This window comes from Prionailurus viverrinus, chromosome B2, assembly GCF_022837055.1.
Source record: "Prionailurus viverrinus isolate Anna chromosome B2, UM_Priviv_1.0, whole genome shotgun sequence".
NCBI lineage: Eukaryota > Metazoa > Chordata > Mammalia > Carnivora > Felidae > Prionailurus > Prionailurus viverrinus.
This window is the reverse complement of record NC_062565.1, coordinates 21,686,184-21,830,362: the sequence shown is the minus strand read 5'-3', so window position 1 is coordinate 21,830,362 and position 144,179 is coordinate 21,686,184. Positions and strand designations below refer to the sequence as shown.

Here is a 144,179-nt window from a genome sequence, read left to right as displayed (position 1 = left end):
CACCTAAGGCTACTCCTTCAAGACTGAGAGAAGTAACTGTTTTTGCCTAATACATACAAACAGAGAGAATCAAGCAAAATGAGAAAATGGAGAAATATGTTCCAGATGAAATAAGACTACAAAACTCAGAAAATGGCCTTAATAATATGAAGATAAGTAATCTACCTGATAAATAACTCTAAGTAACAGTCATAAAGGTGCTCCCCAAACTCAGAGGAAGAATGCATGAACACAGTGTGAACTTCAACAATGAGAGAAATTATAATAAAATACCAACCAGAAGACACAGAGCTAAGGAGTACAATACGTTAACTGAAAAATACACTAGAGGGGTTCAGCAGCAGAGTGGGTGAAGCAGAAGAATGGAGCAGTGAGCTGACAGATAAAGCAATAGAACTCACCCCAAGGCAGAGCAACAAAAAGAAAAAAGAATTTTTAAAAAATGACAATAACTTAAGAGACCTCCAGGATAATATCAAGTGGAATAACATTTGTGTTAAAGGTGTCCCAGAAGAGAGAGAGAAAGGGAAAGAAAACTTATTTGAAAAAAAAGTAATGGCTGAAAACTTCTCTAACCTAGAGAAGGAAACAGACATCTTTGCCAAGAATGAATTCCTAAAAGAAGATGAACCAAAAGAAAGCCACACCAAGACACATTATAATTAAAATGTAAAAAATTAAAGATTAAGAGATAATCCTAAAATCACCCACAGGAAAAAAAAATTGGTTCTATACAAGGGAAATCCTATAGGATATCAGCATATTTCTCAACAGAAATTTTACAGGCCAGAAGGGAGTGCCATGACATATTCAAAGTGCTGCAAGGAAAAAAAATTTCCAACCAAGAATACCCAGAAAGACCATCATTCAGATTTGCAGGAGAGATCAAGAAAATAAGCCAGCCACACAGGAAATATTAAAGGGAATATTAAAGACTTGTTTAAGCTGAAAAGAAATGGCACTAATTAATAACATGAAAACATATGAAGGTAAAAGTCTTACTGGAAAAGGTAAATATATAGTAAAGATAGTGATTAATCACTTATGAGGCTACTAAGAAGGTTAAAATAAAAAAGTACTAAAATTATAACTATAATAATTAGTTAAGGGATACATAAAATAAAATGATATAAAAAGTGGCATAAAAACATAAAATTTGGCAGGGTGTTAAAATGTTAAGTTTTAGAATTCATTCAAATATAAGTTGCTATAAGCTTAAAATAGTCTGTTATAAACATAGGATGATACATGTAAACCTCACAGGAACCACAAAGCAAAGAATTATAGTAAATACACAAAAGAAAATGAGAAAGGAATCAAAACATAAACTAGTGAAAGTCATCAAACCACAGAGAAGAGAGAAAGAGAAGAAAGGAATGGAGAGAAACTACACACACACACACACACACACTCAAAAAAGACAGAAAACAATGAACAAAATGGCAATAAGCAAACACTTACCAATAATTCTTGTATAATCACTTGGAATGTCCTCAAATTATTCTTTTAGCTTCATCCTCAGGTTTTGGTATTTAATATTTTTATTATAAATCTGTTTTATGTCTCTCTTATAGTTCTTCTTTGAAGTTTTTCTAGACTTGCTTTAAGGACTATTAAATGTCAGTTTTTGCAAATGCTACATGTACACTTGAGAAGATGTATTCTCCAGTTATTGGATACAGGACTCAATATGTATTCATTAAATCAAGTTCTTAACTGTGTTTTCTAATCTTCTCTATCCTTTTTCATGTATTCTTAACCAATCAAATACAAGAGAGGTAGTTTGAAATCTCTCACTCTGGCGGAAGATTTTTGTATTTCTTCTTGAACTTGTGTGGATTTTTGCTTTGTGTATTTTATATACACTTTATTAGTCCATATACTTAGAATTGTTATGTATTACTAGCAAATTGACTCTTTTAACATTTCGTAATTAACCTCTATAGCCTTAATAATTTGTCTTTTGTTTGGCATAAACAAAAGGACGCTGAGATGTTTTGTTTTGTTCTTATTAATGAAGTTTTGGACTTCTGTTTGTTTTGTTTTTTGGTCTGCTTTATCCTTTTTTTAACCTTTAAATGTCCTTAATTTGTAGATGTATTATTTCCAAAAGTCATATAAGTGGATTTTGATTCTACCCAATCTGATTAAGCTCTGCCTTTTAATTGATAAGTTTAGTCCTTTATATTCATTGTAATTATGGAAATATTTGGACTTATTCCAACCATTTCAAGCATACTGCCTTGTGCTTTTTGGTTATTCTGAATTCCTCATGCTTTTTTTTCTCTCCTTTTATACATTTAGATTGATTGAGCTTTGTTTTTTTCCTTAGTCAATCTTCTCCCTCTGCTAATTTTAAAATTATAAACTTTATCTTCAATTTTTCAGTGCTCACTCCTTAAACTTTATCATGTAAACTTTACAGTGTCAAAAGTTAATCAAATCTCTACCTCCTACCTGAATGGACAATTTTCCAAAGACATATAAAGGAACAACAGGTACATGGAAAGGCACTCAATATCACTAATCATAGAGGAAATGCACATTAAAAGTACAATGAGATATCACTTCACAACTATTCACATGGCTCCCATCAAAAATGTAAGAGACAAGCATTGGTAAAGATGTGGAAAGAAGGGAACCAATTTTGCACAGTGTTGGTAGGAAGTAAATTGGTACAGCCACTATGGAAAAGAGTATGGAGATTCCTTTAAAAATTAAAAATAGAACTACTATATGATCCAGTAATCCCACTTCTAGGTATATATTCAAAAGAATTGAAATGACTATCAAAAAGAAATACCTGTATACCCATCTTCATTGCAGGATTATCGATAACATCCAATACACAGAAACAACCTAAGTTGTGGATGAGTAAATGATTAAAGAAAATGTGATATTGGTATGTATACATATAAATTCATTGGACTATTTTTATCCACCAAAAAAAAAAAAAAAAAAAAAGAATTCTGCCATTTGAATGGGATGGACCTTAAAAGCATTATGCTAAGTTAAATAAGTCAGAAAAAAGAAATAAACTGTATCATTTCACTTATATTTGGACTCTAAAAGGAGCCAAACTCAGGGTGCCTGGGTGGCTCATTTGGTTAAGCCTCCGACTTCAGCTCAGGTCCTGATCCTTCATGCCCCATGTCAGGCTCTGTGCTGACAGCTCAGAGCCTGGCGCCTGCTTCAGATTCTGGGTGTCCCTCTTTCTCTGCCCTTCTCCTGGTCATGTTCTGTCTCCCTATGTCTCAAAAATAAATAAACATTAAAAATAAATAAATAAATAAATAAATAAATAAATAAAATAAAAAGATCCAAACTCATAAAAACAGAGTAAACAGTAGTCACCTGGAGCTAGCAAAAAAAAAAAAAAAAAAAAAAAAAAAAAAGGAAGTGTTGGTGAAGGGTACAAACTTCCAGTTATATAAGATCCATAAGTTCTGGGGATCTAATACACAGTATGGATTATAGCTAATAATACTGTATTATAAACTTGAAAGTTGCTAAGAGAGTAAATTCTAAATATTCACAACCCACACACAAAAATTATAATTATGTGAGGCAATGGAAGTGTTAACCAACTTCACTGTGATTATCATTTTGAAAAATATATATATATATCAAATAATCACACTTATACTTTAAACTTACACAATGTTGTATGTCTTTATATCTCAGTAAAGTTGGAGGAAAAAAACTTTACCTCCTCCTGAGAAATATAAAAACCTTAACTTCAATCTCCGCCCTCACCAGTTATATGCTATTGTTTTCCATTATTTTAATTTATCCAGTTTTTAAAGCCTCACAAGTAAGACATTACTAACATTATTACTTTAAACAGTTAATTATTGGTATTCTTCTGGTATCATTTTCCTTCTTTCTAAAGCATCCTTCAGACATTCAGTTTGAGTTTCTTAAAGGTAAACTTTCTCTATTCTTGTTTGTATAATAAAATGACATTATTTTGCCCATTTTTAGATGTAGTTTTTTTTTAAGTTTATTTATTTATTTTGAGAGAGAGAGTGCAAGCAGGGGAGGGACAGAGAGAGATGGACAGAGAGAGAATCCCAAGCAGGCTCTGCATTGTCAGTGTGTAACCCAACTCAGGACTCAAACTCACGAACCATGAGATCATGACCTGAGTTGAGACCAAGAGTAGGATGCTTAACTGACTGAGCCACCACCAAACATAGTTTTATTGGGATTAGAATTTTAGGTAGTTATTTATTCCTGTCATTTTGGAGATTTTGATTGTAAGTTTACTGTCCTCTGACTTCCATTGCTGCTGATGAGAATTCTAATGTTAATAATTTTCTGTATTTTGTAGATGACTTATCTTTTCTTTCTGAAATCCTTTATGATCTTCTAAGATCTTCCTTTTGTGTTTTGTATTATAATCTATCAATGAAGTACTATAATAAAACATATTTTATTTACCCTGTTTGTTACTCCTATATTCATGGAAGAATAGCTTTTATCATTCTGGAAAACTTTTAGACACTATATTTTCAAGTATTGCCTCCCATCCTCTCTATTATCATTTGAACTTTGATTAGACATATGTTAGAACTTTTCATTTTATCCTCCATGATTACATACCTCTTTTCTATATTTTTTCCTTTCTTTGCTCTGTGTGGGTAGTATATCAGAAACACTCCTTTGCTCTGTGTGGGTAGTATATCAGAAAATTCCTTTAGTTTGTATATAACATGTTAGAAATACACACTGAGCTCTAATTTCAATTATTCTCTTCTTTATTTCTAGGTTCTCTTTGCTACTTTTCAAATCTTTCTAGTCGTTGTTGATTGCCTTTTTTTTCTTAACTCATTTTTGGGATTCCATTTTTTTTATTTCCTCAAAAATTTCATATTTTATTTTCTGTCTTTGAGCAATCTAATAGCTAAAGTAATTGGGGTCTAAATCTGTTGTTTACTTCCACTAATTCTTATTAGCTATGGCTTGCTGTCTGGAGTGCTTGTAATTTTAATTTTGAGCTTGTATTTACACCATGGGAATTCAGAGGGGCTTGCAGGGGAAAGTTGTTCTCCAGGAATGACTTATGGGTACTTTTCCAAGGTGCTGGGAGGCCCTCAGATGAACACATGCCAGTGTCCATGACATCTCCACTCACTCTTACATCCCACTGTCACTTTAAGTTGAAAACACAGTTGCAATTCAGGAACTAAAATACTCCATCGCTGACAATTATCAAAACCCTTTCATTTAATGTCAGATCTGGTCTCCTCTAGCTACCTGAGAAGGAAAGCTGGATCTGAGTATTGTCCCTCTTCTCCTCCACCCCCACCCAAGGCATCCTCCTCTTGCGCAGTTTGCCAACTTCAGTCTTTGATCTCCCTGGATTAGGACCAAGGGGGAGGGATTAGAGAAAAGGAATCATGCAGCATCAGAGCCATTTTTGTGCTGGATGTGTGGCTGCTGCTTCTTTCTCTGATAGGCACTTTCGTGGGCGCTTGAAAGATTCTCCCATTGGATTTTTCCAATAACAACTCCCAGCACATGGATCTTTCTTCCCAACTCAACTGGCTGCTTCCCCTCAGCCCTGGGTCCTCTGGCAAGTTTGCCTTGCACAGACTCTCACAGTTGGAGTCCTTTATTTCTTCCACCCAGCCCTCTGAAGCAGACCTTACAATGGCTGCCAGCCAGCTCTTCCTCCCACACAGACCGCATCTCAGCCATGAAGGAGCATCTTATGACCCTCCAGGGAATCAGGGTGACTTTCCCCATGCAGCAGCTCCCCTTTGCTCCACCCTTCCAGCCAGTGTCTCTGTGTCTCCCAGTTCTTGCTGTAAATATGGGTTGAACCAAAACACTGTTGCACTGCAATAGGCTATCTTTCTCCAGAAAGGCTTTGCTTGGCGTGTGGCAGAAGATAAAATACATGAAAGCAATCTGCCTGCATCCTGGCAAGAACTGGGCCCTTTTGAACCCATGTTGGATGTTCTGTGAAGGCTGCCCGCTGGCTGTTTGCCCTTACTCCCATGGCTTAATCTTTGGGGTCTCAACTGACAGTCCAAAGTGTTTACAAGACTCCTCCTCTTTGGTGGTCTGAACTGAAAGTTATGTCCACCCAACCCCAGGAGCATACCAGCATCTTTGCTCAGTTTTTAAGCCTCTGAGCAGCTGCTTTTGTTTGGTTTCTTGGCCTTTCATTTTTTCACATGCACAGCTTGGAAATCAGGAAATGCCTTGAAGAGAAATTGCCTGCAGACTCAACTCTCTTTGGTTCCCTTTACTCTGTGTTCATGGCCCATCAAGTCCTGGCAACCTTATACTCTAAACTCCATTTTTTTTTTTTTTTTTTTTTTGTCTGTGGCAAGCTATGAGCTGCCACTTTCTGTCTGGGTTCTGTACCCACGACAGGGCCTGAATCAGCAAATGCTCCAAGGGGACAAAACAACTGTAAAGAAAGGATTCACTCACTTCAATGCATTTGTCTCTTGTCTAGCATCTTGATCCTTTGAATCCTGGCAACCTTGATTGCTCTTCGATGCTTTCAGACTATTTTACATTTATCTTATTCTGCTTTCACAGTCTTCAGCATGAGGGTTATTCTGATACAAACTACTCCTTCATAGATAGAAATGGAAATCCCCTTCAAGATTTTTTCCCCAGGAAATGGACCTGGGGGTGTATTTTCTTATTTAATAAAAATGTCTTTCAGTTGGCTTTAAATGTGGAAGAAATTTGACACAGAGCAAAATTCTTGGTTCACAAACACCTTTTCCTCAAAATTCTGTGGATGCTGGTCCATCCTCCTTTTGCATTTAATGTTTCAGAGGAAAACTCTTATGTGAGATGGATTTTTGTTTCGTTGTAACAGGTGTTAAAATTAATTAAATTAATATTTTGGGCAAGACACCAAAAAGAATGATAGCTACAAAGCAATGTCTACATAGTTTTTCTGAGTAGGTGGTTGAAAAGGGATTTCACAATTTGAACCCTCTCCACAACCAGAGCACAGGGGGATGGGAAGTTGGGATGATTTGTGACGAAGGAAGACCTTCCCTGACACTTTGGAATGTTGTGAGTCTCAAACTCTCACTGGTTGTCTCACCTCAAGTGTTTGCTGGGAGGGGGGGGGGGGGGGGCGGTGCTCAGTGGACCACTCAGAAACCTTGAGATGCTCCTAACCTCAAGGAGACCCTTTTCACAGAGCCTTCTAGTAATGCTCATATATTCACCATGTCTAAAAATTAATAAATATCATATGGTCTCAACCAAACTAAACATGCACAGAAAAAATACTTTAAGGAATCACAACAAAAGAATTATAATGTACTTGGGATCTGGGTGATTTTTAATTTTGTCTTTATATGGTCCCTTATTTTCCAAAAATTTACAAAGATATGTACTACTTTATATAATCAGAAAGTGGTTTATTAGTACTTAAGTGTAAAAATTTTAATATACACTATGTATGTTATATACATATGTATTGTTAAACATACAACTAGGCAAAAAACTTGAATAAACCTCCCCACCACCACCGTCACAAAACAAAACAAAAAGCAGTGCTTTTCTCTGGGTAGTGATTTTCCTCTATCTGTATTTTCAAACTGTTATATAATCAGGGGAGGCGGGGCTTTAAGAAAATACCAGTTTCAGAGGCATGAAAGGCCCATCTGTGCCTCGGGTAGTCTGACTGGTGTTCTCTCCCACCCCACACCCAAAGTTGGACCCAGTCAGTCCTAGTCCTGTCTCTTTACTTGGCCGCGTGCTGGGCTCTTTTCCCTTCCCTTCACAACCTCTCCTACTCCCTCCCCCTCCCTCCTCTGGACCCCGTGCTTAACAGGCCCTTGGTACATATCCCCCAACGTTTCATTCAACGGTTTCACCCTTATTTTGTAAGTCCTATTTCCCCCGTTCGGGAATCTCTCCCCGGAGGGCAGCCACAGGTGCCTTTTCTGGGCCGAGCTCAGGTGGGGCTCACCACTGAAGCGATTAAATTGAACAGGTGCCTCTACTCAGCCTTTTACCGCTTGCACCAAGCCCCATTCCATGGAATCCCCAGCCCCAGCTTTCTTTGGAAAATCAAACAAGGCCAAAAGGGACAGAGAAGCGCACCGGTGTGACCAACACTGGCCCTCCCCCAGGTCAGTAATTAGTGAGGTCGGGGGAGGGGTTGCCCGCGCACAGTCGGTCCTTAATGGCTCCTGCCCCGGAGACTGCCTTCAGATCGACAGCGGAGTGAATCGCCATGAAAAATTCATCAGCCTTTGCAGGTCCGCGGCCCAGATCCGGGCGGAGCACACGATTCCGGCAGGAGCAAGGGCCATTAAAACAGTCGCCGCCGCAGAGGGGAGGCCGGGCACTGCGCTCGCAGGTAGAGAGGGACGCACTCCGGGAGGGAACCCTGAGCCCGCAGATGGACGCTCAAGGGCCGCGGGAGCCGGCTCAGGCCTCCTGAGAGCCGGAGGGCCCAGCTCAGGCCGCAGCCTCCAGGGCCGCCGCGCCCACCTGCCCAGAAGCGCACATGCCTCCTGGGACGAGCAGGCGACTTGGCCCTCGGGGCCAAGAGCCTTGGTAATTCTCCAAAATACCAACGGGAAGCACGCCCTCGGCTCCCCGGACCCCTCGAGTGTATGATTTGGCCCGCCCGGGTGACTGAGCCTCCCAACAGGGACCTCCTCCCTTGCCACAAGCTCCCGAGGTCACCGCGCATTGCCCCTCGGGGTGCAGGGTGGCCGGACCCCAGATGTGCTTCAGACCAGGAGCTGGGGCGGTGACGGAGGGTGGTGGTCCAGAGTTGGAGAAATGCAACAGTGCCGCAGGTTTCCGGAGGCCTCTGCAGCTCCTGCCATCTGGGCACTGCGCAGACAGACGCTGCGTGGGTCCCCGGAGCTCGCCACCTCCGCGTAGCGCTGCCAGCCACGCCGCTGCAGCTTCAGGAAAGCTCCACGTCGGGGACTGCGGGGAGGAACGCCGGCCCAGGCTTGCCTGCTCCCCAAAGTCTTTGCATTTTGAAGTCATTTTCCTAAAATCAAACTTTAAATAACCACGATGACTTGCCTACGGGCCACGGAATACCAAGAGGGGCTATACTCCGACCTCGCTGTGATGCACAGCATTTTTCTGCTGTTTTGCTTTTGAATCAAATGTGGTGATTAGCAAGTTTTAGATTCAGGTCAGGTTTTCCCTGGACCTCCAGGCCCGGGAATGCGCTAGATTTTAGAGCAACAGCGCCATCTGGTGGTTGTGGTCAACAGGTGCGGGCCTTGTGTGGGGAGACGGGGAGAGTGATGTAATGGTCCACATTTGTCCGTTGGAGAGGCCTCTGCAGCAGGCCCTGCGCCGCCAGGCGTTTTATACTTCAGTTTTTCCTGTAAATGAGCCAAGGGGTCTCTCCACAGGGCCAGTGTTATATGTTGTAACTGAAATTTCCCTCCTTGGCTGTAATCTCTTCTAGAACTATAAGATTTGAAACTGATGGGGACATGGAGATTAAAATCCAACTTCCAGGATTCACAGCCATGAAGCGGGGTGCTCGTGACCTCTCCCATGTCCAGCCAAGCCAGGATATGAAGCCATGCCTCCTGATTCCATACCGGGGAAATGTTTCACTTTCCTATGCTCTTGACCACAACCAGCTCATCATCCCTCGGGCTTGAAGAACAGATCCCTCACTCCCTGAAAAAACTGGGGTACACGAGTCCATCTAGGGTCTCCCACAGTGCCTCATCCTCCTCGGCTTCCTTTCTGTCTCACACTCTGATCCCTCCCCCGTTCCTCCCCTCTTAACCCCTCACCCTAATCTTGGCTGACATCCCGAGCTGCGTGTTCTTTTCCAGCACCTCATCGAGCCAAGACTAACGGGAGGTCACCACGCTGGGGACCGGGCCAGCAGCAAATTGCGCCTATTGGACTTTAGAGGAGCCCTCACTACCACTCAGTGCTTTCAACGTTTGTTGACTCCTGCATTGCAGATATTCCAAATGTTTCCTTCCTGTCTTCAGCTCTTGCCCTTACAATACCTCACAGTTTGCAAGACAAATTCTTCTTTCCGGAGATGAAGTTTGCCTCACGTGAGTGTCCCCAATGTTGCCTCTTTCTCACTTAAAATGTTTGCATCATCTCCTACCTTGTCATTCTCACTTACCTCAGGGGATAAAAGTCCTTAGTCTTTTCCAAACCAAATGCATCTACTTTTACTGCTACTATAAAATATTGAGCCCAAACAAAACAGAAGGAAGGAGGAGCTTAGAGAAAATATAATAAACAAAAGGAAACTTCAAGAAAATACCAATAATACTCTCAGGAGAATAAGAAATAAGTGTATACTACATACCTGAAGAGAAGATACCACGAAGAAAGGAATATTCAGAGGTTTGAAAGGACTTCTTGGAGATTAAAAAATATGTATATGATAGCAATGATGAAAGGTTCAAAGGCAGAGTTAGAATAGAAAGTTTAGAATAGGGAAGCCCCCAGAAAGTCAAACACAAAGACCAAAAGATTAAAATTGTTTTAAAATAGAAAGAAAACCGCAAGATCAGTCCAAAAGACAGAGCAGCAATGTAATTTGAGGGGCTTGGTGCTAAAGGATAACATGAGGTCTCTTGTTTACAAATCGTTAAGAATTTCAAGATGGTGATAGTAAAGCGTCAACCCAAGCAAAGGGCTGGGGCACTGGGCACTGCTGTCTGGTCCTTGCTCATTCCTCACAGTTCATGGATCTCAGCAACCCACAGTGTGAGGAATCCTCCTGGTCAGAGTTTTGAGGCACAAGATCACTGCATTTCAGACTGTTTTTGGGTTGATGGGAGGTGAGGGTGCCATATCAGCTCTATAGATGTGAAATTGCACAGTCTAGTACAGGAGCCTTACCCACACGTAGATATTGAGATTCAGGTGTGGCTAGTCTGCTGGAGATGTGCTCTAAGTGCAAAAAAATCCCCACTGGATTTCAAAGATTTATAGGAAAGAAAAAAAGGAATGTCAAATATCTCGTTAATATTACATGTGGAAGTGGTAATGTTTTGGGTATGTTGGGTTAAATAAAATATATCATTAATTTCATTTGATTCTTTTTATTTTTAAAAAATGTGTCTGCTAGAAAAAAATTTTAATATGTCTTATGCTGTATTTCTGTTGGATAGTACTGGTCTAAAGAGGCTTATTACCAAAGCACACTCACAAACCTAGTTACTTGTGTGTTTTATTTCCTGCTCTCTTATGCTCTTACAGTCATGGCTATATCCATCAGCTTCTAAAGAAAACAGAGGGGTACTTGGGTGGCTCAGTTGGTTAAGTGAACGACTTCAGCTCAGATCATGATCTCACAGCTCATGGGTTCAAGCCCCACATCAGGCTCTCTGCTGACAGTTCAGAGCCTGGAGTCTCCTTCAGATTCTGTTTCTCTGGCTCACTGTGCCTCTCCCCCACTTCTGCTCTCTCTCTTGCTCAAAAATAAGTAAATATTAAAAAAAACATTTAGGGGCGCCTGGGTGGCTCAGTCGGTTAAGCGTCCGACTTCGGCTCAGGTCATGATCTCGCAGTCCGTGAGTTCAAGCCCCGCGTTGGGCTTTGTGCTGACGGCTCAGAGCCTGGAGCCTGTTTCCGATTCTGTGTCTCCCTGTCTCTCTGACCCTCCCCCATTCATGCTCTGTCTTTCTCTGTCTCAAAAATAAATAAAACGTTAAAAAAAATTTTTTTTTAAAATTTAAAGAAGAAAACAGAAACAACTGTAGGTATTTCAAAATGAAGGAGATTTAATATGGGGAATTAGGTTACCAAATTATTATAAAGACTGGAAGGGCAAAAGAGGAAAGTGGTTTTTCCAGAAATCCAGGACTGCAGAAGGTTGCTACCACCCTCTGTAGGAGCCAGTGTGCATGTAGCCCACACCCCTCACCCTATGCTGTTGTGGGCAGCTCCACAAGCTGCTGGCTACTCCCAACAGGAACCCACTCATCTATAGCTGCTGGTAGTAGTATTGGAACTGTTGGCAGTATCGGAGGAGCCAACAGTCATCCTCTGCTGTCACTGAGTTGGAATCTCTGACACTGTTGCTTAGAGAGGGCCTGCCACAAACATAATGACTTCTAGCTTTTCACACCTTCTAATTTCTGTGAATGGCTCCAGTTGGCGGACTTCAGTAGAATTCAGCTAGCAAAGGAGTTGGAAAAATGTAGTTTGTAAGCTCCCAGCCCTGGAGGTAAGAAAGAGAGGATAGTAGGATGAGGCACAGAGATCTTCTGTAGGTTCTCTTCTAGAAAATGAATCCGGTAAAGGTTGTTGAAGGGATGAAAGGGAAATCTTTGGTTGAATGGGAATGAATTATTGATAGTGAAACAGAAAACCAGAGGGGCAAAAATAATTAAAAGTAAGTCAATTACAAACTCTGGGAAAAAATAAAGTTGGACATTAAAAGAAATATTAGACCATACTACTTGGTTCAGTTATAAACAGTGTTTCTGTGGTCATAATAATACAAATTCTGATAATTTACTAAGCACTATTTATGATTTTATTGGGATGTAGGGGCAAGCAAGACAGTACATGTGAAAAAAGTAGGTGACTTTGAGCTCCCAGTCTTCATCTCCAATGATAGTAATTTAGTGCATACATTCAAACCTAGAGGAGACAATCAAGAAATAGAAGTATAAGTTGGCTGTTTATATGTTTGAAAATATATCCTCGAAAAAAGCCGCAACTGAACAGTTAAAATAGGGAGTAGGAATCTGAATGGGGGATATGGGGCGATAAACCTTCCAGATATATAGATAGCTAGATAGCTAGATAGATGATAGATAGATAGATAGATAGATAGATATAGATAGATATAGATAGATAGAGATATATATGTATATATATTCCTTTGAAAGAGATAAAATTCAATAAGAAGTTTTTAATTTCATAAATAAGAAAACCCTCTGCACCATAAAAAAAAAAAACACTCCCACTTCTCATAGAGCATTTATTGTGGACACAAAGAATGATGAAAAGAAAATGTCATTACTGTCAGAGTAAGGCCATGCTTGACAGCACTGAGTGTCATGATTTATTTAGGGAACAAAAAGTTGATCAAGCAAGAATTAATTATTATCTTTAGCTGGTATTCTTTACCATAACTCCACATAAGTTTTGTTATTCTTTGGAGGAGCAATTGTGGTTACAAGTACAGTAGATCCTTGAGCAACATGGGTTTGAATTGTGTTGATCCACTTATAAACATGCATATTTTTCAATAAATACAATACTGTACATGTATTTTCTCCTCATGATTTTCTTAATAACAGTTTCTTTAGCTTACTTCATTGAAAGACTACAGTATGGAATACATATTACATACAACATATGTGTTTATTGACTGTTTATGTTATTGGCAAGGCTTCTGGTCAACACCAGTGTATTAGTAGTTAAATTTGGGAAAAGTAAAACGTTATACACAGGTTTTCAACTATGCAAGGGGTCAGCACGCCTTACCCCCACATTGCTCAAGGGCCAGCTGTACTATTTTGGAAGGATATATGGAGCATATTGTTCTAGTCTTCAGCCAAGCCAAGATTATTAGATAACTTTGAAGTCTGTGTCAGTTTTTTGAAGCAAAATTGTATCTGGATAGAGATATTTACTTGCACCAAATATCCACATTCTTATTATTGGGTAGAGCCATGTGACATGTTAGCCAATAAGCCATGAATGGAATTGATTTGTGTCCCTTCTGAGTCAAAGCACTTAGAAGCCAGTGCTTAACATTCTAGCCCTCTCTTCCTTAGCTATGGTGATTGTTGGGAAAAGAATTACAAGATGGTGGCAGCATCTTGAGTTACTGAGTCACGACATAGAGGATGGTTGCTCTAAGAGTCACCCATCATTCAGTGGAAGTTGTGTGGCTGAAAAGAAAACCCTTACTGTTTTAAACCTCTGAGATTTTTGGCATATGTGTTAATGAGGCATAACCCAACCTATCCTGACACGATGTTCTCTTGTATTGTCTTACTATATAATTTTAAAATGTGCTATTTATAGACATCACTTACTAATCCATCATCATAAATCCATCACAAGATGTATTTAAACCATACATCTAATAGGAGCAATGGACTTATGCTGACTCTCATACACTCCCTTACACAAGGTTCCTAAGATGACTTTCTTTATAGCGATTGTTGGAAAAGGGAAGCACACCAGGTGGGCACATAACAGACCTTTTCTCTGTGTGAAGTTAACTCACCTTTGAGGGAACTGAAGTCACAACTGAAGGGCCATCATGTTCTAGCTAACTGAGGACTCACTAAGAAAACAGAACAAAAGGGGTTAGACTGTAGACTGAGTCAAATGTTTCAATCAGTCAATAACATTAATTCAAAGCCTGCTGAGTTAAGTGTGTTGAACCAAGTATAACATGAGACGAAAAATTAATGGGGGACATATTTATTTCCCCAACAAACGAAAGAAAAAACACCATGGGAAAGCAAAGTTAAACATTTATATAAAATTGCATCTCAACAAATGCACAATAATATACTTCAAATTGCATACTCATGCTGTGGCCAAAGAATAAAGGAGATGGGAGAAATCAATCAATGGAGGATGGTGTTTCCAGCTGGGCTTCATAGGAAACAAAGACAAGGATTAGTAGAAAAGTGAAAAGAATATACACTAGATGAAAATATTGGCACATGAGGAAGTGTAAGAAAGAGCAAGGAATATGCAGAAGACAAGAAGATCAGTGTGGACAGAGGGAGCGTTCCCCTAAGGGAATAAGAAAATGATACGGGGTAAGGAGACATTAGTGAGGGACTTTGAAAGCCAGTGGTGTAAAGCATTAAAAAGAATTGTTTGGGGCTTTATATTAAATGATCTGGAAAAGAGAAACACTATAGACTGAGGAGAGAAGACCTGTTAGAATTTAATGCAATGAGTCAACTATGAAATTATGAATTAATGGTTTGGGGTTTGGAAAGAATAGAAAAAAATCCAAAAAAAAAAAAACAGAAGGATTTGAAGATTAGATGTGAAAGTTAGAGAAACAGGGGCAATATGACTAATACAAGGTTTCAGGTTTGGGGAAATGGAAGGGTGTCTGCTTTGGGGCAAATAAGGAGCCTCCAAATTCTACACTAGTATTTTCCTATAATCTCAGGGAGAAAAATTAGACCCAAGGGATAGATGGAGAAGAGCAGGTGGGGAGGAAATGGACCCCAATCTGTTAGCTTTTTGGGGTCAATGATCATGTTTTCTTATCTTAGGATCTTCTTCGTGTATTTATTACAAAGGCCAGCACCTGGAACCAAATAAAGACTAGTTATTGAGTGAAAGAATAGATTGGTTTAAAATGATTTAGCTTATCTGTATACCAGACGTGTCAGCATGATCTCTAACCTTTCACTACACACTGCAGTGTTGAGGTCTCTATTCAGGAGTTACCAAAGGATTTCTTATGAGAAACTAACTCTCAGTGGGAAATAAGCCAGGTTTACCAAGATTGAGCTCATAACAAAACCTGAGTCATTAAAGGGAAGTTATGATTCAGGGTAGATGGTTAAATTGTTTCTGTACAATTAACTGGGCACAACTCTGAATCCTCCTCAACTTTGAGTTGAGTAGTTTGAGTAGTTGATAAATAAACTCTTACTGTTTCAAACCCATGAGATTTTTGGCAAATGTGTTATTGAAACATAACCCAACTCATCCTGACACGATGTTCTCTTGAATTGTTTCACTTACTATATAATTTTTATATGTGCTATTTACAAAAAATCACTTACTAGGGGCCTGGGTGCCTCAGTTGGTTAAGTGTCTGACTCCTGATTTTTGTTCAAGTTATGATCTGATAGTTTGTGAGATCAAGCCCTGCATCAGGCCCTGCAATGACAGTGCAAAGCCTGCTTGAGATTTTCTCTCTCTTTCTCTCTCTGCCCCTCCCCTACTCATGAGGGCATGCACACTCTCTCTCTTCCAATATAAATAAACATTAAAAAAATCACTTAATCTACCATCATAAATCCATCACCAGACATATAGACTGAAAGGGGCTGTAAGAATGAAAGGGCTGCTTCCCCCCCACCACAATGGAGCATAAGTACAGCTGTGAGTCCTGGGTTGGCTATCATGAAAGCATGAGAAACTACAGTACCTAGAAGGGCAGTGATGAGTGAAAACATGCTGGTCACTTGGGAGAGCAACATGGAAACCATGGGAGGATTCATAAGTTCATCTTAAAATTCTCCTGACACCTCCCAGAAGTACTTGAAGAAGTGGGAGATATTGCAGGGAACAGAGGTGCAAGCATCAGTAAACTGAGGCCATATTGACAAAGTCAGGACATAATCAGAGCCTTTGGCCAAAGTTCTTGAGACTGTAAAGGTGTGCACTGGAAACACTTGAAGGTACATTCCAGCCAAGAGGGGCCCCTTCTGACCTGGAAAAGGAGAAGGGACAATCAATAACCACGCAAAGCTTCTGATCGATAAAATGTACCCCGTATGTTACACGCCAATCTCTTGCCATAATGAAAGGAAATGTATGAAGAATTGGAAAACAATGGACTGCACCACACAGAAACCATTGTACAGACTTTTACTCCACTCCAGTGTTAACATCGCAACATGCCTTGCCCTTTTCTACCTGTGTCTGCCCACCATCCAGTCTCTGCATCTTCTTTACCAATAGAGCTTCTGGGTGATAGTGTACACAGCTAGTGCTTCCAGCTTGTGTGGGTGGTTAAGGCCACATTAACACATTTCTGGGAGGATGCAGAGGTCTCTGGGTGATGTTTCCTTAGCAGCTTCATGAAAGGGGGCAGACTCCACTGGGACGCGCCTCTGCACTGCACCCTTTCTTGCACTGAATGTACATACCCAAGCTGAGCTGGAGTTGCCCACCTTGAGACTAATTATATAAGAAAATACTCCAATAAGATTAAGCCACGTGCTGGGTTTCTGCCACACACAGCCAACACCACAGTTCCTAACTGATCACTGCCTTTGCCTCTTTGCTCAAGCGGTTACTCTCTGTACTGCTCTATTTCTTCTTCTTAACTGATGACTCCTTTATATCCCTCCACAAACCCACCTCCCTCCCTGGCCTGCTGTGAAGGAATGATCCCTACCTCATCTCCCTGTGTACCTGTTTGCTGGTTATGGCATATATGGAGCATTTCCACTTTCCTGTATTTCTAGTTAACTTTTCTTGTGTATGTGATGCATCTTTCCACCTACATTATAACATTTTGATGACAGAGATTATGTCTTACCCATCGTTTCTTCGGGATATTTTTGGACTTCCACTTTTTGGATTTTTTTTTAGACTTTTTTTTTGAACTTTGCACTTAGTAGAACTTGGTTCCTACTGAGTGTTTCCCTTTTTATGAAATTCTGGGTTAGAAAGGCAACTTTATCCTTGTTTCAGCAGTGTGGAGGGTGAGGGCAGGAGTGGGAAGCGTGTTTAAAATCTTGTAAAAATGTAATTCCAGAGGACTTTTGCATTATAGTTCATGGGCTATTTGGTCTCAAATTTAAATTTATAGTACACTAATTATGATTCATTCAGCATAATAATGCCAGACACTGGCCCACACACACAGCACTAGACAGCACTACTACCAAAGCTGCTCAAAACACCATCTCGGGGTGGGGGGGTTCCTTTATTTGAGCACTTCTAACTATTTCTGAGGAAGTGTTAAGTGACTCATCCGCTGCCTTCCAACACCTCCACCTCTCCATCCTGTGCCAGATCCATCTGGCTTCCTATGGTCAAAATAGCATCCTGGGATGAATGCACCAAAATGGATGGATAGACAGAATGGTGAAGGCTCTTCAGAGGCACTTGGGTGATTTCCTGGAACAGAATCTTTTGTTTGACACAGTGTCCTAAAGTTTCCCTACTGCCCCCGCCATGTCCTTTCCACTTCATTATTTTCCAGTAACAGTAAACTCTATCCAATGTCCACTAAATGTATTGGTCAAGAACTTCAATTTGTCTCTTCAGATGTTCCTCTCTGAGGTTGAATGGATTGCCACAGTGCAGCTTGGTGAAGGTATTAGATACCTCCGCTTGCCTAGGCTACAACACAATTTCATCAATTCTAATTTCCACACGTTGCCTGATTGGGGAAAATTATACTAGAGCCCAGGGTCTGAAAGTGCCAGCCCTGACATGCCACAGCAGCTCCCACTGACCCAGATGCAGAACAGAGCAAGCTCCTGCCTCACAACATCAGCTAAGCCAAGCCAGCCAAACATTCCTCTTGGTTCACCCTGGTTTCCCCACACTACTACATTAAATTTGGACTCAAGTAGGGCCTGCATTAAAAAAAGTCTCTAAATTATTCATTATGTGGCCCTCCAGATATTGGAGTTGCTGCACTTCCAGGAGCCTTGTGAGAAACTGCAGACTAGCCAGATAGCCACTAGGGGGTTCCCGACTAGCATCTGCCAGAGCCAGAGGGCTTGGTCCCTGGAGTTTTCTGGTATATTAAGGCATGATTTATCAAACTGCTATTCTCTTCTTCCATTAAGATTTAGAAAGCAATAATAATGTGCAGATGCCAAGTGGAGAGGAACTTCAATTGTTTAACTTTCATTTGCTTTTGGGAAAAAAAACCTGAATTTAACGTTGGCCAGCAGTATCAAGCAAGAAAGCCACCAGAATGGCCCTCTAATTGTAGAAGTGTAGGGTACAGGAAATTCTCTGTCTTTGAAGACACAGGGATCTTGTTAGAGCTACCCAAACACAATATTTTAGTAGGGAAGGCTATGTATTCTTTTTTTTTAATTGAAATTTTTATTGAGATGATTGTAGATTCACATGCAGTTGTGACTTCATGTGTGTTAAGAGACTTAATGCATCTTTTACTCAGTTTCCCCCCATGACAACATTTTTCAAAACTGTAGTATAATACAACAACCAGTATAGTGACATTGATAGAACCCGCTGATCTTATTTAGATTTCTCCAATTTTACTTGCACTCCTGTGAGTGTGTGTGAATGTGCATGTCAGTGGGATAGCATGTGTTTAATTCCATGCAATTTATCACCTGTAGGTTCATCCATCCTCCACCCCAGTCAAGACACTGAGCATTTCCAGCACCTCAAGGTTCCCTATTTTTGCCCTTTTATGACCACACCCACATCTCTCCAAGCCCCTGACAACCACTAATCTGCCTCTATTTCTAAAAATTTGTCATTTCAAAAATATTATATGAGTGGAATAATACAGTTTGTGATTTTTCAGGATGGATTTTCTTTTTTACCCAGAATAATTCCCTTGGAGATTCATCCAAGCCAGAGTTTGTAAGTACTCCAGGAAGCTTAACCATTCACCTGTTGAAGTACATCTGGGCTGATCCAAGATTTGGCTGTTAAGTAAAACTGCTATGAACATTAGTGTTTTTAGCAGAGCATGCTAGCTAATGGTGTTGAACATTCTTACTTTTTAACTGCATATCTTCTGCATATCCTTTTCAGTGAAATATCTCTTCATGTCCTAGGACTGTTTTCTAATTGGATTGTTCTTTTTATAACTGTCAGGTTTTGAGAGTTCTTTGTATATTCTAGATACTAATCATTTGTCAGATATGTTGTTTGCAAATATTTTCTCTCCATCTGTAGTTTGTCTTTTCATCCTCTTAATAGAAAATTTTCCATAACAAAAGGCTATTAAGCTCCATAAGGCCCAATATCAATATGTCCATGATTTATCAATATGTTCATGATTTGGGCTTTTGACCTCAAGCCTAAAAATTATTTGCCTAGCCCTAGATCCTGAACATTTTATCCAATTTTCTCTACAGGTTTTATCTTTTTTTACATTTATTTTTTTAATGTTTATTTATTTTTGAGAGAGAGTGAACAAACGCACATGGGAGGGGCAGAGGGAGAGGAAGGCAGAGGACTAGAAGCAGGCTCTGCACTTACAGTGGAGAGCCTGACTCAGGGCTTGAACTTTGGTCTGAGCCAAAGTCTGACACTTAACTAACTGAGCCACCTGGTGCCCCGTGGTTATTTTTACCTTTAAATCCATGATCCATTTTGGTTAGTTTTTATGATACCAGATTTAGGTCAGTCTGTGTGTGTATTCCTGACTATTGATGTCCGTTTGTTCAATACCACTTGTTGGAAAGCTATCCTTCCTCCATCGAATGGCCATTGTACCTTTTCTAAGACCACTTGGGAGTATTTCTGTGGATCTGTTTCCAGGCTCTGTACTCTTTTCCTTTGATCTGTATGTTTAACTCCCACCCATTCCTCACAAGTCTTGATTAGCATAGCTATAGAGTAGAACTTACTATCAGAAAGATTGATTCCCGCCCCCCCCCCCTCTCTATTCTTTGTCAGGATTGTTTTACCTAGTTTTCTAAGGTCTGTGCCTTTCCATATAAATTTTAGAGTAAACTTCTTTATTTCTATAAAAAATTACATTATCAGGACCTCTGGGTGTCTCAGTTGGTTAAGCATCTAACTCGATTTTGGCTGTCGGTGCAGAGCCTGCTTGTGATTCTCCTTTCTCCCTCACTCTCTCTGCCTCTCCCTGTATGCACGTATTCCCTCCACCTCTCTCTCTCTCTCTCTCTCTCTCTCTCTCAAAATAAATAATTTTTTTTAGAGTTGCCTTGCTGATTTTGATAGATATTCTCTTAAAACCATAGGTCAGTTTAGGTAGAATTAACATCTTTGCTATGTTGAGTCTTCCAGTTTATGAACTTCTTCACTTCCTTTTATCAGCATTTAAAAATTTTTCAGTCTACAGGGGCACCTGGGTGGCTCAGCAGTTAAGTGTCAGACTTCAGCTCAGGTCATGATCTCATGGTTTGTGAGTTCAAGCCCCGTGTCAGGCTCTGTGCTGACAGCTCAGAACCTGGAGCCTCTTCGGATTCTGTGTCTCCCTCTCTCTCTACCCCTCCTCCACTTGCAGTCTCTCTCTCTCTCTCTCAAAAATAAATAAAACATTTAAAAATTTTTTTCAGCCTACAGACTGTATATGTAATTTTTACACTAATCGTTAAACATTTCATCTTCTTCCAAACGATTGTAAATGATACTGTGTTTCTAAGTTCAGTTTATACATGACTCTCTGGGATTTCTTACAGAGACAATTAGGTCATCTGCAAATAGCTTCTTTTTTTCAATCTTTACTCCTCTCCCTTTTTTTCTTGCCTAATTCCAGAGGTTAGAACTCCCAGTACTGTGCTGAATAAGCATAGTAAGAGCAGACATCTTTGCCTTATTTCTGATCTTGGAGGGAGAGCATCCAGTGTTTTACCATTAAGTATGTTTCAGGCCATATGTTTTTTGTAGATGCTCTTTATTAAGTTGCTATAATTCACCTTCATTTTTTATCTTGCTAAAAGGTTTTATCATAAAAGGGGGTTATTTTTTTCCTACATCAATTGATATGATCATATGATTTTTGATTATGGTATGATAGACTACTTCATTGATTTTCAAATGTTGAACCAGCCTTTGCATAGCTGTAATAAATCCCACTTGGTCCTGATATACAATTACTTTTATACATTATTGGATTCAGTTTGCTAATATTTTGTTGAGGATTTTGTATCTAAGTTCATGAGAAATACTGTTCTATATAGTTTTCTTTCTTTTGTACTATCTCCCTGGTTTTGGTATCAAGATAATACTGGCCTCAAAAAATGAACCAGGAAGTGTTCCCTTCTATTGTATTTTCTGGAAGAGATGGTGTAAAGTTGGTTTTAATTTTCCTTTAGTTGTTTTTTGGAATTCTTCAGTGTGCAGAAAATAGTTAACATTGCAGACCTAAGGCTGTGATCCTTGTAAGACCTGCTTGTAAGGTTGGCCCTTGGCTGGTGTCTGGAAATCTGGGTGGTAAATAGTTCCCCAAAGTTATGTACCCCTTTCCCTAACTGCTAAGAGCACTCCCTAAACAGTGTGGTGTGGTTTGTGTTAAACTACTACTTTCCTTCCGGGCATCTGGAATTTTAGTGACTATGGTCAGTCACACAGGCACTATGTACCTAGATGAGCAACCCTGATTAAAAAAAATCCTGGCCATCTAGGCTCAGGTGAACTTCACATGTGGTATCATAACTCTTTGCTGGAGGAATTAAGAACTGTTTGACTCCACTGGGAAGTGACTCTTGGAAGCCTATACTTGGTTTCCTTAGAATTCACCCCAAGTACTTGTCCCTTTGTTGATTTTACTCTGTATCCTTTTGCTGTAATAAATCTTAACCATGAGTACAATATGCTGGGTCCCATGAGTCCCACTCGTTATCCTCGGTGTGGTCTTGAGGACCCTAAATACATCTGAGCCTAAGGATTTCTTTTTCAGGATGCTTTTAATAGCAAATTCTATTTCTTTAAAAGTGAAAGGTATATTCAAATTAGCTGTTTTACCTTAGTTGAATTTTGGTAGTTTGTTATTTTCAAGGAAAAGACACTTATGGAAGGTTTTCAATTTATGAGCACAAAGTGTTCATAGCATTCCGTTGTTATCTTTACCATGGCTGCAGGATTTGTAGTGATGTCTCCCATTTCATTCTTGATATTGGTAATTGATATCTTCACACTTTTTATTTTCATCAATCTTGCTAGAGATTTTTTAAATATTATTGATTTTTTCCAAAGAATCAGTTTTTTATTTCATAGATTTTCTCTATTATTTTCCTATTTTTCATTTCATTGATACCTGTTTTTTATTATTTCCTACACTTTGTTTGTTTTGGCTTTATTTTGCTATTCTTCTTCTAGTTTTTTTTTATAGTAGGGATGTAGATTATTGTTTCAAGACCTCTTCTCATTTCATTCTCTTTTTTCTTTGTTTTTAACTTTTTTTAATATTTAGTTATTTTTTGAGAGACAGAGAGAGACAGAGCGTGAGTGGGGAAGGGACAGAGATAGAAGAAGACATAGAATCTGAAGCAGGCTCCAGACTCTGTGTCAGCACAGAGCTGGACATGGAGATCTAACTCACAAACCATGAGATCATGACCTGAGCCAAAGCCAGTCGCTTAACTGACTGAGCCACCCAGGCACCCCCTCCTCATTTCTAATGAAAATATTTAGTGCTGTAATTTCCCTCACAATACTGCTTTAACTGCATTTCACATTTTTTTTTTGTATTTTGTATTTTCATTTCCATTCAGTTCTGTGTTTTTAAATTTTTCCTTTGAGACATCTTCTTTGGTCTATGGATTATTTAAAAGCATTTTGTTTAATTTCCATTTTCCAATTTTAAGGATTTTCCTGCTGTCGTTATGTTATTGATTTCTAGTTTGATTCCATTATGGTCAGAGAACTGTATAGTTTCTTTTAAATTTGCTGAGTTTTATTTCACGGCCCAGTTTTATGATATATCTTGGTAAATATTCTATGAGAGTTAAAAAAATGTGTATTTTCTATTTGTTGGATGGAATGTTCTATATATGGCAACTAGATTCTGTAGATTAGATAGTGTGGTCCAGATATTTTATATCCATACTGATTTTCTGTCCACTAGTTCTGTCAGTTGCTGAGAAGGTGATGTTGAGGTCTGCAACTATGAATTGTCTATGTCTCTTGTCAGCTTTATCAGTTTTGATTCATGTATTTTGAGACTTTGATTTTGGTGCATATATATTTACTATCATTATGTCTTCTTGATAGATTATTTTGTAATGTCTTCTTCTCTGGTAATTTTTTTTCCTCTGAAGTCCACTTTATCAAACAGTAATGTAGCCACTCCTGATTTCTATATTAATGTTTTAATGAAATATATTTTTCCAATCCTTTTATTTTCAACTTATGTCATTGAATTTGAAGTGAGTTTCTTGGAATCAACATATAAATTGGTCATTATTTTTTTTCTTTAATCTACTCTGCCAATCTCTGTCTTTTAACTGATATATTTAGACCGTTTGTACTTAAAGTAAATGCAGGGACACCTGGGTGGCTCAGTCGGTTGGGCGTCTGACTTCAGCTCAGGTCATGATCTTATGGTTTGTGAGTTTGAGCCCTGTGTCGAGCTCTGTGCTGATGGCTCAGAGCCTGGAGCCTGCTTTGGATGCTGTGTCTCCCTCTCTCTCTGCCCCTCCCCTGCTCATGCTCTGTCTCTATCAAAAAAATAGACTTAAAGTAAATGCTTATATGTTAGTGTTTAAGTTTGTCATTTAATTATTTGCTTATTTTCTTTGTTTCTCTTTTTTGTTTTGCTTGTTTTCCTATTTCTCTTTTACCTTCTTCCTGTGGGCTACATGGACACTTGTTAGGGTTACATCTTTATTTCTGATGTCTTTGAGTATATCTCTTTATCTTGTTTTTATAGTGGTTTCTCTGAGTGTCATACATATGTGGCTTATAGCAGTCAATTGCTAGCAGTATAAACACTTTGAGTGAGATGTAGAAACCTGAGCACTATTTATGCCTCTCTGCCTTCCTCATTTTTAAATATTATTATCTTGAGTATAAGATGGTGTTATAATTTTTGTGTCAATCCTCTACTATGATTTGTGCAGCCAGGAGTCCCCAACTTCTGACACTGACTCCAGATTTGCCGGTTCCTGAGACCACATTTCCTTATTACACTAACTGCTAGTTTGGGCACTTCCAAGACTGTGGGAGACCTGATATTTTGCTAGAAATACTCACAGAACATACTAAAGACTATTATACTCACAGTTAGTGTTTATTGAAGTGAAATGATGCAAATTAAATTCAACCAAGAAAAGAGGTACTTGGGGTGGAGTCCAGGTGTGTCCAGGTGAGTGTGGGATCCAGTTGTTATCTCCCAGTGAAGTCATGGAGAACTCTAACTTCTCCTAGTAATGATGTATGTCAATATTCACAGAGTATTGTCAATCAGGAAGGCTCATCTGAGTTTTAGGGCCCAGAGATTTTATTGAGACTTGGTTATGTAAGCTGGATGGCTGACCTTAGTCTCCAGCTCCTGCAGAAGTTGAGCTGATACCAAGTTCCCAAGGCCCCCTGCCATAAATCACCTTTAGCATAGACTGTCTGATGTGACCCAAGGTCCCAGGTAAACAAAAGCACTCTTGTCAGGTAGGACATTCCAAAGACTTAGAGATTACCTCCAGGGGCCAAGTACAAAGGCCAGACTTCTCTTTAGGTAAGGTAAAATCTTTACTACACAATTTGCAAAACTCCTGAAGAAAAGAATAATCTATTTCATGTACCTATATTTCTACTTTTTCCTTTGTTTCCTCTTCCTTCCTGGTGATCCATAATTTTTTTTAAATCATTTCTACATGAAGAATTTCCTTCAACCAGTCTTTAAGGAAACACATTCCTTTAGTCCTCTTTTGTCTCAGAATGTCTTTATTTCTTCTTTATTCCTGAAGGATACTTTTACCAGATAAAGAATTTGTGATTAACATCTTTTCATTTCAGCACTTTAAAAATATTATGCCACTTCCTTCTGGCCTCCAAGGTCTCTGAAGAGAAGTCCACTCTCATTTGAATTGGTGTTCACATACAGATAATGTGTTGCTTGATGTGCTTTCAAGATATTTTCTTTGTCTTTAGTTTTCAAAGGTTTAATTATGGCATGTTGACATGGATTTCTTTTGGCTTATCCTGTTTGGGGTTTTCTCATCTTCATGAATCTGTTCCTTTGTGTCCTTTGCCAAGTTTGGGAAGTTTTCAGCCATTTTTTCTTCAAATCCTCTTCCAGCCCACTGTCTCAGACTTCTCAGATTCTGATGGTACAAGTGTTGAATCTTTTTTAGAGTCTCATACTCCCTGGTGCTCTGTTCATTTATGCCAGGCTATTTTTCTCTCTGTTGTTCATATTGAGTGAATTCTATTGTTCTGTCCTCAAGTTCATAGATTCTATTCTCTGTCAAGGAAGAATATTTTGCCTGTCTGCTTATTGTTTGTGGGATACCCAATGGCTAGTGGTATTGAGCACACTGAATGTAGTCAGAGGGACTCCTCTTTAATGTGGGGGAGGAATCAGCTTCCTGGGGCTTCTTTCCATTGGTAGGGTGGGAGATGGAAAATGCCAAGTCTGGATGGCTTTCTTTTGTTGGCTGGGGAACTTAAGATGCCCTGGCTCTATGTTGTTCCTCCAGTCCTGGGATCCCTAACAAATTCATCTTTTTCCCTCATTCAAAGTTTTTCTTTGGATATCTCTTGCATTATTTCCAGAGCTTGTAATTGTGCTTCAATGAGGAGGAGCAGATAAAAGGGATTCAACCATCTTTGACACCCCCCTTAGAAACCTAAGAAGGGCTGAGCAGGAATGCCCAGAGACCAGATTGAGGGCCTGTTGGTCAGAAGAGTCACTATAATTGTGTTTGTGTACAAAATCATGTCCACACTTGGAAAAAATCTGATTGGGTAGAAAGACAAATTAGATGTGAACCAATAGCCAAATAACATAACACGACCTATGGGTTACTGGGATATATTTGTGCATAAAGAGAACAGTGGGGGAAACTTAGTTTAATGAGATAGTAGGGGCATGATATTTTGAGTTAGAAACTTTAAAAGCTATTATCACACTACTTCAACATTTATAACTAGTGAAACTAAGGCTCAGAGAGGTCAGTTAATACCTTCTAAAGAGGCAGAGCTGAGCTTTGAAGCTAGGTCCACCTGTCCCTAAAATGTGTATTCTTCCAATATACCTTCCCACCTCCTATGAATGGGTCTAGACCTCTGTCTTTGGGGTCAGAATTCACTTCCTAGAAATGGAGCTACATGACACTTGGTTCTTACTTCATTATTCTGTCCCTGTTCACACTTGGCAGCAGTGAAACATCTGAGTGAAAACCAGGGAAGGAGTTGACCAAGGACTCCAAGCACAAGAAAACCAATTCTGAATACCTTAGATATTTTCCAATTTTCTTAATTTTCTTATATGATACTGTAAGTAAAACTGTATTAAAATAAGAAAAATATTCATATAAAAAAAGAAGAAAATCCTAAACTTTCTTTTAAAGGGCAGGGCTGAAGTGACCCACCTGAGCAGTAATGGCCAGGGGTCCCCCCCCCTCAGCCAATGCATCCTCCTCTCTTTAGAGCACATGCTGCGTCCAGTCTGGAATTGCATGGGATTCTCTTCCCTCCCCCACTGCCAATCTTCCTTACCCTTATGAGGATGCCTCACCTTTGGTGCAAGCAAATATAGACAAATAACCACAGCTAGAATTGGAAAAACGCTGGATGGGCTGGGGTTTCCATGAAGAAATGGCTAGATTGGCATGAATACAACCTCATGGGGAGGAAGGAGGTGACTGATTCTATAGGATCATTTGTTTTATTTATTACAGTTAGGATCTGAAAAAGGCTGAGTGCACTGAGACAAATTCTTCTCTGTTCTCATCTCCACTAAGCCCAAATTGAGATGGGTATTAGAACTGAATTTTTAAAAATTTTGCATCTCTTTCATCCTAGATAGAAATAATCATGTGTAGCTGGTGTGCCCTGTAATAATAGTTATAATTAATCTGTTGAAGGTCTGTGCAATTCAAAAAGCAATAGATGGGAGTGATAGCTGCTCCTTGGTTTTGTAGCCTTTGGCTTCAGAACAAAGACTGCAGGTTTGAGAGGAGATGATACAGCATAAAACCCAAGAGCCACCTTCCATCAGCTCCTCTGCTACATCTTCATCTACAATGTCCTGTGGATGTCAATTGTGGGGGGAAATGTTATGTTTTAAAAATCAACTCTCCCGAGTTTGACTATAAATCTCTTATGGAAATTAAAGATGAAAAACACATTTCTTTTTCACTGGTCTCATTTGTCTAATAAATGCCTTAGGGACTCACAGCTCAATCAATGTTTCCAATCTCCTGAAATTAAATTATCTTCCTTTCGTGAGCTAGATAAAAATGATTTAAGTAGGTGGAATAATTTGGCTCTTATCTTAGTGTTATTGACTGAATGGCAGTATTATCAATGTTTTTCCCATCCTGTGTTATTTATTTCAAGAACAGCCTGGGATTTCTGGCGGGAAAAAAAAGAAGATTATTTCACTGAAGAGTGTGTCTCCAAATTAGTCAGACTCAGCAAATAAAGGACATTCCCATTTACCCTTCGACTAAAAGTGTAAACTTAAGGCCAGTGCCCTTTCTCAAATGAAAGTAGATTTAGTCCTCTCCAAGTCAAAGCATTCATAATAAATTTAGAGCTTTCTCATGTAAAATAAGATAGACACACAAATTAGAATTACAGAAGAAACATAGAAAAATGTCTCCATCCTTCGAGAAGAATAGTTTATCTTGGTATATTTCACTTATTTGTTTATTATACAAACATTTGTTTCACAATCATTATGTACTAGACTCCAGGCCAGGCTCTGTGGACATAAAGATGAATAATGCAGAGGCCTGGAACTCACTCACTTTACAGATGGAGAAGTACACACATAAATAAATAATGTTGATACAGTGTGTAAATGCTACAGTTGAGATATACAATTGTGCCCTATGTGGGTGGGAGTCAGGATATGAGCAAACCTACATGACGTAAAATTTAAAGCAGCACTGTTCAATAGAAGCTTCTGTGATGATGGAAATGTTTGATTTCAGCACTGTCCAATAGTGCTATAAATTTTTAGTTCTATTTAATTTTTACCGATTTTAATAGCCACATACCTACCATATTAGATATGGCTACCATATCTACCATGGTAATATGGCTACCATATTAGATAGCATAATTCTAAAGCAATGGTTCTCAAGCTTTTAGCCTGCAGCAGAACCACCCAAAGACGTCAATTCTAATTCAGTAGGCCTAGGGTGCAGTGCAAGAATTTGCATGCCTAGAGGCCCAGGTGACTCTGATATTTCTGGTCCATGGATCTCAATCTGAGAAGCACTGTTGTAAAGGACTCAAGTTCCTGGAAGTCAGCAGAGGGCAACACCTATCCTTTGCCAAATAGACTTATCATGAAGTCAATGAAATGGGCTCTAGGACCCTCACTTTCATGGTCCCTTCCAACACCTAAGAGGGGCTTCCACAGTGTGTGTTGCAGGTAATAATTTGTAAAATTTATCAGCCTGGGATTGGTTAAAACCACTCTGACCAACTCTCCATTACACTTACTTTCCTGATGGGTCATGTGAAGGGGTCAAAGGCATTTGGGGAATGGTGCTACGAGGAGATTAAATTGAGCATCAATTTTTTTTTTTTTTTTTTTTTTTTTGGCCACGAGGAGGATATTTTTGTGGTTTCCAGTCATGTGCATGTATGGAGTTACTATGGATGGCCCTGGAGTAGGAACTGCATCAAGAATGCTCTCACCACCCACTCTATTGACCTGCTGGCACTGACTAGAAGGTTCAGACCTACAGGATGGTGCCTTATGCAGTCTCCCCAGCACCAAATAGAAGTATGTGAGTCATGGGAGAGAAACAAGGTTTGAAATGGAATCTGTGGAAAATGTTTCCAATCATCAGACATTTAAAACTGTGAGTGAAGGGTTCAGTTCTTACAGGAACCTAGTCAAAATGGAAGCTCTCTTGGACAGATATATACTGGAGGATTAGACAAATACAATTATAAACAAATCAGTTTCTTTTGTTTTCTTTTTGAAAAGAAAACAATGTTTTGATAAAGCTTGAAGACACTGTTTTACTTGCAAAGTGGCAAGAGGTTTTAGAATATATCAATGAAACAAGTGAAAAACCAAAGTCCAAATTTGGATATAGAAAAGGGGTATTTATTTTGGTCATTATTAAATTTATATATTAAAATGTTAAGAGAAAAATCCAACCAAAATGAATGAAATATAAAAGTTATAAAAATGAGCAATGTATTTAGTAAGGATTCTTATAATATTGAGAAGCAAGCTGTAGCAAAAAAAAAAAAAATTCATTATATTAAACCCAAAGTAGTAATTCATTAAGAGAAAGAAACACACTGTGAGTGAAAGTAAGGAATGGGCTCTTTGGGTTGTTTGATATTCCAGTTAAGGAAGAGGAATAAGTCCCATAGCAAAATGGAAAAAGAATGAACTCTTACTGATTTGGCACAAATCATGGATATGACCAACTATAACCTAAAACTTATAAGAAGCCACTGAATGAGAACCGTGGTGACAAAATAGTTTATGAGTGTTGCTAAGTCACAGATATTTTTAGAGATTAATCAGTATATTAAAAACATTGAAAAGTCCTTGAATCTTACAGTATTATATGAAAAAACTCAGTGGATGCTTTTCCAAATATGACACTAATTCTAAAAATCAGCCAAAAAACAAACTTGGAAACTAATCTTTTCTTTGGTAAAGTATCAATAATTAAAAAAAAAAAAAAACCAACAACGCTAAAGGAAAGACTGAATCATCCTCCTCATCTCTTTATAGGAAAATATTACAAAAGTGCCATCTGAGGAGACTGAAACCAAAAAACTCTAGGAGAAACAAGTACTTAAAGGAGAGTCAGAGAGCTAATTAATTAAAATGTTATTTTTATTTTTGCCATGTTTGTGATACTTGTCAACATTTTAATTTAATGATTTTAAATTTAATAATATATTATTTCTTTTATCATTTTAAATATTTAATTTAAACATTTGTATTTGCAATTTTTTATTACTTCAAGAGGATCCAAAGATGGTAAAGGCTTTCGGCTCTACAAAACTTGAATTTACCCCTGCCCTTCCCCAAATGCTTAAGAAGTGAGTTGAAATCAAGCTTCTATAAGCAAACGGACTTAGGAAAAGCTTTCTTCACAATTGTACCTCCAGTGCTTACCATGGTGCCTAACACTTAGTAGATGCTTAATAAAATAAAAATTTTAAAGAATAAATGAATATTAAAGCTCATGTTCAAATAATGTGAGCAATTATTCAACACAGAAATACATGAATGGAAAGGGGGCTAAGGGCAGGGGGATCAGGGGAACCTTCTTTCTGTACATCCTATTTTGATGTTCTTCAGAAATTCAGATTTATTGGTCTTGTGAAGAGCACTCTTCTAGATTTCAAAGGTCTAATGTTATATTTGACAGTTCCTCAAGGAGCTCTAAGTCCAGATGAGGAGACAGACACTATGTAAAATAGAGCACACTCTTCAGTAAATGTCATGGGGATGGTGAGATAGTGCAACGGACATCAGAGGAGAGACATCACCCAAAGCCCAGGTAGTTGAGACAAGTTCATGGAGCAGTATCTTTGAAATAGAGAAAAGGAGATGAAGTCAAAGATGGGAAGGACAAGGGGTGGTGGTGGGAACCTACGTGGTCTACATGGAAGGGGACAGAAGACAAATGGTTGGCATGAATGGGGAGGTTAGACAGGAAAGTGGAGAAAGGAAAAGTTGGAGCTACTTTGGGAAAATTAACTATAAGAGCCAATAATATTAGACCAATAAACTTGGTACCATCCTGAGGGTAGAAAGGGACACACAAAAGGTTCTGTGCATAAGAAGATAAATGTCTAGTGGGGTTCAGAACTCCTTGTCTCCATTTCACAGAGGAGGGCTTGGGAAAAGAGACTGTAGGCAGGGACACCAGGTGGGAAGCTATTCCATTATCTCAGGTGGGAGGGGACACAGGCCCCTGGCTAAGGAGTGAGCATAGTAAAGGAGGGATGAGGCTGAGAAATGATGCGAAAAGGGTGAGGGGAGGCTTGGGTTTCTGATTTGGGGTTTTTTTTGTTCACACTTACTCAATGTCCAATTTACAGCAGAAGCTTTTTCATGGACTACTTCATTTAATCACCAACACTACAGGAAATAAAAGCCATCATCCCCATGACACATGTGAGGACACTGAGGCTCAGTGAGGTGAAGATACTCACCACAAGGCAGGCAGATCAGCCTGTGTATGCCGCGACATGTCCTTTCCAAGTTCATGCTCTTTCCCCATACCACACAGCCAAAGGAGGGAAGAAAGAGATAAGAGTCAAGCACAGGTTCTAAGGGTGCAGCATGAAAACTGGGATGGGTTGAAATAAAGAGGCATAAAGAAGCTCTACACTGGAGAGTTGGTAGGGTTGGTGGGGAGGAGAGGAATGGCTGGCTTTAAAGGGAATCTTTTGTAGGCAACAATTTTTATGATTCCTATTTGAACAGCTGGAGGACAGTTTCTTTCTCCTTGTTCTCCAGGCCTGACAAGTATTTTGAGCCCTGGGACTTTGAGAGAATCACTCCACAGCTGTCCCTGACATTTGAAAATCTGTTCCCACTTTGAATTAAATGGAGTCTTTAGTCTCAGATATAAAAACTAGTGCAAAAAAAGGCAGTAGAGAGCAGTTTGTTTAAGCTTCTCTTCCTTGTTCCAACTGACCCTCTAAATAAAAATATACAATACAAACAGGCCTCTCTGTCTCCAGGGAGGAAAAGTCTAGGAGGTAAGATCCAGAGCCAACCAAAGTTCAGTAGTTCCGTATCTAATTGTGTCTTTCTTCCTAAAGGGCCACGCCATGGTCACACTTGAGGTTAAGCTAATGAAGTATGAATGTTGCTTCCATGTATGAGTTCTTCCTTTTCTCTGTCTGAAGCTCTGTCCTTGAGGAAAATTCAAATGCTAAGGTATGCTCATGAGAGTTGTATTTCTTCTCTTCAACAGAGGAGTAGATATTTATGTATTTCCACAATTTACATTTTAACAAAGACATGTTGACTTATTCATTTCCTGACAGGTCGGTTTTAACATCTTATGTTCATCTTCCAAAGACAACTCACTATAGAGGCAAAACATCCCCCTCTTAACAAAAATCAAAAGAGATGATCACTTTAGAAGTTCCTCTCGCTACTGAAAGTGTCAAAATCAGAGAAACCCAAAACTGGCGCTCCTACAACAGGAAGCAGACTTTGAAGCCCCTGTAGATATTCCTACAGGTTGAGGAAATGATATTAAAAGTGAAAGTTAACAATCTCAACTTGCACTGACTAGTTGAACACTGTTTTCAAATGTTCTTTTTAAATTGCACCAGTGCTATGGGGCTCACCGTAAAACACACAAATGGTATAGAAATATAACTCCTGAATATCCTTCCTTCACTGCCTATCACAGCTGATTACAGTATTGTGAAAATCATATATAAACATTTAAGCATAAAATGTGTATAGTACATATTCCAGGAATAATGTAAAGAATTCAGGTGTTGTACAGTATCACTCTGGCTCTATGCCACTATAAAATCACCCTGGTGTTGTCAACTCAGCTCAGAAACCCTTTTGAAGGTGATGAGCAATGATGCTGATATACCTACCCACAGGTATGAGGAGGTACAAGAAACATTTTTTTTCTAGGCCCAAGCAGAATAAGAATAATATCAAGTCAGTGTGAGGTCACCAACTGTCTTGATTGTAAAGAACTCTTGTTTTAATCTGAGAATGTTCTTTCTTTCTTTCTTTCTTTCTTCTTTCTTTTTTGGTATTAAAATGTCCTTTCTGTAAAAATAATTTATAGCAAGAATAGATAATTTGAGGTTTTTTTTCTTTTTAAAAAAATTTTTTAGGGGCGCCTGGGTGGCTCAGTGGGTTAAGCGTCCGACTTCGGCTCAGGTCGTGATCTCACGGTCCGTGAGTTCGAGCCCCGCGTCGGGCTCTGTGCTGACAGCTCACAGCCTGGAGCCTGTTTCAGATTCTGTGTCTCCCTCTCTCTCTGCCCCTCCCCTGTTTTTAATGTTTATTTATTTTTGAGACAGAGAGAGAGCGCAAATGGGGGAGGGGCAGAGAGAGAGGGAGACACAGAATCTGAAGCAGGCTCTAGGCTCTGAGCTATCAGTACAGAGCCCAACACAGGGCTTGAACCCACAAACTGTGAGGTCATGACCTGAGCCAAAGTCGGATGCTTAACAGACTGAGCCACCCAGGTGCCTGGGGTTTTCTTCTAATGTCATTTATCACAAAATAAAAAGCTATCAACACTAGTTTTTTAAAACCATTTACATCTTTAAGTGTACAATTAAGTGGCATCGAGTACATTTACAATGTTATGCAACCATAACCACTATTCCAGATTTTTTCAGCCCTCCAAACAAACATTCTGTACCCATTAAACAGTAGGTTCCGATTTCTCCCTCCCCAGACCACTGGGAACCTCTGTTCTATGTTCAGTCTCTATGAATTTACCTATCCAGGAGATCCATATAAGTTAAATCATATATTTGTCCTTTTGTGTCTGGCTTATTTCACTCAGCATGTTTTCAAGGTTCATCCATGTTGTAGCTTGTGTCAGAATTTCCTTCATTTTTAAGGCTGAATCACATTCTATTCCATGTATATACCTGTTTGTCTAGCTATTCTTTTGTTAATAGACATGTGGGTTGCTTCCACCTTTCCGCTATTGTGAATAATGCTGCTATGAACATTGATGTACAAGTATTTGTTTCAATCCCTGTCTTCAATTCACTTAGCTGTATACCTATGAGTGGCTTCACTAGATCATATGGTAACTCTATGTTTAACTTTTTGAAGAATTACCAAACTGTTTTCCACAGCAGCTGCATTGTGTTACATTCCCACCAGCATGCATAAGGGTCCAAATTTCTGAATATCCTCACCAACACTTGTTATTTTCCATTGTATCACTTTTTTTTTGTATATATAATAGTCATCCTAACATGTGTGAAGTGGTATCTCACTGTAGTTTTGACCTAAATTTTCCTAATGACTAACGATGACGAGCATCTTCTCATGTAGCATAGATCTTCTTCGGAGAAACACCAATTCAAGTCCTTTGTCCTTGTTTAAATTGGTGTGTTTGTTTTGTGTTGAGTTTTAGGAGTTCTTTATATATTTTAGATATTAATCCCTTACCAGATATATGATTTGCAAATATTTTCTCCCATTCTGTGTTGTCTTTTCATTCTATTGTTATTGTACTTTGATACACAATGTTTTTAATTTTGATGAATTCTATTTTTCTAACGTTAATTTTCTTACCCATGTTTTTGGTGGCATATCCAATAAACCATTGCCAAATCCTATGTCATGAAGATTCTCCTCATGTTTTCTTCTAAGAGCTTTATAGTTTCTGTTCTTACATTTAAGTCTTTGATCCACTTTGACTTGATTTTTCTATAGGTTGTAAGGTAAGGGTCTACCTTCATTCTTTTGCATGTAGATATCTGTTTGTTTCCAGCACCACAGGTTGAAAACCCTGCCATTTCCATATGACCAATCTGGGCACTCCTGTCAAAATTCACTATGTATGAGGTGTTATTTCTGTGCTCTCTATCCTATTCCATTGGTCTATATGTCTGTCTTTATGCTAGTATCACATTGTTTTGATTACTGTAGCTTCAAAGTAAATTTTAAAACCAGAAAATATGACTCCTTTAGCTTTGTTCTTCCTTTTCAAGATTGTTTGGGCTATTTAGATCTCTTGAGATTCCATATGAATTTTAGGATGGGCCTTCTATTTCTGCCAAATGTGTCATTGGGATTTTTATAGGGATTGCATGAAATCTGTAACTCCCTTTGGGTTGTATTGGCATTTTAGCAGTATTAAGTCTTTTAATACATGAACATAAGATGTCTTTCCGTTTATTTAATTTCTTTCCATTTTCTTTAATTTCTTTTGAAAATGTTATGAAGTTTTCAGCATACAAGTCTTTCATTTCCTTGGTCAAATTTATTCCTAAGTATTTCATTCTTTTTATACTGCTGTAAATGCAATTAATTTTTAATCTACTTTTCAGATCATTTACTGTTAGTGTCTAGAAATTCAACTGATATTTGTGTGTTGATTTGTATCCTGTAACTTTGCTGAATTCATTTATTAGCTGTATCAATTTGAAGGGGATATTTTTGTATGGAATTTTTAGAGTTTTATAGATATAAGAATATCACCTGGGAACAGAGATAATTTTACTCCAACCTTTTGAATTTAAATGACTTTTATCATTTAGCCTAATTACTATAGCTAGAAGTTCTGGTACTTGGTTGAATAGAAGTGTTTAAAAGTGGGAATCCATGTCTTGTTCCTCATCTTCAGTAAAAAGCTGTCTTCCACCTCTGAGTATGATGTTACCTGTGGAATTTTCAAATATTGGCCCCTGGTTTTTAAAAATTTACTAAGATATGGAACCTACCATCCTGGAACTACTATATAGGGGAAAGTGCAACAGCTTGGATGTCAGGTAGACTCAGATATAAATAAACCAACCTTCCAACGTTTCTAGGGACTTTTTGCATGGAGGGAATAATAAGCATAAAATTTACCCACTTCCCTAAACAACTGTAAAGCTAGATAAAATATATGAAACAATTATCTTCAGGAATAGGACAGTAGGCACCATGAGGCTATGGTATTTGAAACAAGGGAAACACAGATATGATCCCATTGCCTTAGTTTTCTGTTGGGGAGGAAGCGAAGTACTTTCTAAACTGTGGCACAAGACAGCAATACTCAGAACAGCAGAAATCAGGGGATGCTGAGGTAACTAGATTTTCATGGGGTCCTCTTAACTTTTTGCCCAAATGCTATTGTACACATACAGGGCAAAATTTTACAAAGCCTGACAAAGAAAAACTAAGAAGAGTTTGAGAACTGATAGAGATTCTGGAGGTCTCAGTGTGTTGGGAAATAATAGAGTTTCACCTGCCAGCATGGAGATACTATTGGAATCCAACTGAAATCCTAAAAGAAGACACGTACCAGAGATAGAACCTCTCTAGCCACCCAAGCCCACCCTAAAAAAGCCTAAAATCAGATTTTGACATGATCAAGCTGAGCTTCAGTGGGTTACTTGCTCAATAATTTTTTGTTAGCAGCTTCAATATTATTTTAAGGAAGGCAATATAATTCAAACTCTCAACATATAGTATCTACAATGCCCAGCATAGATTGGAAAGTAACTAAACACTGTAAAGGAGCAGGAAAATGTAACTCATTATCTGTTAACAGAAACACTTAGAAATGACTCCTATACTAAAAGTAGCTCAGAAGGACTTAAAAACAGCTATTATAAATATAATTAAGGACTTTAAGGAGAAGATTAACATAATGAGAGTAACAAGGTAGTCTCAGCTGAGAAATGGAACTGAGAAGCCACATGGAAATTTTAGAACTGAAAAATATATTATTGAAAATAAAAAATAGTAGATTTTGAACTTCAAGTAGAAACTTTCTTAACTGAAACAGAGATAAATAAGATGGAAAAAATGAATAGAGCCTCACTGATCTGTGTGATAATACCAAACGGTCTAATATGTAAGTGATCAAAGTCCCAAAAAAACAGGAGAGAAAAAAACAAATTTAAAGAACTAATGCCCTAACTTTTTCCAAATTTTAAGTGATCTAACTTGAAGCTCCAAGAGGCTCAAAGAACTCCAACCAGGATAAACATAGAAAAAACCATAACAAGTCAAATTATTGAGAATCAAAGATAGGAAACCTTAAGTGCATTCAGAGTAAAAGAAACATTACAGGGGCATCTGGATGGCTCAGTTGGTAGAGAATACAACTCTTGGTCTCGGGGTTGTGGGTTTGAGCCCCATGTTGTATGCAGAGATTACTTAAAAATAAAATCTTAAAAGAAAAAGGATGAAATAAAGACATTTACAGATAGATAAAAGCTGAGAGAATTCATTACCAGAAAAGATCTGCATTTCAGGAAATACTAAAAGTTCTTCAGTTTGAAAGGAAATAATAATAGATGGAATGTAGGATTTTCACAAAAGAAAGAACAACTAAAATGTCAAATATGTGGATAAATAGGAAAGATTTTTTTTCTCATTTCTTCATTTCTTTCAAAGACAACTGACTGTTATTGGAAGAGGCAATCTGTGGTAGGCTGTGAGAGTCTGTGAAAGTTCCTGCTGCATATATCAGATTTCAAGGCTTATCTGTCTAATAATATCTAATAATACCTAATATCTAATATCTAATAAGGAATAACTAATGTTGCTAAGCAAAACAGCCAGTAAGTAGGTCATGACTATAGCCATGGATACTGGAGAACTGCTCATTTACCAGCAGTAGGAAGACTGGCCTTTGTTTTCTGTTTTTTACGTTTTTTATAATGTTTACCTCTTGTCCCAAAAGTTCCAGGCCCTTGACCATGGGTTCCCTGGCTGCATCACAAAGCCTTTATATATATTGCATCCAATTCGGCCCACCACACTGCCCATGTGAGACTTGGGAGTGGGAGGAATCAATGTAAATATGCTGATTTTCATACTGCTCATTATACTGTGAGTAATAAAGCCCTGTATCTCTGACCCAGAAGTTTCATGTCTTCTGCCAGCTTTCATGAAATAATAACAGGTTAATTTATTAGCTTGCAAGGAGGGTGATATCTCTGAAACTTCACAGGTCTTAATATATGTTTAAGCAAAAAATTATGACAATGTATTATGAGGTTTATAACATATGTAGATTTTAAATGTGTATTGTAGAATAAAGAATGGAAGGGATTAAATGGACATGTACTAGTGCAAGCTTCTTACAGATGCATGCTATAATCCCTAGAGCAGCATACTGTCTAATAGAAACAGAATACAAACAAGCACAAGACACCTATGTCATTTTAAATTTTCAAGAAGCTACATTAAAACCATATGGTAAATAGAATGTTTATTTTGATATTTTATTTAAGTCAATATCTTCAAAATACTATCATTTCAACATGTAGTCACATAAAAATTATTAGTGAGATATTTTACATCCTTTGCTTATACTAATTTTTGAGAAGTTAGTGTGTATTTTATTTTTTAATATTTATTTATTTTTGAGAGAGACAGAGAGACAGAGAGGAAGGGGCAGAGAGAAAAGGAAAGAGAATCACAAGCAGGCTCCATGGCTGTCAGCTCAGAGCCTTATGTGGAACTCGAGCCCACATACCACAAGATCATGACCTGAGCCAAAATCAAGAATTGGACACTCAACTGACTGAACCATGCAGGCACCCCATAGTGTATATTTTAAACAATGAGCACATCTCAGTTATTGTAGCCACATTTCAGGTGCTAATGGAGCTAATGGCTAGCCTGTTGGATGACACACCTCTAGAGCAACCACTAACAGCATAAAAAAGAAGGGATAGCTGAAAAGCCAACAGAGGAGATAAAATGGAATACCAAAGAAATACTGTTTTAAGCCAGAAAAAGGCATAAAATAAAAAAAAGTCAAAGAATAGGTAGAACAAAAATGATTTCTAGGTATGGCAGTTCAGTCTGTCATCAGCACCAGACAGAATAGAGCACAGGAAAGGTAGGCAAGAAAACTCAAGTAGTCCAAACATATTTAGTCCCAAACCCACCCATAAAAAGCTTTGTGAATTTATTCCTTTATTATAGAGCTTGTTTATCTGTTTGCTGAAGCAGTAGAGTGCTGTAGTTAAGAAGATGGATTTGGATATTAGCCCTAGATTTGAGTTTTGGCTCTGCCATTACGTGAACTTTGGACAAATTCCCTCATTGCTCCAAGCTTCAGTTTCTTTATCTGCATAATTGATATTATAACTACCTTAAATCCGTGTCAAAAGTGCCTGCCATCTTGGAAACCCTCAAAAATATTACTTGTTTATTATTATCATTATCCAGCCATCTAACTCTAAGGACCATGAACGATGGGCTAGACACCATTCAAGGCAGCAAAGACTCAAGGTGAATGGCAAAATTCTTTTATTCGACACAGAAGTGTGACACATAATATCTGACTGTCTACTTACATGGCCACCATGAGGTGGAAGTAAGAGGTAGAGAGAATCAGTAGAGTAAATATATAAACGTTGCTATGTCAGTGTTCACAGGAGGATGTGTAATCTGTTTTCCTTGACAAAACTCAGTAACCAAGGAGCCTGGAAAAACCATGAGTATCATGAGTATAGCTCTGTTCCAATCATTCTTTCCAAAAATTAGCAAGATTTATTCTACTAGTGAATGGAAAATAAATTATTCACGTTTAAGTTAAAAGAAGAGTTTCTATTTGTTCACCAAAAAGTTTGAATCTTTTTAATCTTAGTACTGTTAGGAACCAATTAGTATTTTATTGATAGTCTTCTCCATTAGCTTCTTTTTGCAAAAGTATTGTGTTTGTTGGCATATATAACCCAACCCAACCCCTAATTCACAGAGAGTTATTCTCTAATGAGGACTACCAGGTTTTTTAATGTCAAATGTATAACAAACACTTTCCATACATATTTAATTTAGTTTTGTGTCCAAGCCTGAAACATGGCATCAGAAAGCTTCTTTTGACAGATGAGAGTCTGTGATCTGACAGGGTCTATAGTGGTCAATGCTGGGGCCAGAATGCAGAAGGTCAATCTGACTCCACCCACATCATGCAAACCCTCCCTTATATAGTTTCCTCTTCCGGTGGGTACTTAGGAGAGAGCAATTGCTAAGCAACGGTATTTCCAATCTGTTCAAAGTGTAAGGAATTGGTCACACCTCTTCCATTTTTACACAACATTCAGAGGCTCTCCAGAGAGACCATATACTTCAAGCAGGAGTGCCGACCTGGAGTCACATGTTCACTGTCAAGAGTGGCAGCCAAGCAAGGTAGCTGAGAATTCCCCTTTTCCCACACGACTTCTAAGTTAATCATGTACAAATATAAAGAAATTATCTGAGTTAATATAATGTCTTATATCAAAACTCCTTTTTATTTGTATTTCTGTATTATAAGCACTGTATATTTTATTAATAATCTCCCTCATCCTCTGAGTAAATTTAAGTCTCAAACAAATCTCATGGCAGGATCTTCTTTACTGGTACCATCTCCTGACACAGTTTATCCAAGAATAAAGAGCACCATGCAAAAAGGTGAAGATAAATGTTTGTTGATTGGATTTTCATGAAGGTCTAAATTTGGCCATCTCTCACTTTCAATTTCTTCTATTTAAATTTGAAATCATGATAGAAAAATAGGCAATAGTCATTTTCAGGCATTCACAGAAGAAGAAATACAAATTACCAATAATAATAAAATACATAATAAGTGAAATACATAATAAAATAATACATAATGAAATACAAATACATGAAAAAATAAAATAAATAATAAAATACAAATGACCAATAATAATAATGTGAAATATAAATGACCAAAAAAATAGCTCAACTGTATGAACTATAAGAAAGAAATATAAATAAAGACAAGGAGAAACCAATATTTATCTACTCAGTTGATGGAAACAATTTTGAAATAATAATGCCTAGCTGCTGTTATATTGTTCAAAGTACCTGGAAAACAATATGGTAGCATGTACCAAAAGCCTTAAAAATTTGGTAATTCTTTTCACCAAGCATTTCACTTTTAGGAATTTATGTTAGGGAAATAATTATGGATGCACAAAAATATAACAATAAGGAAATTCACTATAGCATTATCTCCTATTATTTAGTGATTAATAGTCTAAATGTCTAAAGCTTAAATTGATTAAATAAATCATGGTCAATCCATATGACCATGGATTAGAATATGATACAGTTATTAAGGATTATGTCTTAGAAGAATTCTAAATGACCAGTGTAAATACTGTAGTATGTTACAGTATGTATGGTTTATACAATATGACCGTGTGTGTGTGCGTGTGTGTGTGTGTGTGCATGTGGACTCAAAGAAGATTTCACAAAATTTCAGTAGGGGTTATTGAGTATGGGTATTGAAATTATGGACAATTATTTTTCCTTTCTCCCTAGCTTCCCTGCCCTACCTCCCTACAACAGAGGGTTATTCTAAATATCTCCAAATCCTTCAATTAGAATATATTCCTTTAAGAATGAGAAGCAAAAAGAGAGAAAAGGAAATTGTGATATACTTTTGGAAAAAGATGACATCACGCTTTGCTAACTTCTTTGAGCATCATAGACTCTCAGAGGAGGGACAAAGCTCCTTTGCTTTACTTGTAAGGGCCCATGAAATACAGAAGCCCAGTCACCAAGGCCAAAAAGACAAGCTTTCTGGGTCATCTTCATTCTCTGTGTCATCCATTAAGTCTAAAATATTTTACTGAGTACCAATTATGTGCTAGGCACTGGGCATATTAGAGTCAGGGGGAAACAGAGAAAAAAAAATAGAAGGAAGGATGGGAAGGAGAGAGGAAGGAAGAAAGCTTTCCTGACACATTATGAGGGAATCTGACCTCAATCGAATGATGGCTTATGAGCAGTGCTGTGAAGAAGTGAGGTCCACCGGCTGCATAAGCCTACTTAGGGGACTTGCCAGGGTCAGAGCAGCTTTCTCCAGGAAGCCAGCATTAAGCTAAGCTCTGAAGGAAACATAAGCATCAAGACGAGGAAGGGGATAACAGAATTCCAGGGCAAAGTAATAGCGTGTGCTGGAGATGCTGGGCAGGAAAGAGCCGGGTTGCTATAGGAACTGAGGGCTGGCAGAGATTGGAGTAAGGAAAACCAAATCAGACAAGGTCTTGTGGACACACGCAAGGGGCACCACTGAAAGGCCTTGGTCAGGGTGGGGAGGGGTCCTTCACACATTTGCATCTCAGCAGGAAGACTGGGTGCCAATTGGAGCGTGGATTTCAGAGAGGCCTGGGGTGGATCCTGGGAGACCATGAGGAACCTGTCTAGGGTGGCAGCAGTAGGGACAGACAGACACAGATGGGATGAAAGACTCTCATGCAATCAAATGGAAAGCCCTTGGTGACGGACAGACTATTTTTAAGTGACTTCATCTTTGACTCCCTGATGGGGAGTCTCCAATCTTATAGTTCAAAAGCTTGAGCAAAGGAAAGACCAGCTTTTTGAACAAAAAGTGACAACTCAGGGCCATGACTTCTTAACACAATTAAATTCCAGGTGAGCAGAGGCCACAGCCATGGAAAGCACTGTTTTGCCTGAAAAGTACAAAGTGCCTTTTCCCTTGCTTTATTCATCAATAACCTTACAATTGGAGCTGACATATCCAGGCTTCAAAGAAATAGAAAAGACCTCAATTTCTGAATATTAAGCAGCTTGCCATGAAATCGTCTGACCCTTTGTTTCAACAGTGTCCAGTGGAGATAGGAGACGTGCCATTCATTAGACTCCTTTAGGGGCTCGCCATTTTACTGGCTGCCTTCCATGGCCTCTCTCTTCTGGACTTTGAAGGTCCTGTTCTTCTATTGTCACTTCACATTTCTAATGGGAAGATATTCTTCTAATAAGATATTTATGTCCCACATAGGTCCGTCCATTTTGTCACTGGCCATGTGGTATAGGCCTGGCTTTGGCTGAAGAGCAAAGTCTACAAGCAATTTCCAAGTAGTGGGGTCATTTGCTTTGACATCACTGGAGGGGAAGATAAGGAAGCATAAAGGCACCGTAATAAAGACACCTTTTTCTCAGGAGTCAAGAACTTGGATCTGAAGCCTAACTGTCTGCTTTTCAACTTGGCCCTACCACCTGTGATTTTGAACTTGTTACTAACTATGCCTCAGTTTCTTCTTTAGAGAACGAGGACCATGATAGAACAAGCCCAGAATCTCTAAACTAAAATCTTTGAGTACAGATGTATTTAAAATTTTTTAAGTTTATTTATTTTGAGAGAGAGACAGAGACAGAGTGAGCAGGGGAAGGGCAGAAAGAGAGGGAGAGAGAGAATCCCAAGCAGTCTCCATACTGTCACCGCAGAGCCTGATGTAGGGCTTGAACTCATGAATCATGAGATCATGATCTGAGCCAAAACCAAGAGTTAGATGCTCAAACAACTGAGCCACCCAGGCGCCCCAGTACAGATGTATTTTAAAATTCAGAATTTCTTGGGGTGCCTGGATGGCTCAGTTGGTTGAGTGTCCAACTCTTGATTTCAGGGCAGGTCATGATCCCAGGGTCATGGGATCAAGCCCTGTGTCAGGCTCTGCACTGAGCATGGAACCTGTTGAAGATTCTCCCTCTCTCTCCCTCTGCCCCTCTCCCCCACTGGTTCTCTCTCTGTCTCTCAAACAACAACAACAAAAATTAATAATAAAATAAATAAATTGTTCAAATTTCTTGACTTTAGAAAAATAATAAGTTTTATATTTTATAACCACTTTCAGTGGGGTCTGGTGCAAGACCCATTACCCACTAATCACTCGCATTAATATTTCTGCAATGAAACCTAGGTGGGTTAAATTAAGACTATATAATAGACTAAACAGGCTATTAAACTGAGTAGACTATGAACTCTCAGTTTAGATCAGACTTTTTTTTTACTAAAAGAGTTTCAAAAAAAAATCTTCCTTTTTCAAGACTTTGGGATTTCCACATTGTAGATGGGGGATCATGGAGATACAGCTGCCCCATAAAGCTGTTATAAGGATGAAATAAGTGACGGAATATATATCAAGGTGCTTAGAAGAGTATCTGGCACATAGTAGGTGTCCACTTGGCTATTTTTTTTATTGCAGAGGAGAAAAAAGATCTCAAAGATCATTATTTGTGATTATTTATTTATATGTTGAGGTTACTGCTGAGGAAGCTTACTACATCAGGGACTAGAAAGCTCTCCATGACAACCTCTCCAGAAGAATTCTAGGTGTATTCAGCAACCACTTCCAGGAGAAAGAAGTCAAGAAAATCTCCAGGGATCTGATGCAAAGACAGACACATTATTTTATTCCAGCTGCCATCTGCCAGTCCATCAAAATGGGCTCTCAAAGAATTTGGCTTGAATGTGATGAGTGCAAATCCCATGATGGCCAGCAGAAAGTTCAGGAAGCAACCACAGTTGGATGTACCTATTGAAGCCTGAGCCTAGGGCTCTGCTCATGATAGGAGCAAATCAGGTAAAAGAACTCTCTTCATTCTTCACCCCACTTCTGGTTTCCTCTCTAATGCTTTTCCTTCAGTCTATTAAAATCACTTCAATCTTAGGGGAGCCTGAGTGGCTCAGTTGGTTAAGCGTCTGACTTTGGCTCAGGTCATGATGTCATGGTTTGTGAGCTCGAGCCCCGCATTGGGCTCTGGGCTGACAGCTCAGAGCCTGGAGCCTGCTTCAGATTCTTTGTCTCCCTCTGTCTGCCCCTCCACTGCCTGCACTCTGTCTCTCGCATTGTCTCAAAAATAAATAAACATTTAAAAAATTCTTAAAATCACTTCAATCTTAGTCAAATGAAGTCTTGAGAGCATTCTCAATTTGAGGAGAGTTATAGCTACAAGTTGGTCATTGATACCATGCTATAGAGAATTTTGGGGCGATGTGCATCAGTGATTTCAGACTAGACCTGCATCTTGGACCATGATATTCTGCCTTAATCAAAAAATGCCATTTGTTGCCCTTTCGTTATTGTAAATTGATCAGATTGACCTGGAGAACCCACCTCTTCCCAGGCCAAGGTACAGATTCCTCAGACAAATAAAATTCATTTCTGTTTGTACTTTGTCATAGAACTTACAGACCCATTTAGAAACCAAGTACTTTGCATATTAAGCCCCACAGAATAATGATAATGAATATAAATATGATACTACATGAGGCAATAATAAGGAAATGGGGGGTAAGAGTGTTAGGGTTTTTTTCAGATAGTCCTGCTACAGTTTATCTGTTGAAACAAACAGTTATTGGAAAGACCTGATGAGCTGCCTCATTTGTCTGGGGCAAGTAAAACAAAGTTTAGTATACATATGTAATAGTCAGTTGAAAATATTTCAGAAAACTCAATCCCATTTTCTACGTGAAACCCAAGCAATTTTTCAAGAAGCAAAATCTCTTTTATTAAACGACAGTACTAAACAAATTTGTTGATCGTCATCTCCTTCCACTAGAAAGCAAGCTCACTGATAATAGGGACTTTGCTGCATTCCCAGTGCTTGAGACCATATCTGGTGTGCTAGAGTGCTTAATAAATACTTGCTGAATAAATAAGTGAATGAATCTGAAGCAAGTAGACAAATAGTTGGATTTTTCCTTGTTTTCTGAAGAAAGCAGGCTGTTTCTATACTTTTCTATCAGGTATATACACATAATGTAATGGTAATAAAAATCCAAGGGGTTTCTTGGATCTCACATTTTCCCTGGGATGAGTCTTCCAAAAGTCTGGGAGATACTACGGAAAAACTCAGTAGTTGGCACATGTAGCCCACATAACAGTGGCATGAAAATAGTTAGTGAAACCTCAGCAGGCAGCTCAGGGGGCTGCTAAATGATGTAACACAGGAAGTGGCATGGCTTCCTGACTTCTACACACTGGGGAGTCATTTTTAGTTTGCACTCAATCTGGAAGCCAAAAGCATGAAGAGATCAAACCTCACTCATCCAGCTATAGTGTGGCAGAAACACAGACACAGACCAAAGTGGCAGTGCAATACAACAGGAAATTTTTGCTAATAGAATAAATATCTGAGGGTCATTGAAGGAAGAGTGGCCATAGTTGAAGACAAGGGTTGATGAAGACACATTTGCCATTGGAGACAGTGCCACATCATCAGCCCTCAGTGATAAAGGAGAGTTAGGGCTATCTGCCACCTGCTGGCACATGAGATGTAGATAAAATTGGCCTGAAGCCCCTTCCATGTACACAGAAGTGCAGTGCCCACACCAAGATTGAATCACTTTCCCAAGGGAATTGTATTCCCATGTCCTCAGAGTCTCAGCTTTTATTCTGAAAATCTCTGCTTAAACATCAAGAGTTTTCTTCTTAAGAACACTTCCAGGGCAACCTGGGTGGTTCAGTCAGGAAAGCATCCATCTGTTGATTTTGGCTCAGGTCATGGTCTCATGGTTTGCATCAGGTTCTGCGCTGACAGCGTGGAGCCTGCTTGGGACTCTCTCTCTTCCTCTCTCTCTATTTCAAAAGTAAATAAATAAACATTAAAAAAAGAACACTTTCAGTGATGGCCATCCTGATAATAACATCTTACCCTGCAAGAAAATAAAGGCACCATCCATAAGCAAACCCCTATGAAAAGAAAGCAGCTTGAAACGCAGAGGAAGGGGATTACAAAAAAAAAAAAAAGCAAAATAAAAAGTACAGCTTCTTTGGTTAAGATTGGTAAGGTGTTGGAAGTCAATATGAGAGCCTGACGGTATATTTAGTTACCATTTACATCTATAAAAGCGTATTTTACATAACTATCATAAATGGATTCTAATTCTATTTTATAGTTCAGAAATAGGACATTGTTAATGAATTCTTTTGTTGTCTTTATAAAGCTTCTAGTTAAAGAACTCCTCAAGACATTTCGGATTGCTTGAACTTGATGAGCCATAGCTGATGATTTCAAACAAATCCTCATTCTCAGTAAGCAGAACTCTGTAGAACAAGTGGCTCACTCTGTATTCCTATGTGGGTCTACTATGTGTTATACAAAATGTCTATCATTTAGCACAAGAATGTTTGGGAAAAACTAAGATGATTTAAAAACAAAACAAAACTGAATGCCACAGACCAAATCTTATAGAGTAGCAGAGGTTCTCGGACTGTGGCCCCAGACCAGCAGCAATGGAATCACCTGGGAACTTGTTAGAAATGCAGGCTCTCAGGGCCCACCCCAGGTTTCCTGAATCTACAACCTAGAAACTCTGGGTTTAGGGCCTGGCAATCTATGTATTAACAAACCCTACACCTGAAGCTGATGCCCACTCAAGTCCAACCCCCACTGCCATTTCCAAACGTCAGAACAATTCCTGATTTATGCTTCTTTTCATCACTAGGTCCTTTGCTTCACAATCTATAGCTGGATCCTCAGATGGCATGTTGGCAGCCACTTACAGCTCTCTGTCGGGATACCTGCTCCCTGCTCTGCCATCCCGGAACCTTCCACTGGTGTGTTGGCTATGCAGTGCTATGCATGAGTGGAAGGGCTTAGCCTCAATTGTTCTCCTCATTCACTGGTCAGAGTTCTCTCAACACCTTCTAGAGCACTCAAAGGTCCCTAGGGACAGCCTCCATGTTCCCATCCTAGAACTACCAGCGGGCTTATTAAAACACAGTGCCCACCCCCATCGCAGAGTTTCTGATTCACCTGGTCTTGCATATAGCCCAAAGAATTTTCATTTCTAACAAGTTCCCAGTTGAAGTAGATGCTGTTGTCTGGGGACCACATTTTGGTAATCACTGTTGAAAGCCAACATCTCTAAACTTATTTACAGATGAGTACCTAACAAAACAAAACAAAACAAAAAAATCAACCCAGACCTCCCCCTTCCCCAAATGGCTGCTTTGTGATGTCTCCCATGAAATCCTAAATACCCATCAATTAAGTCAATGTATTTTTTTTCACTGGTAATTAAGTTCCACTTACTTCAAAAGAAGTTTTGAGGTAACTAAAGTTACCTATCAGCAGAAACAGTCAATTTGTCTAGTGAGCTCAGAGAAATGCTTTTCCTCCCAGGGGAAATAGTGTACTCTGTTTACTTCTCCAATCTGCTTGCCTTGGCCCTGACTCTGGTTCTCTTAAACTAAGTTGAGGTGGGAGGCAGGGAACCAGGGTTGATAAATTTTGCCGTTGTGATGCAGAACAACAGAGGTAGTGGAAGAGGGGGACAGACTCTTGGCTTTGAAGAGAAAGTGGGATGTGACATTAATCATCCCTCCAATGACCAAAGAAATTAACCTTCCTCCACACCATCTTAAAAAGGAGGCCCTCGGGGGACCTGGGTGGCGCAGTCGGTTAAGCGTCCGACTTCAGCCAGGTCACGATCTCGCGGCCCGGGAGTTCGAGCCCCGCGTCAGGCTCTGGGCTGATGGCTCAGAGCCTGGAGCTTGTTTCCGATTCTGTGTCTCCCTCTCTCTCTGCCCCTCTCCCGTTCATGCTCTGTCTCTCTCTGTCCCAAAAATAAATAAACGTTGAAAAAAAAATTAAAAAAAAAAAGGAGGCCCTCACTTCCCCCTCCTTCGCCACCCCTTTCACGAAGCCAAACCTAGAAATAGAACACAGCTCAGCTCTCAGGGCCATTCCCTCCACCACACCTCCAGAGGCCACATCTGCTCCCGGAACAAACTCTGTTCTCACAGCTGCACAATTCACTGCTGAAACCTTAACCCTGAGAGTGGGCTGGAGCCAAACGGGAGAAAATGCCAACAGGGCAAAAAACCTCATTCCAGATTCCAAATGTTATTCTGTAGCCCTCCAAATGCCAAATGCTGCCTGCTGGCACTCCGCCAGGTCCCTGGTCCACAGCCCACATAGGAGCCTATGGAGACATGGGGGTACTGTGGTGTTGCTTTCCTGAGTTCACCACTCCACCTGGGGGTGCAGGACTCTAAGGGGGCTGTTTGGAGGGGGACCATGGCATAAGGTCATGCATCACTTGCTGGTTCCTCCCCATGAAAGTGGAACATCAACATCCAGCCTACCTTAGACACAAGCTATCCTCACCGTGCTCATTCAAGTGTCAAAGGTCCTGGGGGAACAGTATTCAAATGCAACTCACAGCGGTTCCTTGGGAGAATAAAATATGAGAAGTGAAACTGAACATTCACCCCTATAGTGAGAGGACAGAGAGGACCCGGAAGGCCCTTTGCATTGGGACTGCTAGTTTTCTGTGGGTCACACGCAAGGTCTCTCATGGAGGGTGTCACGGTGGTCCTCCTCCTTATCTGGACTCTGATATCTCCCAGCAGCAACAGCAAAGCCTGGCCCCCACACACGGTCTGCCGGGATGGAAACTTGGAAGTGTTCTACCAGAGTTGTGGTAAGGTCTTTCAAAACATCATTGTTTGTGTTTATGGGAAAATGAAGGCCCATGGAAGGGGCCACTGAAGTGCTTAGTTGGGGTGGGGAAAGGATGAGGGGCCCAGGGGCTAAACACTTTCTCCACTTGTAGTGGGTCTGCAAGGTGATTCGAGAGCCCTTGGGGGAAGGAGGGGTGGGAGGTGTGAGTAGGAAACAGCCCAAAGAGAGCCACGAAAAGGACATGAAAAAGGCCTTGAGTCTAAATGGAGCAGTTCATTAATACTGCAGAGCCAGAAAACAAAGAAAATGACTAAGGAGTCTACCAAATCCTGACACCCCCATCAGCTCAAAATTAAGAAAAGATGTTTTCAGGGCACCTGGGTGGCTCAGTTGGTTAAGTGTGCCATTTGGTTCAGGTCATAATCTCACAGTTGGTGGGTTCAAGACCTACATTGGGCTTTGTGCTGTTAGCTCAGAGCCTGGAGCCTGCTTTGGATTCTGTGTGTGTGTCTCTCTCTCTGCCCCTCCCCAACTTGTGCTCCCTTTCTCTCTCTCTCTCTCTCTCTCTCTCTCTCTCTCTCCCTCCCTCCCTCTCTCAAAAATAAATACACATTAAAGATTTTTTTAATATAAAAAAAATAAAAAATGCTTCCAATAGTCACCACCACCCCAAACTGTATACCTGGGCTATCTTTCCAGTTTATTTAGTTTGCAAATTGAGTGAAAAGATCACATATGCCCAAAGAGTAGATTCCTGCCCTTTGTATGACATTCCAGAGCAGTGTTGCTCATGAATTCAACACTTACCTGATCTCTCAATGCCAGGGTTTTGTCCAGAGCCAGACATAACCAATGAGAATGAGCCATGGTTATTACCCCAATGGGACATATGTCTTTGCTAACAAAAAACACAATCTAATCAATAGAATGCAGGGAGCTGCTGCAGTCAGAGTCAGAACCAACACTTTGGAGCAGAGTACCACAGACTGGGTCTTAAACAACAGATATTTATTTTCTCACAGCTCTTTGGCTGGAAGTCCCAGTTCAAGGTGTCAACATGGTCAGTTTCTCCTGAGGCTTCTCTCCTTGGCTGGCAGATGGTCATCTTCTCCCAATGTCCACACGTGGTCTTTCCTCTGTGCCTTTTTGTCTTATAAAGACACCAACCAATCTTATTGGATTGGGGCCCACCCACAGGACTTCATTTAACCTTAATCACCTCTTTAAAGACCCCATCTTCAAATAAAATCACATTCTAAGGTACCAAGGGTTAGGAGTTCAACATATGAATTGGCAGGTGGGGAGCAGGGAACAATTCAGTCCACAAAGGGGGCCTGAGTGGGAAAAATGAACTCAACCTCAGGATCACACCTTGAATGAACATTAGAGGGATAGGTTCATGAAAAAGTATGCCAGTATGAAATATGACACTTTGGAGGTAGACAGGAAGCAAAAGGCAGTTCTGATTGGAGGAGTTAGAAAAAAAATGCCCTTTAAGTATTTATTCTTTTTTTTTTAATTTTTTTTTCAACGTTTATTTATTTTTGGGACAGAGAGAGACAGAGCATGAACGGGGGAGGGGCAGAGAGAGAGGGAGACACAGAATCGGAAACAGGCTCCAGGCTCTGAGCCATCAGCCCAGAGCCCGACGCGGGGCTCGAACTCCCGGGCCGCGAGATCGTGACCTGGCTGAAGTCGGACGCTTAACCGACTGCGCCACCCAGGCGCCCCCCTTTAAGTATTTAAATTGGCCCCATGATAAGCTGGGGAGTAGTGGAGATGTTGCATTTGAGCAGATAGCTGATCCTACAATTGCCACCTCAGGAGTTTCCTTGGAGAGGCTGGGATGCTCAGGCTGGCCTCCAGAACCATTTGTCCAACTTGACTTCACTCTTTTAAAAAGAAGGAACATTGAACATTGAAACACACAAAAACATTTTTTTTTCTAATGTAAAAGACAATGAATGGCTCAATGCTATAGGACTTGATCTCATTACTCTTGCTCTTCCCATGGGAATGAGATGCTTTCTGCTGGCATGTTGGTGCAGGATAAGAAGAGAGCCTTGAGATGAATGGGCTGCTCGGAATTTGTTTTTCTAATTCATCCTCCCATAAAAGGTTGCCATGGCTGATCCCTCCCCCAGACCAGCCTGCAGCCTGCAGCCAAGCCTGGCACAGCCTTTCAAGTCATTGCCAAGAAAAGCAAGAGAAGTGGATGCACCAGGAAAAGAAAAAAAAGCATATCACCCGCCTCTGGGGATAACTCCTCCCTCTGGGTAGCTACTCAATGGAGTCAACAAATGTCGGCACAAGTCTTGCTCTGGTCACTCAGGGAAAAAGAATGAAAGAGACACAGTTCTCATCAAAGGGTAGTGGGAAGATCAGACAACTAAACAATAGGGGAAATGCTCTATGGGAAGCGCCAGAATAGAGGCATGCGTCATGCACCGGGGGTCATGGTAGTTGGAGAGGGTGAGGTTGGGGATCTTAACCTACCAGGGAAAGGGTCATCAAGCTTGACCTCAGCCTCAAAGAATGATAAAAATGGTAATTATAACACCTTATGTCCTTGGAAGGTTTACATGTGCCAGGCACCATGCTAAGTTCTTCCTAGGCATTAATATTTTACAGATGTGTAAGTGAAAGTTAGAAATGCCAGGTGACACTTCCAAGGACACACAGGTAATAGTGGCAGAATTACATCTTGGGGGCACAGAGAAGGCATGAAGTCAATATCTGTGGAATTAAAATGAGTTGATCCCAGGCCTGGCTGACTCTAGTATGCTTTAATCTCCTGCTATGTGAAGGCAGGTGGGGTAGAGGTAAGGGGTAGGAAGGATAACTCTGGCACGTGTGTGACAGCAGGGAGATGCCAGCAGGCAGAGTTCAGGGCACTGCAGAAGGACTGGAACACAAGAGAGGATGAGAAATGAGGTAGGGAATGTGGGCAGAGCCCAAGAGTGATGGTGAATTTCATGTGTCACCTTGCCTAGGCCATAGGACACCCAGGGAACTGATTAAACACTTTCAGGGTATGACTGTGAGAGTGTGTCCAGGGGAGATTAGCACCAGAATCAGTGGCCTGAGAAAAGCAGATCACCCTCCCCAGCGTGAGTAGGCACTGTCCAGTCTGTTGAAGGCCTGAACAGAAACAAAAGGTGGAGGAAGGAAGGACTCACTCTCTCAGCCTGACTGTAAGCTGGGACTTGGATCTCCTGCATGTAGCTCTTCTGGCTTTCTGCCTCTCTCTCAGGCCTTCAGACACCACCAGCCTTCCTGGGTCTCTTGTTTGCAAATGGCAGATCATGGGGCTTCTCAGCCTCCATAATCATGTGAGTCAACACCTTATGATAATTCTTTTTCTATTTTATAGATATAGATATAGATGATATAGATATAGATATAGATATAGATATAGATGATATAGATGATATAGATAGATATAGATATTTCTCCAGAGAAACAGGAGAACCCTAATACAAGAGACGTGGTGGAGCTGCATCCCTTCGGCAATGAGGAGATTGCATTTTGGAAAGATTTCCTCGGGGAATGGGTTGGAGCATGGATATTAGATTGAAAGCTGTTTGAGGCCACAGCCAGGATGTGTAGGCTATAGAATCAATAACCCAGGAAAGAAATGATAAAAGTCTAAACTAGTATCATATCAACAGCCTCAACTTGGGAAAGATTCTTGGTATACTTTAGGATCAGCAAAAAAGAAAGCAATGCCCTGGGGGCTTCTCCAAAGGTGAGCCCTGCCTCATCTCTTGAGAGCCATTGAGCTATCAGGCACTGAATGGTCACATACCCCTCCCGGATGGAAATATTCCTCCCTTTAGCTGCTGGATTCATAACAGGGCAGCTCCCTCACCCCCAAGACGTTCACATTGTTAACATAGAGCAAAGGCCACGTGTTGTGACCCTGTATCCAACCCTGGTATCCAGACATCCTCAGTGCATATCAGGGCTTCTAGAATCCCTACATTCACACAGATGTGGGGATGTCATCCTACAAAAATAAAGGATCTACTGTTTTCTGAGTTTAGTGCTTCATTATTTTCCTTCTTGTTTTGTTTTATAATTTTAGTGGGAGGGAGAGCTTTTAGGCTGGACACTGTTCTAAAAAGACAAAAATCCTTTGGGAGAAAGAAAGAAGCTCACAAGCAGTTACTGGGCTCTGAATACTGATTAGGAAGTGAGCACGATTTTCTGAAAAAGCAGAAGTCCTGCTCTGTCCAACTGTTCATGCTATAGTAAAGAAAAGAGTGGCAGTCTTTACAAAAGCAGAAGAAGGAAGAGAAACAGCTGGGGACCTTTCTTTTGTTAAATCATAAGACAATCTCCACAGCTAGCAAAAGCCCAGGAACTTCACTCCATTCACATGCCACAAATGTCCACTGATGTATTTATTTATATGCTGCTTCTATCACACTATGGCATCGGGTGGATTACAAAAGTCCACAGGATTGGAGGATGGAGGTAGTGGGAGAATCAGGAGGAGGGCAGGAGGGGAATAATAAATCCAGGAGAGGTCAGGACACATACAACAGATGAGGCAATGTCCAAGATAAAATATGGGGGTCTGGGGTCAGGAAACCTCATTCCACCCCTTGGGCAATACTCTCTGCCTCCTGTCCTTGATTGCAAAGTGGTGTATGAGTTTCCTATGGATGCACTAATGGTTACCACTTTCTGGCCCAAAATGACATACATATATTCTTTTAGTGTTCCAGAGGTTAGAAGTCCAAAGCCAACTTCACTTAGTCAAGGGCCATGCTCCTTTGGAAACTCCAGGGGAGATCTCTTTCTTTGTCTTTTCCAGCTTCTACAGCTGCATTCCTTGGATCACAGCCCCTTCCTCCATCTTCAAAGCCAACAGTGTCACATCTTGCTGCAACATCTTGTTGTTACATTGCTTTCATCTATGCAAGATTTCCCTCTGCCTCCTTTTTAGGACACTGGGATTAGCATTATCTTCCTGTCTCAAGGAGATTTAATCACACCTGTAAATTCCCTTTTGCCACATTAGGCAGCATTTGCATGTTCTGGGGATTAGGACATGGGTATCTTTGGGAGCCATCATTCACCCCTGACAATAGGGATAATAATTTTACCTACCTCTCAAAGGCTATGTGAGGATTAAGTAAAAAGCACCGCATACAAAGTGCTTAGTACATACTATGCGCTTCAATAAATCTTTGCTGCTGATGGCTTGTAAGATATTTTACAGTCAGTAGAGGTATATTTGACTATGAGCTTCCTTGAAACCAAATCAAATGAGGAGATTACATTGTTCGCAAAATAAAACCAGTTTTTAAGGAGCTGTCTACGTTTTCCTGACACTGGGATGAGCTCTGAGAGGAATCTCTCCCTGGACAGATGTGACTCCCATCCGCTGTTTCTCATGGTGCCCCTCAGTGGGAAACAAGGGCTCATCACAAAAATGCAAATCAGGGTTAATTTTGCAAAGGGCTGCAGTAGAAACTTCCATGAATGTAAGCACTTGCAGGTCTGAATTGCTCAAGGGAAAGTTAGACTGCCTAGAGGAATGGATGAGCCACATGTGCTCCAGGGTTGCCACTGTTGTTGCTGCTATTTTGGGTTTTTTGATAAGGGTTGACAAGCAGAGGTCTAGGTTGTATCTTTTGGCAAGGGCCTTGAGTGTGAACCTCGGGGTTGTCCTTTAACAGACTTTAACATGCTGTAAGATGCTTTGACATCAAACAGGCAGAGAAGAGGGTCATAAAAAGTAAGAGACCTATGATACATTGCCTAAATGACTTCATGTCTCCCTTTTAATATGTTTGATACTCACAGTCAACCTGGCCATGCAAGTGGCTCCTGGGATGAGTCTAGGGCAGCAGTTGGCAAGTGAAGTCTACACACTAAATCCTACATGCTGCCTGGTTTTTTGTTTTTGTTTTTTTAATTTTTTTAATCTTTATTTATTTTTGAGAGAGAGAGACAGCATGTGAGCAGGGAAGGAGCAGAGAGAGAGAGACGCACACAGAATGCGAAGCAGGCTCCAGGCTCTGAGCTGTCAGCACAGAGCCTGACGTGGGGCTCACACTCACAAACTGTAAGATCATGACCTGAGCTGAAGCGGGATGCTCAACCCACTGAAGCCACCCAGGCACCCCTACATGCTGCCTGGTTTTATATGGCCTGTGAATGAAGAATTGTTTTTACATTTTCAGATGGCTAGAAGATTCAAAAGAATAATAATATTTGTGACATGTGAAAATTATATGAAATTCAAATTTCTGTCTCCATAAAGTTTTATTAGAACACAGTCACGTTCATGTGTTTACGCCTTGTCTATGGCTTCTCCCATAAGTAGTGTGGTAGTGACTGTATGGGCACAGATCCTGAAATATTAACTGTTTGGCTCTTTATAGAAAAACGTTCCTGTTCCCTGGTCAAGGTTAGGAAAGAATCTTTCAAACTCTTCACCAGTTCAGAGCCTCAAGTTCTGCATCTTCTGGATAATTTTAGCCATAGAGAGGCTATGTGGCCAAGTAATCTTGACACAAAACCATCATGAATGCAGGAAGTCATGATACCTTTGAGAGAATCATCATTTCCATAATAATCTGATTTTCCATAGTGTTTTATAATCTATAAAGTTACTCCATTTATAAGGTCTCATTCAATCCTTATGAAGAGTCCTATGAGGTATATAAGATGTTTGTCTCCATTTTCCAGGTAGAGAAATTGAAGCACCTACATATTAACTATCTTATCTAGTAACATACTGAGTCATGATACAACCCTAAGTGTCTGACTCCATGCCCAGTGATTCAAAGCCTTATCATGGAATTCCAATATGGCACAACCTATGCCATCTGATCCCAAAGATGTAGGATAGGGACAGGGAGAAGAGACAGCTCAAAGACCAAGTCTTTGGGTGAGGAGGTTAAAACCTTACACTAGCAAAAGAAGGAGGAAGAGTATGAGGAGGAAGGAAGGAGGAAGTGAACGAGAAAGGAAGGAGGAAGAGGAAGAGGGGAAAGACTTGTCTTCTGATTCAAGGATTGTTCCATCTCTACTTACACCAGCCTCCCCCTCTCTGCATGCATTCAGAGCTGGACTAGTTTGGCTCTTCCCAAGTATCCATCAGAGACCCGTTAAGAATCGTAGAAGAGAAGGAACACTCACATCTACATTTTTCAGCCACGTGTATCAAGTTCTCTTTTGTTGCAAGGTGTTTGGAAATGACATCTACCAAATTTTTAAGACAAGCAAATGGAAGGCCATTCTCTTGTCAGTAAGAATAGCAAATTTTTAATCATAGCCCTCCTTTGCAGTTGGCTTGCTTATTTTATAGGGAAACCCTATTTCCTCTGCACCTGACAGCCGTTTTCAGTGTGGAGAAGTTGGTGAGTGGGGAGAGCAGGGCAGGGGGAGCCCCATCTCCAGCAGTAAGTTGAGGGTGTGGGTGGCCCCTAGCGGATCTGGGCCAGTCACCTGGGAGGTTCTAGGGTGACTGGTCACCATGCTTCACACTTAATCAACACATACTCTTCTCTCCTTGAAGGCAATCAGCTTTGTCCATTTCTGCCTAAATAGGTTTTGCATGCTGCTGGAGTTTACAGTAGGGCAGGCACTTTATCTGACCGCCAAAAAAATCTTTAATTTCAAAGTCAAAATCAGGTCACGTGCATCTGAATAATCCATCAAGATAGTCAAAGAGGACAATTAATCAGATTTTAAAAATGCGAAGCAATGCTGGCGACATCTTCTCCAAGATAAAGGGTAAATTCCAAATGACCTGGCTGCAGAGGAGGGCATGTTGATAAAGTGTTTGTAGAAAAATTATTTTAAAACTGCCCTGGAAGGAAAGGGAGTGGGGGGAAAAATCTGCTTTCCTCAAAGCCTAATAATTCTGAAATAAATGAAGCATAAAACAACACAAAAGAAGGAACACAATTAAAAGAATAATAATAATGGAAAATATCACAGGCTCATAGTCACTTAACAGTACTTTAAAATATTGCACACAGAAAGCCATTTCTCCCTTAGTTTATGTTCCTAGATTAATAGGGATATAAATATTGTACAATTAGAGAAAAGTAGACAAACAGCCAGGGAGACAATGATGCCATTTTAAAGGGATAAGTGGGCATGCAAGATTAAACAGCTAGCTTCTGGGAGCATAGCGAGGCCTTACTGCTCAAACTTAAAGGCAGAAAGCTGATTTTAAAATATACAATTATTTGGGGTGCCTGGGTGGCTCAGTTGGTTAAGCGTCTGACTTCAACCCAGGTCATGATCTTGCAGTTTGTGAGTTTGAGCCTGCTCTGTGCTGACAGCTTGGAGCCTGGAGCCTGCTTCAAATTCTGTGTCTCCCTCTCTCTCTCTACCCCTCCCTAGCTCATGCTCACACTCTGTCAAAAATAAATAAACTTAAAAAAATTTTTTAAATATGCAATTATTTTTAGAATGTATATATTTGTAATATATTATATGTATTAAAATAATATATATAAATAATATATAATATATCATAAATTAAAATGAATGTATAAATTTATAAATATATATAATATATATTATGTAAATAAATATATGTACTAGAATATGCATATTAAGTTAAAATAAAATATACATGTTATATATTATGTTATATATATTAATATATATTATTAAAAATGGGAACAAGAAAAAGTTGACTGTGAACAGGAGCTGGACCAGAGCAAACTGTGTAGGTGGGTTCCGGCTACCAAGTCACTGAGCTCCTCCCCATTTCTGTGAGGTTGTTAGAGCCAGACTTCCAAGGCAGTGTTAATTCTCCCAAGCACTTTTCAAAAGAGATCCTGAGTCCATTAGTGAATGAGGACTTAAAGAGGGGAAAAAGCCAAGAGCCTGTGAGTCTAAGAGGCTCTTCTGCACAGGCAGGAAATGTCTTCTAGGGTGCTATTCACTGCTCTTCCCATTCTCAAGCAAAATCGTGATAAGCAGACTTGTTTATGTTTTGGAGGAGAATCTTTGAAGGGGCAGAGATGGGGGGAAGGATGTTGTTGAGCTCTGTGGCTATTTTTGTGCAAACAACAACATAAACCATATATTCCCCCAAGCCGCCACCAGTGCGAGGTCCTGGGCAAGGCTTCAAACTCAGCACTACGGGAAGAGGGAGCATAGGGGGCCAAAGCAGCTTGCTTGCTCCAGACCAAAGAAGGTGAAGGTGAAAGAGCCCCTTTCCAGCCCCAAATTATGCAGCTGGAGAACCTGGCAGAGGCTGACAGGCACCAGGCTCCCAATGATGAAGGAGTACCGAGCCCGGCAGAGGCTTCTGCAATGCTGATAAGAACAAGCTGGAAGGCGCAATGCAGGAGCAATGTTGGTCACACGTATGCGGGGGCAGATGCTCCCTTCTAAAACCCAAACAACAGGGCTGGTATTTTAATGGAAAGGGAAAGATGATCCACCCAGGAACTCTGTGTCATGTGAGTTGGTGTTTGGTATCCTTCTGGGATACCTTGTAAAGTGATATACCAGGCCGCTGTACAGTAGCTCTGTTCTGGGACCCTAAAGGAGCCAACCAAGCATTGGAAGGGGTTCTCTGGGGTCCACCAGAAACAATTATTTGACCATCCATCTGGGTGCAGTCAAGGGATGATTCATGCACAGCAGGCAGTGTGCAAGTCACATCTGCCAGCCTCCTTGTGGGATCCAAGAAGGCGTCATTGTGTGTCCCTTCTTGAAATTCTGTACCAGTTCCCTCCATGCCTCTCCGCCTTCAGGACAGAAGTGAGTGGTGACCAACCCAATGGCTAGGAGGAGGAAGAAAATATCCTCAGCCTAGAAAATGCTGCTTCCAAGCACAATTAACAGTCGAAGAAGAGCTGCCAATGGGCACTGCTATTTGAAGCCTGGTGTATCCCCTTATGGCCAGGTGGGAACTGTGCCAGCTCCTGCTCTGGAGAAATCCACAACAGAACGATCAGGGTTCCCTCTGCCTGTTAGCTATTAGAATCTTTTCCCATAGCTGGGATCTTTCCTATTCAAGGGTCCTCCATATGTTTTCATGCTCAATTCAATCTTCCTACACCATATAATAAAATCCCTTAAGGAATTAAATACTACCTGGACAATTAAGTCAGAATTTGTAAGTTAAACACTAATTTTATTGCAGACATACATACATTGGTCACCCATTTATTAATAGAATTATCTTGAACATTTAACCTAATACAACAGATTTCCTTAAATGCTTTAAAATCTTTAAAAACAGGCAAAGCAGATACAAATTATCACAATGATGTTTCCACTTACTACCCTTTTTTCTTAAACTACAGTATTTTTCCAATATTGGTAACATGGGTTTACATTTATGTCTCTAATATGGTTACACTGATATTTATTCGTACCTGTATTCTTACACCTTCCTGGGGTTATAGCCATACTTAGTTCAGTATCTTCCTAGGTGTCTGGGATGTCCCAGACCAAAGATAAAGACTATGACCTCAGACTAGCCAAGGACACAGGTTCTGAGTTACCAGTCAATTGATTCTGGGTTTGATGGCTGGTCAGCAAGCTCTCTTTACTTGAACTTGACCTATTGTGTCCTGAAGACCCTAAGGCCTTTCTTTGCACAAAGTTCCCTGTATCCTAGTGCTTTTTCCTCAAATGGTACGTGTTTCGCAGGGTCATTGTGCTGTTACTGTCCTAGCATTATTATACATTAACCTGGGCTGTCAGCATTGCAGGAAACTTCGTGGTAATGTCAAATGTACAATTAGAAGGGTTGTATAGAAGAAATGATGGATTCTGTCTGTACAGGTGAGACTAATCTGCTAATCTGCACAGCAGTTAGCTGACACATCATCTCAGAAGATACACTGAATTGTCTTTCTACTTCTATCTTCTGTGTGAATGCTGGTGCCAATTTGATTGCTGTTGTTGTCTGGCTCTCTATCCAAATTTTATATGAGACCCCTCAGGTTCATCAATCCTACTGTCCCATTTTTTTTCTGGCTCAGTCGTAACTCTTGGTCCTTACTCTTACCTACTTCCAAAGGGAGAGAAAAGTGTTTTGTTCTCTGTGGTCTGTCCATAGGGGTAGAAACACTCTGAACCTCCAAATAACTAAGAATGAGGCTACGTGTGCATCTAGTGCTTAGGATGTGACCCGACTTCCTTCCTGCTATTGTTAGGGCTGCAGCTCCCAGACACGCTTGTTAAGTCATTCTCAAAGATAGAGTCATGAGAGATGAGGTCTTCAAGAGCTCAAAACGATAGTCACTGTCTTTGCTGCCTCTTTCCAGCTACTGTCTGGAATTGCTGATTGTGGTTCCCCAACCAGCAGGGAGGAAGTTCCCAGTGGTGTCCTCCCACCCTAATGCCTCTCAGTCAGGGATGAGAATGACAGGCCACACTAGCACTTCCTTGCCATCTGTTTATAGTTCTGTGGCCAATGTAGCCATTGTAGTTCACAGTGGTAGGATAGCAACAAATTGAGGAGAAAGATGCATAGGGTAAGGTTCCTGGTGCAGCTCTACTGCTCTGTGGGGCCAAGCATCAGTTTTTGACATATTGCCTCATGGCACCTGTTATGGTCATGGATGTCACATGACCATCTATTTCTCCACAAGAATGGAGAGAATGACACATAGAGAGGAGTCAGAATTCTACCACCCCTTTCCACAGGCTCAGGGTAGACTGGAACCTCACACAGAATTGTAAATATTGTGGCCAGAAAGAACCTCAGGGCTTCAATACCAAGTGCCTCCTTGTTCAGAACAACTTGAGCCAGAAAGGCAATGTGTCCTAACCACAGCCACAAAACTACATGGCAGTTGAACCCAACGGGACCTCCCAGGTCAGCTCTGCTTCCTCTTTCAGCCTAAAAACCATGATGGGTGAGCTCATCCAACTTCAGGTCAAAGATACCACATACAGGGGTGCCTGGGTGGCTCAGTCAGTTAAGCGTCCCACCCTGGATTTCAGCTCAGGTCATGATCTCACAGTTCGTGGGTTTGAGCCCTGCACTGGGCTCTAGGCTGCCAGTGCAGAGACAGCTTGGGATTCTGTCTCTCTCCCTCTGTCTCTGACCCTCCCCTGCTCAAACCCTCTGTCTCTCTCTCTCAAAATAAATAAATAAACTTAAAAAAAAGACACCACACGCAGCAAGATCAGAACCTCTCTTTTATACCAACAACCTCAAAGTGCAAAACATCCTCTTCCTATGCAGCCCTTTTCTTAATGCAATTTGTCCATATCTTTTCTTGTCCAAGCTCCTATAAAAGAAGAGCCTTTGTATGTACAGAAAACCTATGGGGGCTCATTTATAATATCGAGAAGACCAACGTCTCCACAAATGTACTCTGATTGCAGACCTTACCTAGAAATGACATGGTTTCATAAAGCAGTAAAAGCAATAACATGTTTAGAATAGAGATGCCTTGCACTGTAATGTTGAACCTTGTTAAGTAATCTAATCACAGTTAGTAAACAAATAACCAGGACAGGGGACACCTGATGAAAATATGACAGGTCACTTGGGACCCTAAAGCCCTAACGCTTCATACCAAGCTGCCTGCTTCTTCTGTTCTTTTCTCCACATGTAGAAAAGCTTCCTCAGTGCAGCCAACTTCAGCCATTAGGCAAATTCCCAAATGCCTAAATCCTTCTGCCCTCACTCCACTGGGGTTGACTGGCTTGGGTCCAAATCTGAGGTGGAGGTTATTCCAAAAGGGAAGTACGAGGAGCCTCAGTTTCCCCAGACACTCTAATTTCTAGCCTGACCTACACTGAGTTGTTTGGGATACAAGTAGTGTGGAGAGTGGGCAGGAATATAATTTTTCCATGGTGAACAATAGCCTTCTGCCTCATATTTGGCTTTGGTTTTTGCTAAATTGAAGAGCAATTCTCATGTGAATATATTCATTAAAAAACAAACAAACAAAAAAAGACCTGAAGAAAAATCGCCAGTGGCTCTTGGTTTATTTGAGCCAGTGGTTGAACAAAGCACAGGATTATAAGCAAGTATCACGTGTCCTGATTTTTAATGCATAACTGATCTTACAAGAAAATAGAGGAGGTCTTTAGGAACTAAAACAAAGAGAAAGCCTAAAAGCAGAGGAAAGCCAACACTGAAGCCATATCCGCCCTCAGAAAATTTGTCTCCAGGAACTAGAACTCAGGCTTCAGTAGCTGTGTGGGAGTCTGGCAACACAGTCCTATGCTGTACAAGATGGGAAATTGACCCCTACATGAAGCTCAGTCCTTCAAAAAATTACATCCACAATTTTAAAAGTGGATAAGAAAAAAAATGATTTGGCAAATATGGAAGACAAGGAAACTTATCTAACTTACCTGGCCTCTGGAATAAGTGTTCCCTTAGAATTAGTAGCTACAGACCAGAGAGCCTATAGGCCTGGGTCCAAATGTATATTACCTTCATGATCCAGGAAACCCCAAGTCTAGAATTTAAATTACAGATGTTTTTTGAACAAACAAAATCTAGAATTTCCCCCAAAAGACTCAGTAAAGGAACTTTCCAAGGGATACTTCAGAAAGAAACACAATGATCTCTCAGAAGTAAGTTTGGAGGGGCACCTAGGTGGCTCAGTCAGTTAAGTGTCTAACATTTGGTTTCAGCTCAGGTCATCTCAGTTCGTGGGTATGAGCCCCACATTGGGATCTCTGCTGGTGGCACAGAGCCTGCTTGGGATTCTTTCTCTCCCTCTCTCTCTCTGCCCCTCCGCTGCTCACACTGTCTCTGTCTTTCTCAAAATAAATAAATAAACTTTAAAAAAAGAAATACTAAAAATACTTTAAAAAAAAGAAGTAAGTTCAGATATGCAAGATGGACTAGCAAGAAAAGAGTTGGCAAATTCAAATAAATGATGAATATAAGGATGATAATAATGTCTAGTTTGAAAAGGGAATATATTTGTTTTCCATTGTTGCATCACAAATTAGTCTAAAACTTAGCAGCTTTGAACAACAGACATTACTGTCTCAGGTTTTCTCTGCAGGAGTTTAGGCATGGTTTCATTGGGTGTCTCTGACACAGGGTGTCTTAAAAGGCTGATCAAGGGGTGCCTGGGTGGCGCAGTCGGTTAAGCGTCCGACTTCAGCCAGGTCACGATCTCGCGGTCCGTGAGTTTGAGCCCCGCATCGGGCTCTGGGCTGATGGCTCAGAGCCTGGAGCCTGTTTCCGATTCTGTGTCTCCCTCTCTCTCTGCCCCTCCCCCGTTCATGCTCTGTCTCTCTCTGTCCCAAAAATAAACGTTAAAAAAAAAAAAAAAAAAAAAAAGGCTGATCAAGGTGTTGGTCTGGACTGCAGCCGTCTCAAGGCTTGACTGAGAGAAGATCTGTTCCCAAACTCATATGAGTGTGGCTAGAGTCAGGCCCCAGAAGGTCACTCCAAGCTCACTCACGTGGCTGTTAGCTGGATTCAGGTCCTCAGTGGCTGTTGGCCAGAGGCATCAGTTGCTTGCCACGTGGGCACCTCACAAAATGGTGCTGTGCTCCCACGGAGCAAGGGCTCCAAGCAAGAGAGTAAGAGAGGGCAAGAGAGGCAGATTTTTTTGTAGCCTAATTTCAGAAGCAACTTCTCAACACATTTGTGATGCTCTACTGCTTAGAAGCAAGTCACTGAGTCTCTCAGGGGAGAGCTTCACACAAGGGCTTGAATTAGGAGCAGGGTCCACTGGGGGTGGTATTAGAGGCTGCCTACAACAAAGCCATAATTCAGCACAAATAATAGCACATGGAGGAGGGGGCTGGTGATGGCATAAAGCATTCTGATGTCCTTATCCTTGTATTTATCAGGGAGAGAGTAAAGACCACGTTTACTTTTGCAAAATGAAAAAGTTCTGTTGTCCTATGGTAGTACAACAATGTGAATATACTTAACACTACTGAACTGTGTGCTTGAAAATGATTAAATGTAATAAATCTAAATGATAAATGATAAATCTAATATCATGTGGTTCTCACCACAATAAAATAAATAAGTAAATAAATAATGCCAAGAGTAAAAGTAAAAAGGAAAAAAAGCTAATATTTAATTTTAAGCTTTATTAAGTGAAATATTCATGTTAGAAATTCAAGGGCAACTATTTAAAAACTAGGCATATAGTATATTACTTTCAAACTTGTAAAAGAAAAAAAAAACACTCCAATCAATCCAAAAGAATGTCAGAATGAAGGAGACAAAGAAGCATGGAAGGATCAGGGCATTAAGAAAATCCACATGTAAATGAGAAATAATTACAAATATATCAGAGGTCCTAATATATATAAATTGACTAAGGTAAGCGGATTTGTTTTACAAAAAAGAACACTAGCTTGAACTTAAGAATCAGCTCTCTGAATTTTACACCTACACTACAATCCTAAAGCACACCTAAAACACAGACCTACAGTGAACATCACATTTAATGGTGAAACATTGGAAGAATTTCTTTTAAATCTAAAAATGAGGCAAGCATGCCTACCATCATTATTTCTATTCCACATTGCACTGAAGGCAGTGAGACAAGAAAAATAAAACATTTAAGGATTTGAAAAGAAGAAACAAAGATGTTATTATATGCATACAATAGGACTGCCCAAGCAGAAAAACCTAATCTAAAAATCATTGGAATTAATAAGAGCATTGCTTGAACGATTTCTTTGGGGACATATGCATGACATTTATTCCAGGAGATAGCTAGCATGCATAGCTTTGGTTAATTCATTTTCACAGCTGTAGAGTATATAATTATTTGTGTAGACTGCAATTGTATCCACTCTCCTTTTGATTAATCTTTTGGTGGCTTCCAATTTTTTATAATTATAAACTGTTGGCAGCATCTATGATTTATGTCTCCTTTTATCAGAAAAGGTTTCCCAGCCCAGGACTTTTTTTTTCCTACCTCTCAGGTTTAAGGCCAGGCAAAGGTATTTAGAATTGCTCTAGGGTTCTTATCTAGGAATGTTTCCCCACAATAACATCTTTCAAATGTTATGTTCTGAAAACATATGAACAGATGCAAGAAAAGGCTGAATAATATCTAAGTGGTTATAGCAATGATGTGAAAGAGAAAGGTGAAGTGTTGAGTCAGGGGTCTACTTAAAACTTTGCTACCATCAGGGGCACCTGGGTGACTCAGTGAGTTAAGCCCCTGACTTTGGCTCAGATCATGATCTCACCAGTTTGTGAGTTCAAGCCCTGAGTTGGGCTCTGTGCTGACAGCTTGGAGCCTGGAGCCTGCTTTGGATTCTGTGACTCCCTCTGTCTCTGCCTCTCCCCTGCTCTCTTTCTCTCTCTCTCTCTTTCAAAAATAAACAAACATTAAAAACAACAACAAAAACTTCGCTGTGATCAACGTGCTGCATTTAACTTGAGTGTGGGGTGGGTGGGGGGCAGGAAGGCTGTGGGTATACAGCAGGTACTCTATCCTCATTGATTAATCTGAAGTGAGGTTTCCCATCTTATTTTTCCTGTTAGTTTGCTATCTTCCAATATAATTCTTTTATTTTATTTTTAGCAAATGTATTTTTAATCCTTTAACCAGGAGGGAAGTCGTAGGATTGTGTTGATTTGGGAAGCAGAGAGATAAGCCCTTTGTTTGCTTAGGAGTTAATTTTGTTGGCAGAAGGGTCAAGCCAAAGGCAGCTGGTTCTTTTCTCCTCCAGCATCGACCTGTGAGTGATCGTAGTCCTATATCATTCATGCCATGGGATCTTATTCCTAGGGTGGTCTGTGTAACACAAGTGACAAAGTGCTGGAGAAGTGTGGGTTTTCCCACAGAAACATCTCCATCCTTCCCATCAGGGAGAGCTCTATTGCAGAGCTGGGACATCCAGCAGACCTATTCTGGCTCTGTCTCCCAATGTGGGGGACACAGGAAGGAATGGTGAACTGGTTTGGGGAATGAGGAATCCTACTTCCTTGATTTAACTATAAGACCCTCTGGAAGAAACTCTGGTTGGGTACCCACTTCATCTTCTCAGGAAATCTCCATGGCATCTTGAGGAAAGGTTGATTCCATGCCCTAGAGATACTGTGCCTCTTATTCTCTGAAGGAGGAGCCAGTGATCCTCCTTGAACATGTCTTCTTCCTTCAAATACCTTTCTGTGAGTGAGCCCTTCTCTTCATTCTCAATCAAGGTGGTCACATTTGGAGACAGTGTCACTGAGTGACCCCTTTACCAACCCACTAACAGTGAAGAGGAGGGTCTTTTCACATATTATAGACTGAATGTTTGTGTCCACCACAAAATTCTTATGTTGAAGCCCTAAACCACGATGTGAAGGTAGTAGGAGGTGGAGCCTATGGGAAGGTTGGATGAGGTTATGTGAAGGGGGCTCCATGATAGGACTAGTGTCCTTATAAGAGGAAGAGACCAAAGAGAGCTTGCTGTCTACCTCTCTGCCATGCAAGCATACATTGAGAAGATGGCCATCTGTAATCCAGGAAGAGGGCCCTCACCACAAACCACATCAGCCAGCACCTAGATCTTGGACTTCCAGCCTCCAGAGCTGTGAGAAACATATGTCTGCTGTTTAAGCCACCTGAGCTGTGGGATTTTGTTATGGCATCCCGGCAAACTAAGACAACACGTCAGCTCTGTCAATAGGATTGCTTCCTTGAAAAAGTGTAAATTGATTTTTTCCTCTTGTGGGACTGATTGGAGGCAGCATGGACAATTCATTACCACATGTGGGGAGAGCAGTACCCAAGGGGGACAAAAAATATATCAAGTTGATCTCATACCAGACAGCATTAGGGAAACAGATCTCAAGAATGAACACTTGCCCTGCAGGCCTCTGTAGGACAGAGTGTGGCCAAAATTGCCTCAGGGGCCCCAAGGGCAGCATCGGGAAGGAAGGCGGGTGTCAAAGTAAGGAAGCTCCCTGCCACAAGTATCTAAGCCTCCCAACCTACACGTTATTACCAACAATTACCACGGCTACCCCTGCACTTCATGGCTCCTAGTACAGTAAAACCGTGGATTGCGAGTAACTTGCTCTGTGAGTGTTCTGCAACATAAGCACATTTTTCTAACAAATTTTAACTTGATAAACAAGTGCGTGTGATGTCTTGCAATACGAGTAGTATGAGACGCCAAAAATCACATGATCACAACAGAGAAAATGGCTCTTCTTCCCCACCCCCCCCCCTTGCTATGGGATTGTGGGTGATTGTCTCCCATGCTCTGATGCTCAGTCTCAGGCTGCGGTGTTTGGCAGAAATCAGTGATTTTTCAGAATGTTGGAAGGTGCCCACAACTGGCACTAGTGTATTTTTTGTCACTTCAAAGCACCTATGGACAGTCCTTTGCTTTTTCATACAAGAGGAAGCTTAGGAATGCTTTGTTTCATTCTAGGTCAGGCTGCCTGCAGATAGAGATACTTTCCTCTGCTGCCTTATTGCCAGTTACATTAAATACAGGAGATGACAAGAGTTTATTCATACTGTACTGTAGTCAACATCTGTGCAAGGGTATACAATGGCCCCATGCAGAAAAAGATTCCATTGAGCCAATAGATAGCAGTGATTCTGTTAGTGATAGTGAAAGTTGTCCTACACAATAACCCTCCTCTCTCTTGTCTCCCTCACACCAGCCATGAAGGTTTTCAAAGCTAAGTGCAGGTTAATTTATTTTTCTTTATATTTTGTATTTTTTGCATTATATTACAGTATTGTAATCATTTTTATATGAATATTTTGGTGTTGTAGGATGAACCATCTGAGTTTCCATTATTTCTTATGGGGAAATATCAATATACAGGTGCTTTGGATTACAAGCATGTTTCTGGAACAAATTATGCTTGCAAACCAAGGTTTTACTCTATTTGAATCATTTCTGAGAAATTCTTCTCATGTCACAGAGGGAGTCTTGTCACAATCTCCAAGGCTGAGCAGGTATAGAAGCTATTGATCCCATATTGGACTACAAGCTCCTTCTCTGATTTCTCCCTGGGGAACAAGCTTCTCTAGCAAGAATTTTCCTTTAACAAGACCTGCTTACATTGCTGGAGAGAATGTAAAATGTACAGCCACTACGGAAAACAGCAAAGTTGTTTCTTAGGAAACTAAATATACATTTACCGTATTACTCAGCCATCTCAGTTCCTGGTACATATCCCAGAGAAATGAAAGCTATGTCCATATAAACCTGTATGTGACAGATCAAAGAGCTTTATCTGTCATAGCCTCAAATTGGCCAAATGTCCTTCAGTAGGTAAATGGTTAACAAACCATAGTGCATCCATACTGTAGAATAGAGCTCAGCAATAAACATGAATTAGCTGTTGGTACACACCACAACCTAGATGGATCTCAAGGATGCTATGCCAAGTGAAAACAACCAATCTCAAAAGGTTACGCACCATATGCATCCATTTGTATGACATTCTCAAGATGACAAAATTATATTGATGGAGAGCAGATTGGTGGTTGCTAAGGGTAAGGAAGGGGATAATTATCAAAGGGAGCCTGAGGAATATCCTTTGTATCTGTGTCTTGATTGGGGTGGTGGTTACATGCGATAAAATTACATAAAACTGCACATGCACATGTGTTCACATGTGTATACATGAGTGCATGTAAAAACTGGTTAAATTCAATTATGTAAAATGTTAGCATGGAGGGAGGCAGGTGAAGGATACACAGGACCTCCCTGTACTCTTCTTGCAACTTCCTGTAAATCTATCATTATTGCAAAATAAAAAGTCAAAAAAAAAAAAAAAGGCCCAGCTCTAGGTTTGAGCCTAAGTCCCTGCATCTCACTTTCAGCAGTTCTGTCGACAGCACAGGCTCTGAGCCCCACATGCAGGCTCCACGCCCTTGGCCCCTAGGGCATCTGAGAAACTGGCACCAGAAGGAAGTGTAAAGCTTAAAGCATGGGCACCTGGGTGGCTCAGTCCGTTAAGTGTCCGATTCTTGGTTTCAGCTCAGGTCATGATCTCATAGCTCATGGGTTTGAGCCCCACATCAGGCTCAGCGTTGTCAGCGCTAAGATGGGAAATCCCAGCACTGCTTGGGATTCTCTGTCTCTCTGTCTCTCCCTCTCTCTCTGCTCCTCCCCCACTGGCGTTCTCTCCCTCTCTCTCCCTCTCAAAATAAATAAACTTAAAATTTTTTTAAAAAGAAAGCTTTAAGTGGTGCCAAGTTTTTCCTTCTACAGATGAGGAAAGAGAGGCTCAGTAAGGTAGGGTGATGGCTGGCTGTTGCCTTGACTTAAGTTCTGAGTTAAGTAGAAGTAGCTATTCCTATTACTTCTAGAAAGAGTCCCCTAAAATGGTTAGCCTAGAAGACCACAGTGACACACAGTTGCGGTTTTTGTTCTTGTGGAGTGTGGGATGGTGGGAGGAGAGTAAGGACTGCAAAGGACAAACTGGTTTTGGGTCAAACTGGACATCAGCAGTACAGTTATTCAATTCCACATGATGGGAAGATGTTTGGCAAAGTCTGAGAAAGGGTGAGAACTCAGAGCTTACCTGCAAGATGCAGGCCAGTGATGACAGTGGAGTCTTCTTAACCCCAACAACCACAGAAGCATGTGCTTCACTGGGGCGCTTGAGTGGCTCAGTTAAGTATCTAACTCTTGATTTTGTCTCAGGTCATAATCTCATGGTCTTGCGCTGACAGTGTAGAGCCTGCTTGGGATTCTCTCTCTCCTTCTCTCTCTGCCCCTCCCTGGCTCATGCTCTCTCTCTCCCAAAATTAAAAAAAAAAAAACAGAAACGTGTGCTTCACTAAGGTTGGCACCTTCTTGGGAAATACATAGGAAGAAAGCAGAAATCCACCTTTCCAGTGCCTTTCTAAACAAGAGAAGAAAGAAAGTTAAGTATTCTGGCCTTTTCAGGATCCTTCCAGAGGTGACTCTAGGAACTTTAAGATCTGTGTATGTTCCTACAAACACCACCTACCTCTGACCTCAAGTCTTCGAAGAATCTGAACTGACTGCATATGTAACATTCAAGGTGAACGCCACAAATGAAGAACTTCCCTGATTTCACAAAGGGCTTTGTTGGCAAATGTGAAGCTCCCAGAAATTACATGCTCTTGAGGCCCTCAGAGTTTTTGTATGTGTTGTTCTCTCTACCCAAGTTTCTTGGAAAAGAGTACCTGTGTATAGACAGTCTCTCTGGGTTCATACTGCAGCCCCTTTCAGGTGCGTGACCCTAGACACTTTCCTTAAGCCCTCCTTGCCTCAGTTTCCTAGACTCTAAAATGGAGATAATAATACTATTTCTCTCTTAAGGCTTTTGAAATTATTCAAGCTAATACACACATAGTGCTTCAAATAGCACCTGTCTGTGGTCAGAGCTACAAAAGTGACCACTGATTTCATTCTCCTGGGTCCCCTGCAGCTGGCAAGTCTGAGCACTGGCATCATCTCCATTCGGTGGCCATCTCTGACCACTCACACTGGATCACGCACACCTCCCTTGTTCTTTGTTGCACCTTGTAGCTATGCTGTGTGGAGATTGTTCACCTTTTCTTTCTCCTTCTACACTCTGTGTTCCAGAAATTCAGGGGTTATGCCTAAAACTAACTCATCTTTGTATCTTGCACAGTGCTCAGCCCATGGTAGGAGCTTCAAACATGTTCGGGATTGGATCAATAGACTGGTATTAGGTTTCTTGTCTCCCCTGTTGATGTAGCATCTCCTACTCTATTTTCTGGTCACCCACAAAAAATAGGAAGAGTCCAAATGCTGGCAGGCTCTGATTTGTTGGTCTGACTTCAAGTGTGTGTCCCAAACACAATCTCACCAGAAGAACGTTGACCGCCCCCCCTCCCTCCCCAGTCTGAGTACTGAGAACTATAGGGGAAAGTGATCTTTATGTCCACTTGTATTAGGAGAAGACAAATTAAGATTGAGACTTATTAAAACAGAAATGTTTTAGCAAAACATCTGAGGAGATAAAGGAGCAGGCAGACCATTTCCAAAATCACTTCAATCCCTTACTTACCCCTGTCTGATTGTTTTTCAACGTTCCTTTATTCACTCAACAAACAATTATCCAGTACCTATTACATAGTGCAAATCAGACAAACAAGATATTGTCGGGTGTGGAATCAGAAATAGTAAAGGGACTGTATGTTGTTGTTGTTGTTGTTTTTCATTCTCAAATTCTTATGGAAATATTTTCTGGAGAGTTTATAGCTTAAACCTTACCTCTCTTCTGAAAATGAAAAAGTTTTTATTTCTTGGTAGTCTGTACTTGTGCCTGTGTTCAGGAACAGAGGCAGCCTCTTAAGAAGAAAAAAAATTCAATAAAAAGTAGATGGACCCAGGAACTTTGGTGGCTCAGTCAGTTAAGTGTCTGACTCTTGACTTCAGCTCAGGTCATGGATCTCATGGTTAGCAGGTTCGAGCCCTGCATTGGATTCTGCACTGGCAGAGCAGAGCCTGCTTGGGATTCTCTCTCTCTCACTCTGCCCCTCCCCCACTCATACTCACCCTGCTCTCTCTCTCTTTCTCTCTCTCTCTCTTTCTCTCTCAGAATAGATAAACTTAAAAAAAAAAGTAGATGGACATGTTGACATTCCATCCCCAAAGGTCATGGAGGTTTATGGAGAGATACCAAACACATACAACACGACACATTCTGCCGACAATGACACCTAAAGCTTCTGAGCCCCACCATGGTGGACCTTGGTCGCCTTTGTGGACACAAAGGGTATAGGAAAGTAAAGCCAATTAGGCCACAAAAGACACAACTAATAGTTTAATTATATACTTAATTAAGGCCAGAATGTCTTTTATTTTCAATCACAAAGTTTTAGTATTTTTTAAGTTTATTTACTTATTTATTTTGAGACGGTGTGGGGTGCTTATGGGAAGAGCAGAGAGAGAGAGACAAAGAGAGGATCCCAAGCAGGCTCTGAGATGTCAGTGCAGAGCTTGATGTAGGGCTCAAACCCACAAACTATGAGATCATGACCTGAGCGGAAATGAAGAGGTGGACTCTTAAACGACTGAGCCATCCAGACACCCCAAGTTTTTAGTATTTTTTAATTTCAGGGATTGCTTGAATCCCTACACACAAGTGATTGCTCCCCCCTCAGCACAGAGGTCTGAGTGAGCCCTGTAGGCAGCCCACTGGTTCTGGATGGCCAGCTTCTCTGAGCCCACACTTTCTCTTCCCCTCACATGCCCCCCACCCTATGCCCACTCTCTCCCAACAGCCCTCAATGTCCACCTTTTTACCTTTATCCTCTTGGTCCCTGGACCCCATCTCAAACCTTTCCATGCCTGGGTTAGTGTTTGGCATTGAGTCCATGTTCCTGAAATGAAGCAGAAAAAAATTCGCTTAAGGGGCTGTTCCAAGAATTCTAATTAAGCCTTTCTTGAACGAATTCCTTTACAAGCCACTGGGGTGGCTACTGAAGCCCTGGAGCGCCTGGTGTGCTTCCAGACCCTCAGCATGGAGACAATGGGAAATATTTTGTCTAGAGAAAGAAGTTAGAGAGAGGAAGACAGGTAGGGGGGAGCCAGGAATATGGTGAAACACCCTTCCCCCCCTCCACTTCTTCATACAATCTATAAATTTGTGAAAAGTTTTGTGAGGAGATTTCTTAGGAAATCTGTGAAGTGATTAAATTTTCAGCCTGGAATAATATCACAATAGATCTAGAAGCCCACCCATGCCATCCCAAGCTCAGGGAATGAGCACACAACTTAGTGTGGCTTATGACCATGGTTTTCACAAGTCGCTGAACAATAGAATCACCTGCGGAGTATATACGAATCTTGAGGCCCAGACAGTATCCAGAACATCTGAGGCAGGACCCAGGCATCAGTAATTTTACAGAGCTCCCCAGGTGACTCCAATGTGCAGCCAAGTTTAAGAACAAGGGACAAAGAACATCTCCAACCTCTAACCGTGTTCAGTGTGATCCTATTTATATCTCAACGGCTGAGAGGCTCTAGCTGACATCTAGGTTTTGTTTCAGAAATATCTATCGAACGTTACTAAATTATTTTAAACCCTAGAGTGCTCTTAACGTGACAAAGAAAATTTTAAAAAGAAGTTAGTTTCATTTTGAATTGTCACAAGAAGTATAGTCAATGTTGCCCTAACAGAATCCATCCTTTTTTGCCCAATGATTGAAAATCTACTATGTAGTTACCACTGGCCTAGATGCTTTACATGAATTATTTTTAGTTTTTTAAATGTTTATTTATTTATTTTGAGAGACAGAGAGAGAGAGAGATCAGGAGAAGGGCAGAGAGAGAGGGAGACAGAATCCCAAGAAGACTCTATGCTGTCAACAGAGCCTGACTTGGGGCTTGAACCCATGAACTATGAGATTATGACCTGAGGTGAAGTTGGACCTTCAACCAAATGAGCCATCCAGGCACCCCTTGGATTGCTTAATTCCTACAAAAACCTTCTAACACCTCTGTTTTTTCATCTGTGCTTTCCCAGAGTCCTTTGGGTTGGGAAACAGCCACCCAGCTTTGCAGAGTAACAGTGAGCTAGGCAATCCTAGCAAACAATCCTTGCAAGGAAGTCTAGCCAGCAAGCCTAGCAAAACTGAGGACTCAGGTCTGCCTTGCCTTGTCCCTCCTCATGATCAACCTGAGACATAAGAGGAGTCTTGGTGCATGTATCTGGGTTCATTCCACTTCTGTCCAGAGCTCTGTTTCCTTCTCTGAGTCAGTTGACCTCTCTTGCTGTTTGTCTATCACACAGCTGTGTGAGAGCAGAGCCACAGCAGGCTGAGTCTGGAGACTGGAGTCCATCACTTTGCTGCCCTATATCTCAGCCTCTTCATCACAAAATGGAGATATTAATACCTGATTTCCTGGCCACCCACAAGACAGGGGCCAGAGTCAATGATTCATATATATCTTGGAACCTCCTGGTACTTTGGGTGCAAGTCCAGTTCTATAAATAAGCAGACAGAGATGATGTCAGATGTTCCCTCTCACCCAGTTTACTGGCCCCTACTCACTTATGCTTCATATTCCACAGCACCAGACGCCAAGGACAAAGTCCTTAGCTTTTTCCCAGTTCATGATTTCCAGAAGCAGGAGGGAATTCCTTTTCAGCGTGCCCAGCATTTGAAGAATAGTCCCAGAGTTTATCTTCAAAGCCACACACACCATCACGTAAACCACCTGTACATCATAACCCAGTCCTTGTGCCCTGTCAGAAAACAGAGAGATTTGCAGGAAATGCAGAGGTGAAATATGACAGGTATATCCTGATTGTGTCTCAGTGTCACCAAACACTGCCATGGTTTCTGACATACCTAAGCCAAAGAGTATGAAACCACATGTGTGCTCCTTCCTGGGAAAGAAGTTTACCTGCTGGTGAAATGTAAATCCTCACCCTCAAAGTGTAGTGGAGACTCATGCTCTGAAGTCTAATTTTCCATTAAAAGGAAAAAAGACATTTTAGCTTTTCTCCATTTTTCTATCCCGTATGGATTGACTACAGATTAGCAACAGAAAGTTAAATAATTTTAAATACTAAACAGAATAAGCAAGTTCCTTGGATGCTTCTAGACTTGGGGGAGCCTACTCAATCAACATCAACAGTAGGGCTCTGGGTAAACTGGCCTAGTCAAACACAGTTTGAATACACCATCTGCCTATCCAAGATAAAATGAGAAGTCAGATCATACATCTGACTTTGGCTGTGTGAGTCAATTCCCAAGGAAATACCTCCAAAGAGACTGGAACATGGTGGGACTGCTATTATTTGAATTAATGGCCCATTGGGGGGCATCCCTGTGCTGTCCTAGAGTAACAAGATTTGAAAGGCAGAAATAAAAAGATATCAGGAAATAACAGAGCAACATAGCTAAAATACATTTGCCACATTATAAGTCACTTCTCTATCTTCAAAGGCAGAGAGGGAGTCTGAGGGAAGGGGTAGAAGGAACGTACCACAGTGGCATCAAGGACGAAAAGAGGAAAGTTAATTTTATGTTGCCATGGTAACGAATTTCCAGCAAAGACATCTCACTTACACATGAAGCCTTACACACCATCCTCTTTTTAGGGACCCACAGTGACCCTTGACAGTTGTCCTGTGAATCACACAAACAAATTAAAATACCCCAATCAAAAAAGGCAGACTTCCAGATCCATGCACAAGTAGGCCTGTATAAGATACAGAATACAAATTTGCAGAATTGGTAATCATGTAACTTAAAGGAAGAAGTCAAAAGCAAGGCCTATTTGTTGTTCGGAGTTTTTTGGGGGAAAAGAATTCTGAAAGATGGCAGAGGAATGAATATCTTCTACTATTTAGCCTGGGATTAGATTTTTGACCGCACTCTGAAACTCCATCCTAAGTGCCAAAGCAAAATTCTTATTATGATGATGATAAAGTTAATGTACTAACACCTGCCAAGAGAAACTTCCAGATATGGGGAGAGGTTTGATATCACTGGCCTTACAACTCAGTCTTCCCCAGTAATTGCTGGCACCCACCAAGCCTGGAAATAAATGCTCAACTTCTCTTCTGTTATCATCAAACTAACTGACTTTCTGTCCTTCCCATCTATTTATCCAACCATCTGATATTCTGAGACATGCCTACTAGACTAGATTCTGGTTATGTGGTGATGAGTAAACAAAGCCTAGCTCCTGACCACTCACAGCTTATACCCTAGTGCAATCTACTAGAGTGCAAACTAGTAATAATTCCCACACTCACGATGATAAAAATATACACAGGGTACCATGGGAGACCAGGGGAAGGACAGGTGAGAAAACCCCAGTTGGAATCCTGGGGAGGGGGTAGTTGAGCCGGACTGTGAAGGTGTAGAAAACAAAACAAAACAAAAAGTAGGGGAAGCAATCAAAGTTTTCCTGTGTGGGGTCTAAACTTCTCACAAGACATTTACTGGAAATTGGCCAAATTGATTTTTACACTGCAGATAGAGGGAAACATGCTTTCGGAAAACAGAGAATAAAAGTAAGAGTGATTTACCAGCAGAAACTGAGGTAGCACCTGACATTGGAGGTGCATATCAGATATGACGGGAAGGGGAGGAGTAATCAAAATACAAGGGAGGCGAATATGATACAATAATATACAATAGAAAGGTCCTGCCCTCGAAGATCTGACATTGGTTGAGGAAGCAAGACATTATCATATAAAGCATTGAGTAACTATGCAATGTAGCCCATGTTACATGCTAAATAATCAGCATAGATCATAAATTCATAGGAATAAGAAGAAAGAAGCTGGTGGAATGAGGCAATATATTTCCCAAAGAGGTCAGGGTTTGGATAGAAGGGAGAGAAACCATTGCAGGTAAGGAAAGCACAGATCATATCATGTCATCCTCTCCTTCTACAATCATCAATGGCTCCCCAAACATAGTTACTGGCTCACTCTTTGGGCTTCCATGGGCCAGGACATCCCTACTCATATACTCCTGAAAACTAAGATGGCTTCTTTGAATCTCTATATCCCAAGCATTAAGCACAGTGCCTGCCACTGGTAGGGGGTTCAATATATCCACCCCAAAAACATATGGAGCCAGTCAGAGATATTTGAATCCCAAGTTACTTTGGACCATATAAGAACAAGAAGGATTGTGAAGGCACAATTTGAAGGGCTATTGAGGGTTCTAGCAATACAACACAAAAGGCCCCATGATGATGAATTCTATGCATCCACTTGGCTAGGCTCTGGTGCCCATTTGTTTGGTCAAGGTGTTGCAGTGAAGATCGGGGCACCTGGATGGCTCAGTCGGTTAAGCATCCAACTCTTGATATCGGCTCAGGCCGTGATCTCATGGTTGTGAGATCGAGCCCCACATCAGGCTCTGCACTGAGCATGGAGCCTGCTTGGGGTTCTCTCTCCCTCTCCCTCTGCCCCTCCCGTTTGTTCATGTGTGTGTGCAAGTGTTCTCTCTCTAAATAAAAAAATAAACTTAAAAAATAAAAGATGTTCCCTTGAAGGTATTTGTGGATGTGATTAACATTTATAATCAATAAGCTTTGAGTAATGCTGGTTATCCTCGCTAATGTGGGTGAGACTCATCCAATCCTTTGAGAGCCTTAAGAGAAAATTCTGAAGTTTCCAGAAGAAGCAGCAATTCAGTTGCAAGGCTGCACCATAGAAATGCAACCTGAGTTTCTAGCCTGCTGTCCTGCCCTGCAGATTTCAGACTTGTTAGCCCATACCCACTCATAGTCATACAAGGAAGAGAGAGACAGAGAGAGACAGAGAGAGAGAGAGAGAGAGAGAGATTACCTTCGTGCAGCAGGAAGAACATGGATAAGCCTAGAGATTGACTTGGCAGAGACATGGGAAGGCCTCTGGAGGTGAGGCTTGAGCTGGCACTGCCATAAGAGCAGAAGAGCCAGTGCTTCACCCAGTTTTTTAAAAATTTTTATTCATTCTTTTTGAGAGAGAGAGAGCAGTAGTGGGGAAGGGACAGAGAGACAGACACAGAATCTGAAGCAGGCTCCGGCCTCTCTGAGCTGTCAGCCCAGAGCCTGACATGGGGTTTGAACTCACAAACCACAAGATCATGACCTGAGCCCAAGTTTGATGCTCAGCCGACTGAGCCACCCAGACGCCCCAGTGCTTCACCCATTTTGCAACAGTTTGTAAAACCCAAGCAATCAAAATGTAAAGGCATGCGTGTGCACGTGTGCATACATACACACATGCACACACACACAAACACACGCACATAAATGTGTAGAAAACTGGTACAGTCTGAATAAACTCTCTTCATGGTACCAGTGTCAGAGTCCTGGTTCTGATGTTGTACTCTATTATATGCAAGATGTTGTGATGGGGGAAAGCAGAATGAAGGGTGAGTGAAACTTCTCAGTATCTTTTTGCAACATTTTGTGAGAATATAATTATTCAAATATAAAGTAAAAAGTAACCCTCAAGCAGAGCTATGAGATATTTAAAAAATAGTAGCATGAGATTTGGCCCCTCTGGTAACCCTCAAAGCACCCAGCAATACGGGCTGCTGCCTGCCAGGTGACACCCATGAACTCCAGGACTCAACAACCAATGCCTGAGAACAAAGCAGCAAGGAGCCCAGCAGAGGGCACTACCCGCCCCCAGACCCATCAAGCTTGCATCCCCACCACCCTCCAGTAGGGAACTACATTTCCAGAGCCTGTGCTGTTGGGTTTAGTGTTCTGTCCTGATTCTAGCTGAGGCTTGGCCCTGACGAGAAACTACCAAGGCGAGCTTGTCCTCTCCTGGACCATCCAATTCTGGCCCAGACCAGGCGAACGAAGGCCACCAACAGAGATTAAGGCACAAAAATTGTTCTGGAGCTGAGATTTGTTAAGACCCTACTCACACTTAGTCCCACCTGTTTATCTAATTCTATTCTACTCTATGGATGAGCAAGAAAACAGCTCCAGGACCACTGCCCTTAATATGCAAGGCAGATGCAGCCAGCTGCTTTCCCGAAGCCTCTTCCTCACCCCCAGCACCATTTGCTTTCAGCTGTTTAGAGGAGCCTGCCTTCCATATGCACACGTGTCCCAGAGGCCAGGGACAGCAGAGGCAGTTTGGGGCATCCCAGGCTCACTCCCTGCAACTACCATCCTCCACCTTGGGCAGAACCCATAGATGTCAACAGAACAGACAGAAGGGGGTTACAACACAGAGGCTAAGGAAAAAAATACTCAAAATGAAAAGATTGTATATTTCACTATGAAGCTTTGGCTTTTTCCTCAGCTCATTTGCCATTCTACAATGAAGTGTCTAGAGGAAACATTTATCTCTGCCCTCATAGCCCGGGAACACCAACTCTCATTAACTTTCCAATTTCATTCTTTCAGAAGATCCAAGTTCAGATAATCCAATTTATATGTATTAAAAATTACTTGAGGCAAGTGTCCAAGGGACTCTCTCCTCTCACCACCACCACCCCGCCCCCAGCAGTTTTCAAATTACGTAAGAAGAACTACTTTAAAAATGCAATCCGCCATCTTTTATTTTGGTAGGTGATTCCGAGCCACTTGCCTGGTAAGTGACAAAGAAGTTCTTGAAAATAGAGGTTCTCCACCACAGGCGGATTTGTCCTCCAGGACACATTTTGGCAATGTCTGGAGACATCTTTGGATGTCACAATTGGATTTAGGGATAGGGGGTGCTGCTGGTATCTGAGGGGTCAAGGCCAAAGATGTGGCTAACATCTTACAATGCACGGGACAACTCCCACAAAAAAGGGTTATCTGACCCAAAAAGTCAGTAGTGCCAAGGTTGAGAAAACCTGTCTTAGAGTTCTCTACAAGTTTACTACATACAACATTTATCATTCAATTCATCAAACAATCACTTGGAACTTAGCATAATCTTAAAGCATTGTGCTAGACCCTGAGGCTGGGAGCCTGCCTTACAGCATCTAGTAGAGGGATGGCAAAGGTATAAAGAAAATACAAGGCAATATAGAGCCTGAGTGAAAACACAAATCTGCAGAGGGAAGGCTAGCCTCTGAGGATGAGACTGGGGGACAGGAGGAATTGATGTCACTTTTCCCAAGACAACTACAAACTGCATGTTCACTCTCAAATATAAAATTCGATCACAAATATAGAATAAAAATAACCACTAGGAAAGATCACCAAACCCCTAAGAGATTTGGAAGCAATCTGTCTTTTTTTTTAAGTTTATTTATTTTGAAAGAGAGAGAGAGAGAGCACAAGGGGCAGAGAGAGAAGGAGAGAGAATCTCAAGCAGGCTCTGCACCATCAGCACATAGCCGGATGTAGGGCTTGAACTCATAAACCAGGAGAGCATGACCTGAGCTGAAAGAGTCAAAAGCTTAACCAACTGAGCCATCCAGGTGCCCCTGAAGCAATCTATTTTAATGTTTTTATGTATCCAGCCTCAGAGAGAAACAATCTACTGTTTTCTTTGTGACTTTGTTCCCTATTAAGATTATTCTCCTGGGCACGTCTAGATAGCTAAGTCAGTGAAGTTATTCAACTCTTGATTTCAGCTTAGATCATGATCTCACAGTTCGTGGGATGGATCCCCATGGCCCTGGCCCCTAGGGCATCTGAGAAACTGGCACCAGAAGGAAGTGTAAAGCTTAAAGCGAGGGTGCCTGGGTGCCTTAGTTGGTTAAGCGTCATGATCTTGGTTTTGACTCCGTCATGATCTCACAGTTCATGGGTTTGAGCCTGGCATCAGGCTCTGTGGTTACAGTGCTGAACCTGCTTGGGCCTCTCTCTCTCTCTCTTTATCTCTCTCTGCCCCTCACCCCCCAAAGAAATACAATTTTTTTAAGATTATTTTTCTAACAATATTTTTCCAGTATCAAGATGTTTTATTTCCTTCTCCTGCCCTTTGTTTATTTTTTCTATCTAAACTTTTAAAACATCAATAAACATTCAGGTGCACTTTCCTAACTGTCTGTTCATTGGCCTCTTTTTTTCAATACTGAGTGCCAAATACTGAGCAGGGACGATTGTCTCCATACCTCTTTCTCCCATTCCCCAAGCTGAAAGAATCCCAGGACCACACAAAGGTGCTTATGACAGAATGGTCTTTCCTCAGGAAAATGGGTGGCCAGATCAAAGAGGGTTTGATCAAACAGAAGTGCACCTTAGATTAGATTTGCAAGGCAAAATAGCCTAGTGATCATTTCCACAGCAGATACCACAGACAATCACATATCTTCCAGGTCAGCAGTGTGGATGATAAAACTGTCTGGAACACCATCATTGACAAATGTGAGCTCATAGCTAAGCTGAAATTAAAACCAGTTATGAAACAGAATTATCACATGCCATATGCCTGCGCACAAAATATTCCAGGCCATCTTACAAATTAAATCATTAACATACATCTTTGAGGCTCTACTTCATGAATACTTCTGCACAATACTGGGCTGTAATTTTTTGTTTGTTGTTAAGTCTGGGCTTGAATCTTGACTCTACCCACATGATAGAGTGGGACTTGGACAAGTTCATAGAACCTCTCTGAGTCTATATTTTCCCATCTGTGAAATGAGGAAAATCATAGTTCTCTCTCAAGATTGTTGTTTATTCAATTGGTCTAAGTCCTATCAGGAAAATACAGATCACGTCAGTAATTTTCACTGGGACAGTGAGGAAGCAGCAACCACCAGGAGGGTTGGGAGAGCAGGGGGCAGAAGTTGGAGTTACCAGAACCTGGAAGCTTCAAAGAAGGACGCTGTGAGGCTGAGGCACAGATTGCTGGGGAAAGGGAGACAGTTTCTGCAGCAGAAACTATTGTAGCAGAAGCTTAGGAACCCACAGAGATGAGCCTCAGCTCATTCTGGGAAGGTGTAGAAGACAGCTGGACACTGGAACCTATTGCCACTGCCAGGGTGACAGGCCATTTCCAGGTGACACTCTTAGGAACTAACAAGTATGCAAGAAGAAGCAGATTCCTTCCCTCACTCAGCCTCAGTCTCCCTCTGGCACTTCTGCTTGTGGGTGGCAAAGGAAAAGCATAATTACAGAGAGCCCTGGTTTACGCAGCACAGTTTGGAAGACTGGATCTGGAGCTGAGGAAGAACAGCTTAACTCATGGCCCATTCAATCCATTTGTTCCCTATAGGTACAGGGTGTTTTCCATGCAGCCGACTGCGGGGCTCTGCTCTACACACTAGGGAGTCGGGAGGATGAAACAGAAAACTCTTATAAAGTGCACAACTCGTTGACCATTACAACTTAGACTCTCAGTTAAAATCAGTTCTCTCTCGGGCCCAGTGGGAAACAAAAAGAAAGGACATAGAAACCAAAACAAAACAAAAACCCAGCTCCTTTCTTTCAGGAGCTTCCAAGTTTAGATTGAGTGTTGTAGGATGAATCCAAGAGCAGATTACAAAGTAATATGTGTTAGTACATTTTGAAATAATATTTCAGACAACTGTTTTAAGAATTTGGAGAAGCCAAAAAATATTTGGGGGATGGTCAGGGAAACGTTCACAAAAAAGATGGGAATGAGCAAGTCCTCAGTATTTAGACAACAGCAAAAAGGGTGAGACCATTACATGTTAGAGAAAGCACATTAGCAGGTAACTTGGCAGGAATTTGCTGGGTAATTACCTGATCTCAAAACATGAAGGATGAACTAACAATGTGGAGTATGGAAGGAGGGGCCAGTAGGACATTTCCTGACTTTATTCTGAGGCATAAATGAACTTGTGGAGATTTCTGATGAGCAGAAGTGCAAAAGATATTATCTTTGCAGTCCCTATCATATCTAGCACAATACCTCACATATAATGGAATATTTGGGGAAAAAAAATATTACTTTGAATGAGATGAGATGGCATGAAATTACAAAGGCAGGTCTTAACTTTGAAAATTTGTATAGATTTCCCTCTGTTTTAATTATAATAATGCTTTGTGAAATGTTTAGAATAACCAATAAGCAATTTTAAGGCCAAAGGTTCAGGAACTAAAAGAATTCAAGTAACGATAAAAATGTCAAGTTGGTGGGGCGCCTGGGTGGCGCAGTCGGTTAAGCGTCCGACTTTAGCCAGGTCACGATCTCGCGGTCCGTGAGTTCGAGCCCCGCGTCAGGCTCTGGGCTGATGGCTCAGAGCCTGGAGCCTGTTTCCAATTCTGTGTCTCCCTCTCTCTCTGCCCCTCCCCCGTTCATGCTCTGTCTCTCTCTGTCCCAAAAATAAATAAACGTTTTAAAAAAAAAAAATGTCAAGTCGGATTGTCACCCACCCATCAAGACACCGTGCTCATTTCAGATTGACAGCCTTCCATTGGTGAACATTGCATTGACCAATATTGGCTTTGGAGAGACTTGGAGGGATTATTGAAGACACTGTGAATTTATGCAAAAAAAAAAAAAAAAGTGCTGGGCAACATGGTGTTGAATCCATTTTAGTGATTCATGTAGGAGAAAAAAAAATATCATTCGTGTGAATTCTTAATGTGAGTTTGCAGAGTATACAATGTACTCACACCTAATCTGTTGTGTTCTTCTTGGCAGATCCACTACAAGATTTTGGCTTTTCTGTTGACCAGTGTTCTAAACACTTGAAGTCAAATCTCAACATTAGGCTTGGAATCGTTCTGAGTAAGTGAAGATTATTGACATGAAATGAAACATTGCACCATCTCTTCCTGCTCCACACACCCCCATTTCTTGCATTAACTCTAGTGGCCAGCTAAGCCACTGTTGCCCACCATTCTGTGGGATTAACTCTATTTCCATCTCTATTTTCACTTCTCTTCCTGAGTGATATCCAGACACAGTAGAACTCTCACTGAATGCTGTGCTTTTGTACTGAAAAGACTCTAAGCATTCATTTGGATGATATAAGCACCTGGAATCAGTATATCCAACAGCAACAAAAGATAACGTCAAGCCTAAATATTGATGTCTATGCAGGAAAGAGCTTTTGCTTTGTTATCCCAGCAGCAAACAAGTCAACCTCCAGCAGCATAGCTTATAATTTGCTTTATTTCATTTCCCAAATAGTTAATGTGATTCCTGAAACTTGTGACAAAGGCAAATACCTTCTTCCTCCACCCCAATCAATGAGCTAGGTAGCTGTCTGATTGTTTGTTTTTATTTAGCTATGCCTTTAACAGTTAATCATTATATTGCTATAGCTACTAGAGTATCTCCTTTCTAAAGTGGTTTTATCAAAGCCAGAACAGAAGGATTCAATAAACTTCATGTGTGGAACCATTCCAGAGAAACGGAGGGAACATTGCTAGGGACCAAGAACTCTCATGCATCTTCGCATTTCTGGAAACTTGCACAATATCTGTATTCTATAGCAGCAGCTGAGTAAAAGAGAAATGGAATGAGAAGTAGGTGCAACATAGTAGGGAGAAATGGAGGAAAAGACGCAGAGAATTAGAAGCCAGCACTGACAAGCACCCTAAAGCTTCCTGTATAACTGTGATATAGTATTTACCTAACAACTGTGGGGGGTGACCAAACCACACCACCCTCAGGGGAGGCACACAATACTATGCAGCTGAGAAGTTGTAGAAGCCAGAGCATCAGGGCTGGGGAGCACAGAGAGTGACTACCTTGCTCCAAAAAGAGAACGTTCATAAAAGGGTCACAGTTCATACCGAGGGCTTCTGCCATTATCCCCTGTAGCTTTGCCTAAGTGTTGTTTTACAAATAAATGAATGAATGAATAAATAAATAAATAAATGGAAGGAGAGAAGGAAGGAAGGAAGGAAGGAAAAAAGGAAGGAGAGAAGAAAGAAAGAAAGAAAGAAAGGCAAGGAAAGCAAGAAAAAGGAAGTTAGGAAGGAAGGAAGGAAAAATGGAAGGAGGGAAGGAAACTTTCCCCATACAGAGCAGACTTCTGGAAATAAAGGCCCTTCTGCTCATGCTTCTATAAACGTTGAATGCTTTGATACACAGCAAAACCCACACTAACAATAAAGCTGGTCTTCTCTTACCTTTAAGGAGAGGACATCAAAGAGCTGTTTCTTGACATAGCTCTCTTCACTAAAGGATCGTCCATTTTGAATTTCTCCTATCCCATCTGTGAAGAGGACCTACCGAAGTTTTCCTTCTGCGGGAGAAGGAAAGGGGGTAAGCCGTGTGACTTGCCGACTGCTTGCTTGGGGTCTAGAGAGGGATGAACAATGGCTTCCAGTTGAGGCTGGAGCCCTGGGTCCACCCCTCACCTTTGGACCAGCTTAACCTTGCTTAACAGCATGTGTTATATGAAAACAGCCCTAAAGCCCATTTCACAGGACCTACCATATACAGTGTATGTGAAAATCAAATGCAACATGCTTCTGAGGCACTTTACAAACAGAAAAGTGTTGCTGTTAGCGGTGGCACCTTATCAAAAAAGGGCTGGCAACAGAAAGAGCCAGTAGCTTTGCCAAATCCACTGAGATTAAAAGTATCTCCAGGTTTCTGCTCAGTGATCTCCCAGTAAACAGGGTCTACTCAATAGGTCAATGGACTCCGAGAAAAAGAAAAAAAAAATGAAGCTTTCTAAATGTCACTATTTTATTGTGGTCTTGCCCACTCGAGTCATTGACTGATAGGGCTATTCGGTAGCTAGGCTTAAAGTACAAAGCATAAAACCATTACATCATCCCCTCCTTCCTTTTTCAATTCACTAGCCGCCTACCCCCATGCCATATGTACCTAAGGAACACAAAAACTCTACTCCAGCCTGTCCTCACCTCGCTCTGCGCCTTGTCCTCACCCAGCATCTTCACCAAGGCCTTGAGATGCCTCTGTTTATTTAACTAAAACTTAGGTCTGATCTGTGAGTGTCCTCTCCAGAACCACTCTCCTCCTCCTTCCCAGTCCCAAGGGGGAGCGCACACCTAACCCCTTATGCCAGAAGCATCCGCTTATTTATTTATTTCCTCATTCAGATAGGGCAGGGTGAGATCACCCAATTATGCTCTCTAAACAAAGGATCTAGGAGAAACTGGGGTCCCCTTCCCACAGTAAAGGGTGCTGACAGAGGAAGTTTGTGCAGGAAAAGGAAACAGGGGATTAAAGGGAGTGTAGGCCCACTGAAGCCCAGTGGGCTTTGCTGTGACGAGTAGGTGACAGGCCTCAGCTCAGCCTTCCCTCATCATCCTCCTCTCTGTTCTCCAAAGTATGGGGTGCTTACTCCTATTGTAGCACTTGCCATATTGGCCTATTTATGGCCACTTTATTGGCCTCATTTATTCCCACTTATCATCCCCAATAGACTATGGGCTTCTTGAGGTTGGAGTAGGAGCGTCTTAGTCTCTAAGGCCAGGACTTCAAATGCACCTGCTACAATGGGAGTGCTCAGTACAGCGTGCGTGCAGATAGAAGGAGCCCACATCAGTTAAGCATTCTGTGCTGGGCACTGTTCTAGGAGCTTCACATCCAGTAAGACATGTACTTACTACCCCAACCTTTTGAGCACAACTTTAGTACTATTAATATGCCAATGCACAGAGAGTTTCGGCAACTTGTGCCAAGTCACAGAGACAGTGTGAGAGCCATGGCTCAAATCCAGGTGAGCTGGCTCTGAGACCCATAATCTTAGTGAATAAACAAAAGAAGAAACAAGGAATTGTGCCTTTTGGCCAGGAGTTTATTTAAAATCATTATTTAAGAACTCATTCTGGCCAGTGATCTGACTTTATTTTAAATGGGGACATTTTTTTTTTCCCCTCCTGGCTAACTTACCATAGACTGGCCAGTCAGCTTTCCTCTCTGAACTTGCTGGAAATATTTCTGATTGATCGGATGCATTCGTGTACTTCTTCTTCACTAGCTGATACCTATTTAACCTTTTCCATAGGCAGCATCTACAATTTTATTGCCTGTCTTTTGCTTATCTTCCCAATTTTTCCCCAAAATAAGTGTTCTTGAACCCACATGTGGAAACAAGTACACTCGGAAGCACTATGAGCTTAGTAAGAAAGAGCACATACTGTGCCAACCTTCACTCGTACTTCCTTCTATTCCCTGAACCAAGTTTCCCTCACTCCCTCCTGAATGATGGAAATGGTGTCCTACCTGGTTTCCCTCCTCCCTACTGCAGCCAGGGTAGTCTTTTCTCAAATAGAAGGTCTGATGGGGCTGGAGAGGCAGGCTAGACCCAGCCAGATGAATTACTCCCTCTGGATGTTCCTGGAGCATCACACTCTACTTACCTCAGCTAGAATCGTATCCCATAGCATGTGTGTGTGTATCTCCCTCCTTAAACCATGAACTCCTTGAAGGCAGGAATATTTCTTGCTCCTCTCTCTGGAGATTTGGCAAAGAGAGCCTGGCACAGAATAAAGATGCGATAAATACTTGTTTTATTGAATTTTTATATGACAGATTGAATGTAAGTTTACCAGCTCCCCTTAAAAGTGACTCTCTAATAATGCTTATATGTGCCACAAAGATACAGGTGCACCATATCCTAGCAAAGGGTGAATTATCTTGATCCTCCAAGTTTAACAAAACCTTGTTTTTCCTCCTATGAATAGTTTTAATAGAATTAATAAAATAGAAAAGATATTGTTCTCCCAAACTGAGGTGTCCAATTCAGTGTAAGAGCTCAAAAGGCTGGTGTTTACCTTATCTGAATGCCGGGCAGTCCTGCAGTCATTTATTTGCTTTATTGCCATGGGCTGAAACCTGCATACTCAGTCTGAGAAGCTGGCATTTGGGGAATTGCCAGGAAATTTCACATCGTATAAAGCAATCAGAGAAGTGATATACAAATGCGGCATGAACAAATAATTATGCAAATTATATAAGCCAGAAAAACTAACACCTTAAATTTTGAGGCTTCTTGGGTTATTACTTTTTTTTTCCAACCCACCCACAAACCTATTGCAGGAATGATTCTATTGAAAGAAGTGATTAATTCTAAGACCAGAGAGAAGCCAATTCAAATCCAAGCACAAGCTGCTGTTGACATATTAAGAGGCAGCAGAGTCCCTCTGGGGTTTGCAGGTCCTTCTGAGCAGAGCAGTGAGAAAACTTGGTGTCTGCTGAAGGTGGCACAATGGTGTTCAGTATCATTTGTTTGATGTCATTATTTCCACGGCATTACTATGCATTACTCTGCAGCCTGCACCCTGCTGGCTGTTCTCTGAGCCAGAAAAACTACAAAATGGGGGAGGGGTGCCTGGGTGGCTCAGTTGGTTAAGTGTCTGACTTTAGCTCAGGTCATGATCTTGCAGTTCCTGAGTTCGAGCCCGACATCAGGCTCCATGCTAATAGTGCAGAGCCTGCTTGGGATTTTGGGGCACTTGGGTGGCTCAGTCGGTTAAGTGTACAACTCTTGATGTTGGCTCAGTTGGTGAGTTTGAGACCCACATCGGGCTCTGCACTGACAGTGCTAGAGCCTGCTTAGGATTCTCTCTCTCCCTCTCTCTCTGCCCTCCCCACACCCTTCCTTTCTTGCAAAAAATAAATAAACTGAAAAAAAAATGTTTCTTAATGTGTTAGGCTTAGTGAGACCATGTGGATAAAACAGTGTGTCCTTTTCTTCTGCATCTTGCCCAGCTAGCTCTAAGGCAAGAGGTTGTCAGATTTAAAGACCAAGGGACGGGTGCCTGGGTGGCTCAGTCTTCGGGTGGTATCAGACTTCAGCTCAGGTCATGATCTCACGGTTCATGGGTTCGAGCCCCACAACAGGCTATGCACCTGGAAACAGCTCAGAGCCTGGAGTGTGCTTCTGATTCTGTCTCTCTCTCTTTCTCTGTCCCTCCCCTACTTGTGCATGCTTTTTCTCTCAAATATAAATAAACATTTACAATAAATAAATAAATAAGTAAATACCAAGGGATGTTCTTCTTTTGGCATTAGCATTTGTGGTGTGATTAGCAGTTTGAGGGAAACAGCCTATATATACAGTTATAGGGGATTGATTAAGTAGATCATTGTCCAGCCAAACACAGGTTCAATATGCTGTTGCAGGAGATTATTAAATTACTTGAAAATATAAAAATGTTGTTAAGTGACAAAGACTCTTGCTATAAAAGAGTGCTAACTCTTGGACACTGTTTTTATTAAAATATGTGTAAGTGGATGCACCAAAAAGCTCTGAAATAGTACACACTTGGGTGCTAATAGTGGTTATCTCTAAGTGGTAGAACTACAGATCTTTGTTCTTATCTTTTTGGAAATCTCTTTTGCTTTTACAATAAATTTACAAGGTTATTCTTTTTGAAGGTTAGTTGAGCACTGTAGGAAAGAACAGAGAGGGTGAATTCTCTTCTTCTTCCTCTTCCTCTTTTCGAAAAGCATCTTGACCTACTTAATATTCAGTGATATTTAGAGTCAGAAAGTTCTGAGTCAAAATGTAGCATAGAATGTCAAGGGATTGCTTAATATCTGCTTCGTATTTTTTTTCTGGGATACTCAACACCCCTTCCCCCTTTACCCAGCTATGGGTTCATTGAGAAGGAACCAAAACAGATCACTGTTTTACTTTGTCCTCTGTTAATGTTCCCATAGTGTCTTTCTCGCCTCTGGTGGCATCAGGTCATGTAGATTCATTTGCTTTACTTGATCTTGCTGCTTTCAAATTGACATCAGTTTTTAAGACTAAACTTGGATTAAATCGAATGTCCTAATGGCCACACCTGATTACTAACCATAGAGAGAGAAGCTGCAGTAAACTTCCTTTATACTCAAGTTAAGAACAGTAATGTCAGAAGAAGCTCCATGGCTTTGGGCTGGTCCGCAAGGGCCCTTACCCCAGTGGATCTCAATCTTGGTTGTACATTAGCTACACCCATGCTGTTCTATGCAGTGGCCACAAGCCACAAGCCGTGGCTACCCAGCCACGGAAATGTAGCCAGGCTAATTGAGATGTGCTATAAATGTAAAGTACACACTTAATTTCAAAGACATAATACGAAAACAAAGAAAGTGAAATACCTCAATCATTGTGATATTGGTTATGTGTTGAAATAATAATATTTGAGACATACTATGTTAAGTAAAATATATAATTACTATTTTATTTATTATTTATCAAAAATAAAACATTGTTATTGACATTATTAAAATTAATTTCACCTTCTTAAACATGACCACTAAAAAATGTAAAATTACACATGCAACTGCCATTATATTTTTATTGGGCAGTGCTCCATTTTAATTTACCTTTACAATGTTGAAGATCCCACCACCCCACACCACAGACTAGTTAAATCAGAATCTCTAGACGTACAACCCAAAGCAGGTGGTTTCAACACTCTACCAAGGTTGAGGAGTACTACCTTAGGCCCAGGCAGGGATGACTCCATAACATCTGGCATTATCACAGCATTTAATACATGCCAGGGACCTTTGCAGATGTGTTATGTATATTAACCAATTTACTGTTTGTATCAACCTTGTGAGGTATAGAAGCTATTATTGTTATTATCCTCATGTTAAGAGAAAAGGAAACTGAGTCCCAGAGAGGTTAAGAAACTTACCCAAGGTCACAAAGCCAGAAAGTGGTAGAGCTGGGCTTCTCTCCAAGAAGCTGGGCTCCAGGGACTCGCTCTAAACCTGTCTGCTACATAGTCTCTTTGAACATCAAGAAAACTCTGCTAGAGAAGTATGACTCATTTCAGCCCTCCACTAGAATTGGAAACAAGATTTAAAAGGCACAACAAAATTATAGGAATCAAATAATCATTTTGGGCATAACCAGTCATTATATACGGTGGTGGTTCCCAAAGTGTGGTCCCTAGACCAGAAACATCAGCATCATGTAGGAAATTATCAGAAACACACATTTTTGGCCCCACCCAGACTTATTGAATTAGAAACTCCAGGGTCAGGGCTTAGCACTCTGTATTTTAAAAATCCCTTTGGGTCACAGGTCAGCAAAGTTTTTCTGTCAAGGGTGAGGTAGTAATTACCCTTTCTGTAAAGGGTAATATTTTAGGTTTTGCAGGCTATATGTTCGTCTGGCCTCTGCAGGATAAAAGTATAGACAATATGGAAATGAATGGACATGGCTGTGTGCCAATAAAACTTTATTTATGGACACTGAAATGTAAATTTCATGTAACTTTCCTGTGTTGTTAAATATTATTCTTCTTTTGATTTTTTTTCTATCATTTAAAAATATAAAAACAATCCTAGCTCATGTCTGCTGAAAAACAGGCCATTAGGGGTATTTGGCCCACAGACTATAGCTTGCCAGTCCTGCTCTAGATGGTTCTTTTGCATGCTAAGTCTTGAGAATGACAGCTGTAAGGAAAATAAGGATTCAAGGCTCTTAGCCAGAATTGCCGAGCACAGGTATTCTCTGGCTTTCACTGTGGTGAACACTCACCTAAGGTTCAGGATAAATTAAGATTATGTTACTTTGGAAAATGTAACAACTTTGCTTTAAACTATGCTTTTCCAGTGCCAACAAATTAGATTTGGGGCAAAGAAAGGGGCATAACAGGAAGACAAATGAGAGAGGCCAATGGCAGGGAAGAAAGAGAACTGTTTAAAAAGCCAAAGGAGCACCTGGCTGGCTCAGTCAATGGAGCATGTAACTCTTTATCTTGGGGTTGTGACCTCAAGCCCCACATTGGGTATAAAGATTACTTAAAAATAAAATCTTTAAAACAAAAAAAGAGATGAAAGAAGGAAAGAAGAATGGAAGGAAGGAAAGGAGGAAAGAAAAGTCATAGAGTAGGACTGATAATCTCCTCCTCTCTCCACAGCTGCCATTTATAGGTTGGGGATAGAAGCCACTTCTTTCTGGAGAATCATTTGATCTCTCTGGTTCTCAGTTACTTCATCTATGCAATGGGAGTAACCATAATTCTTTTTCAGGTAATAGTGCATATTAAAAAAAAGAACATGTCTGGCACATTGGAAAGCAATAAACATGGCAATGACATGTCTCTCTGCCTCCTCCTCTACCTGAGGGACCTCGAGGCAGGGGTGGAGCAGCTTGAGGGACCCATGGCTGGTTTACCCAGGCTAGGGTTTCCCACAGGAATAAACCTAGTAAGGATCCCGACTCAAATCAGCTCACCAGAAGCTGGGGGCAATTGACCTAACACTCTGCCACCTGCTCAGGATCCCAGGACTTCCTGTGGAGTAAATGAAGAAGTCTCTTCTTGTGTCTTTGTTTTGTTTTGTTTTGTTTTTTCCTGTGTTGGTCTAAAGTCAGTCTCTAAAGTTCTCATTCTATGCCCCTGACTTGACTTCTTTCCAGAATGAGTGGTGGTGGAAATGTCCACTTCTTTCCTGGAAACATGACATCTACCCACAGAGGTATGGTTTGTCCCCAAGGCCCCAACAAGACTATCCCACAATGGTCTCATGTATAAAATTTTTACAAAATTTGGATTTGTCAGCACTGATCTCCACCATGAATGAGACCCCACAGCTTTGTCTAGCTTGGAAATGAGTTGAGCTCATCTCAGTCCCTTTCATACCCTTCTGATTTATCATGAGGTCAACATACTTTGATATCCATTCTCAACAAACTGGGGTTCACTTTGTTCAGCAACTTCCCTGGAATATCCTGTCTCAGGAAGATGAGCATAAAATGAAAAGAAGAGAATAAAACTTATTGTAGGACTTACTGTTGAACATGAAACTGAGATACCAATCTGGGAAGTAGGAAGGATCCACTGCAGGACACACTCCACCCAAACAGAATGTGAGGTGGGGATACTCAAAGGAACAGAGTGGCTTGTGTTTTGGCTGTCCAGAATATAGTGTGCAGGGCTATGTAGAAACAAGATTCTCAACTGATAATGAACCTGGAGCTTTGACAAAAACTTATATTAAGACCATAAAGTAAATAGAATGAACACAGGGTTTTCATTCTTGATGACAAAGACACATCAATTGTCAGACTTGACTCTGGCCAAACTTCTATGAGTTCTGGTCAGGGTGGGTCAACCCAGGTTAAGGGTATTGGTTTCACAGCGCTAAGTACTAATTGGCCTTCAAAACTAATTTGTTTATTGTTTCATGGATTAACTTGTGAATATCAGTTGCACCCAAGCTCTTGCCAAAACCAACTGAAATTAAGATAGAGGTTTGGGGCACCTGGGTGGCCCAGTCAGTTTTGGCTCAGGTCATGATCTCACGGTTCGTGATATTGGGCCCCATGTCAGGCTCTGCTCTGACAGCGAGGAGCCTGCTTAGGATTCTCTCTCTACCTCTCTCACTCTGCCCCTCCCTTGCTTGCTCTCTCCCTCTCTCTCAAGATAGATAGATAGGTAGATAGATAAATAAATAAATAAATAAATAAATAAATAAAAGCTTGAAGAAGTTAAATAACAACATGTGTGTGTGCACACACTCATGTGTGTATACCGGGTATATATGATTATAAAGTAGGACACCTTAGGTCAAGGGGAAGTAGACCTTGGCAGCTGTGATTGGCATGGCTGAAACACAATGAAAAGCTGAGAGGACTTGATGTCACATGCATGTCAGAATCCCAGAGAGGGGCAGAACTCAACAGTCTTCAGAAGATCTGCACAGTGCACTCGTCTCTCTATGTGGAGGCTAGCACCTTCCAGGAAAAGCAAATCTATTAAATAAATACATACAACAAGGAATCTACCCCAAAAACCAAGAGCACACTTTACACACTGTATGTTAACCAATTTGACAATAAGTTATATTTAAAAAAAAGAAATACAACAGATATTGATATACTTCATGCAATATGTGAGAGACAGATAAAAAAAAGTAGTTGTGGGATTAATTTCAAATGCATTTGGAAAGCTTGTAATTAAAATAAATATTACAGGGACACCTTTTATAAGCTGAAGAACCCTTCAGTCAAGGAAATAATTGCTCCCTGGTTTATCTTTTGTGTAAATCTGAAGGTTCCTGCTTTAAGTGTTTGTCCAAAGTGAAGAATGCATTGTAATTAGATGAATTTCAATAAACACAGAGTAGGTCCCCTGAGTACTGTATATAAAGTCTGACATGACATTTCCCACAAGGTAGATATTATCTCTGACAGCAGCTAAGGGATTCTGTTATAATAGTCCCTGATTTTACATGTACGAATAAGACAAAACCAGAAGCATAGGGGATGCTTAAGTCGGCTACCTGTCCTCCTTCCTTTTGGTTAGTTGGGGTGTCTTTCATCTGTCCTGGTTTATGCCAAATGAGTGCACTTGGCCATCCTCCGAGCATCATTAATATTAATTACAGAATCTTCTCAATCTCACTGTCTGTAACAATGCAAAACTCGGTCTGAACAGTTCTATCTAGATCAGCAATTCTGATTCCATCCATCAGATTTCTGTTGCCCTAGCCCTCTATGTGTGCCTTTTCACAGGTCTATGAAATGGAGGAAATTCAGAAATTGCCTAGATTTGGAAAAAGTCCCACAAATCTTTCTGCAAAATGCCTTATGCCTTGCATTGCTGTAGCAGAAGATGCAAAAACTCCTTCCAGGCAAGTACTTCCATGGTTAATCTACACCAATGGTCCCGACAATCTCTATAAAGCATGCTCCCAACCAGGCACCCCTACCGTGAGCCTCACTTCTCAAGCATTTGGGGTTCACTGCACATGGATTAATGAATGTGAGCCCCAGGAGCACGGTCATTGATTTCTGCTATAAGAGAAGGGGAACAAGCAATTTTATCTGAGGCTTCACTTTTAAGATATGTCTTCTCTAGGTCATCTGTCCCACCTATTTGCTTACCCCTGATATGTGGGTCATTTTAGGCCACCTGCTTCAGGCTTTCTGCTCTGCTGTCCCTGTACCTCCTTCTCAAACTCTCACGATCCCAGATTTTTGTCCTCTTTCCCTCGATGACAAAGTGGCTTAGATGGGAACTCATGTGTCTTGGTTCCACTTCACTTGGATAAATCAATAGACCCATGGAGGGGTGATACTTCTTGGCCACCAGGGACAGTACCAGGTGGGGAGCCTGTCATTGCCGTCCCTACTGTCATTCTTTCGCTGCAGGAGCACACTACCAAACCTGGTATTATTCTCCAGGAATTTACTGCTGCCTACCTTATCTCACTGCAGAGCCAGCTTGGAGGGGGGCAGGGGGGCATATCCCAGGACAGTGGTCCTCAAGCTAACATATACATCACATCACCTGGAGGACTTTTCAACCACAGATTATTGGACATGCCCACCCCCATTTTCGACTCAGTAAATCTAGAGAGGAGGTTTAACATTTGCATTTCTTACAAGTCCCCAGGGGAGGCTGCTGATGCTGGTCCAGGGACTACACTTTGAGAACCACTAGCCTAGATAGGGATAAGCCCAGAGTTTGAAGCTAAACCTGCACGGAGTTGGACCACCACTGCCATTTGCCTGTATACAACTTCAGGCAAATTACGCAACCTCTCAGAGCCTCACTCTGCTCATGTGTACAATAAGGAAAATACTAGACACCTCATGGGATTCTTACAAGGATAAGATGGGGTGATCCACACAAAGCCCTTAGAACAGAGTTTGGAGTGATAAATGGAAGTTACTTCATGCAGCTGATTAGGGGTTTCTCAAGCCAGGGCTCTGGGCCCCTGAGGTCATCCATCTCAGAATGGAAGTCTGCGTTTTAGCAAGGTAGGCAGAGGCAGTACAGCTTTCAAGGGTTTGAAGTTTAAGAGCCTTTCTCTCTGAGGTGGCAAGAACATGACTGAGCTGTGTATTCTCTGGTGGCTGACAGAGCCGAGTCTCCATGGCCCCTGTGTGCCCCTGGGGAGACAGACCCATTTGCATTTCTCATGGAACTGGACATTTGGAGCATCATCTCCTCAGCCTTTGGCCTTTCTTCTCTTCATGTTGTATTCCTCGTCTGCACCCTTCAAGCAGCTGTGGATTTGCTGGGCAGCCACCACTGCTGCAGACTGGTGGGGAGTCTGCAGAAGCTGATGTGTGCTACTGTGATAGCAAAAAACCCCCCTCTTAACACCGCAAAAACCAAAGTGGAAACAATGATCACCCTGGAGAGGGCACCAGCAAAAACCAAGCAAAAGAGGACTTTTTCATGAAGGAGGAGAAGAAGAAGAAGAAGAAGAAGAGAAAAGAAAAGAAAAGAAAAGAAAAGAAGAAAAGAAGAAAAGAAAAAAGAAAAAAGAAAAAAGAAAAGAAAGGAAACCTACGGCCTATTAAGGAATCCCATAGGCCTGGGAGATTTCCCTCTATCCACAAATTCAAGCCCATTTGTAAGAGCCAAGAATGTTTTGAAACTCTCCTGTGACATCACATTTTCCCTTTAGTTGAGCCCAGCATATTTAGACTAATGATGACCCAGAACCAAAGCATTTTTAATTTTCTAAGGCAATACAAGCTCCTTTACAAATTCTCAGCCTGTTGTAGATTTTGCATAAACCTGGCTCAATGACTCCCACACTTTCATGTAATAATCATTTAAGAACCCAATTAAGAAGGCCTTCTCCCAGCTCCCCGGACTGCTCCAAAACTCTGATCCCATGGGTGGCTGGTATTTGCATATTAGCAAACATCCTGAGAGCTCCAATCTGTGTGGACCCCAGAGACCCCCGGTCTGAGAGAGGCCACCCTCTGTAATGTCTATTTCATTATTTCCCATCACACTGCTGTTTCCTGAGTCTGCCCCAGGTTCCTGGAGATCAATTCAATTTCTTCTCTTTCTCCCCAGCACCGTCTTCTTCATTTCCATTTCTGGAAATCCAATCAGCCCGCCAATTCACAGGCTATATTTTGAGAGTTACATTAAGTATTTATCTGCAGGAATTCAGAAATAAGTTGGTAGGGACAAAAACTTAAACTTTCTTTCCTTTCTGATTGTCAGAAGTTATGTATCTCTTGGAGGGAAGCTGAGCAGCCAAGACCAAAAGGTCTTACAGGAGAAATAAACTTGGAAGCAAATCATTTCACCTTTTGGGCCCCAATTCCTCATCAGTGACTTAATATTGGCATTGTTTGCTGCAGTAGCCACTAGCCACATGTGGCTATTGAACACCAGAAATGTGGCCAGTCCAGAGTGAGATGTGGGCTTTGTTTTTAACTTTTGTTTATTTTTGAGAGACAAAGAGACAGAGAATGAGCAGGGGAGTGGCAGACAGAGAGGGAGACACAGAATCTGAAGGAGGCTTCAGGCTCTGAGCTGTCAGCACAGAGCCCAATGTGGGGCTTGAACCCACGAACCATGAGGTCATGACCTGAGCTAAAGTCGGACACTTAATCAACTGAGCCACCAAAGCACCCCTGGAATGAGATGTGTTTTATGTGTGGAATACACACTAAATTTGAAGACTGTGTAAAAAAAAAAAAAAAAAGTATGAAAAAAGGAATTCTAAATATCTCATTAATACTTTTTATATTGGTTACATATTGAAATTACATGTTTAAGATGTGGGTTAAAATATATATACATTACTAAATTAGTTTCATTTGCTTCTTTTTCCTTTTTGTCAAATGTGGCTACTAGAAAATTTTGAATTATGTATGTGGCTCACGTTATATTTCTATTAGACGGTGCTGACCTAAAGCTATCCAATATGATCACCACTTGTCACATGTCTGTATTTAAATCATTTACATTTAAATTAAATTAAAAATTCAGGTCATCAGTCACACTAGCCACATTTAGCTAGAGACCACCATATTTGATGATGCATATGTAGAACATTCCCGTCTTTGCAGAACATCATTAGACATCACTGATCTAGTAGTTTCTACATTGCTTTAATTTTTTTTAACAGTCTATCCTGAATTCAAGTGTGTGAATTTGTGTTGGAAATTTCACTCTCTAGCCCAAGACGTAAGCCCAACCAAGTACCTTCTCTTTTGCTGAAATCTTGGGTTATGCTGGTGTCATGGTTCTGAAGGGCCCTTTGTCGGGGACCCAAATCCAAACAAGCCATCACTCTTGACCCCTTCTCAAGTTGATCACCTGGAGCCTCTTTTCTTTATCCAAGACCACTGTGTAAGTTTCCTACTACTGTAACAAATGACCACAAATTTAGTAACTTACAACACAAATTTATTCTCTTACACTACTGGATGTCAGAAGCCTAAACTCAAAGTGTCAGTAGGGCCATGTTTCTTCTGGAGGCTTTAGGGGAGAATTCATTTCCTTGACTTTTTCAGTTTCTAGAGGATGCTGGCATTCCTTGGCATTTATCCATCCTTGTGATCTCACTGAACTCATCCAGGTAATCCAGGTTAATCTCCCCATTTCAAAATCCCTAATGTAATTGCATCTAGAAAGTCCCTTTTGCCCTGGAAGGTAACATACATATTCTGGGGATTAGGATAGGGACATCTTGAGAGTAGGCACTCCTAGCCTGCACAACTCCCAAGTGGAAAACCAATCCATCCTGTCTGACCTCTGCATACCATGTGAAAAGGTCAAATAATTGGGGTGCCTGGGAGGCTCAGGTGGTTGAGTGTCCGGCTTGGCTCAGGTTATGATCTCACGGTTTGTGAGTTGGAGCCCTGCCCTGGGCTCACTGCTGTCAGCACAGAGCCTACTTTGGATCCTCTGCCTCCCTCTCTCTCTCTGCCCCTCCCCTGCTCATTCTCTCTCTCTCTCTCTCTCTCTCTCTCTCTCTCTCTCTCTCAAAAATAAATAAACATTTAAAAGAAAACCTTACTTCTTATTTTTTAAAAAAAGCCAAATAATTGTGTATAATCCAAGGAAAACTCAAACTCCATATGTTTTCAATGAAAATACCCTCACAGAAGTCAAACAGTTTGGAGACTTCACAGATGATACAGTCACTGATTTACCTGAGGAGAGATAACGAGTTTTTCTGTTAGGGGACCATATCATTGCTAAGAAAAGGTTTGCCTTGTTGGGCCATTATTGTCACCCTATCCAAGACCCCATAAAGCCCCCACCTGTCATTGGACCCTACTCACAACAGAAGCTATTTGGCTAGAAGTCAATTCCATGACCCATTTGCTGGAATCATTCTGGCAGAGGAAGAAGATAAGATGGCAATGAGACATTTATAAAAATGTATTATTAAGAGGAAGCCAGTGTGCTATTAGGAAAAAAAAAAGAATAGGGATAACAACAGGCACATCTCTGAATCACCAGAGAAGTGTAAATCACAGGACCATGAATAAGTAAACCTTGGAAGGCTTCTCACTTCATAGTTTTATAAGTGATCCATTGCAAGTACACAGTGAATGTTTTTAAGTTGTAAGTAATATTAAGTTTCTCTAGTGGAAAAGGCCAAAAGGAAGTTCTCATAAGCCCATTTGAAGGAACAGGTAAAGATATCAAAGTAGCATAAGCAAAGCTAAGATGTAGTAATCCAAACTCTAATCAGATACTTATGAGCTCCAACGTACAGCTGTTAATTCTGAAAAAAAAAAAAAAAACACAGTTATGATGCCCAGAGCTTTATGGGGTCTCAGACAGAGTGACAATAATGGGCCAAAGGGGCCAAATGACATGCTGGACATCTCAAGATATGTTTGGAAATAAAATTGAACATGTTCTAACTACTGAGCTCCTAGTAGCAACAGAAAAAATTCTCCCAATAAAAGGGTCATGTGATATGCCAGGGAATCCCAAAAGTTCGAATCAGTGAATGGAAGACACTTTGTTTATTACAATGCTCCATTGCTCAGCGACAGGAAGTGTCCCTGTGACTGAATGAAGAAACCAGAAGCCGAGAGGCTAGCTTTGCACCTCTCCCTCTCCTTCTCTGCTCCCTCTTCCCTGAGCTTGTCGGCTCCCTCACCTCCACACACCCAGGGAGGTCTTCACCTCCTTGTCCCTTTCTCCCAACTCCCGTCCTCTCCAAAGCACGAGGCTCTGAGCCGTCTCAGGGACAACCAAGGCATTCATTCTTCTTCCTGCTCTTTGGCGTAGAAGCCAGTCAGAAAGCAGCTTTCAGGGTGTTCACATTGTTCCTAGGCTGGGTGGCTCCAACATTAGACTCAGACCCAAATATATCAGCAGCCAGCTTTCTAGGACTAGCTTTTATGGGGCCTCAATAAAAGGTTCACCTTCTGCCAGGAAGCGTTCCTAGTTTGGGGTCCCCCCGCAAAGTCAGAGACAAGGACTTGGGGGTGAGTAGTTATGCCAGAGAGGAGAAAAAGCCAGGAAGGGATAAATGGGAAGCTGATTTCCAGTGTGAGAACTGGGGCTCACTCCCACTGGGATCCTTCGGGAACCGCAGTGTGCGTCTCAGAATTGCCCCTCTGAAAGTCAGGAGGCTGTGGAATACATCCCCAGATTCCAGTCCTTGTGGGTTGAAGGCCTGCAGAGGATAATGTCCCTGCACTTCCTGGTTGTCCTACATGGGCTGCTGTGCAGTGAGAAAGTGTAGAGAGGTATGAGCTCTTGACCTGGGATAATGTCAGAGGCATGGCTGATGCCACCAAGGCTGCCATGATTTCAAAACTGGCTAGGGGATGTGGCTGGGACACCAGAAGTATCTGCAGGTGGGGCCCAGCCCAGCCCCAGCCTGCACAGTCTGGCCCCGTGGGGCAGGAGCTGTGTTTCTGCTTCCAATCACCTACCCCCTCGGCCAGGGCTGCCTGTGCAACTGTACTCAGAGACTGAGATCACTTGTGAGGTGATACAGGCATGCTTACCTGGTGGCAAGCCCTCAGGAGGGACATAAGAACTGCAGAGGCTCTAGAGACTAATAGGTGAAATGGCCCAGGAGATGAAGAAGCTGACAAAGTACCACCACACACACACACACACACACACACACACTAAATAAATTAATTAATAATAATAATGATAATGATGATGACAGTAAATAAAAATTGGGCCTGGGCCTGGGCCTAGCCTGGGGCTATCTGCCCAAACTGTCTGGAATCCATCCTTTGAAACCTGGATGAAATCTCCAGGCTTTCAGGCCCTCAGGGAGTCTATCTGCAGCCACACTCAACCTGGAGGCAGGGGACCCTGTTCCAGGTCCCCACGCAGGCAAGTTCATTATCGATTTAAATGAATGCCCTAACCAGCAGCTGGTGCCCTGTGGGACCAAGAAACACGTTCCACACCCTGCAAGGTCAGAGACTGAAAAAAGCAGAGCTAAAACCAGGGAAGAGATGAGGACTGGTGCCTGGGCCTGTGCCACCTACAGACTTGGGCCTCTTTAAAGAAATGCCCAGAGGCAGAGAGAGGAAAGAACAATATATTTAGAGCTCACCAAAATGAAGTAATACACTCGCTCCCTCTCGCTCCTGAGACGAGGCTTTTGGTCTGGTTGGAATGTTCTCTTCACTGTGGGACCACTGCCCACAGGAGCCCTTGTATGGGGCCTTCCCAGGTCCTGAGGTGCTCCCACTCCTGGAGGACAGGGTGAGGGGTGTGCCCTCCTAGTTCAACACAACCCCCCAAAGATTCCCCCGACTGGGCCAGGCAGGTGAGAAAAGGCTCAAAGCTGAGCAAATAAATAAATGATCATTTTTTAAGTCTTTCTCAGAATATACTAATGGACCGACTTATCACAAATTATAACTCTAAGCAGTTTTACACTGTCGAGCACCCTAATAATGCTGAAATATTGATGACATTTTTGTAATAAATTTGGAAGACTGGAGGCAATTGCAAGAAGGCACTAGCAAGGGCCAGGAAACGGGGAGGACTCCTCCCACAGAACCCACGCCTGCAAGGAGCACTTCCAGGCCAGCACCCGCACTGGTGGCTGAGGACAAAAGACTATAGAGTGGGAGGCAGCCCTGAGCCCCTTGTCCATCTGATCCAAAACCCTTTGGGACCTTTTATTTCCACAATTTAAAAATCAATTTCCTTTCTGAAAAAGACACTCTGTGCCAACCACACAAAGATTTGGGTCAAAAACAAAGCCAATTCGCAGAAATGACTTCATGGGCTCAGAACCGGGGAGGTGGATTTCTTTAATCCACAGCACACTAAAAACTGATAAAGATTTCAAATGGAGGAAAGGAAGGAGTGGGTACAGATATACTGGGGCTCTTTTTATAGAACGGGAGTGTGAGAATGTTAATTAAAGGAATCTCAGAATCAGGGAGGATCTGAGAATGGAAGGGGCGAGAATTTAATTTTAGGTGTTGTTTCATTAGGTTAAAAAAAGAAGACAGTTTCATGAGCTACCTGCAGCCATGCTCCGGAACTTCATGGACACCCCAAAAAGCTCCAACTGAAACCGTAAAGTGTAAGAGACAGATTTAATGAAAACCCCCTTGGCCCAGTAAAGAACCCCTTTATTTGAAACATAAATTCACAAATCTTGGAGCATTAAATGAGCATAATAGAATGTTAGATGTCATTCTAATGTTAGTCTTCAAAGAGTTGTCCTCATGCATTTCTTTAAAACAAAGGCACCCACAGAATTTACTGGTTGTTAGCTCTGCCAAAGGTTCCAAAACCTAGGCCTGGTGTGTTCCTCAGCATCCAAGTGAGTTTTCATTACGTCACCCTTCTTCACATCCAGTGAATAATAATACAACTAATAACAGTAACAACAATAATAACTAGTGATTCTGCCCTTACTGGGAACCCCACTCTTCTCATCAAGTTTATACACAAGTTCTCTGGTCCTCTCAATGCCCTGCAGGAGAGTCAGTCCCATTTCTATCTTGCAAGTGAAGAAATTGAGTTCCAGAATGGATGTTCAGCTGAGGAATGGGAGAGCTGGGTCCTAAATCCAGGTCTGTCTGCTTCCAAGGTCAAGTAATTTGCACTATGCCACCTTAGAACAATCAGTAGAAGCACAAAGCAGGGGTAAAATGTTTCCAGGGGAACCCAACCAGACCAGACACAAACAGGCACACTCCCTCTCTCCATTCTTGGGCTCTGCTCCTGGGCTGCACTGCATTCCCATACCTTGATGGCCAGCATGAATGATTTTGACTGGTTCATGCCCACAGCATTCCCAGTCCTTGAATTGTGGGTAGCAGAAACAAAAGCAGACAACAAAAGCAAAGGGATTTTCTGAAAGGCTATCTAGGAGTCACAGACGCAGTAAGAAGGCTGCAACCCCAGGCAGACAGTGAATAGCTCTAGATACCAGTGAGTCGAAATCAACCATCTTTTGACAGAATAGATTGGTCCTGGGTCTCATTGTCTTCTTGCTCAGATTATTCTGGCTTGGGTAAAATAACATCCCCTGGGGAAGAGAGAATTTCCTAAAAAGGAACAGTGTACTGGTAGTTGGGCCACTGCATTGCACAACTCCAGGGGGCACCACTCACATAAATTATAATGTGAATGGTACGCCCTCAGGTTGTACAGTATGCCAGCACTACAATCCAATCCTAGGCAGCCCCCTCTGAGCTCTCTGCACTTGTGAGATACACCACCCACATATACCACTCACTCCTCACACAGTTAACATTCAGTGTAGCTAGTCATTGTATGTTTCTCAGTTGCACCGGAAGATTCTCAAGGATAAGATCCAGAAGTTCAATATCTCTATTTCCAAAATCATCTTGTACGGAAAAGTAGTTTCCAATTAAAGTTTTGCTTATATCCACAACCAAATATCAGTTTCCTTTCAAAAATAAATGGATCACTTCATTTAGTGCAATGAAATAGGAAGGCTGTCCATCTGGCAACCACCATGTTTGTGCGTTCTCCTTGTGAGGTACAAGAAATTGACCAAGGGAAGGAAGGATGGATGTGTTGGGGGCACGAGCATTTAACAGAAGCCAAAGTCTATGCAAAGAATGAGTCTCCTGGTAGAAGTTGAGGTTCAGATTGCCTGGAGAGGCCTTTTTCTTTAATTTTTTTTTTCAACGTTTATTTATTTTTGGGACAGAGAGAGACAGAGCATAAACGGGGGAGGGGCAGAGAGAGAGGGAGACACAGAATCGGAAACAGGCTCCAGGCTCTGAGCCATCAGCCCAGAGCCCGACGCGGGGCTCGAACTCACGGACCGCGAGATCGTGACCTGGCTGAAGTCGGACGCTTAACCGACTGTGCCACCCAGGCGCCCCGGAGAGGCCTTTTTCAAAAAGGATTACCCTCATGCCCCTGATATTATTCTGTGTGGGCAGCTGTTCACACACCAACCATGCTGCCCTTGACCCAAAACCTCATTTCATGGAGATTTTGTTCTGTCTCTAAATATTTACTGAGCAGTGGTTAGGCACCAGGGGATATGTGAGACAGAAGTCACTGTGCCATTAAAAGAGCTGAATACCTAATGCCATCAATAAGGGTCACCTGGGTGGCTCAGTCAGTTAGGTGTCTGACTTTGACTTCTATCATGATCTCATGGTTCATGAGTTCAAACCCTGCATGGGGTTCTCTGCTGTCAGCACTGAGCCAGTTTCAGATCCTCTGTCCCCCTTTCTCTCTCCCATCCCCCACACATTCTCTCTCTCTCTCAAAATAAATAAGTAAACTTTTAAAGAATATATTTAAAAAACACATAACGCCATCAATAAACTAATAAGCATTTTTTTTCTCCTCCATTCTCCTCTACCATCCCTCCACCCTCACCACCATATTGGCTGCTCTGCTGGCTCATTCCCTAATCCAGTCTCTCGTGTAAACAGCCCAGGTCCAGAGCCTTCCAGCAGGGAGAGGATTACAATAGCAGGAGCAAGAATGAAGTTGCTTGACAAACCCATGTCCTGGCTCTGTATCTGCTCATTCAACAACCTCTACAACAACCCTATATTGCACCCTGCTGTGTGTTAGATTCTGCAATGCACTGGGAGCTATGCAAATAAGAAGGCACAGGCTACTGCAGGAAACAGGCTGTAAACAAATGATTACAATTCTGGGTGGCCAATGATTCAAATGTTTCACATAATATTCTTGTCTCCTGTTGTATCTAGCACCTGGCACAGTGCCTGGCCTGTATTGGGCAGATGCCCTGTAGAGTGGATTGGTGAGTGAGTATATTAATGGCAAATACTTACTGACTGCTCCCCATGCACCAGATGCTATTAAAAGAGTTTTACTTGTATTAACTCATTTGATTCTCACAACAACTCTGAGGTGAATATTATTATAACCTGCCCATGTTTCCTGATGAGGACACTGAGGCCCAGAAAGATTAGGTGACTTGGCCAATTAGTAATAAGAAAAGACAAAATTCAAACCCAGCACAGACAATATGACCCCAGAGCCTGTGCTGTCAGGCACCGTTTATAATGTGTTAAGTGCATGGGGCTGGGGAGTCACAGAGGAGGCAGTCACAGCCCATCACCACCATAATGTCTCAGCTGATTCACCTCCACTACCATTTTCCAACTACCGTTTCCATCATTCCACCTCAACCTCTGACTCCCACGTCAATGCTGTGTGTTGTCATCATCAGAAAATGCACCACTTCTGAAATCTCATTGTGAAGCCTTCTGTCATCTGCCTTCACCATGTCCTTCCAGCTCACCCATTCTAGGACCTTGACAGCCATGATGGAAACTCCATTCAACCAACTCTACCACTGTTTCTACTATCAACCCCCACCTCCACCTCCATTTTCTTCCCTACCTTCCTTAGATTCCATGGTCTGTTATTATAAGCTTTCCCCAATCTATTCCCAACAGTGTTGACTTTCTCTCCTTACCATTCTTGCTCGGTAAAACTACCCAACCATCTACCCTCTCCATTATTGCATCAGAGCTACTGAATGTTGTCTCATTCCCTTCCCCCAGGGCTTAGCTCAAATATCATCTCCTTAGAGATAACCAGCCATCCAACCAAACTTGGCGTCTCCTAGTTTGTTATTTTAACAAATTACTTATTGAGTGCTTTCCAGACACCGGTATTAGAGCTTTATATTGATTAATCCTTTGATTCCTCAGAGCTCAGGGAAGTGGACACTGTTATTATCATTATTATACCCATTCTGAAAACAAGGAAACTGAGCCCAAAGAGATAATGACTGTCCAAGATGAAACAGTTATCACAGGTGGTCTCAGGATTTAACCCCAAGCAGCCCAGCTCCAGCCTGGCCTCCTAACCATCTCACCATCTGCCTCTCTTACACCACCTACATGTCTCCTTCTAGCACTTTCAACAATCCAGACACTGCCTTGTTTAGTTATTTACATGTTGTCGATGTTCTCCCTAGAATATGAGCAACTGTGTGAACAGAGACCTTCTTTCCCAATCTTAGATCCCTATTGAATAGCGAGCACAGATAATAGGAGCAAATCATTTTTGTTTAATATGACTGAGTAATATTTGTCTGTTTTGTATATGTTTCAGAGCAGATTTATTATGCTGGCCCCATCAATAATCCTGGATTTGAAATTCTCGAGGTAAGGTTTTGGTTTTCTACTCTGTTCTGTTACTTAATTATTGTATCGAGCAGTTTCTTGAGCTTAAACTTCAACAGTTTAAACATTTTCCACTGACCCCTACCAAGAAAACCGTTCTTCAGTAAAGCTGATACCTCATGATGGGTACTCACAAACGCTTAACACACTGGTTTTACCTTTTTCATTATAACATTTTATGTCTGTTGGACCCTCTGGGATCCCCTGGGCAGACAGCTCCCACGGAGAGGGAGGCCCTCATCCTGTCCTGCAGGATGGTTGGTATCTGAGGGTACTGCATGGGCTAGAGCTGCTGGGGCGTGAGCTGTCTGTGAGACTGGCTGTTCAGAGAGAGGAAGACACACACACACACACACACAAGCGTGAAGGGTAAAGGCCCCCAGGTACCAGCCTTACACTATTATTAGTGGGCTGTCACCAGGTGAATAAAATGCCCCCGCCCTGAGCATTCACCGGCAGGGCTCACAGCTAAGGGTCCAGTTTTCCACAAATTCCTTTCCGCAAAATAATGTGACCTTCTTAAATGGCTGAACTCAAGCAGCTCTGACATGAGCAATACATTTTCAATATGCTACTCCTGAGAGAATCTTATGGGACATCATAAAAGGAATCACAAGGTTGTAATAACTTTCTTTTTTTGTTTGTTTGTTTGTTTGTTTGTTTGTTTCAACTTTAACCTCTCTGCTTTCCAGATCCCAAAACCCATCTATGGCTCTGGGAAAGGGTTTCCTTCTGCGTAAAGAATCTGTTTAACTTTTCATTTATCTTGTGTGTGTTTCCTTTCTGTCCCAGGCTCTGGGTTCCTAAGGTGCAAGCCGTACTGTCTCTAGAACATTCTCTAGCTGTTGCTCCCACAGATGGGAAGTTTGCGGCTTCACCTTCCCCTCTGGGGTTCTCCAGAGTCTTCTCTGCTGGCCTTTCATTGAAATATTAGAGTCTTGCAAACTCTCTTCACTTCTAGGATGTGGAACCAAAATTCTCCCAGTTAGTTTTTTCTTTAAGTCTTTGTTACTTGAATTCTTTTTTCTTCCCCGATTTCCTCCTGAACCCCTCCCTTCCCCCTTCCCCTGGCAATTGGCTTAAAATTTGCAAACAATAGATTTTCATCTGGCATTACTGGCTTTTTAATTTTATATTATTTCAATTTATTTATTTATTTTGAGAGAAAGAGCGTGAGCAGGGGAGGGGCAGAGAGAGAGGGAGAGACAGAATCCCAAGCAGGCTCTGCATTGTCAGCACAAAACCCGATGCGGGGCTTGAACTCACGAAACGTGAGCCGAAATCAAGACTGGGACGCGTAATCAACTGAGCCATCCAGGTGCCCTGCATTATTGACTTTAAAAAAAAAAAAAAAGCAGCTCCCCTCGGAGTTGCTATGACCTGGAGGAGGGGAAAAGAACTTCCTAGAGACACAGAATCCTTTTGAAAGAAAAATCTGGCAGAGATGTAAAAAAGCTTTACTGCATTCCCCTAGGACACTTGGGTGAGCTCAGGATCTGCATTCCTCAACCAATAAGCGGTGCTCAGGCATGTCACCCGGTGTGAGGACAAAGCCAGGCTCAGGTGTCCTGGCCATGGGCATGGCTGCTTAAGCATCTACTGGTCCTCTTTGGCTGGTCCTCCCACCTCTTCCTCATCTTTGGGGCCTAGGAAGCAGAAGCCTGGCCAGCCCTGACTGTGCCCCAGCCTGCTGACACCTGGCCAGAATCAACAGGGGACATCACCCAAGTGGGACACATGCAACCTGTCACGTATGCAGCAGAGGCAGCTGGAGGCCTTAATCTCAACATGAGCTCCCACACTGGCGGGGGACCAGCTGCAGCCAGCCCAGGCTTCCTTGGCAGCCAGCCAGCCAGCAAGGCTCAGAGACTTTGCTTCCTAATATGGGACAGAGACAGTGTGAAGCCTTCTGGTTTTAAAAGACCTGCCCCGGATCCCCTCCTCCCACCAAATCCCCCAGAGATGGGCCTCTGTGCTAATTCTATCCCTGTTCAGCTGAAAACTTTTCCACTCAGCAGTCAATCTGCAGTGTCTTGGTATTATTTGCTTTTCAACACAGCCAGTCCCTTGGCCCAGACTGAGGTCCTGCCTGGAACCCTGCATCCCCAGGACTGCTGTTTTCTGAATTAGAATTTAGAGGCCTTTTGGGGTTCCAAAGTACGTGGACAGCTTACAGGGATGGTATAATTTGCATAAGTGCTAAGGATATAACTATAAATTCCTGACTCGCAAATTTAGTGCTCTCCTCAACAGCACAGAGGCTGCTGCTCTCTGTCCCTTGTCCCTCCCTACTCTGCCCCTCCTGTCCTCCTAGCATGTCCCTCCACCTGCCTGAGGATGAGCACAGTTACCTAAATACCCTTACTCCTAAACCAGAGTATGCATATCCTGGAGGTATGTATGCACGTATGTAATGTAAGCAGTAATTCATCATCTAGAACCTTCCTGCAAATACATCTTTTCTTAGGCCTATAAAGCAATAATGAAAAATTCATTTGGTTTTCAATAATTATGTAGGGTGTGTACCTGAAGGCACAGGGACTCTAAAAGAAAAGTGGACAGGAATGATGGCAATGATGGTGGCACAAACAGATGCAGGTTCCCATTGCTCTTTATTCAGAATTAATTCTCTAACTTTTACATTGCTTTGGTGAAATTCCTAAACTGCTTCTGAAATCACAGCTGCTCCTGTTTGGGTGATCAGCCTCAGGGAGCCCCGCTGTCGCTGTTGCAGGATCCTCCAGCTGAATGGTGCCGTAAGCAGCCGTCCCCCCTCAGCCACCATCCAGTGCACAGCCTGGCTCTGCCCAACGCACTTTTCATTGTTGGGGAACCCGCTTGCTCCTGGACCTTTGCTCATTGCTAGAGAGTTGTTTTCTTTTCTTTTCTTTTCTTTTCTTTTCTTTTCTTTTCTTTTTTTCTTTTCTTTTCTTTTTATTTTTTTAATGTTTATTTATTTTTGAGAGAGAGAGAGAGAGAGAGAGAATGAGCGGGGGAGGGGCAGAGACAGAAGGAGACAAGAGCATCTGAAGCAGGCTGTGCTCTGACAGCCTAACTTGGAGCTGGAACTCACGAACCCTGATATCATGAACTGAGCCGAAGTCAGACGTTTAACTGAATGAGCTACCCAGGCGCCCCAAAAGTTGTTCTTTTCTAACAAAAACTACCTCTCATGCAAACTCCATCCAGTGTTCTGATTTCTTCCTTCCCTCTGGCTTCTACAGATTAAACCCCTTTCCTTCTCTGGATGACAGGCACTTCAAAGATGTGCCAGGAATTTCTTGAGATCCTTCCCTCTTGGGCCCTTTGCCCTGCTTCCCACTAAGTCGTGCCACCCAGAGTGTCTCTTCTCCAGATGGGTGAGTCTGCAGACCTGCCACCACCGTGTGGCCTCTGGGGGCTTGGGGCGGGGCTTAGCCGCTGAGCAAACACATGGGTTTTTCTGCGATTCCATATATAGCCCAGCTGCTAACCACAGACGAAGGGAGTCCTCTGTGGAGTGTCGTTGCCAGAAAGGAACCCTAAAAGGTGGTAGTACTTTTTCTGATAGAGCACTGTGATTTCGTGCGGGTGAATCTTGTGCCTGGAGGTCTTCTCTGTCTTCCCTGGATCTTCCAATTGCTCAGGCCAGAGTCTTCAGAATCACCCACAGCTCCTCTCTTTCTCTGCCACCCACATGGGTTTCCTCAGTAAATCATATGAGCTCTTCTTTCAAAATCTATGCAGAATCCAATCTCTCTTCTCACCTCCCCCATCCACTACAGGCCCAAGTGGTCTCCTACCTGGTCTTAACTGCTTATACTCTCTGTCCCTACAGTCTTTTCTCAGAGGGCAGCCGGAAGGATCTTCTTAACATGTATACATGATCAGGCCACTCCTCTGGGGAGGAGGCTCTCATGACCTGCGACCCTTTCCAAGTGGAAGCCAGTGTCTCCCCACCATGACCTGTGAGGCCATCCCCGATTCATGTCCTTCCCCCACTTCCTGTGGTTCTGTCTCCCTACAGCCCCTTGGGCTTCCTCGCAGTTTCTCGAATGTGGGGCCCAGCCCTCAAAGCAGCTCCCCATCTACTTCAGGTCTTTGCCCAAAGGTCACCTTTGCAGCAAGGCCTGCCTTGACCACCCTACTTAAAACTGCCAACGGCAGTTGTGCCAACGGCACAAGCCCAGCCCCACCTGGCCTGGCCCGGCCCTGCTGTCCATCCCCTTCCCCACCTGCATTCTCTCTGTGGCATCAGCACACACAATGCATGCACAGTGAAGTATCTCATGCATTGTCTGCCTGTCCTGGTGAGGCCCATAAGCTCCACAACGTGAGTTCGGTTTCCTTGGTTCTACTTCATCCCCAGCGTCTAACACACTGCCTGCATGTAGAGGGTGCTCAGTGACTACCTGTCGAATGATTGACTGATTGCTCTGGGAGTCACACACGTCGTGCTTTCCCTGTGTCCCTTCCAGGGAGAATACCAGGTCTTGCTGGAACTGTATAATGAGAAGCGCTCCACCGTGGCCTGCGCCAATGCTACGGTCATTTGCTCCTGAGAAGCTAAGACGCGGAGCACGCTCTGTCTCGTGGGAACTGCAGGCTGCCCACACTGAACCTGCTCTGGAAGAAACACCAGTCGACGACAGAGAGGCTCACCAGAGGTGCAGGTGCAGATTTTAGCCCCGGGGGCCAGACGTCCCCAGACTCCACAGGTGTACGTGCCTCTAAAGGAGCCTCCTGATGGTCGCCAGCCCGTGGGTCCACCCTCCTCCAAACGGCCAGGCTCTCCTGCTTCTCAGCTCCTCGGGAGCACTTCTTCAGTTACCCAGAATAAAGAAATCTGGCCCACAGTCGCTCCTGATGGTCTGTTCAAAGGATCTTAGTGCCATACTTGAGTTACAATGTAATTTCCTCCAGACAGGGTGCCAGGTGCTGGCGCAGCGTAAGTAGTTCTGAGATTCAGGAAGCTGACATCCTGAGGATATTGGGAAAATATGCCCTTTCTCCTCCTCCTTCTCCCAGGCAAGTCCCAGGCCCTTTGGCCGCAAGGGCCAAGGAGCCGATGAAACCCTACAGAGTGACATCAAAGTCCCACCTACCAAACCTCATTACATCTTCACCCCAAAAGCCTTGGCTACCCCTGGCCTCAGCACACCATGGCTCTCAGTAATGCATTCATTCATTCTCCATGTGTAACTACTGAACACTTAAGTACCAGGCCCTGTGCTCAGCACTTAGGATTCTCTAGGGAGCAAAACAGACACTGTCCCTGCCTCGTCAAGTGTGCGGTCCCTTGAAATATTAAAAAGTCATGTTGATCGGTGTGGACACATCCATTCACGCACAGAAACATCTCCTTCAATGCCCCCTGCAAAGGAGCCGGTTGCTGTCTGCTGTTAGAGACGTTTTGGCAGCCCTGTCTTTTTCTGTCCCAGGATGTGCAGAATTGCACGGTGGGCTCCACATCCCTGACACCATCCTGTGCCCTCCTCCCCTACCCCAATCCTTCCAGTGTCCCTCAGCCCAGCATCTGGCCCTCTTGCTCCTACTGGGGAACTGGCATAGGGTGACTGGGTTGACTTTGTAGGTCTTTGATATCCACACAAATGCCACTATGTTAGAGATTAAGACAGGAAAACTACAGAGTTTAAAAATGTTCATTGCTATTAATTACCATCCGCACATAATTAAACTACCCAGAATAGCAGGCTGTAAATGCCTGGGGAATTAAAACTTTAAAACCAGCATCTGAGGTTTTTTTGGCTATGGAGAAACAAAATTATAGCAGTGTCCTCACCTACACCCATAAATGCTCGGGAGAAAAGACATACTGTGGTTATGCCCCGCTGGGGAGCAAACCTCTAAATCCACACACGGGGGTGATCCTGTTATGTACACAGATGGCATTCCCTCAAGAGAGACATGCCCCTGTTTCCTTTCCCATAACACACAGTAAAAGTTGCGTGGAGATTCTGGGCATTCACACGTTCCAACAGCTCAGGACAGTGGTCACAGCCTTCCAGAGGCAGGGACAAGTAGAAACAATCTCACTTCTTACTTTTCTGCAATTTCCCTTCCTATTCTTTTGTCCTCTTAAAATTCATTGACAATGCGTGTGTACGTGCACGCACGCACCTGCGTGTGAGCATGAGACAGAGAGAGAGAGAAAGAGAGAGAGGTTCAGATCTCTGGGTTTGGCTTAAACAGGGGTTTCCGTGTACGGGGCTGGCCCTAGCCATGACTGAGTACACATGAATACACAGAGGCTGAACTAAAGGATTGACTTGAGAGGAAACCAAAATGTTTCTGTGTCCTGTCACGGGCCTTAAATTTCACCATGAGTTTCATTCCTGCAAGCTGAGAAAGTTTTTCACTGGTTCCACGTCTCCTATTAAAACACAAACTGGGGCCGCCTGGGTGGCTCAAATCAGTTAAGCATCCAACTTCGGCTCAGGTCATGATCTCGCAGTTTGTGAATTTGAGCCCCACGTTGGGCTCTGTGCTGACAGAGTAGAACCTGCTTGGGATTCTCTGTCTTTCCTTCTCTCTCTGCCCCTCCCCGCCCTCTCTCTCTCTCAAAAATAAATAAGTAAATGAACATTTAAAAAAATAGTAAAATAAAACACAAACCATCTTGGTCAGAGAAATGCCAGAATAATTATCACTATTAAACACTCTGGCAGAAAATTAATAACTAAGATGAAGTTTGGAACTGCCCCTGCAGGAAGCAAGAGTTATTCAGGGAGGGGGCTGGGCAATGCCAAGGCAAGCTCTCTTGGGGTAACCCCCCCACGTGTGGGGAGGGGGGTACACTGACAAAGAACTTAAGTTGTGTCTCATCTTCTCACAGTTTGCTGCTGTTTCAAAATCACTATAAAACATCCTAAATAAACTTCTCAATAAAATTCCCTGAAAAAAAAAATCAGTTTGATTCAAGATGATGCTATGTTTCCAAAGAACTCTTGTGGAAACAAGACAGTTCCAGGCATTTTGGTGCCCACAGGCCTCTCCTTATATTTTAAATCTCTGTGTTTACATATACAGTTAACCCTTGAACAACACAAGGATTAGAGGCACCAACCCCTCATGCAAGTAAAAACCCACATATAACTTTTGACTCTCCAAAAACTCAACTACGAAGAGCCTACTGTTGATAGGAAGCCTTACCAATCACACAATAAGTTAATACATATTTTGTATGTTATATGTATTAAATGTTGTATTCATACAACAGAGTAAGCTAGAGAAAAGAAAATGTTAAGAAAACATAAGGAAAAGAAAATACACTTACAATACTGCACTCTATTGAAAAAAAATCAGCAAAGACATGGGCACTGGCAGTTCAAACCCATGTTCCATTTTCAATTACACATATGCATGCTGTTCCAGGGTGTGTATCTATATATTTGGTGGGAAGGGCCCAAGGCCAGCACTCAAGCACAAAGCTGAAGATCCATTTGGGCAGTGTGACCAGGTCACTTAGAATGTTTCAGCATAAGGAACAGAGACTCAACTCAGTCTTAGACATACAGGGGCCTCCTTGGCCCCTTGATTGCTGAGCCCCCACGTGTTTCTGGCACCAGCTTTGGTTTGCCACAGACACTAACACTTCTCATGGTGCTTCACCTCTATTTCTCCATGGTTCTTGCACCTCTGGCCCTCTGAATACTGCTTTCACTCTCAGTCTTTCCTATAACAGCAAATAGTTTCACACCCTGTCCAGTGTACAAAAGGAGAGAGACACCCTTCTCCCAAAGCCCTGCATTCCTTCTACGTGCAAAGGCTTGGGTCACATGACCTCTCCGGGCCCTTTGCTTTGGCCCTGCACTGATTGGCTTAACCTAGGTCATGTGACCCAGTACTGCGCGGGATCAGCCTTAACCCGGCTGGAACCACACTTGTCCCTAAGTGTAAACTGGGGGAGTTGGAGAGGGGTAAAAGGAGAAACGGGGGAAAGATGCCAGGAGGCCCTAGCATGTCTGGAATTAGATCAGCACTGCAGTCCTAACCCTCCCCTAGCTGCTAACCGAGTGAGCGACTTAATTCTCTAAGCTTGGCTTGCTCACCTGCAAGTGTCAGCGGTGACACCTGCCTTATAGAAGTACTGAGACTTAAGAATGCATGGCAGACACTTAGAACAGAGCTTGGCAGGTGACTCAATAAAAGGGAGTTATTATGCCGAGGTGGTGCCTAGTCCCTTTGGGCTGCTGTGACAAGAGTCCCTTAACCCGAATGTTTTGTAAACAATAGACATTTATTTCTTACAGAATTTTGGAGATTGGGAAGCCCAAGATCAAGGTGCTGGAAGATTCAGTGTGTGATGAGATGCTGTTTCCCGGTTTATAGGAGCTGTGTTCTTGAACATGGAGGAAGTGCAAGGCAGCTCTCTGGGACTTTTTTCTTAAGGGCACTAAGCCTATTCATGAGGGCTAGACCCTCATCACCTAATCTCCTCCCAAAGGCCCCACCTCCAGATACCATCTCCTTGGGAGTTAGGATTTCAACATGTGACTTAGGAAGGACACAAACCATTTGTCAATAAGAGGTAAGAAGGAGCTAAAGCCCCTTTCCCTAATTTACTTCTCCTGTCCCTCCTACATGATTGAGGCAGTCTTCCAGCCCTGCCCTTGCCCATAAGCCCACATTCCTTTTTAAGTATTCAGATGATTCCTTGGCATCTAGATTTCTTTCTTCTAAGTGCAGCTAGTTTTATCAGACCTGGGATGGGGCATGTCCACTGAGCCTCGTCCTGGAACCGTGAACTCCTAAGAGGATTGAAGAGAAATATCCAGGTCCAAATTTCCCCCAAACAAAAACATTCTTTTTTTTTTTTACATTTATTTACTTTTGAGAGACAGAGAGAGACAGAGCATAAGTGGGGGAGGGGCAGAGAGAGAGGGAGACACAGAATCCAGAATCTGAAGCAGGTTCCAGGCTCCAAGCTGTCAGCACAGAGCCTGACGTGGGACTTGAACCCACAAATTGTGAGATGGTGACCTGAATCTAAATCGGAAGCTTAAAGGACTGAGCCACCCAGGCGCCCCTTCCCTAAACAGAAACATTCTAACCAGGCCAAACAGGCCCAGGAAAGAAAATGTGCATAATTCTTAATTAAATATGTTTCTTGTAAAAGGAAAAAAGCAAAGAAAAGATACACATGCAAAAAGGAGGAACTAAATGTAACATCTGCACATTTAACAATTACGTCTGCCTTGAGCGAAAATAACCCAAAATAGCTAGCAAGAGAAGGGAAAGGGCCACATCCTGATTTTAACCCGAATTGTGAGGGAGGCAGTTTGTCGGGTCTCAGCAGTTCAAGTTCAGATTTGAATCAGCTGCATTTTTTTTGTCAGTCAGCAAAACAAGTTCCTCTAATTTCCTGATCATTTTCTCTGGCAGGCAGGGGCTCCAGGAGAATTGGGAAAGAGCTAGTTTACATCCAGTTTGTAAATAACTTCAGTGGCTCCATTTGGAACTGAAGGCTTCAGCTACCTTCAGATGCACCAAACTGAACTTTCTTCCCCCCCACCCCTCGCCTCCTCTCACCCAGCTTTCCTTTAAAATGTGTGACAAAACCAAATTCTTTCCCCCAGTATCTTGGTCTCCTCACTCCTGTGGAAAAGAATTTATGCATGGATGTTATTTCAGCTGAAAACAATGATTTCTTCCCTTAGCTGATATTTTTATGGATTCCCTGAAACCCAAGCAAGGTCTAGAAAAAAAGAAAACATCCATGCGGCAGAAGGCTGTACCATTTTATTGTGGCTTTCCCTTCTTCTCTTCAGAAATGGAAGAGAATTTGAGAAGGGGCCAGAGAATATTATAGAAATGATCAAAGGGATACAACCAGGCTTCAGCATAAAGAGAAATTAAAAGGATTTTAAATGAGCGGGCTTAGAAAGATAGCATCTGAGAAGTCAGAACAATAATAAAAACAATAATACCATGGCTTGAAAGCTAACCATTATTTGAGCATTTGCTATGTGCCAGACATTGATACATATACACATATTTTTCCTATCTCAATAACAGCCGGTGCGCAGGTGATAAGGTAATTCAAGTTGAAGAGAAAGCTGGTGTTATAGAAGGGAGGTAACCACCCGCCCCCCTCTCCCCCCCTTCCCATGAGCCCAGCAGGCTGGGATTGGTCTGACTGCAAACCCAGGCTCTTGCTGGCTGATGCTGCCCCTGGTTGCTTGGCTGGAGGTCATATAGTAGGGAGCACTTTATGGGTTTAGCTGTGGGCTTGCAGAATTTAAGTCAAGAAGCAACCAGGCTATAAACAAAGGTGGGCTAATAAAGAGTTCTATTAACCCATTGATGAGAGCAGAAAAGAAAAAAAGAAAAGAAAAAAAAAAAGACCATGAATGTTTAAGGAATATACTGAACTACTGAGTTTCATGATTTGAAAGAGCTACAACTCTTCAACAACAACCAAAACACAAAACAAAACAAAAATCTCTTGGTCATTCATGTCAAACCTGCCTGGATGAATTTGATGAATAGTGCAGGAGAGCCTTGCTTTTTCACTTTCTCCCTTCCTCCCTCCATCCCTCCCTTCCTGCCTCCCTTCCCTTCCTTCCTTCTTGTTTTCTTTCTTCCCTTCTTTTCTTCAGTAAATTTTTTATCCAGCACCACCTACTTGCTGACCACTGCATTAAAGATAGTACATAGAATGTAGAAATGAATAATATATAATTCCTGTCTTATATTTTAGGCAAAGGAAAGAAGCAAAGTATCAAAAATCTTATAGGATGGGTAGTCCATGGTAGGTAGCAAGAAAGAGGAACAGAACACTCTGGCTTCATGGGGAGGGTGTACAGGGTTGGCTTCATGGTGGAAGGAGCCATGAGCTGGCCCTTGAAGGATGGTGACATTAGAGACCCTGGTGCCCATGATGGAAGCAGTCCCAGCTCTGGCTTCCTGGCTGTCAATCTGGTGTTTCATTCCCAGTGACTGGCGCATACTGTATTTCTGCTATCATTAGGCAATGAATTTGATTTTAGAAGAAATGAAGTATATAATAAAACACTCTCACCCAAGCACAGGCTTTTCTGTTAATGCTTAGTTACAATCCTCAGAACTGAAAGAATCAGCAAGCGTTTCTTGAAGCTTATTGTGAACCCACATCTCAGTCTGAGCCCATCTCCCCATCAAAGGGTGCCCTTGCCTCCCTCTCAAGGAACTCCTTTCCATCCCTCCCTGGTGAGAAGGTATTCTCTTCACCAAGTGTCATGACACCAAGTGTACCCTCACCCCTGTCATGTTTAACTCATGTTGTCTTCATCCCTGAGTGTTGAGAGGTGTGGGTCTGACCCAGTAAGTGAGGGTCCTGTGTAGGTTCCCTGAGGATGGGATGGATGAAGGAGAGAGAGGGGTTGCCAGCCTGAGAAGCGCCTGGAAAACAGCATGGTAACCTGAACAAATGCAGTGAGAGGGGACCAGAGACTGGAGATGCAGGGGGGCAGGGAGCAGAGAGCAGCTGTTTTGAGGGTAATAAGCAGCAGGTGTGAGGAAATTCAGGGCAGACATGGTACCCATAGAAGCCAGGAGGCCTGGATGGGCAGACCCATAGCGCCTGGCCCTGTGCCCGTCAACCTTCTTCCCACATTTGTTTTCCAGAGCCCACGTAGTCATACTCATGTACCACAATATTCACTGGAGCCAAGATCATGGTCTTTGTAAGTTCTCCTCTGGGTTCCATCCCTTTGGACTGCTGTAACAAAAATACCATAGAATAAGGAGCGTATAAACAACAGAAATGTATCGCTCATAGTTCTGGAGGCTGGGAATTCCAAGATCAAGGTGCTGGCATATTCAGTGTCTGCTGAGAACCTGCTTCCTGGATCGTTGGTAGCTGTCTTCTCAGTGTATCCTCACGTGGTGGCGGGAGCGGGTGAGGGCATTCTCTGGGGTCTCTTTTTTAAGGGCACTAATCCCACTCCTGAGACTTACACCTTCATGACCTAATTATCTCCCAAGTGCCCACCTCCAAATACCATCATCTTGGGGGGTAGATTTCAACATATGAATTTGGGGGGCGGGGCACAGACACTCAGACCACAGCACTTCTTTCCTTTCCTCATCTCATTTTTGGTAACAAAACGGAAGTACAGTAAAACCTTGGTTTGCGAGCATAAATCGTTCCGGAAACATGCTTATAATCCAAAGCACTTGTCTATCAAAGCAAATTTTCCTGTAAGAAATAATGGAAACTTAGATGATTTGTTCCACAACCCAAAAATATACATATAAAAATAATTATAATACTGTGATATAATACAAAGTCACAAAGAAAATACAAAAAATAAAGAAAAACAAATTAAATTGCACTTACCTTTTGAAAAACTTCATGGCTGGTGTGAAGGAGTCAAGAAAGGAAGGGTTATTGTGTAGGACAACTTTCACCATCACTAACAGAATCACTGTTATCTATTGGCTTAATGGAATCTTTTTATTTTTGAGCAACTTTAACAAGGAACCTATCCATTGACACTTGCTTTTGCCTCCTGAGGATTTCATGGAAATGCAACACTGCATTCTCGTTAAACATATTCATCGCTCGCACTGCTATAGCCTTATTTGGGTGGTGCTTTTCTACAAAATTTTGCACTGTTTCCCATATTTGACATATCTTCCTCATCTCATTTAAAGTGAGGGATTCCTCTGCTTTTTTCCTCCTCCTCCTCCTCTGCAGATGAGATGCAGATGTAGACTTCTTATAAAATCTTGCAATTTCCACCACACACATACCTTGTTCATACTTCTCGATGACTTCCTTCTTAACTTCCACCATAATCATAATCTCATAGCCATGTTCAGTGCACTCAGAATCTTAGAATCAGAAACAAGCCACTAAAGCCATCCACTGAGAGCTGCATCACACCTGTTTTTGCCCTCGAGGAGTTGTTCCCAGAGAACTTTCAAGGCTGGGGAAGCAGCTCTAAAAAAATAAATAAATAAATAAATAAAATAAAATAAAATAAAATAATAGTGGGGCCCCTGGGTGGCTCAGTTGTTTATAGGTCCAGCTTCGGCTCAGGTCATGATCTCGCAGTGCGTATGCTTGGGCCCTTCATTGGGCTCTGTGCTGACAGCTCAGAGCCTGGAGCCTACTTCAGATTCTGGGTCTCTCTCTCTCTCTCTCTCTCTGCCCCTCACCCCCCGTCTCTCAAAAATAAATAAACATTTAAAATTTTTTAAAGTAATTAAAAATCAACACAACTTTGGAAAGAAATAAATTCTCACCTTAGCAAAGGACACCATGTCATCTCTGCTGGATATCTTCAGGGTGGAAACCATGGGGTTGGCATCATGTTGTAGCTGAGCTCATGAGCTCAAAGGTAGAGTCAAAAGGCATCCCATCTCCCCACCCAGCCCCTTGGATTTGTGGCAAAGCCTCAAGGAGAGAGAAGCTGAGCCAGAAGCTGACTTTATAATGTCAGGGATCCCGTGGCATTTTGTAGGGTCCAATAACCATGTGGCACCTGGGCAAGCGGGTAGAACACAGCATGGCTTGTTCCACAAACTTGGAAGAACCCAGAACAAAGTGGGGGAGGAGAGAATCAGGCCTGGCACAGGCTCCATGCTTCTCCAAAACACACAACAGTAACTTTAAGAGCTTGGACAACAGCACCAGGGGAGGGTGGTGAAGAATGAAACAGGAAAGAGCTGCTCTTGAGCTGACACGAGGTGCCCAGAAGTAACCAGCCTCAGATAAGAAGAGAGTCTGGAAAGATTCTGTAACATGCATGTGGAATGATAAGTCAGTGATATTTATTTAAGTTGTGATTGCTAGAGCATCTTCATATGAATCCACAGATTAACACAGAAATTCCAATTTTACTAGTGGGCAGGATTTCCCTTCCCCAGAGCCACATGGGAATAGGGAATCCCATTACCTTATCGTGTGATCCCACCCCAGCTCCTTCTGTTTCCCCACTTACATCTGAAACTGCATGTGGACCTACTTATAACCTTTGCATCATCCCCATACTATTTTTTTCCCTCTGCTGGAAGAAAGACAGGTGTATTGTTTCTATTGTGAGTAGAGTTCCTTCATCAGCATCCTCCTGACAATAGCATCAGAACCTATAGTCTGTTTATATTCTGGCCTGGAGCACACCCCTCAACCCCCACAGCACTCATTTACTTTACTTCTAAAGAAAATACGTGGTAGGGTCTGCGGGAGAATAAACTCCGAAGTCAGGGAAATTTACAAAGTACTAGACAGATATGTGCATGACAAGAATGGAATTTGTGGAGAACATTGTCCTAATTGCACAGATAATACTTATAATGAACATTTATTAGCCAATGGCTTAGGGCTTTATTATGTCCCTTCCCCTCTAGACTCCACAAAAACCAGATATGGTCTCAAAGTCAGGAACATGAGCCAGAATCCATATAATAAAGGTTCAGACTTCAGCTAATTTAGCTAATGAGAAGGGAATACAGTTAGTTGTCGTGGATCCAGTCTCTAACTGTGTCACAAGGACTCCTTGGGCAGACTTCCACCATGTAAAATAGGCTTTGTTTCAAAGGAGCAGCTGCCTTGTCATGTAGCAAGATCAAATTCCATGCTTGGGACTACCACTGGGATAGATAACATCAATTATATGTGATTATAAAACATTATATGTGATTATAAAAAGGTACCCCTGGTGAAGCCAGAATCAGTGTCATATGACTTGGCAAGAAGATGACACTTTTGTGCCAAGAAGAAGAGTACTTGTCTTGTAGACAGACATGGGCCTATGCCCAGATACATGGCTTTGTAAGTAGGCACACACTGGGTTTCAGTCCTCTGTCTCTGTTCGTGCAGTCCACAACCTATACAACCTAACCCAGTTGTCCAAATCTAGCTTTGGAATTGTCTCCCACCACATAGCACATGTTCAAGAAAAAGAGCCAAATAAAGGGAATATTCTGACTCAAAGAGACATCATTTTGTGCCTATTGATTAAAGGTCCCTGATATCATCAATTACTCCACCCTACCCCAGTCCCCACTCACCACTACCAATAACCAACCTTAATAATGAGCCACCCTAGCTAAAAAGTTATTCTGGAGGTAAAACTGCTAAATGAAACAAATACATAGGCTTCCCTCTAATCTTGCTTGTTCCTGTCATTTTTCATTCCAACTCAGAACTGAGCTTGTTCTATTATAACAACAAAAATGTTGTTAACATCCTTGTTCCATGACAGCCTTGTCCTTATCGAAAATACTGCTACTTCACCATTTTTAGAGTATCACTCCCTCCAAGAAGCTTTCCATTTCTGATACCCAGGCTGGGTTACAGGGGCTCCTGTAGTGCCCTCCCCTTGCCTTGACCATGGGGTTGCACTAACCACATTCTCCTGTAATTACGTGTTTACTTTCTGTCTGCCATACTGAGGCATAAGCAACCTGAGAGTAGAAATAAGGACTTATTCACCCTTGAACAAATCTCTCGCACTTGGCTTAAAATGTCTGATCAATGAATGGTCTAAGGAAGAAAAATAATCTGGATTGCACACTGTATTAGTTTGCCAGGCTTGCTGTAACAAAAGTACCACAAATTGAGTGACTTAGAGCAACAGAAATTTATTGTCTCACAGTTCTGGAGGCCAGAAGTCAAATCAAGGTATCAGCAGGGCCATACTCCCTCTGAAGTTGCTAAGGAAGAACCATTCTGTGCTTCTCCTAGCTTCTGGTAGTCTGGTAGCCCCAGGCATTCTTTGGCTTATTAACACCTCCTCAATCCTATCTTCACATGGCCCTCTCCCTGTGTATCTTTCCATCACCTTCCCTCCATACATGTCTGTCTCTATGTCCAAATTCCCCTTCTTATAAGGACACAAGTCATACTGGATTTGGGCCCCCTCTAATGATCTCATTTTAATTTGGTTGTCCATGTAAACACCTTATTTCCAAATAAGGTTATCCTAAGCTTCTGTGGTTAGGATTTCAACATATCGTTTGGGAGGATACAATTCAATCTGTAACATGTGCCTATTATTTGGCGAACTTTAACACGTGGGTAATTTTACTTAACACTCATAGCAATCCCATGTAGTAGGTAGTATAATTCCCACTATTCATAATATTGCAAACTGAGACTCCATGGGAGAGCACAGGGTAGTAATTAATGCAGCCAGGTTTTGTGCCCATGTGTATGTGGCCTTAACACCGGACAGAATGTCATGGTGAAGACGAGCATGGACTTGGGGTACAGATGGTCCTTAGCGGAAATTCTGCCCCTGGACCTCTGGCCCATGTGGCCTCCATGTCCTCACTTGTTAAATAGAGGCACTGATAGACCCAAAGTGTTCACGTCATTTGGAGATGCGGGGCAAGTAAAACAATCACCATATATTGTCTAGCACAGAAATTGACAAAAAAATTAGCTAATATTGTATCATGATGTCACTCTAACTGCATCTTCCGGAAAAGCAGCCTCAGAGACAGCACCAGATTTCAGTTAGAAATGAAGTATGAGTCTCCGGTTCATCTGTGAAGGGTGAGACTTTTCTAGCAAAGTCCACCCATCCTGTATTCACGGAGAAGCCATCTGTTTCCTTTCCAGCACCTCCTCCTCCAGCTCAGATATGGTATTCTGAGCAAAACAGGAATGTCCAGGAACAACAGCCCAGCCCAGACATCCTCCCCTCTGACACAGCTTGCTGTGCCACTAGCCTTCTAATCTGCTCCTTGCTTATCTTTGTCCCTATTGTCACCATTTCACAATGACTTGTAACAATGAGGTACTTTAATGCAACCACGGGGATCCTCCAGAGAATCTTTCAGTCAAAGGATACAGGAGGCAGGAGAAGACCTGAGTCCTGAGTCCTGAGTCCTTAAAAATCTCCAACAAAGCAAAACCTATACTTTTCTAGAAGGTTTTTTCATTAACCAGCAGCTTAACAGTCCTAAATTCTTCATCTTACCCAAATTCCTTTCCTTCTTTTCTTTGTGCTTAATGTGGTCTAAACTTGAGAGCGTGGTGCCATTGAAAACAGATCAGGGGTGAGCATGAGCTACATCACTTCCGGGTTATGTGGCCTTGGGCAAGCGACTTAATTTTTCTATGCCTCGGTTTCTGTAAAATGGGATAACAGTTTCTGCTTCACAGATCCTTGTGTGGAATATGTAATATGTAGGGCTTAGTGGGCACTCAATACATATTTTCTCTTCTCTTTCCTTCCTCCTTTGAGCCATCTATAATTGCTCATATGCAAACGCATGATATTTATATAGAACATCAGAACAATTCTAAATACTGACTGGAAGATAATATAGACTCTAAATCTACTGATGCAACTTGTATCTTAAAATACAAAGGTTAGTTTGGTGAAAAAATTTGAAGATAGCAGTGATGGTTAAACAACCAAGTGAATGTACTTAATGCCACTGCAAACTTAAAAAATGGCTAAAAGTGCACATTATGTATAGTTTACCAAATTTTTTTTTTTATTTGGAAAAAATTAAAATGAGTTCATTCTGAGTCTATTCCTTACTGGGCCAGAAAAAGAAAATGGAACCATAAGTGTTTAATACTTGATATGGCCTCCCCATTAATCTAACATTTTTCACAAAGTGTTGACTATTGTATAAATCTTTTCAGATTTCTTTGATCCTGAAGTTTTGGCAGACATTAACGCTATAATAAAAATGTGTTCAAAGGCATTGTTTAGATTTTTCTTAAAATGCTTTGTTCTTTGTAAGGGTAGTAATCCCTTCAACTGAAGCTGGGAACAGATTCAAACTCTTTTAATGGAACAGGAAAATATCTCTTATCAGGGAAGTGCAGAGAGGGAAGATCTTGGCCCTATTGAGTTCCATATTCCCAAGAAGCTTCTCCCCCACCCCCATGCTCCCCCCCCCCCCCTTTTTCCAAAGGAAAGAAAAGAAAGGAAGGTCTCTGATGCAAAGCAAACAATTCTGTTTAAATATCCCAGAAAGAGTGAAAAAGGGAGAAAACTTCATTGAGAATCAGTTGCCTTGAGCACTTTGACCTTGGATTTACCTGCAATGTTTTTTTCAGTCATTATTATGGGCTTGCTTTGAAGAGCACTGTGCTAGATACTTTCTCACAAGTGAGGTAGTTTAAAAGTCACCACTATCCTGTAAACCAATATCTCCATTTAAAAGATTTTTTAATGAGGTTCAAAGAGGTTAAAATCAATTATCCAATTATCATGACTGAAACTAGTACAGTCAGTAATTAAAGTAGAACTATTCTTAGCAGAACTACATTTTTGATAAAGTATGGAAACCAAGCATATGGAGTTGTGCAGAGTATCAGCCCCCAACCAGGACTGTTGTCCAAACTCTTGAAGCTATGCGAGGGTAGAGCCTCCTGCTTTGGGGCAGCACGGAGCCCTGCCTGGTCCTGGCTTGCCCTTCCTCATCATTTTGCTGACATACTTGCAACCTAGTCACCCATGTCTCTTCACAGAGTGTTCATCGTGTCTATCCCACCAGGCCCTGGGATAGAGGCCAGGTCACCGTGTGAACGAGGTGGACACAGCATTTGCTCTTAGGGCACTTCTGATTTGATGGGCAATAGCAACAGGGGAAGTACAAACTGTGAACACAGGATCCTACGGTCCCCACCTGTGTGAATCTCCTGCCATTGCTGTGTTAAATCACCACTAACTTGGCGGTTTGCACAAGTGTATTATCTTTCAGCCTGGAGGTCTGAGGCCTGAAATAGGCCTCTAGGTCTAATACCAAGGTGAAGACAGGACTGTGTTCCTTCTTCAGGTCCTAGGGAAAAATCTTTTCCCTTGCTTTTCAGCCACCCACATTTCCTGACTCACGATCTCTTTCCCTGTCTTCAAAATGTTGCCTCTGTGTCTTTCTTCCAGAGTCACACCTTCCTGGAGTTCTTCCCCTGACCACCTTAGAGACCCTTGTGATTACATTGGACCCACCTGGATAATCCAGGAGGCTTTCTACATCTCAAGGTCCCTAATCACACCTGCAAAGTTTTTATTTTTTCCATATAACATAACAGGTTCTAGGGATTGAGACAGAGACGTCTTGGAGAGCCTGGATGGCTCAGTCGGTTGAGCATCTGATTCTTGATTTTGGCTCAAGTCATGATCTCACAGTTCATGAGTTCGAGCCCTGCATCTGGCTCTGTGCTTACAGTGCAAAGCCTGCTTGGGATTCTCTCACTCTCTCTCTCCCTCTCTGCCCCTCCCCTGCTCTCTCTCTGTGTCTCTCAAAAATAAATAAATAAACTTAAAAAAAAAAGACAAGGAAACAACCAACAAAACTAAAAGGCAACCAACGGAATGGGAAAAGATATTTGCAAATGACATATGGGACAAAGGGCTAGTATCCAAAATCTATAAAGAGCTCACCAAACTCCACACCCGAAAAACAAATAACCCAGTGAAGAAATGGGCAGAAAACATGAATAGACACTTCTCTAAAGAAGACATCTGGATGGCCAACAGGCACATGAAAAGATGTTCAACATCGCTCCTTATCAGGGAAATACAAATCAAAACCACACTCAGATATCACCTCACGCCAGTCAGAGTGGCCAAAATGAACAAATCAGGAGACTATAGATGCTGGAGAGGATGTGGAGAAACGGGAACCCTCTTGCACTGTTGGTGGGAATACAAATTGGTGCAGCCGCTCTGGAAAGCAGTGTGAAGGTTCCTCAGAAAATTAAAAATAGACCTACCCTATGACCCAGCAATAGCACTGCTAGGAATTTATCCAAGGGATACAGGAGTACTGATGCATAGGGCCACTTGTACCCCAATGTTCATAGCAGCACTCTCAACAATAGCCAAATTATGGAAAGAGCCTAAATGTCCATCAACTGATGAATGGATAAAGAAATTGTGGTTTATATACACAATGGAATATTACGTGGCAATGAGAAAAAATGAAATATGGCCTTTTGTAGCAACGTGAATGGAACTGGAGAGTGTGATGCTAAGTGAAATAAGCCATACAGAGAAAGACAGATACCATATGGTTTCACTCTTATGTGGATCCTGAGAAACTTAACAGAAACCCATGGGGGAGGGGAAGGAAAAAAAAAAAAAAAGAGGTTAGAGTGGGAGAGAGCCAAAGTATAAGAGACTGTTAAAAACTGAGAACAAACTGAGGGTTGATGGGGGGTGGGAGGGAGGGGACGGTGGGTGATGGGTATTGAGGAGGGCACCTTTTGGGATGAGCAGTGGGTGTTGTATGGAAACCAATTTGACAATAAATTTCATATATTAAAAAAAAAAGACAGAGACACCTTTGGGGGCTCATATTCTGTCAACAAACCAGACTGAGGGACATACCTAGGCTCCGAAAGGAGAGGATGATTTCAGAAAGACCCTTTCCATTTTTTTTAACAAATGAAATAAACCCCTTGTTAAATTAAAATATTCAAACCCAGTGCTACCAAGTAACAGCAAAACCCTGATAATCTTGAATCATTTATAGTTATGGAGAGATAATGGGTTTGTCTGAACTGCCAGAATCAATGTAAAACTATTTGTGCATGGTAGAGCAGTTTCTCAAAAAATTAAAAACAGAACTACCACATGATCAAGCAATTTCCTTCCTAAATAACTGGAAAAAAATTGAAAGAAGGGACTAGAACAGATACTTGTATGGTCATGTTCATAGCAGCAGTATTCACAATAGCCAAAAGGTGGAAAAAACTTAAGTGTCCATTGATGGATGAATGGATTTAAAATGTGGTCTGGGCAGTAACTGGAGAGACTCAGGGCAAGATGGCGGCTTAGGAGGACGCTGGGCTCACCGCACGTCCTGCTGATCACTTAGATTCCATCTACACCTGCCTAAATAACCCAGAAAACCGCCAGAGGATTAGCAGAACGGAGTTGCCGGAGCCAAACGCAGACGAGAGGCCCACGGAAGAGGGTAGGAAGGGCGGCGAGGCGGTGCGCGCTCCACGGACTGGCGGGAGGGAGCCGGGGCGGAGGGGCGGCTCGCCGGCCAAGCAGAGCCCCCGAGTCTGGCTTGCAAAAGCGGAGGGGCCTGACGGACTGTGTTCCGACAGCAAGCGCGACTTAGCGTCTGGGAGGTCATAAGTTAACAGCTCTGCTCGGAAAGTGGGAAGGCTGGAGGACAAAGGGAGGGAGAGCTGCTGAGCCCCCTGACGACAGAGCTCAGTTTGGTGGGGAACAAAGGCGCTCGCCAGCGCCATTTCCCCCGCCCATCCCCCAGCCAAAATCCCAAAGAGAACCAGTTCCTGCCAGGGAACTTGCTCGCTCCGAGCAAACACCCAACTCTGCGCTTCTGAGGAGCCAAACCTCCGGCAGTGGATCTGACTCCCTCCTGCTGCCACAGGGCCCCTCCTGAAGTGGATCACCTAAGGAGAAGCGATCTAAGCCTGCCCCTCCTGCCCCCGTGCACATTGCCTACCCACCCCAGCTAATACGCCAGATCCCCAGCATCACAAGCCTGGCAGGGTGCAAGTAGCCCAGACGAGCCACACCACCCCACAGTGAATCCCGCCCCTAGAAGAGGGGAAGAGAAGGCACACACCAGTCTGACTGTGGCCCCAGCAGTGGGCTGGGGGCAGACATCAGGTCTGACTGCGGCCCCGCCCACCAACTCCAGTTATACACCACAGCACAGGGGAAGTGCCCTGCAGGTCCTCACCACGCCAGGGACTATCCAAAATGACCAAGCGGAAGAATTCCCCTCAAAAGAATCTCCAGGAAATAACAACAGCTAATGAGCTGATCAAAAAGGATTTAAATAATATAACAGAAAGTGAATTTAGAATAATAGTCATAAAATTAATCGCTGGGCTTGAAAACAGTATACAGGACAGCAGAGAATCTCTTGCTACAGAGATCAAGGGACTCAGGAACAGTCACGAGGAGCTGAAAAACGCTTTAAACGAAATGCATAACAAAATGGAAACCACCACAGCTCGGCTTAAAGAGGCAGAGGAGAGAATAGGTGAACTAGAAGATAAAGTTATGGAAAAAGAGGAAGCTGAGAAAAAGAGAGATAAAAAAATCCAGGAGTATGAGGGGAAAATTGGAGAATTAAGTGATACACTAAAAAGAAATAATATACGCATAATTGGTATCCCAGAGGAGGAAGAGAGAGGGAAAGGTGCTGAAGGGGTACTTGAAGAAATAATAGCTGAGAACTTTCCTGAACTGGGGAAGGAAAAAGGCATTGAAATCCAAGAGGCACAGAGAACTCCCTTCAGACGTAACTTGAATCGATCTTCTGCACGACATATCATAGTGAAACTGGCAAAATACAAGGATAAAGAGAAAATTCTGAAAGCAGCAAGGGGTAAACGTGCCCTCACATATAAAGGGAGACCTATAAGACTCGTGACTGATCTCTCTTTTGAAACTTGGCAGGCCAGAAAGAATTGGCACGAGATTTTCAGTGTGCTAGACAGAAAAAATATGCAGCCGAGAATCCTTTATCCAGCAAGTCTGTCATTTAGAATAGAAGGAGAGATAAAGGTCTTCCCAAACAAACAAAAACTGAAGGAATTTGTCACCACTAAACCAGCCCTACAAGAGATCCTAAGGGGGGCCCTGTGAGACAAAGTCCCAGAGACATCACTACAAGCATAAAACATACAGACATCACAATGACTCTAAACCCGTATCTTTCTATAATAACACTGAATGTAAATGGATTAAATGCGCCAACCAAAAGACATAGGGTATCAGAATGGATAAAAAAACAAGACCCATCTATTTGCTGTCTACAAGAGACTCATTTTAGACCGGAGGACACCTTTAGATTGAGAGTGAGGGGATGGAGAACTATTTATCATGCGACTGGAAGCCAAAAGAAAGCTGGAGTAGCCATACTTATATCAGACAAACTAGACTTTAAATTAAAGGCTGTAACAAGAGATGAAGAAGGACATTATATAATAGTTACAGGGTCTATCCATCAGGAAGAGTTAACAATTATAAATGTCTATGTGCCGAATACCGGAGCCCCCAAATATATAAAACAATTACTCATAAACATAAGCAACCTTATTGAGAAGAATGTGGTAATTGCAGGGGACTTTAACACCCCACTTACAGAAATGGATAGATCATCTAGACACACGGTCAATAAAGAAACAAGGGCCCTGAATGAGACATTGGATCAGATGGACTTGACAGATATATTTAGAACTCTGCATCCCAAAGCAACAGAATATACTTTCTTCTCGAGTGCACATGGAACATTCTCCAAGATAGATCATATACTGGGTCACAAAACAGCCCTTCATAAGTTTACCAGAATTGAAATTATACCATGCATACTTTCAGACCACAATGCTATGAAGCTTGAAATCAACCACAGAAAAAAGTCTGGAAAACCTCCAAAAGCATGGAGGTTAAAGAACACCCTACTAACGAATGAGTGGGTCAACCAGGCAATTAGAGAAGAAATTAAAAAATATATGGAAACAAATGAAAATGAAAATACAACAATCCAAACACTTTGGGACGCAGCAAAGGCAGTCCTGAGAGGAAAATACATTACAATCCAGGCCTATCTCAAGAAACAAGAAAAATCCCAAATACAAAATCTAACAGCACACCTAAAGGAACTAGAAGCAGAACAGCAAAGGCAGCCTAAACCCAGCAGAAGAAGAGAAATAATAAAGATCAGAGCAGAAATAAACAATATAGAATCTAAAAAAACTGTAGAGCAGATCAACGAAACCAAGAGTTGGTTTTTTGAAAAAATAAACAAAATTGACAAACCTCTAGCCAGGCTTCTCAAAAAGAAAAGGGAGATGACCCAAATAGATAATATCATGAATGAAAATGGAATGATTACAACCAATCCCTCAGAGATACAAACAATTATCAGGGAATACTATGAAAAATTATATGCCAACAGATTGGACAACCTGGAAGAAATGGACAAATTCCTGAACATCCACACTCTTCCAAAACTCAATCAGGAGGAAATAGAAAGCTTGAACAGACCCATAACCAGTGAAGAAATTGAATCGGTTATCAAAAATCTCCCAACAAATAAGAGTCCAGGACCAGATGGCTTCCCAGGGGAGTTCTACCAGACGTTTAAAGCAGAGATAATACCTATCCTTCTCAAGCTATTCCAAGAAATAGAAAGGGAAGGAAAACTTCCAGACTCATTCTATGAAGCCAGTATTACTTTGATTCCTAAACCAGACAGAGACCCAGTAAAAAAAGAGAACTACAGGCCAATATCCCTGATGAATATGGATGCAAAAATTCTCAATAAGATACTAGCAAATCGAATTCAATGGCATATAAAAAGAATTATTCACCATGATCAAGTGGGATTCATTCCTGGGATGCAGGGCTGGTTCAACATTCGCAAATCAATCAATGTGATACATCACATTAACAAAAAAAAAGAGAAGAACCATATGATCCTGTCAATCGATGCAGAAAAGGCCTTCGACAAAATCCAGCACCCTTTCTTAATAAAAACCCTTGAGAAAGTCGGGATAGAAGGAACATACTTAAAGATCATAAAAGCCATTTAATAAAAGCCCACAGCTAACATCATCCTCAACGGGGAAAAACAGAGCTTTTTCCCTGAGATCAGGAACACGACAAGGATGCCCACTCTCACCGCTGCTGTTTAACATAGTGCTGGAAGTACTAGCATCAGCAATCAGACAACAAAAGGGAATCAAAGGCATCAAAATTGGCAAAGATGAAGTCAAGCTTTCGCTTTTTGCAGATGACATGATATTATACATGGAAAATCCGATAGACTCCACCAAAAGTCTGCTAGAACTGATACATGAATTCAGCAAAGTCTCAGGATACAAAATCAATGTACAGAAATCAGTTGCATTCTTATACACTAACAATGAAGCAACAGAAAGACAAATAAAGAAACTGATCCCATTCACAATTGCACCAAGAAGCATAAAATACCTAGGAATAAATCTAACCAAAGATGTAAAGGATCTGTATGCTGAAAACTATAGAAAGCTTCTGAAGGAAATTGAAGAAGATTTAAAGAAATGGAAAGACATTCCCTGCTCATGGATTGGAAAAATAAATATTGTCAAAATGTCAATACTACCCAAAGCTATCTACACATTCAATGCAATCCCAATCAAAATTGCACCAGCATTCTTCTCGAAACTAGAACAAGCAATCCTAAAATTCATATGGAACCACAAAAGGCCCCGAATAGCCAAAGGAATTTTGAAGAAGACCAAAGCAGGAGGCATCACAATCCCAGACTTTAGCCTCTACTACAAAGCTGTCATCATCAAGACAGCATGGTATTGGCACCAAAACAGACACATAGACCAATGGAATAGAATAGAAACCCCAGAACTAGACCCACAAACGTATGGCCAACTCATCTTTGACAAAGCAGGAAAGAACATCCAATGGAAAAAAGACAGCCTCTTTAACAAATGGTGCTGGGAGAACTGGACAGCAACATGCAGAAGGTTGAAACTAGACCACTTTCTCACACCATTCACAAAAATAAACTCAAAATGGATAAAGGACCTAAATGTGAGACAGGAAACCATCAAAACCTTAGAGGAGAAAGCAGGAAAAGACCTCTCTGACCTCAGCCGTAGCAATCTCTTACTCGACACATCCCCAAAGGCAAGGGAATTAAAAGCAAAAGTGAATTACTGGGACCTTATGAAGATAAAAAGCTTCTGCACAGCAAAGGAAACAACCAACAAAACTAAAAGGCAACCAACGGAATGGGAAAAGATATTCGCAAATGACATATCGGACAAAGGGCTAGTATCCAAAATCTATAAAGAGCTCACCAAACTCCACACCCGAAAAACAAACAACCCAGTGAAGAAATGGGCAGAAAACATGAATAGACACTTCTCTAAAGAAGACATCCGGATGGCCAACAGGCACATGAAAAGATGTTCAGCGTCGCTCCTTATCAGGGAAATACAAATCAAAACCACACTCAGGTATCACCTCACACCAGTCAGAGTGGCCAAAATGAACAACTCAGGAGACTATAGATGCTGGCGAGGATGTGGAGAAACGGGAACCCTCTTGCACTGTTGGTGGGAATACAAATTGGTGCAGCCGCTCTGGAAAGCAGTGTGAAGGTTCCTCAGAAAATTAAAAATAGACCTACCCTATGACCCAGCAATAGCACTGCTAGGAATTTATCCAAGGGATACAGGAGTACTGATGCATAGGGCCACTTGTACCCCAATGTTCATAGCAGCACTCTCAACAATAGCCAAATTATGGAAAGAGCCTAAATGTCCATCAACTGATGAATGGATAAAGAAATTGTGGTTTATATACACAATGGAATATTACGTGGCAATGAGAAAAAATGAAATATGGCCTTTTGTAGCAACGTGAATGGAACTGGAGAGTGTGATGCTAAGTGAAATAAGCCATACAGAGAAAGACAGATACCATATGGTTTCACTCTTATATGGATCCTGAGAAACTTAACAGGAACCCATGGGGGAGGGGAAGGAAAAAAAAAAAAAAAGAGGTTAGAATGGGAGAGAGCCAAAGCGTAAGAGACTGTTAAAAACTGAGAACAAACTGAGGGTTGATGGGGGGGTGGGAGGGAGGAGAGGGTGGGTGATGGGTATTGAGGAGGGCACCTTTTGGGATGAGCACTGGGTGTTGTATGGAAACCAATTTGTCAATAAATTTCATAAACAAAAAAAAAATGTGGTCTGTACATACAATGGAATATTATTCAGCCTTAAAAAGAAGGAAATTCTGACACGAGTTACAACACTGATGAACCTTGAAGGTGTGCTAATTGAAATAAGCCAGTCATAAAAGGGATGAATACTGTATGATTCCACTTCTATCCAGTACTTAGAGTCATCAAATTCATAGAGAAAGAAAGTGGAGTGGGGGTTGCCACGGGCTGGCAGTGGGTGAAATGGGGAGTTAATGTCTAATGGGGACAGTTTCAGTTTGGGAAGATGAAAAAGTTTTGGGGACAGATTGTGGTGATGGTTGCACAATAGTATAAAGGTACTTAAGGCCATTGAACAAGTGGTTAAGATGATAAATTTTATGTTATGTGTATTTTACCACAATATAAAACAAAGGTCTTTGTGGATTTTTAATAGAGTTTTGATCATTAAAAAATGAAATAGAAATACCAAACAGAGGGGAACCTGGGTGGCTCGGTCAGTTAAGCATCCAACTTTTTATCTCAGTCCAGGTCTTGATCTCAGGGTGGTGAGTTCTAGCCCTGCATTCAACTCCACACTGGGTGTAAAGCCTACTTAAGAAAAGAGAGAGAGAAAGAAAGAAATATGAGACAGAGAAGCTTTGATGAAGAGTACATACAGCCTTTTGCTCAATTCTTTGTATTTATCAGACCTTCTACTCCCAAAGTTTACATTGATCTAAAGGGTCAGACCAGGTAGAGACGGCAAAGGGGCCAGGCTGTCCCCAGAATGCTGTCCTCTGCCTTGGAGTCCAACCTAGTATGTCCTTATTTTTTACTTTGCCACACCCCCACCCCACATCCCCCATTTCAGTCAGTTTGTCAGGAACTCTTTGACAGCCAGCTATTCCACAAGTACCTGAGAAGTAATAGCTTTTCCACACCACCCACCTGCCTGCCTCAGAGTCCAGGGGAACACGAAGGGATTTGCCTACCATTTATCCTTGCAAAGGGACCCACAGAGCTCCAAATCTTGAGGTGTAGACCATAAATCTCAACTATTTATGTGCACTTCTCTGTATTATGTTTGTTTCTCTGGGAGATTACGTTTCTCTTAAATGTTTCCAATTTTCATTCAGTACCTTTATTCTTCCTTTCTTGTTGAAAACATAACACAAGTCTGTCTCAAGAAGCTCACCAGCCTTGCACATAAGCCAACACGGAGATTTGAACCCATGTAAGAGAAAAAGTGTGTGCCTGACAGAGCCTGGGTTGGCCCCAAGAATTCCCAGGGCTCTCAGAGCCCTCCAAGACACAGGCATGTGGGATCCCTGTGGGGTGAGAGAGAAGAGTTGGCATATTGAGAAAGCTACACGAAATGTGGCTGCTGATGTGACCCATAAGCCACGCTCTTCCACACAGGCCATGGAGGCCCACAGGTGTGGAGAAAAAAAACACGTTCTGAGGTAGAAACTAGTAGACCCTTAGGGATATTTTGTAAGTCTGTCAATAAAAAAGTAATACATGTAAAGTGCTCAACACTAATACCTGACATATATACAACAAATGCCCAATATGGGGACCTATCACTACTAGCTATTACTACATGACTTGTGACACATTTTGATCCAATCAAAACTGTGTTGGGCTTATCATGTCACTCAGAGATAATATGCCCTAAGCATTTATGGCCTCAGGAGAGACCCAGTGGTCTTTCTTCATGGAAATTAGAAAAAAAAAAAGAAAAAAGAAGCAGAGAATCAGCAACTGTGTATCTGAAATATGGGCCCATGGGAGATTCCCATGTGTTTGGCAAGTGGAATGAAGTTCTTGTTCTAACTGCATGATTGTTAAGCTGCCTTCCAACTGTGACATGGTTCCTCACATGGACTCTTCTGCAAATGTAACAGTGGGGTAGAATCCTAGAGTTCTCACTAAAATGGGAGTGGGGCCAGAGTTTGAGTTCCAATCCTGCCATGGACAATGAGTTGCCTAACTTTGAGTATGTGTTTTTGCCTCCTCAGGTCTCAGTCAATGGGCTAAATTATCTCAGCTATCTTTTTGGCCCTAACACCCTACATCTTTGAGCATTCTAGGCCACTGGCAATTATATTTTTCATAGCAACTAAATAAACTCAGTATTCTTTATCAAGTCACCTCTTCTGAGTTCAAAATGAACCACTTCCTCTGATCCTGGTTATTCCAGGGATAAATGATAAAAATTTAGTTTCTGGAATTACCAGTCTGACAGCAAAGCCTTAATCAAGGATAGGCACCCAAGATGTAGTCTTTCTGTCTTCCACTGCAATAGCCCCAGCTTCTTTTCCATCTGCAAAATAAAGGTGAGGTCAAACCTTGATTTGAAAAGTATGATTGAGCTTTAAAAAAAAAAAAAAAAACTCTAGGGAATGCAAACCGGTGCAGCCACTCTGGAAAACAGTATGGAGGTTCCTCAAAAAATTAAAAATAGAACTACCCTACGATTAATTAGGAATTGTACTAGCAATTGCACTACTAGGTATTTATCCAAGGGATACAGGTGTGCTGTTTCAAAGGGGCACATTCACCCCAATTTTTATAGCAGCACTATCAACAATAGCCAAAGTATGGAAAGAGCCCAAATATCCATCGATGGATGAATGGATAAAGAAGATGTGGTATATATATTCAAAGGAGTATTACTCAGCAATCAAAAAGAATGAAATCTTGCCATTTGCAACTACATGGCTGGAACTGGAGGGTATTATGCTAAGCAAAATTAGTAAGTCAGAGAAAGACAAATATCATGTGACTTCACTCATATGAGGACTTTGGGAGACAAAACAGATGAACATAAGGGAAGGGAAACAAAAATAATATAAAAACAGAGAGGGGGACAAAACATAAGAGACTCTTAAATATGGAGAACCAACTGAGGGTTACTGGAGGGTTCGTGGGAGGGGGGATGGGCTAAATGTGTAAGGGGCATTAAGGAATCTACTCCTGAAATCATTGTTGCACTATATGCTAACTAATTTGGATGTAAAATAAATAAATAAATAAATAAATAAATAAATAAATAAACAAATAAAATGTAACCAAAGAAAAGACTACCTAGAAAATTACTTTGGAAATACAGTGTATTCTGAAATAAAGTCTCAAGATATTAAAAAATAATAATAAATAAATAATAAAATAAAATTAAATAACCTATATTTAAAAATAAAAATTAAAAAAAATTAAAAACTCATGAATTATGAATTGTACATTTAAATAAACACAAGTTATGTTCTTCATTTACTTTGCAAGTGTTGCTGGGTGACAAATTTACACTACCAGCCAGATAGGAAGAAAGAATGTGGTCTGTTTTGTTTGGACCTGTACCTGATTCTGTTTTCCTCTTGATCTCCCACCTATCAGGTAGCAGAGGAAAGATAATTAATTATAGACTGATTTCTGACGTTAGTTAGATACAGTAACTTAAACAATCCCTTTGATAGTCATTCTTGGGAAAATTATATCTCAGTGCCCTCACTTCCATGTCCATCCCTTCCAAGATGTACTGGGTATATGGGGGTAGAGGCCTCCTATGACCTCATGGTGGTGGAATAAAGGGGTCTGGGGATCCAGGAACTATCCTCAGCCCCATTTTGTCCTGGTCAATCTGGCACTAAGGTGGCCTGATTTTGTCTGTTGGATCTGCCAGTCTGCTGATGACATTTGTGCCTCATGACCCTGAGGCCTGTTCCTTCCTGGTGGATCCTCCCACTGACTTAGCCTTCTTTCAGCTCTTACTGGTTGACAGCTGAGTCTGAGTTCCCTGACCAGGCTCTGTCGTGGGGTTCCCCACCTTACCACAGCAGACCATAGCTTTCAGCCCAACATTTACACTATGTGAGAAACTAGGTAAGGTTGAGAATGTTAACCAAATTTTCTCTCTGTCCAACTATGTCATACCACCATGCTGGATCACACCATGCTAGTGTGGTCCCTGCATAGCATTGTCCTTCAGGGTGCCAAATGGTAAAGAGGGGAAGCATATCCCACCCTCTGTTCCCCATGTTCCCTTTGATCCATCTGTCACCAGTACTGTGCTGATAATTTAGCAATAGACTCTCCAAGAGTTTGAAATGTTTGCCAATTATCATGGTGCAAATATCCCCACCATGTCAAATTTTAAGAGTTTGTACAAGCCAGCTCCAACACACTCAGACACTCTCAATCCTCCTCAGCATAAAAACAGAAAATTGCAACACACTTACAACCAACCTCTCCTACCTCTTTTTCACTATTTTTTTCTCTTATCATCTCCTAGGATGGAAAGGGATAGATTTTCCCTCTTTCTCCTACCCAGAGCAGCAAGCTGCACAACTAAAGCATCTTCTCTCTGCTATGGAATGAATAGAACCCCTCCACCCAAGATACTAAATAAGAGATAAAAATATTAGAAAATGGTTTCTTTTACCAAAACATATTGTCAGGCTGGAACAATCAATTTTGAATGTCAGAAGCTGAACATCCAGTTATTCATATTAGATTGTTTCTATCAATCATCAAGTTCACTGATTCTTTTCTCTATCATTTCCATGAAGCCCACTCAGGTTTTAAAATGTTGGTTACTGTATTTTTCATTTCTAAAGTTCCTGTTTGGTTCTTTTCACCATTTAGTATCTTTTGTTTGTTCACTGAGACTTTCTATCCTCCCACTGTTTTCAAGAGGGTTTGCCATTACTTCTTGAAGCATTGTTATAATTACTGCTTTAAAGTCTGCCAGATAATTCCAACATCTGTGACATCATGACTTTGGCATCTGTTGGTTATTCTTCCATGCAAATGAAAATTTTCCTGGTTCTTAGAATGCTAAGTAATTTTGGATTATTTCCAGGATATTTTGGATATTATGTTATAATACTCCAGGTCTTATTTCAAACCTATGGGGAATGCTGATGGTTTTGTTTAGGCAGGGAAACTGCTTTGTTTAACAGACTCTGTTGGGTTCAGCTGCAAGTTGTGAACAGCCTTCTGTCCGTGTGGTTTAAATATCAATACCATTTTCAAAGCTTTTGCAGAGTTATTCAGATGTGTCTCCCATGTGTGTCACCCAGTGGGCAGTCTGGGTGCTGCACTGTGGTCTATCTAATGGGTCAGTGCTCAAAGTCTGTGTCTCAAAGTCTCAAAGTCAGTTCTGTTTAGGGTCAGATCCATGCATTTGCAGCCCAGTGGTGAGCCCAGCAGTTCATAAACAATTTTACAAGATTGCTTTTCTGAGTTCCTTTTTCTCTGTGATCTCCCCAATACTTTCTGGTCTTTTCAGTCTCCAGCCAGAATGTTGGAGCTTATTTACTCACTATGACACACACTTGGTGCAACTGAGTCCATGCTTGGGACCAAGCAATGAAAAAAAGTTTAAAAAACATTAACAAGTGTTCAGTGCACCTTCTTGGACCACAGTTCTTCTGACTGGAGTTCTTCCTCCCTCAGAGTTTTGGGGCCCCCATTGCTGCCACTATTCCTGCTGCCACCAAAGAATTGCTTAGAGGCTGAGATGCAAGAGAATGGAGAAATGGGGGAAAATATGGGGAATTTCCCACTTTCTATTAGCATTAGGAGATCCCTTATCCACTCCTCAAGTCAGACCCAGAGAGTTTCTCCTAGATCTTTCTCTGTGCTGGTGCCACTTTCCAGGTTGCAGGTTGTGCTGCTGAGTCCAGGAAACATTGGAAGGGAAAAAAACAAACTCACAACTGGCTTAGTGGCAATTCAAATGCTAGTCTTCTTCCCTGATTCACTTGCTACTATTTACCTCCAGAGTCCTTAAATAGCTGTCCAAGTTTTATACTGATTTAAGTGGGAGAGACTGGATGAGCTGTGTTTAATTCATCTTATCTAGAACTGGAACCATCACAATGTAGTCAGAGAAATCTTTCTAAAGCACAAATATGCCCAGGTCACTCCTGTGCTGAATGTTCTGTAAAGTTCCCTCAAAGCCCTCCATCTGTGATACCATCCACTCTATAATCTGGGTTTTCCTCCTCTCTCCAGCTTCCAGTGACTCCCACCTTTCAATCTACACTGAAGCAACACTGAGCACTTGAAGCTCCTGGAGTACACAGTACTCTCCTGACCACCTAAGCTTTTGCCCATGCTGCTCCCTTACCTAGAATGTGCTTACCCTTTCTTTCTTGGCTACTTCCTCAGAGATCTTAGTTGAGATATTGCTTTCTCTAGAAAAATGTTCCTTACCTACAAAATGGATTAGTTTTCCCTATAATGAGCTCCCATTGTAGTTTATCATAGCACTTCATCACTCTGTGCTAGAGTGTGAGCACCTTGAAGGCAGGCACAGTGCTTTCATGAGTTTCTAATAAAGGATCTGGAGAATAGTATGTTCTAATCAATACCTGTGGAATTGAATTGTATTCATATCAACAGTGCCCCTGAGAAATTGATTTTCCACCCTTGAGCTTCTGCCTCCCTTGCCATTTGGTTCTGTGTCAACAATATGCCCTACCCTGGATCTTAGACTCCACCCCAGATCCTGGTCTGCACCTCTCCAAACTTCCATTGTCAGAACCCCCAGATTTTTGATCCCATCTTTAGACTCAGGTGACTGAGTGCTGCTCCCTCAGATGTCCACCCCTTGACCTCAGTCACTATCTGTAGAATTGAATAATATAAGTAAGTATTCACCATGCCCTAGGAAGAAGATTTCCTCCCCCAGACCTTTGTCCAAGCCCCTGGTAACCACCAGATAGTAATCACATGGAACATGATTTGGGGGTTCACTTTACCATCCCACCCCATCTGCCTGCCTAGATCTGCAGAGTACAAAAGAAATCCGATGTGCAAGCCATAGGTATAATTTAAAATTTTCTAGTAGTCACATTTTTAAAACAAGAAAAAGAAACAGGTGAAATTACCTTTAATAATACATTTTATTTAACACAATATATCCAAAATGTATCATTTCAACAAAACAATATTTTAAAAATTATCCAAAAAATATTTTACATTCCTGTGTTCATACCAAGACTTCAAAATCCAGTTTGTATTTTATATTCACACACTTCTCAATTTGGGCTAGCCTCATTTCAAGTGCTCAAAGGCTACATGTGACCAATGGATGCTATATTGAATAACCTGTGACTGGAGACTGGGTATTAAATTGTTAGCAATGGCTAATGTTACTTACCCACAAGAATGTGTACTTACAACATGACCAGCACTCCATACTGAGCCTCTAAGATTTTTTTTTATGCATTATCAAATTTAATTCCCACAGCAATCCCACAAGCTAGGGACTGTCACAAATGAGGAACAATCTCAGAAATTAAGCTCTTGACACAAGTGGTTCAGTGACAGAGCCAAAGCTAGAACCAGACTGGAGTATCTCCAGGCTCATGTACTTACTCCTCTTCTACTGCCTTCTAACCTGTGGGGCACTTAATAAACATGGAATTTTCTAACCCTCAGATGCCATTCATTGAAAATACACATAAGGGTTAAAAATTCTATGGATAGCATAGCCAGAAAGTTTAGATGGGTAAACTCATGTTTTGAAAGTCATCAGAGACAACAGTCAGATACTTCCAGAAAATAGCTCATGTGCCTGGTCAAAGAATAGTTGAATCAATGACAAGTCCAGTGAAAGGTAGTGTTTATTATGTTCTAAAGCTTTGAAAGCTTCAAAAGGAATTAGTTTAGAAAAAGTTAATTTTCAACAGATTTGAGAGACAATTAAAATCAAGCTGGTTTTCTTCTTGGTCCCCTCATGCAACAAACTGTTAGCCTCTGGGGCCAATGTTTTTAGCTTGGTACACAGTGGGGTGGTTTAAGCTGCTTTCTCACATGCTGTTTTCAAAGACCTCTCCATGATGAACATCAGTGGTTTCCTTCTCTTGTCCTTGCTAAGAGGGACGCTGTCCTAGAAACAGGAACGTGAGATCTACTAGTACTCTCAGCCTATGGAATAAATATCATCTCCCAGTAATAGTCCTGGGTGATTAAGCTTTTCTTTTTGCCATCATTCATTCCATGGGAATTATTTACTCCTTTAACCTTCAGGATTTATATACAAAATGTATATCTTTTTCAATCAGGATTAAGTTCTGTTTTGAGGAACAGAAAATCAAGCAGTGAGTTACACAAGTTGGAAGTTTATTTTTCTCTCCCATGAACCTAGGCTGTCTAAAATCAGGGGTGCTTGGGTTTGTTTTATTGTGTGGCTTCATATCCTCCACAAAGGGCTTCTGACTCATGGTCCAAAATGGCTGTTTATGGCCAGTCATCTCATCATAATCCAGCCAGCAAGAGAAGATAAAGGGCAGAGAGAGAGTGCACAGTCCCCTTCATTTAAGAGCCATTTCTGAAAGTTGTTTATGCATCTTATACATATACCATATGAACCAGAATTCAACACAAGACCATCCAAATTTCAAGAGAGGACAAGAAGTGTAATCTTTTTTCTGGGTGTCCGCAGCAGCAATGAGAATGTGCCTCTTGGATCTGTAATGGCAGGAAGCATAATTTTCCGAGGGCCCCAGCTCCTGCACTCTGAAATCCATCACCACATTTGCAGTGAGGCCGTGCTTCCCACAGGTTGCTCCAAGCCAATGACTGAGTGCATCAGAAATACCAAGGCAGGCTTATGTGTAGGAGTCGTTAAGATTCTGTATTGGCAACAGTGGCTTGAGAACTGTATTGATTATCTGTTGCTGCACAACAAATTACTCCAAAACATAGTGGATCCAAACAACACATATTTATCTCACAGCTTCTGTGAGCCAGGAATTCAAATGTAGTTCAGCTAGACACTCTGCTTCAAGAAGTCTCACAAGAATGAAGTCCAAGTGTCAGCCAGGGCTGTGGTCTCATCTGAGGCCTGGCTGAAGAAGATCTGCTCCCAAACTCACTTAGCAGTTGTGGTCAGAATTCAGCATCTCATGGGTTGTTGGACTGAGGGCCTCAGCTCTTTCCTAGCTGTTACTTGTTACATGGGACTTTCCAACATAGCAGTTTGCTTCATCAAAATCAGCAAGAGAATCCAGTAGGATGGAAATCAAAGTCTTTTGTAACAGCATCATGGAAGTGACATCCCATCACTTTGCCATATTTTCTTCATTAGAAACTAGTCACTAGGTCCAGTCCACCCTCAAAGGGAAAGGATTTCACAAGGGCATATGTACCAGGAGACAGAGGTCATTGGGGTTCTGGAATCATTTCTGGAATATGCCTATCACAAGGATCCCCTACAGCTTTGCCTAACTTTCCTTAGAATTGCACTGTAGTCTAATATGCTTCCATCCAGCCTGCTTCCTTTCTTCCCCTTCCTCCTTTCCATCTCTCCTGCACTTCGGGTCAGACCTGCATTGCAGTCCTGTGGTCCTTCCAGACTTCCTCTAGCTCCCTTCCCATCTTCTCTAACAGATATTCCCCTTAATAAATCCCCTCTTGGCATCTGCTTCTCAAAACACCCAGAATAACAGAGTGGCCATGAGCCAGATAGGATTCCGCTGTTCCTGTTGTTGAGGAAGAAGGGGAGAAAAGATTATGAGAAGTCTCTTCCAGCATACTTAATGTATTTATGGACCTGTGGACCTCAGCACATACTATGTTAAGGGTAAAATACAACCTCCCCCCTCCCCGAAATAAAATTTAAATAACCGGAAAAAATTATTTCTACCTTTTACAATATATATGCATTGTGTGTGCTATGATAAGCCTTTACCTAACACAGAACTTAAATTTCTAGAGAGTAAGATCCTAATAATAAAACCACTATGAAATAATGATAAAGACTGGTATCAGATTTGGTATTTGTTATTGCATAGCAAGAGGGGAAGATGGTAGCAGAGTAGGAGAACCCTAGGCTTGCCTTTCCCATGAACATAAGTAGATAACTATCAAATTATCCTAAAGACCCCAGAAATCAATCTGAAGACTGGCAGAACAAACTCAACAACTAAAGGTAGAGAAGAGGACACACTGAAGAAGGTAGGAAGTGCAGAGAGAGGGCTTGGAGAGAAATGGATGATGGCTGCTGTAGCAGTGAGGGAGCTGCAGTTGTGTAGAAGGGTCAAAGACAGACTAACACCTGGGAGCACACAGAGAAAATGAATCTCCATGGCAATTGGCTTGGAAAAAGAGAATGCCTAAATTTCATGAATTCTTGCAACTAGCAGAGTTTAAGCCTAGAGTTTAAAAGGTCAGCATGCTTGTCTCTGGGAGAACTTGGAGGACATTGGGGCTGCTCTTGGAGAAAAAGCAGGGAGACTCCCCTGAGACATAAAATGTGGAAACAGCAACGTGAAGAGCATGCGGGGCACATAGTGGAGAAGGTAGTTGTTCATCTCAGAGCATGGCTCAAAGAGGCAGCATTCACAGAGAGACCCCTCTGGCAAAAAAAGAGGGAGGTGCCATTTCCCTCCCCCAGCCTTCAGTATAAGTACTGGGCCACCTGTGGGAACCAGCACAACACCAACACTCACTACCTAACTTGACAACATGAAGCCTTGCACTCCCACACTCCAGTGGAACCACTCTTCTCAGTCATGTTTGCCTCAGTCCCATTGTGGTGGGCCCCTTCCCCCAGAGGACCTGCCCAAACCCCTGCCAACACTGTGTCTCCCAAACCAGCCTCAGTTTCAGTGTGCAGCATTTCACAAGCAGATCAGACACAAGGTCTCATTTCACAAGCAGATCAGACCATATCTAGTTAAAACATGCCACATTCGGGCCAGAGACCAAACACTACCCACAACAGGCAAAGAGAGCTTCTACAGAAGACTGGCCTAAAGGACAAAGTATCCAGGACACAACAGCAGATATTGGATACACTCCCAGAGTCACCAGGCCCTGGGGAACAGGGGACACTACACAGTAAGATACTACAGGACCTCTTCTTCATAAAGCCATTACCCTTGAGAACAGGAGATGTAGCTGACTTTCCTAACACAGAGAAACAGGCACAGATAATTAGACAAAATAAGAAGACAGAGGATTTGTCCCAAAAGGACGAACAGGGCAAGACCATGGCCAGAAACCTAAGCAAAAAAGATCGAAGTAACATGTCTGATGAAGAATTTAAAGCAATGATCATAAGGATACTCACTGGGTTTGAAAAAAGAGTGGAAGACATCAATGAGACCATTAACACAGAGATTAGGAATAACATAGCAGAGATAAAAGACTCAGTAAACAAAATGAGAAAGACACTTGATGTAATGAACAGCAGACTGGAAGAAGCAGAGGAACAAATGAATGACCTAGAAAACAGAGTAATGGAAAGTAATCAAGCTGAACAAAAGAGAGAAAAAAGAACTATGTAAAATAAGAATAGATTTAGGGAACTCAGTGACTCCATCAAATGTAATAATATTTAGATCATAGGAGCCCAGAAGAGAAGAGAGAGAAACAAGGGCAGAGAATTTTTTGAGGAAATAATAGCTGAAAATTTCCCTAATCAGAGGAAGGAAACAGATACCCAGATCCAGGAGGCACAGGGAACCCCCAATAAAATTAACAAAAGGAGATCAACACCAAGGTATACTGTAATTAAAATGGCAAAATATAGTAATAAAGAAAAATATTAAAAGCAATAAAAGAAGACAGTAACATACAAAGGAAAAACCATAAGGCTATCAGGGAATTTTTCAGCAGAAACTTTCCATTCCAGAAAAGAGGGGCCTGTTATA

General features: G+C 41.7%; 1 protein-coding gene across 3 annotated transcripts; it reads left to right on the top strand.

Annotated features, from left to right (window-relative positions):
* Nucleotides 1-49,219: 49,219 nt before the first annotated feature.
* LY86 (lymphocyte antigen 86) lies at nt 49,220-110,744 on the top strand. 3 transcript variants are annotated; one of them, XR_007152484.1, is made up of 7 exons: nt 49,220-49,415; nt 83,292-83,378; nt 84,738-84,866; nt 97,807-97,871; nt 101,737-101,828; nt 105,839-105,891; nt 110,367-110,409. XR_007152484.1 is itself a non-coding variant. In XM_047860602.1 (6 exons), exons 1-6 carry the CDS (start codon nt 49,289-49,291, stop codon nt 110,572-110,574), a joined length of 669 nt encoding a protein of 222 aa, XP_047716558.1. In that variant the 5' UTR covers nt 49,220-49,288; the 3' UTR covers nt 110,575-110,744. The 3 variants fall into 3 exon arrangements, 2 of the variants coding, with proteins under 2 accessions (XP_047716558.1, XP_047716559.1); XM_047860602.1 differs by lacking the exon at nt 101,737-101,828 and having other exon boundaries at nt 110,367-110,744; XM_047860603.1 differs by lacking the exons at nt 97,807-97,871; nt 101,737-101,828 and having other exon boundaries at nt 110,367-110,744.
* The last annotated feature ends 33,435 nt before the right edge of the window (nt 110,745-144,179 follow it).

Coding starts and splice junctions, on each gene's coding strand:
- LY86 (XM_047860602.1), top strand. CDS start 49,289: ATGGAGGGTGTCACGGTGGTCCTCCTCCTTATCTGGACTCTGATATCT. Junction 97,872..105,838: donor ATCTCACTGAACTCATCCAG/GTAATCCAGGTT, acceptor TATATGTTTCAG/AGCAGATTTATTATGCTGGC. Junction 105,892..110,366: donor CTGGATTTGAAATTCTCGAG/GTAAGGTTTTGG, acceptor TGTCCCTTCCAG/GGAGAATACCAGGTCTTGCT.